The sequence below is a fragment of the Vicia villosa genome, linkage group LG3, assembly GCF_029867415.1.
Source record: "Vicia villosa cultivar HV-30 ecotype Madison, WI linkage group LG3, Vvil1.0, whole genome shotgun sequence".
Taxonomy (NCBI): Eukaryota; Viridiplantae; Streptophyta; class Magnoliopsida; order Fabales; family Fabaceae; genus Vicia; species Vicia villosa.
The window spans coordinates 70624306-70741251 of NC_081182.1; the positions used below are offsets into that span (position 1 = coordinate 70624306).

Below are 116946 nucleotides of genomic sequence, written 5' to 3' on the forward strand. Positions count from 1 at the left end.
TCAGTGCTGCAGTGAAACAACAAAGCCTGCAAGATTATAGATATTGGATCTGTAAGATTCAAGCTCCAAGATGAGTCAATAAAACTATTGGTATTGACTGGTGTCAGGTATGTACCAGATCTTAAAAGAAATTTGATTTCTCTTGGTGAATTCAACAAGAAAAAATATCTTTTCACAAGAGAGCAAGGTAATCTGAAAGTCATAAAGGGGTCGAAAGAAGTCTTGAGAGGTGTGAAGAAACAAGTTTGTATACCTTTGAGGTTGAGGTTGTAAGAGGTTCAACCGATTTTGCATCCACGAAACCTATATCGAAGACATAACTTTGGAACATGAGATTTGGTCATGTTAGTGAAAGGGGCCTGGTTGAATTGGGGAAACAAAATATGCTTGTTAATGATAAGGTCGAAAATTTGGTGTTTTGTAAACCCTGTGTATTTGGAAAATCTTGTAGAGTGAAGTTTAACAAAGACAAACAGAGAACACATGGATCTATTCATCACATTCATGCTGATCTTTGGGGGCCTACAAGGAATCCTTCAAACTCAAGTGCAAGGTATTTCCTATCCATAGTTGATGATTATTCACGAAAGTTATGGGTACTCATCCAGAGGATTAAGAATAAAGCTTTTGAAAATTTCAAAAGTTTAAAGACTCTGGTAAAAAATCAAAATAGCAGAAAGGTCAAGAGGTTGAGAGTCGACAATGGCCTTGAGTTCTGCAATGAAGCTTTCTACAATTATTGTGTTAGTGGTATTGGAAGGAACGAGACCATTGTGGGTTACTCCTCAACAAAATGGCCTGGATGAGAGGTTCAATCGAATAATTCGGGAAAGGATTTGATGCATGTTGGTTAGTGCTGGATTGACGAAGGAGTTTTGGGTTGATGCTATTGTGACTGCAACATACCTGATTAATATATGTTCCTCGAATACCTTGAGGATGAATACATCTGAAGAGCTTTGGTCGGGTTATGATCCGTAAATTAGCAAGTGTATTAATCCTCCAAAGTAGTTATAATGGGAAATCGCAAAGTATCGATCTCAAGAACTGCGTGGTGTTATAGAGTTGTGTTTCAATTCAATTAAACAAAAGCCTTGGGGTTTTGGTTTGGAGAATTATGAATTAAATTACAAATAAACTTAAAAGATTGACTTGGCCAAATATGAGTAACATGCCAGGGTAGGTGTGTGCATTAACATGTAACAACTTTGAATCCTTATTTCAATAACAAATCATAAATTATCAACTACCGATTCTTAAGGGTGTTTACCCCTAATTCCTTAGTGAGCAAACCTTTGAACATTCATCCTAATTCCTTTGCGAATTATGATGAAATCAAGCCTTTAAATTATCAAGAATATTTCGGTTACCATAGGATATCCCTATTCCTAAGCAATATCTACTATAGTCTAATTGTACAAAAACCCTAACAATGGCGGTCCAGCCTAATTGCTAGTCATACATCAATCCTGTTGGTCCGACGAGGAAAGCTTTTAAGACATTGTACAATTAAATTGAACATGAAAGACAAATAAATTACTAAAATTAGGAAATCAAAGTCATTACAAATGTTAATCAGGGACACCCCCTAGCATTAGGGGGTTTAGCTACTCATATTGTTTAAAGAACTCAAAAGATGAATTATAGACATTACAAGTGTTGGAGATGAAATTGATCTTCAATCGCTTCTGTTCATGAAAACCTCCTTCTCGTCGAAACCCTTGTCTTCTCCAATCTTCTCTCGTGATATTCTTCGCTTGCAAAAAAGTTCCTTCATTCTTCTTCAAAACTAAATTAAATAGCACACATTCACTTAGGTCGGTTGGAAGTACCCAAAACGCCCCCATAGCTTAACCCATGGACAAAATATGAAAAATCATGAAATTAGCGTCACATGCTGAAATGGGCTGTGTCAACCAACACGGGAACCCATGTCAGACTTCTGTCATCTTAAAAGTTACTTTTTTGTCCCAGGGCTCTTGACACGACCCGTGTCAAGTAACACGGCATGTGTCAGCTCCTAAATTCAGAATTTGGTTTTGTTGTCTTCATCAAAGTTGTAGCCCTTTTAGTTTAAAAAATTTTTCCGCCGAAACCACGTCATTCTGAGTTACGAAGCTCTAGTTATGATCAAAATACTACACGTTTGTCACGATGAGAAACATGCTGAAAATTTCCAGATCTCAGACTTGCTGACACGAGCTGTGTCAGGTGACACGGGTTCCCGTGTCAGCCCCCTGACTTTCCTCTCTTTTACATTTTCTTATCCATGCTTCATCCTGACACGGCCCGTGTCAGGTGACACGGGTGGCCGTGTCAGGCCTCCTGTAGCATGATTTTTCAATTCCTTCGAAACTCCACATTTTGTACTTTTTTTGCACTGATTTGTATCAATTTATTCCTCTGAGCCTGCAAACAGTGAAATACACAACCAAAGCATAAAATGTAAAAGAATAAAATAAAATGCCCGACAACATAAAGAAATGATAACTAAAATCAACGGTAACTAACGGTGTAAAAACCACTGATCAGGTTACCTGCCAGATCTCGACAAATTTAAAGAGTTTTGATGTGTAGCCTATGCTCATATTAGGCAAGACAAGGTCGAACCTAGAGCTCTAAGATACATGTTCACGTGGTGCATAGAAATAGGTCACAAGAGGTGTATCATAAGTTGTGATGTATTTTCAATGAAGCTAAAATGACGTTCAAGAAAATTGATTACGCTGGTCGAAATGCATAGATCTTTTAAGAACGGATGGAAGATGAAGAGATTCTTATTGAGGTATAGCATATTGATGTTGAATTGTATAACCCATGTGAAGTCGAAGAAGAATCACGGGATGCTGAAGAAATTGAGGTTGAGAAAAGTCATCAAGCCACCTCAGAGACTTGGCCATGCATATCTCATAGTGTTTGCTCTAATATCTACTAGTGAGGTACTTGATGAAGAACCTAGATATTACAAGGAATCTGTGAGGAGTCGAAACAAGACTGAATGGCTGAAAGCCATGGATGATGAGATGAAATCTCTTCATGATAACCACACTTGGGAGCTGATTGAGAATCTGCAGGAGCTACGTTATTCAGTTGTAAGTGGATTTTCAATGTTAAGGAATGAATTGAAGAAGTGATGTCGAAGAAATTTAAAGGAAATTTCGTTGCTAGTGGATTCACTCAGAAAGAAGGCGTTGATTCAAATGATGTATTCTCACCTGTTGTAAAGCATAAATCCATTTGAATGTTGTTGGCTCTAGTGGCAAAGTTCGACTTAGAACTCGAACAGATGAATGTGAATACAATCTTCTTGTATGGTGATCTAGATGAGATAATTCTAATGAAGCAACCTGACGGGTATGCAGAAAAGGGCAAGGAGGATTATGTGTGCAAGCTGAATAGGTCTTTGTATGGCCTGAAATAATCTCCTCGACAGTGGAATATGAGATTTGATAAGTTCGTGGCGCTCATAAGTTTCACTAAGAGTCTGTTTGACCATTGTGTTTATTCAAGACTTCTACCTGAAATTTCATTTGTTATTTTGTTGTTTTATGTGAATGATATTCTCATAGTAATCGACAATGTCGAGGATGTAATGAAGCTGAAGGTTAAACTCGGTAAGGAGTTTGAAATGAAGGATCTGAGAGTTGCCACTAGGATTCTTGGGATTGACATCTAGAGAGATATAAAGCAGTCGAGATTATCCTTATCTCAAAAGACATACCTAAGGAAGATTCTCGGAAAATTTGGTATGTCGAATTCAAAGTTTCTCGTAACACCAACAAATCCTCAATTCAAGCTGAATACGACTCAAAGTCCGAGTACTGAAGCTCACTACTACAGTTTTAACCTATAATAGCGCTTATTTGTAAAGTACTATTAAAAATATTACACGAGATCTTAAATAACGCTTTTTTATCTGACACTATTATAAGATGAATCCTACCCGTTTTCTTTTAAAACGCTATTTCATGTATTTAACAAAAAGATTTCCCACTCTAGAGGGAAAAGAGAAAGATGTCTCATGTTTCAACCAATTGTCCAACAGTTAGCAGATTACACTTTATTCCAAGTACACAGAGTACATGTGCTTGTAGACTAAGTAACAAATCCTAAACCCTAACTAACTTGGGCTTAGGCTACACAATTTGGATTATATCACAATAGATCTAACATGGCATATTCCAGAGATGCATCTCCGAAAAATTCTTTGAATATTGAACTAAGGGTTGTTACAGAGATGTATCTCTAGACTCACTCTAATGCGTGTACAGAGATGCATCTCCGGACTAAATTTTAGCAAAATAAAGATGTCTCAGCAATTTGATCTGACGTGTGTAAAAAAAAGGATCCAAAGATGCATCTTCGTATTCTAGAGTCAGCTGTGACTTTTCACCGTAGTGTAGAAGTACCCTATAGGATCGGATAAGTATCCCCGGATGATAACCCTCCTATTTTTAGATAAAAAATCTATGTTTCAAACCCAACTAGTACTAATATTCAAATTTGTTGGACCGACCCTTCTGAGCAATGATGCTCCAAATACCATTGTTAAGGCAGTAGCCTTAGCTAAGGTTTATTAGGAGAAATACAACTCACTCAAGCCAACATAAATTACAAACACTAAACAAAAATACTCAAATAGAGTTCACTTTAATCCTACCAAAACAAAATCAAAACAGTTTTATGCCAAAACAAATCCCACAAACACCCCCTAACCAGACCTATATATCTAGATCAAAAAACTCAAACATAAACATCTCATGCTTTTGCAAGATGATGGTGAGAAAGAGAGTGAACAAGAAGATAAGCCACTGACCCAATCTCACAGTAGATTATGATTCAGCATGAAGTGCACCATTTATCATTAAATGCACTAAAAGTGTGTAATGGTATTTGAACTCTAACGATATTACAATCCAAATTTTCATTGATGATGAAAGTTATGGTAATTTCTTACAACTGAGGATTACACATGTTTTGAAACTTTTAATCGAGCCAGCACCACTTTTCAAAGTAATAGTTGGGAATAGTCAATCAGTGAGTGTAGAAGGAGTAATTCAGCAACTACCAGTTTTGGTATAAGGTCAAGAATTGAAGGTATTCGTGTACTTGTCATGTGTTATGTGTTTGCGAGAAGAACTAGATAACTCATCATTATAGAGTATGTTTTCAACTCCATTGGTCATCGATAAAGAAGGATATTTAAAGTTTCACAAGCCATTGTGCTGTCTGTCAACAAGCACAAACTGCCCATACACTTCTTGCAGGGTTGCTTCAGCCCTAACCTATTCTCAATTGAAGCCATTTGTAGGTAACACTAATGTGCAATATATGCCATTACCGTTGACCATGTCGTGGTCCTATAATTCAACCTGAGAAGGTGCTGCTGTACTACATGTGAGGAACATATTTTAGGGCTCAATTCAGGTCCCTAAGTGCTAATTCAATGGAAAATAAGCCAATAATAGAGGCAAAATATTTCAGCATCTACTTTGAAACAGATGAAAGTCTTGGTGTGAAACTACGGATGGAGAAAAAAATACACTGGTAACAAAATGCTCATTGCTAAGAAATAGACATGTAAAATAATTTTAGTTATAATTTTGCCAGCAAGAGATAGATTATACAAAAGCTTTTAACATCAGTCTGATTGTCCCACGCTAGAGATAGATATTACAAAAGCTGATAATATTTTTGCAGTTGGATTCTCCCAATTGTCTAGTTAAGTTAACTATTTCAAGGATAGCACAAATTCCTTAAGCTATCTACATAAACAAAAGGTCTAACCAGCAACAAATTACCCACGACTAGGATGCAAAAGAAATTCTTCCTTAACTAAGCACTTTCTTGATTTTCTTCTTCTCCTTAATCATCAATCTCCCTTCCTGTAATTCACACGGTATTAGCATGACACAGTACTTAAAACAGAAGCAGTAATCATATTGAAGGAAATTTGAGGGACTCTAAATATATACTAGAAGTAGAAATCACATGTAACTTCTTGACAGGAAATGCAATACCCAAATAAATGCATTGTATAGATTATTATAACTTATATACAAACCTTCCCATTGTTTCTTTTCCCTTCTCGCATTTGTTTGATGAGTTGTCTAACAGACATTGTATTCCTTCTTGCAGAGTTGCTCTTCTGTCCTCATCATTGTTCCATAATTCTGAGGTTACATATCGCCCACTAGAGTTGTATTCATTTAACTCTGTTAGAGCTGCCACCACCGCGTTATATGCCGCTTTACCAACGCTTCTCTTAAGCCCATTTAGCTTTTTATCCGCATCATCAATAACTTCCTGAAATGAAAAATGCAGGAAACCAGATATCCAAGTGCGAACACTAGATGTTATATAATGAACTGTCCCAGCCAAAATTAAGCAAGAGAACAACAGTGTGTTAAATTAAACTAAAATGTACCCTTTCTTTGCCACCAACAGTGACTAATTTGAATGGATACCATTCTGCATCTTTCATATAGAATTCCCACAATGAACACAAGTTCGCAGCCCTCACTTCAGCTTCCTCCTCTTTATATTTCTTCTTCATAGCTTCAAGGAACGGCTCGCTGTCAAGTTCTCCCATTCTCTTCACAGCAATATTAGTTGGAACAGATAACTCCTCAATGCCCTGCAAGGCGGGAAAAAGCATTATGTTATTAGATCTTCTAAGCATACTTTCGTCTCTGAAACATGCTTATGCGAAAAAGTTAGACATTTCAGCTTTGTAAAATCATAGTAATATCATACTGGAATGTCAGAGTAACATAAAAAAAGCTAAACCAAACATGTCATAACTCATAAGCAATATTTCTCAGAAAAATGTACAACAAAAATGCAACAAAAAATGCAGAGAATATTGACATAACGAAAGTGCATATTTTGATTGTGAGTTGTATTCACCACTAAAAAAGTGAATGTGAAGTTCCACTTATTTTACACAAACCACTTTCTGAACCATAAAACATAACTACATAGAGTAAACATACCTCACAATGAGATTAATCTGATAGATGAAAGTATATATATAAAAAAGAACTAACATTGATTAAAGTTTTTCGCGCATTCTGCAACTCATCATTCATGTCACGCTCTTTAGTCATTAAAACTTGATTCAAAGCTTCAAGTTCTTCAATCAACACTTCTTTTTCTGTCAGTTCATTCTCCAAAGCGTTAACTTTGTTGAAAGACTCTAAGTCTACCTCCTCCTCATCATCATCTTCAAAGTTCTTCAACACGTTTAGTGATGTTTTGAGTTGTTGAAGCTCAACTTCAAGATTTTGTTGCATATCCATATTCTTTCCAAGTTCAGTAGTTTTTGCACTTATTTGTTTCTATTATAAAAATAACAGATGCAAAAGGAAATTACATTCTAACAAGTATGAACTCAAGAAATGAACTTTAACAACTATACAAGAGAAAAGATTAGGTTAATGAACCAACCTTGAAGCATTTTTCTGCTTTTCCAATCCATCCAAGAGGATGGTGATGTGCATGATGTTGAGAAGTTTGAATGTCATCAGAACTTTGCAACCAAGATGGATCATTGATGATATGATTTTCACTGCTTTCACTAGTGTGTACAACGTGCTTCCTTTTCAAATTATTACTGTTCTCCATTTTTTTACCAGATGAAGCAATATCTTCTCTGCATAACAAATGTTTTTATGATATAAATAATTTAAATAAAAACAAAACGCTTATGGTTGCTTAAGTAATACCAGTGAGCTTCTAGTAAGTAGTCAAGATAAGATGACTCTGATATTTCCTTCTATCAGTTCTATGGAGATGGATGTGAGCTTCTCACCTTTAAAATGAACTTCCTGATTGATTGATAGAACTAGAAGAGTGACAGAGGAGTTTATCTATAAATAAACACTTAATCAAGCCAAAAGATAGAATTTTAAAATAGTTTCCTCTTCATTCCACGATGAGTGTTCTATTCATTACCAAAAAAAAAGAGATTGTTTTCAAATGAATGGCTTTTTCAATTTTTTAGTATGCTTACTATTATTTCTCTTACTTGTACCATATTCTACATGTCTCAAATTAGTATTTCATACATAGAAAAGTAATTATTGTTAATAGAGGTTATATAGAAAAATTGTCTTTAATATTGTATTGAAATTATAAAGTGACTTATAATTTAGGATTATTTTTTTTACAAAATAACTTATAATTTAGAACAAAGGAATGAAGTAATTAGTAGAATACTAGGTCGACAAGTATGATTAAAATATATTTTGAATTTTTTCAATTATAATTTTAAATTGAAAATTTAATAAATAAAATTATTGTGATATTTTTCATTCTATTTAATTCTCTTACACTAAATTTTATATCGAAGCTACATTAGTAATAATTAAATTAAATATACAAATTACTTGATTGGGATCAATGATTCATAACAAAGAGAGCCAAATTCTATAATTATCAATACTAGCATAAAAATATTTGTTTCTGCATAACAATATTGTTAACTTCCTTGGTGCGGATCGGGAGAAGTCGCAATGAAGTGTTGTGTTTTACGTTTATGGATTGCTTGCCTCTCTCTAGGAGATGACGGTTCTATTTATATTGTCTTCCCGTTATGGTATAATTCTCATGTTTTATGCCATGAATGTCGTATCCCTCCTTGTTTCCAAGACAATCGCTGGTATTCAATGTCGTTAATGCAATCATAATTGTTTATTGAAGGGCGATGACCATAGGCGGCCTGGAGTGCGTACGTTTCACTGAGGTCTTGGCGGGTTGGTGATTGGTCCAGACTTGGGCGACCTTGTGGGGACCCTTAGGCATTTTGATTCGACAACCTTGAGGAGGTCCCTACTTCGACAAAACTCGGGGCGAGTTCATTTTGTCGTGGATCATTCCCATTGGCTTGGCCTAGGTTATTTTCTCTAGAAGTACATAGCCCCCCAAGTGTGAGGGATGTAGTGGTGAAACGCTTAAGTATAATCGTTCTTTTGGTTTATGACAATACAAAGCCCCCTAAGTGCAAGGCGTTGAAGGGTGAAACGCTTAAGCAAATATGTGTTATGGCTGGTCAGATAGGGCAAGTTCTCCTTTTAAGTCTTTGGAAGTACATAGCCCCCCAAGTGCGAGGCGTTGAGGGGCGAATCGCTTAGGTTAAATCGGCTTTTATATAACTCGCCCTAATGTCTTTTAGGGGAATGAACCATCCACTAGGATCATGACACGTTTCCTACGAATGTTGATTCCCCATAAAACTTTTCGCATTACTGTTATGATTGCATTTTATGGGGAATTGGTCGTTATGATTACCACTAGTTAAGCAAGTTTTAGGTGACTATTTGCACGCCTCTTAGCCTATTTAAGTCATTCTTCTTCCACTTGTTTTCCTTTCTTTTCCTATTGTGTTTTGTCTTCTGAAAGCTTTCGGGACTTCTTCAACTTCACTTGCATTTTTTTGAATTTCGTTCGCTTTTTACTTTAAGGAATGATTGTTATTCGTGAGTGTGATGAAGAGGGAAATGTAGTTGCTCCACGAAGTTCCCCCGAAAGGCGTAGACTCGTGGAGCAGTACATTCACATGTTTAGCTCTAGGGAAATTGACATTGATTGGGAGTTCATAAATGAGGAGGTTTATGGGGATTTCGGCGATCGTGGTTTATTTCGTGACACTGACTCAATGTCTTCTTCCTCATGTCCGGTGGAGAACACCATGGAGCTTACCGGCGAGGAGAGCAACGTCATTCTATAGCCTTGTGTTATGGGCAAGAGGATTTATACTTATCGCCCTCTCGGATCTCTTGAAGAGTACTTCTACTGCTTTTAGTGCATGCTGGATACATTTGGGGTCGGGATCCCCTTTACTAATTTTGAGGCCTTCTTGCTAACCGCCTTGAACGTCACCCCCATGCAACTTCACCCAATTAGTTAGGGTTTTGTTAGATCCTTCAAGGTTATTTGTGGTGCCTTTGGTGTGAAACCCACCATGGATGTTTTCTTTTTATGAATTAAAAGGTGTGGGAAAAAGGGGTTGGATTTTGCTTTCAGGGATACCAAGGCGAGCCGTGTTCCAAGCGTAATCCTCGGACTATAAGAACTATAAAGACAAGTTCTTTCGGGTAAGGGGGAGTGACAACTGCCCAAGGGTCCTTTATAAGGAACATGATAATTTTTCTCATATGATCTGATGTCGAATACCCTTTGTTCAGAACCTTAAGTCCTGCAATAAGAGTTTGAAACCTTGAGAACATGTTATCAACTGTTTCTTCATCTTCCATCTTGAAGGCTTCATATTTCTAAAACAAGGGAAACGCCTTTGTTTCCTTGACTTGGGTGTTTCCTTCATGATTCATCTTTAACGAATCAAAGATGGACTTACAGTGTCTTTGTTGGTGATCTTTTCATACTCGGTGTATAAAATAGCATTCAATAGAATGGTTCTTGCTTTGTGATGATTCTTATAATCTTTCTTCTATTGATCAGTTATCACTTTTCTTTCAATCAAATTACCACTAGCATCAACAGGATGAGTGCAGCCATCAACTACCATATCCCATAGATCTACGTTATGACCAAGAAAGAAACTTTATATTCTATCTTTCCAAATAATCAACCTTTTCTCCATTAAATACTGGAGGTTTCACACTTTAATGATCTATTTCATTAACAGCGGGTGCTGGAATAACTGCCATTGTGTTTTAGGAATTTCTGGATCTTTATCTAACACAATGAAGTGTTTGATAACTATCAATACCATAGTCGGATCTCTGGTGCCAATTAGCTTAGAAGCAGATTACACCAAGAAATACAAAGATAACACAACAATGATTGAGCAAGTTAATGAACAAAAGTTCCTTGCTTTACAACTTTTCAAATTAACAGTTTCATCATATTCAAAAATTGTTTATTTGTTTGTTGTTTAGCTAATGTTGCAATCTTCCAAGTCTTCGTTATATAGGCATCAAAAGATCCGTTGGAGGGTGAAAATGGAATTACACAAATCTCATAGTTGTTTTCTTCATAACGGTCAACAAAGAATGATAGACAATATTGTACAATAGTACAAACCTTGAGCCACAAAACATGCATAGTGGAACGAAAATTTGATTTGTACCATGTACTATTTTTTCTCATGCATAACTTTTGATATTATCTTCTAATCTTTAGGGACTTCAGAATGTATATTGGTGAAGCATGTTTAGAAGCATCAAATGCTGAAACGAAGTATTCAGAACTTTGTCTTCAGGATCTTCAGAACTTGTTCTCCCGAACCTTATCTTCAGAGTCTTCAGAACTTGGTGTTCAGAAGTTGTACCAAGAGTCAGATCTTGAGAGTCTTCTGAATCTCTCTTACCAGAGTCACAGTCAGAAGTAGTGACTTGCATTCTATCAGAAGGACAGTCAAAAGAGCGTTACAGATCTTGCCTTATCTTGTAAAGCACGCTTTATATCTTCATATGGTCAAAAGAGAGTTTCAAAAACTGATGACGTCACACGTCATACTATCATAGTCATAACCTAAAAGCAAAAGCTACATACTAGAAAAAAACCATTAGGATACACAGTTATTCTCTAAGATATCACGTATTGTTATCATCAAAGAAAGGTTAGATGCAAAACCAAATCTTGTTCTTACATAATGGCATTTTTGTTTTAATGGTTCAATTTGATTATCGATATAGGAAGTCATAAGGTGTGGTCTCTGATGTTCGGTTGTGGGAATTCCCAAAACCATTGATAATGATACTCCAGTGAGTCATTTTTCTTACACAATATATTTTCCATTTCATATGATTTGAATTCGTTTATTAATAACCATTTTCATCACTAATTGGTCAATTTCTTATACTTCTCTTTCTTGATTAATAGATTATCGATAATTCTATTGGCTTCTTGGTATGCTATATATGCAACACATGTTGAAGCTGAAAGTGTTGAAAATGAAAATGGTATTGTTATCGTCAAGCTGGTGGGTCGAGACAGTGGAAAGTTTCCTGCATGTTTATAACACATTCACTAATCTTATATTTTGTATGAAGAATAAAGAAGAATATGTTATTAGTTTTTGTAATTTTCAATTTTTTGATTCTTTGTTAAGTTTGTTGTTCACAAAGATAGTGCAAGCAAGACACATTTTTGTCGCACTGGACCGCGAAAAAAATTACTTGGACAAGCAAGTATTAATGCGTGGAATTCTATAGTTGAGAAGTCAAAAGATTTCACTACTACTCAATTGGCTTAAGGCTGCTGCTAGAGTGTTTGAAGCGAATCGCATATCAGATGCAGTTTGTAAGGATAAATATCAGATGCAAATTGAACCTTTGTTTTGTTATTCAAATTTAGCTTTATTTCTTAGTGTTAATGTTTGAACCTAACACATCATCAAGATATGTGGTTATATAATCTCAAATATTTTTTAAATTATAACTAATGTTTTATGTGTTGGCGTCGTGTTTGGTAATTAGTTTGTGTTAGTACGTCAAAGGTTGTTGATTACTGATGATAATGAAATTTCATTTTTCAGATCTATTGCCAATAGAATATGATATTTCATCGGTCATTTTGAAAACTATCCTTGCTTTGGTCATGTTAGCCGGCACTTTGTGATGCTTTCAAATTGTAGAAGAACTGGAATTCCAAATTCTATACCTTAGTACTAGTTAATGGAATTCACGGGACTTGTTTGATCTCCTTTCCCATGAAAGATGTTCTCACAACGTTTAGACTAAGAATCGTAGGAGAGGACGCATTTGTCCCATGAAAGATGTTCTCACACTTTAGGAAGATAACCCATTTATTTTCAATTCCCTAGAGTGGTAACATAGTCGTGGTAGAAAAGTTGGGTATTGAATTAATACTGAAAATGTTTAGAGAGAGAAACTCTCCCCTCTCTCTAAATTTAGGGTTTCTTCTTCTTGGTGAGTATCGTCTCCCCTCTAATAGGGGTCTTTCCTCCGGCTGCGGAGCTCTCTACCGCCAATATGGTGGTCTTCCCCTCTCCAATAGAGGTCCATCCCTCACCGTAAGTCTCCCCCTTTCCATGCTTGCTTCGACGATTAACCGCTCATCTATTTTTTTCCCAACCCCCATCAAGAAATTCGTCCACTCCGCCAACAACCACCAGAAGACTGTAACTTCAAAGTGGTTCGGACATGAGATTCGACCCCCACCGAAGCCTCCACCATCGGAAGACATCAAATCTCTGATGTTATGTGTTAGGTTTTCTGTTATGTCTTTCTTTTCTGTGTTTGTGTTGCTTAAGTTTCTGGTGTTTCTTGTTTGTGTTTATTTGAGGTGTATGTGTTGTTCTTAGATTTAGGTTGTTATCATTTTGTGTTTAAGGTGTTTGATAAAATGCCTCTAAGAAGTTTGAATGAGGGAGATGTGTTCTTGAGCAAGAATCTAACAAGGGCTGCTGCAAATCTACATACTCTTTCCAGTCAACAAATGATTTCCTCACAACTTGTGAGTTTAATCTTTCTTGAGAACCTCTATAATCGAACGGTGCGTGAGATAGTCAAAGAAATGATCTGTAACTGGATAAATCTAAATATTTTGGTTCCAAATCTCACTTGTCTCCTGTGGATGATTTCTGTTTGGTTGCTTGGATTGGAGAAGTGGATTGGTAACACTCTTTTGGATTCTAATTTCTCAAAGAATGTTGATGTTCTTAGTTGGAGGGATTATTTTAGTAGTGATCTTGTTAATTTGTGGAAGGGAAATGCCCAAACACAATTTATTTATGTCTGTTTGTACTCATCTATTTTCATCTAATACAAGAGCTTGTTTACTGTAAAAAAAAAATATATATATATATATATATATAGTCATGGTAGATATTAACCTATTGTGTATTTATTACTATTTAAAATTTTGAGACATTGAATGCACATATTTCAATAAAATATTTCTATAATTAGCTATTAAATTATGCCCTTGGGGCACATGTTAGCTTTTCCCATTTACAAATTATGACACTAAAAATATTGACATCCCAATTAGAACTGGATCAACAAATGTAAACAAAAATAGTCATTGTATGAGATGGTAGATGCATCCCAATTAGGTACAAGCATTTCTTTAGCTGAAACTTTCACCACTGCACCTCTTGCATCATCAAATGAGTACAAACACCAAATTCCAAATTCTCATATCAATGCTTAATACTTTTCTTCAGTATTGATTAACATAAATCTGAAAGCTCTAAATTTCCATAAAATAAGGGAAAGCATAAATAATGCAAATGCAGAAAATTGATTTCAAAGGTAGATCCCATTATGTCTCCTTCTGCATTACAAAGACACAATTTCTTTGTCAGATTTAAAAAACAACACATCAAAATCAACGGTTAAATTTAAGTAACAGCTAAACATAAGAAAATGTGAGATGGAATTAGTAGAATGATGAGAAAAAAACTCAGCATCTGTGGATCCATCTCTACGGTTGTCTGGCCGCTGCCCAATCACAACAAATCCACCAAATTTCTGAAAAAAACAGGAACAAGCAGTAGCTGCAATCAAGCTTTTCATGTTCGCACCGATTCTTCAACGAGAAAACAACATGCATATGTTTCCCGATCCAAAATCAAATCAGTGCAAAAAAAAAAGTGTAGATCTTCAACAAGAAATTAACATACAAGTGTTTCTCATCCAAAATCAAATCAGTGCAGAAAAAAATTTTAAAAATTTAAACAGAAAGGAAAATCGGAACTAGGGGCTCATATCAAGTGTAAATTTTAACAGATCTGTCACCGTAAGAAAACACCCAATCCAATTTGAAGGGACAGAAAGACGAAGAGGAGAAAGAAGTAGACGGCAGAATCTGAGATACCAAAACCAAACCCTTGGATGAGAAGGGTGTGGCGGCACCTTCAAGTTCTGACCTATATATTTTCTTTTCATTTTCTTGTTTGGATATAGATGGAAATTAGGGTTGTGTTGTGTTATGATTTTCCGATGGAATTGGGTGTTTCCTACTAGAGTCCTCTCTCATTGTAATCATCGCCCCCTTTAGTTTTACCTTCAGCTAAGCAGCTGAAGGCACCAAACAAGGACAACAACCCATATACTATATAAAGCACTGCCCATTTTTAGGGTTTCACATTTTTTTTAAAAAATTTATTTATTTATTATAGTAAAAATTCTCCATCTTCTCATTAAAAAAAATCGAGATTTATATTTTTTTTATTGGTACTAGTATTTTATTTGTTAAGATGGTTACCTAGCAAGATAAAGATTAAAAAATATGAGAATTAGATGTATACAAATTTATAAGCAATTTTATTTTGGAGCAAGAATCGACTACAAGCCCAAAAAATATATATTAACTAAACACTCTAATACGTATAGACTAAGGATTCGGATGAAGAGTTTTTATTGTTTAGAGTGATGTTATAATTGATTATTTAATATGTATAATGATTTTTTCTAATTCTACAAACTAAGTGGGGAAGTTGTGACCATCCTCAGTCTCTCGGTTCACCATATCTATCATGACTTTAAAGTTGCTCTTGACTACAAGATTTGTAATTACATCCTCCCAAGTTAGCTCAATCTCATGAATCATCGTCTACATCTCTATCATAAGGGTAACATACAAACTAATTTTTCGAGCATATCCTCTCACCCGATTTCTTTAGGAGTTCGGGAACAAGCTTATGCATCCTGCCGTAGAAGTAGACTTTTTGTAGGTATCATCGTAATTCAGCTTCATCCAATTGTTCATTGGATGGTACCGTAGAACATAATGTTAGATCTCTGGTTCAGGGAACCTAACTTTGTTCCCTACACGACTACTCAACTCGGTCTCATTTACCATATGTCTAGTTGTTCTAGTTGGGTTGTCAAGTCGCTGAAAGCCTTACTCAAATAGTGTTTTGTTCCTCAAATTCCATAAATACCAACATGATATAAAAAATGTTGACCTCTAGTGGTCTTTAAGCAAATATGTAACATTTCCTTTAAGACTGTGAGAGATTCAATCCCTGTCAGGCATAGAGTAAACATAGTCATGTTCAGTTTAATGAAGTGACCTACTTTTTTCTCTAAGAATTGATCTTGAGAGTATCCATTATTGTTTAAGTGCTTTTAGAAGGTTAAACTCATGAAGTTTTTAGGATAACTTCTATCTAAACAACAAGTACAGGCTTCAAGCGGTTAGTCTCCAAATCAAACAACGAACAAAGCTTCAAGCAATTAGTCTCTAAGCCAAACGTAGATTTTGCATGGCTGATCTCAAACCAATATGGAGTTTTTAGTTGGCTATCCTCAGAACCAAACCAAAGTTTTATATGGGTTGAACATGAATTGAACCACGATTTTCATTGGGTTGATCTCTACTGAGTTTTTAACGAGGTTGAACTCAGAAATTGAATGAGATTTTACCCCAGGTAGATCTCGAACCTTTAGAGCTTTTAAATTGGCTAAGCTCAAGAGTCGTTGAGAAGATTTTTTTATTGGTTAATCTTCACGATTTTTCATGAATCAAGCGGAGACTTTGATCAATCCCCCAAATACAAACAAGAGTTTTTAAATGGTTTAACTCCTAACCAAAATAATCACTTCCTAAGGAAGAATACTTTACTCAAAAAAATCTACTCTTGGTAAAGTTACAATTATACCCTCACCTAAAATAATACTCTTGGCTAAAATATGTGAGAAAAAAATAGTGATTTAGATAGGTGATGAGAGAAATGAAAAGTAAGGTTTTTCACGTTTTCTGGATGATTTTAAATGATAGAGACGCTCTATATTTATAGGCCAATAAATGGTGTAAATTTGGAAAAAATTCATGGAGCAATTAAATGACCTAATCGATTAGGCTAATTGATTAGACAATGCAAATAATCGATTATTATAGTCCAAAGTTGAAGGTTTAGATAGAGAGTTGTTATCAATCATTAACATATTGTCACAATCAATTTTTTACTCAATTAGGCATCATCTAGTTAATTATGCCAAAATCTAATCAATTAGACATTTGCAAAAAGTCTCTTTATCAATCGAACACTTCCCAAATTAACTGGCTAGGTCCCAAAAACCTTTTTTGGTTATTTTAATTAAAATATGAGAGGCTTTTCTATGTTGTGTATGTGTGTGAATGTGTGTGTGTGTGTGTGTGTGTGTGCGCGTGTATGTGTGTGCGTGTATGTGTGTGAGTGATTTAGTCATAATACTTTCAAAAATGCCCTTGTGTGTTTACAAGACACTAATCACTCAAACAGGCACGAACATGCGAGCTTTCACACATCCTCTCTTTCACACTCTAAGGATTTAAGTCATGATTTCAGTATCTTTACTTTTAGAATCACATACGATCCTTGAATATTTTTTATGAGAATTGAGGTATTTCTTTAATAGTTACTGTCATCTAAAATGATGAAAGTTTAAACTGATGGTAATCATAAAATCTAAGTTTTCACTTGAGAGTCGTTGGACTATTGTGTTGACTTTAAAGAAAATGTATTTAGTTTGATTCAGAAGGATAGCTTGATCAACCACCTTGTATATATTTGACCGCTTGAACTAATTTCAGCATCAATTACTTGATTTCAAATGTTGTCATCATCAAAACTAAGTAGCTGTTGATTGACTTGTATCTTATTATCCATAAGCTTCACTATCTTTGATCACTTCTTGACTATACCTACAATTATGTAGAACCACAAATCCACGCGAATGTTTGGATTCAACGGGGAATCTTCCATTTCCAAATGATATTTTAGTCAATATTTGTATATGTGCCTTCCAAATAAGAAGAAAGACAATTATATGCATTACGCAGAGAAAATTTGTCGTCTCCATAATCCCCCATCTTAGCCTATCCATACCACCTTCAGGGTGAGAATGAGGGATAACCAAGATACAACTGAAAATCTAGATAATCAAATAGTTTTGAAGCGAATCTAAATTCCATTTTCGTTGTACATTAACTATGTCTTTAACCGTGAGGATGGTATCCACAATTGTATCAGCTTGGACCAACTTATAGAAAAGAGGTTATTTAGTTGTAGTCCAACAATCTAGCCAAAAATTCACCTTTTTTTCAATCCCTAAGCTTTCACATAATATTCTTCTGAAACTTGTCCCACACATTTTCCAAATCTTTCCATAAAGTAAAAGCATTTGGCTTGCAAATCATATTCTCCAAAAGGTTTACTTTCGACCATACATTGATAAGAACCTGACACCATAAATCATTATTATTATTCAATAAATTCCAAAAAATATTATACAGAAAAACATCATCCATGAACTGAGCTTGGTTGATGCATCAGTTACCTGACCCTTAGGTATACAAAAAACCTCCCAATTGATCATATGAGTTTTGTGGGTCATCTATGTGTCTCCCTAAATAAACCTTCTTAATAAATTTTTTTAAGCATGACAAATATTGATGGGGCTTTTAGTATAATGCATATTAAAATAAAGGATACAACTTAGCATTGATTAACAGAGCATAATTTTCCCTACCAAGCTCAAGCACTGATGTTTCCAGCCATCGTTGCATCTATTTAATAATATGCCAAAACTTGTTCATATAGTTTATATCATGGATAATGTTTGCTCCAAGATACTTTCCTAGGCTATTGGATTTCCCAAAACATGTGTGATGCATAATTTTCTACCAAAGATGGGAATCTTATTTGTTGGCAAACAAATTTGAGTCTTGTCAAGATTAATCTTTTGGCCCAAATTTGTTGTCTCATGACCTAGACGAAGTTATTGATCAGAGGCGACATTATTGGAGGGAAATAACTCATACCTCCTGGCAGTTGTCTCACTCGACCAAAGTTGCCCATAGTGGAGCTTGTGGCCCAATAAAGATTAAAAGGCGACGACCTAGCCATAGTGTATCATGAGTATACTGACGCACTCGGGTGTAAGCTTGTCATTATTGCATTTGGCATGCCGTAAGGCTGCTCTTTCCGAGGTATCGTGAAAATTAACAAGAAGTCCTTTGGTCTCCTAGACTTTACAGCGATGCCTCCACCATATCAGGTGATACACTCAATGATACTATATGGCTGATGACAATGGGAATTTCTTCAACTGAAGTTGGAATCCCAAAACTGCCGACAGTCGTCGTTACCGGTTGATCTCTAGGGTTTGGAGAATTACCTTGGGGAGGTGATTGATTTCTATGAGACATCTCAAGAATTTTCTTGTCACTCTTCATGAACATAAAATCTCAAAAAATCAAGTTTTTATGTAGAGAAAAACCGTTCAAAAGAAAAGTAAGACACATTTTTCTGCAAATATGTTTAGAAATATTCACACAAAAGGCTCGCACTAGGCGTGCCAATTTATTTATCGGTGTTTTTGGTAACCAGTCGCGAGTTTAATAAACTAGTGAGATTAATTCGAAAAATCTCCAAAGTAATTTATGCAAATAATTTGTATGAAAACACGTGTGTGTGATTTGAATGTGATTTTTGTACAGAGACGGCGCAAAGACAAAACTTGAATGAAGACATGTTTTGATAAATGACAAGGAGATAAAGTGATTTAAATAACATTAAATAAAGGTTAAATTTAAGAAAAAAACAATAAATATTTCATTTAAAAAAACAAGAAAATAATGAAAGGGTTGAATGCATACGCATACAAGTTTCTCGGACACTGTTTCACTATTTGACTCGGGTACTCCAATTGTCTAGAGAGTATATAAAATTTTTCAACCGCTGTTATAAAGTATGAGTCTGCTATCTGTTATATTTACAAGTAACTGTCGATGACAATTCTAACCACTAGGAGATTCATGTGTTTCGTCCATGCTCAGCCTTCAGGACACTTTGGCATTAATACTTGGTTTTAATGTTCTTTGACACTTCATTAATGTCTCATAACCCTGAATGTCTCCTTATGGTGACATTCTTCGTTGACTTTCTATTAGCTGAAAATCCCAGTATAACACTCACAAGCACTTTTTGTTTCAGAGTAAGTTATGATGAAAATGAGAAAAGGGGAAGTTATGAGTGACTCACTTCTGTAGTTTTTACGGATATGCACATCCATACTAACTTATGGAAAAATGCGAATGACTCACTTCTGTATTTTATCACATTTATTGATGATTACAGCCTCTTTACTTGGATATATTTTCTTAGATCTAAGTCTGAAGTGTTTTCTATGTTTCAGAAGTTTTTGACATATGTTGAAAATCAATTTCAAGCAAGTGTTAAAAAATTTTGATCTGACTCTGGAGGTGAGTATATGTCTCATGAATTTCAGGAATACCTTCAATAAAAAGGGATCTTGTCTCAACGGTCTTGTCCCAATACCCCTCAACAAAACGGGATGGAAGAGCGAAAGAATCGTCATTTGCTTGATGTAACACGCACCTTACTTCTTCAAGCTTCTGTGACATCCCGATTTTGGGTTGAGGCTCTTTCCACAGCCGTATTCTTGATCAATCGTCTTCCTTCTACGGTTATTGATTTTGATTCTCTCTTCTTTCGCCTTTTTAATATTCAGCCTAATTATAATGATTTACATACTTTTGGATGTGTTTGTTTTGTGCATTTACCTCCATTTGAAAGACATAAGCTTGGAGCATAGTCTGTTCAATGTGCGTTTATGGGGTATAGTCACTCGCATAAGGGATTTGTGTGTTATGATGTCACTAACCATCGTTTTCGCATTTCTAGGAATGTGACATTTTTTGATAACCAGTTTATGTTTCCATGCGTTTCTCCTGTCATGAATGATATTGTTACTCTTCCTAAGTTCTCTATTATGCCTCAATCTATAGAGCGTTATAAACCAGGTCATGTATATGTCATAAAACACAAATAGCAGGTTCCCACACCCCTTCCCGACGCTGAACCGCCAACTGATCCTGTAACGGTTGAACCACGACATTCTGTTCAAATATCTCGAGCATCAGGCAGATATTCACCAGACAGGTATGATTCAACACATACTTCTATGACTGCCACACTCTCTGGCATATCTATTCCTACTTGTTATTCACAGGCTGTTAAAGATGTACGTTGGATAAACGCAATGAATGAGGAACTTCAAGCTCTTCAAGAGAATTTCACATGGGATATTGTCTCTTGTCCTCCTGATGTCAAACCCATTGGCTGCAAATGGGTGTATTTTGTGAAATTGAATTCGGATGGGTCCCTCAACCGTTTCAAGGCTCGTTTGGTTGCCTTAGGAAACAAGCAGGAATATGGAATTGACTATGATGAGACATTTGCACCGGTTGCTAAAATGAAATCTGTTCGTACAGTACTCGCTATAGCTGCTTCTAACGAGTGGGATCTTCATCAATTAGATGTGAAAAATGTTTTTCTTCATGGTGACCTCGCGGAAGATATTTATATGACTCCTCCTCAAGGTTTATTTTCATCATCTAAGGGTGTGTGTAAGCTTAAACGCTCCTTATACGTTTTGAAACAAGCGCCTAGAGCATGGTATGAAAAATTCCACTCCACTCTACTTGGGTTCTCCTTTACTCAGAGTCAGTATGATTCTTCTCTATTTATTCATAGAACGTCTACTGGAATCGTCCTACTTCTTCTGTATGTTAATGATATGATTATTACTGGTTCTGATCATGCTTCCATTCAAAGCCTTAAACAGCATTTACAAGCAGCGTTTCATATGAAAGATCTTGGTAATTTGCATTATTTTCTTGGTCTTGAGGTTCATTCTACAATCAAGGGCATATTCCTCCATCAACACAAGTATGCCACAAATTTAATTTCCATGGCTGGTCTCCAATCGGCTAATCCAGTGGATACTCCGCTTGAGGTTAATGTTAAATATCATCGTGATGATGGTGATCTGTTGCCTGATCCCTTATTGTATCGTTCAACAAGTAAGTCAATTCATGCACTCTCCTCGCCACCTTCACTTGGCAGCAGTTCGTCGTATAATTTGTTACTTGAAGGGAAGATCTCATCGTGGTTTATTCTTTCCTAGTGGAGTTTCTCCTAAATTGAGTGCTTATAGTGATGCCGATTGGGCAGGGTGTCCTGATACTCGACGACCTGTCACTGGTTGGTGCATGTTTCTTGGCTCTTCATTGATCTCATGGAAAAGTAAGAAACAAGCGAGAGTCTCTAAATCTTCTACTGAATCTGAGTATCATGCCATGTCTGCTGCTTGTTCTGAAATAATTTGGCTTCGTGGTCTTTTGGCTGAACTTGGATTTCCACAAATAGAGCCAACTTCACTTTATTCTGACAATACAAGTGCCATCCAAATTGTTGCGAATCCTGTTTTTCATGAACGCACCAAACATATTGAAGTTGATTGTCACTCAATTCGTGATGCTTATGATAACCGAATCATATCACTTCCTCATGTCAGTACTCAGTTGCAGATTGCAGATATTCTTACCAAGGTTGTTCCGCGTCCACGCCATCAGTTTCTTGTTAGCAAATTGATGCTTATTGACAAGCAGCATCAATTTGAGGGGGGATGTGAATAAGGGTTTGTTCCTAGAATAAGGGTTTGTTTATAGAATAAGGGAAACAAATTAGAAATTGATTTGTTCTCATTAAAATGTAATTATTTAGTGTAATTACCAGTATAGCCCTGTAACCTCTATATATACGAGAAATAATAATGAGAAAAACATCAAGCCAAGAATTCTTGACAGTTTAGTGCGTCTATTTTTTATTTGAAGTTCAGAACATTGAATAATAATGAAAATAAAACCTTGCATATGCTGTTTTGTTTTCAAGAATTAGGAAAATAGTTTTGTATGCACTGTTTTTATATTTTCTTAGAGACAATATAATTTAAACAATGAAAAGTATAACCCATATATTTTGCAGATGTTATCAAATTGATTTCGAAAAATCTTAGCATATCTTTGGGGATCAAAGAAGCTACACTTGCAAAGCTTCTCAAAGTGACGTTAGAGAGGACCTTGGCAGCAGTGGCTCGGTGGGTTACCTTGGGCTAAATTTTCTGAAATCCGACCAAGTGATTGTAAACTTAAATTATAATGTCTCATTGATTATGCATTGAAAGACAAAAAAATCAAAGGTGTCTCATTGACTTGGTATATGTAAGTAGGGGTGGCAAACGGGCATGCCCGCCCCGTTTAGGCCCGCCCCGCAAAAGCCCGCGAAAAAACGGTGCGGGGTGGGGCGGGCATATTAGAGAGTGCGGGTCTAAAATCTTGCCCCGCCCCGCAAAAAAGTGAGGGCGGGGCGGGGAAAGCCCGCAGGCATTGAACCTTTTAGGCCTAAAAATAGTAAAATTGTATGAAAAAACTCATGCCCGCAAAAGCCCACAAAAAAACGGGGCGGGGCGGGGCAGGCACACTAAAGGGGGCGGGCCTAAAACCTCTCCCCGCCCCGCGAAAAAGTGTGGGTAAAACGGGCTTTCCCCGCGGGCTGGGCCCGTTTTGCCACCCCTATATGTAAGTATCATTATGTTTTGCTTGTGTTGATAACTCATATTTTGTTTGTGCTGATATTCTATTTTACATTTGAATGATAATTTTATTTTTTGATTAAATATCTTAATGATAAAATTTATTCAAGAAAGAAGCTATAATGAAAGTTTTATATAGCAAATTTTTTGTTTTATAATTGATTAATTCTTTCAGGAAAATGCTTTGCCGTAAAAATGGTCCTAACTGGTCTTATTAAATAGCCTCAAAGTGGAAGACATGCAAATGCAAACAGTGTTACATATTGTCAAGAACTAATTTTAATTTGTACAACAGTTTTAGATATTGTAAAGGAGGGAGATTATGGAAGATTAAGTAGCTTGCTCAATTAGTAAATAGTCCAATGATAACTGAAGTGTGTAATTGGATGACTTTATCTAAATCTTTCTCTAATATCAACATCAACATCACTATAAAGTGTACTGTAAAAATTGACAGTGCAATATTAAGTGGTATGTAGATAGTGAAATATACATAAAGTTGGTCTAACAAATAAGTAAATGATGGTCAAAAGAAAATAAAATAACATTAACAAATCTTTTGAAAAAAAGTACAGATTTTGAATACCACTACTACTATCATAGGGATCTAATATATTATGGTAGATCTGATAATATAATATATTATTATGAGCAATGCTATTCTTACACCATTTATTACACCAAATACTTACACCAAACACTGTTCACCGTATTTGGTTAATCCAGTGTAAAAATTTGGTTAATGCAGTACTGAAGTTGGTTAATGCAACATCCATATATTAAAAATAATTTTTAGCAGTCATCAAACTTGGTTAATGCAGTGTAAAAATTTGGTTAATGCAGAAATAAAGTTGGTTAATGCAACATTCAGGTATTAAAAATAATTTTTAGCAGTCATCAAACTTGGTTAATGCTGTGTAAAAATTTGGTTAATGCAGTAATGAAGTTGGTTAATGCACGTCTAGGTATTAAAAATAAATGTCCGTACATGAATAGTATTCGCCCGTACATGAATAGTATTCGTCCGTACATAAACAGTGTCGTCCGTACATGAACAGTATCGTCCGTACATACGGTGTAGGTGTACGAATTGGTGTAAGAATAGCATTTTTGTATTATTATTTCACTCTCTTTCATAAAAATTTATCATAGACTTACAATTCTATTTTGTAAAACCAAACTGTTCACATACTTAAAGTGTTATTGAATCATTTTAGACTATCAACCATTGGCATTTTTTTTAATGTTAAAAATTTAATTGAAATAATTTATGAAATAAAACAGGATACAGTCAATTACATTCGACCAAAAAATCATATACAAATATTATTTCTAATGTATATTTAAAAATATTATCAAAAATATCAAATAACATTTTAAAATTTGTAGTAGGACACAACCAATGAAATTCAAGAAAAAACATCGATAAATGTCAAATTTATCATACAAAATTATTTTAATTAACAATTGTCTTTATTTGAGACATGAAATTCTTATTTTAAATGTCAAAAATTTTATTTTTCTCACGGGACATTATTAGTAAAATGTCTATTTTATTTAATTAATAATTATCTATATTTACAGTATAATTTTATACTACTAAATAATTTTACATCAAATAATTTCTACCCGTGCGGCGCACGAGTATATTACTAGTGAATGACATAAAAAAGATGATTAGTTTATTATTGAGTACTATTAAGGAAATAAAATTGAACCGCTTCTATACTATCAGGATTTACAATCTAAAAGATGCAACTAATACAAGTGAAGAACGATAACTTTGAACTTTTTAAAATTTGGATAACCTAATAGAAGTGAAAACAATCGTAGATGAAATTTGGATATAATAAAGTCCATGTGAATCATAGCATGGAGTAAAAGCTACGTGCCAATTTTGACTTCAAGTTAAATGACTAACATAAATTAAATTAAATTAAATGGACAATTGAAAACTAAACAAACAAAATTAAGAGATAAACATGAAAGAGAAATGACTTGACCAATACCATTGACTTTTGTTTTTACCTGTCTCAAACTATAATGTGATGTGAGTCTAGGTTGAATTAATATAAACATGTTCAAAAACTTCAAAGTCTAAACCCAAGGGCTAGCAAACGAGGGCTGGGATAACGAGATGGTAGAACTAGCAATGTGAGTAATTATTGTCGATGATGAAGCACGTGAAGCCACATTGTATTTAGTGTATCTCAATTCATATTATCTTCCATTATCACTAGTGGATACAAATTCATTTATCCTGTTTGATCCTGAAGTTATAAAGGATCTCTATAGACGCGGATTGATCTATTTTGATGTTCCAGTGTATCCCGAGGATCAGTTTAAAATTTCAAGGCTTGAAGGTTTTGTATCCAACAGGGAGCAGTCTTATGAAGATCCTATTGAAGAGTTATTGTATGCAGTTTGTGTTGTTTCAAATGAAAATGCATCTGTTGCGGAGTTGGCAACAGCCCTACAGGCTGACTTGTCACAACTGCAGGGTGCTGCATCATTTGTATGTCGATTGGGATAGGCAACAAAAGTCATTGATCCGTCTTCTATTTTACATTAATGAATGACAATTTTATTTTTTGATTAAATATCTTATTGATAAAATTTATTTAAGAACGAAGCTATATATGAAAGTTTTATATAGCAAATTTTTTGTTTTTTAATTGATTAAGGAAAATGCTTTGCTGTAAAAATGTCCTAATTGGTCTTATTAAATAGCCTCAAAGTGGAAGACATGCAAATGCAAACAGTGTTACATATTGTCAAGAACTAATTTTAATTTGTACAACAGTTTTAGATATTGTAAAAGGGGAGATTATGGAAGATTAAGTAACTTGCTCAATTAGTAAATAGTCCAATGATAACTGAAGTGTGTAATTGGATGACTTTATCTAAATCTTTCTCTAATATCAACATCAACATCGCTATAAAGTGTACTGTAAAAATTGACAATGCAATATTAAGTGATATGTAGACATTGAAATATACATAAAGTTAGTCTAACAAATGAGTAAATGATGGTCAAAAGAAAACAAAATAGCATTAACACAATCTTTTGAAAAAAAGTACAGATTTTGAATACCACTACTACTATCATAAGGATCTAATATATTATGATAGATCTAATATATTATTATTTCACTCTCTTTCATAAAAATTTATCATATACTTACAATTCTATTTTTCTAAACCATGTTCACAGACTTAAAGTGTTATTGAATCATTTTAGACTATCAACCATTTGCATTTTTTTTAATGTTAAAAATTTGATTGAAATAATTTATGAAATAATACGGGATACAATCAATTACATTCAACCAAAAAATCATATACAAATATTATTTCTAATATATATTTAAAAATATTATCAAAAATATCAAATAACATTTTAAAATTTATAGCGGGACACGACTAGTTAAATTAAAAAAAAAAAACATTGATAAATATTGCTTTTAATGTGCATTTGAATACAAATTACCATACAAAATTATTTTAATTAACAATTGTCTTCATTTGAGACACGAAATGCTTATTTTTAAATGTCAAAATTTTTATTTTTCTCACGGAATATTATCAGTAAAATATCTATTTTATTTAATTAATAATTGTCTATATTTACAGTATAATTTTATACTACTAAATAATTTTACACTAAATAATTTTTACCCGTGCGACGCACGGGTATATTACTAGTGAAATGACGTAAAAAAGATGATTACTTTATTATTGAGTACTATTAAGGAAAGAAACGCTTCTATACTATCATGATTTACAATCTAAAAGATGCAACTAAGACAAGTGAAGAACGATAACTTTGAACTTTTTAAAATTTGGATAATCTAATAGAAGTGAAAACAATCGTAGATGAAATTTGATATATTGAAAACTAAACGAACAAAATTAAGAGAAAAACATGATAGAGAAATGACTTGACGAATACCATTGACTTTTGTTTTTACCTGTCTCAAACTATAATGTGATGTGTGAGTTTAGGTTGAATTTTTCTTTTTTATATAATAGAGACAAATTAATATAAACATGTTCAAAAACTTCAAAGTCTAAACCCAAGGGCTAGCAAACAAGGGTTGGGATAACGAGATGGTAGAAACTAGCAATGTGAGTAATTCTTGTCGATGATGAATCACGTGAAGCCTTAAACTGTACATATAATCATATACCACATTGTAGTGTATCTCAATTCATATTATCTTCCATTATCATTGGTGGATACAAATTCATTTATCCTGTTTGATCCTGAAGTTATAAAGGATCTCTATAGACGCGGATTGATCTATTTTGATGTTCCAGTGTATCCCGAGGATCGGTTCAAAGTTTCAAGGCTTGAAGGTTTTGTATCCAACAAGGAGCAGTCTTATGAAGATCCTATTGAAGAGTTACTAGTCTTTATGAAGATCCTATTGAAGAGTTACTGTATGCAGTTTGTGTTGTTTCAAATGAAAATGCATCTGTTGCTGAGTTGGCAACAACCCTACAGTCTGACTTGTCACAACTGCAGGCTACTGCATCATTTGTATGTTGATTAGGATGGCAACAAAAGTCATTGATCCATCTTCTATGCTTCAAGATACAAGTATACCCGGGTCTCCAAGAAATGTATTTAGTGATGAAGATGTTTCTCTTGCTAGTCATGGTTTGACAATATCCATATTGATAATGATATTCAAGCGGATGCTTCGGGTTCAAGCAACCATGGTCCTCTTTCGGCCTATACACGTGTTGCCTTCATAGTTGATGCCAATATAACATCCTATCTTATGATGGTTCTGTTTCACCGGGTCTGAATTCTCATGCTGTTACGCTCTATGAAGCGGGTAAATTAGGTCATGCCAGCATTTTTTATCTTTGCAAGGATCTAAGCCCTCTGGAAGGTGCAAAATATGAGGGAGAACTGCAGGAATTTGCCAAATTTGAGGGAGAACTGCAGGAATTTGCCAATCACGTATTGAGCCTGCGATGTGTATTAGAATGTCTACAATCAGGCGGAGTTGCTTCTGATGTGAAAGTCGAGGAAGGACTTGATAAGATAAATATGGCTACTCCAAGCAATGATGAACCAAGCTCTCAAACAGCTGAAAAATCCTTGTCTGAAAAATTAGGAGACTCTGGGTTACAGAAGCTGAGATAAATAATGATGATTTATTGAGTTTAGATTTGGAGAAGTCTACTGAGGTTTCTGTTTCCTATGAAGGTTTTCCTAGTGATGGAACCAGTTCTATTACATTGGAAGGTGATGGCAATGACATACTGGATTCCAGTAATGATGAAAATCTCCAAAACAATGAGAAACTAATGGTTGAAGGGTCAAATGTTGGAACAGAAATGCTAAAGAGGAAAAAAAATACTGTGTAGATATTCTCCGTTGTGAAAGCTTGGCTTCTCTTTCACCGGCAACCCTTGATCATTTGTTTCTTCGTGACTATATTATAGTTGTGTCCATATTGCCTCTTCCTCATTCATCAGTTCTTCCTAGACCTGGGGTTCCTGTTCATTTTGGTCCTCCCTCGTATTCTTCTATGAGTACTTGGATGAAATTAGTATTATATTCAACTGTAACAAGTGGGCCTCTGTCAGTTGTTCTGATGAAAGGATGGTGTCTGCGCTCGCTTCCTGCTCCATTGGCTGGCTGTGAGAAAGCTCTCATATGGTCTTGGGATGGTTCCACAATAGGAGGGTTAGGAGGGAAGTTTAGTGAAGGGAAGTATACTTTTGCATTGTTTAAATTCACTTCTTAAGCATTCAGTCGTACTGGTGCTGCCTCTCAATAAGTTTGATCTTGATAAATCTGGAAAACTGATTACTATGGATATCGCTTTGCTCTTAAAGAACGCCGATGGCTCAATTGCTCCTGTTGGAAAAGAGTCGGGAATATCCGAAGAAGAAAGTTCAAAGGTGAAGTCTCTATTGAGCGATTTGGCAGACACGATGGAACTATGGACAGTTGGATACATCCGCTTACTTAGATTGTTTAATGATAGAGAGCCTGACCAGTTTTCACCTGATGAAAAGTATGATTGGGTTCCGTTGAGTGTTGAGTTTAGGATGCCATTATTTAGCCCATCGTATGTAATGATATATGTAGAAGGGTGGTGTCATCTGAATTGCTTCAATCTGGATCATTTGGTAACACCATCATGCAATGCAAAGCTTAAGGAGAAAGTTACATGACATTTCTTCAGAGTACCAAGCAACAGGGCCTGCTGCTAAGGTACTTTACCAGAAGAAACAATTTAAGGAATCCTCACGGCAGCTTATGAACTATGCTAGTGGAAGATGGAATCCACTTGTGGACCCTTTCTCTCCCATTTCAGGGGCATCAAGTGAGAATCAAAGGTTAAAACTTGCAACTCGACAACGATGTAGAACTGAAGTTTTAAGCTTTGATGGCAGTATTCTTAGATCTTATGCCTTAGCTCCTGTTTACGAAGCTGCAACAAGGCCCAATGAAGAAGGTACTCAAGCCAACACGATAATGCTTATAACCAATATTATGACCAAATCTGTTGCAATAAATGCACTTAGGACAATCTCCACTTCACCTTTCTTAAGTTCAAAAAAGGATATGGCTCCGAACTAACAGCATAAAGGTGTTGAATATCAGTATATCACTAGACTATACATTTTGTCTTTTTGTTAAATATTATAGCATTTTGTCTTCTTTTCAAATATTATAGCATATTGTATAAAGTGCTAATCAAACCAATAGAAATTACTAAATGGATTATATTATCATGTAAGAGACTAATTAATAGTCCACTTGCTCACTCATTCAACACATAACTTTTGAGTTTCTTTTGACTTCTTAGTGAGATGACTTAAGAATTTTTGTCTAAGAAACCTCATGTTTACCCAACTGGCCAGTTTAAATAGTTTCAATAGTTGATTTTCTTGAATGTTATAACAATAACCCGAGATTACTGAGAAAATGAGACTCTTTAACAATAGATCCATACTTGTTAGTCTCATTCCCTAAGAATTATGAACACATCTTAGACATAAATTGAATATAACACATCAACAAATGAAAGGTGAAATAAGAAATAACATTCCTAAAATAGAAGCCACTGACCCAAACCGAGCTAAAACAGATTAGAGTGCCTTACAAATGCAATGGGTTTGGCAGACCTTGACACGGGGTGAGGCATAACGCTGATAGACCAAGAGATTCACTGATTAAACAATTTTGACAAATTCATAGATTCACTACGAAAATTTTGTCTCAACAGTATGACAAAGCTTTGGCATACATGACAGTTTATTCAACACACACTAAAACCTTACCAAAATGCTCTTTACTCATAGAAAGTAACATCTTGCCTGCTTTTTGATCTGGTGGGTTGTTTTTGGACCCTCACTTCATCAGTCAAAGAGAAGAAGAAAGAAACTTGATAATTAAAAGGCTAGTAATATATTGTCATACAAGTTTCTTATCAAAATATGTGTCTTCCATGCTAGAGATAATACCAAAGACTGTCACTCACTCTAGAGCAAAAGCAGTTTTGAGTCTTGAAAATTACCATCTGTCTAGTGAAATAGTGAAACTAACTAGTTTAACATATCCATAGATCACTTAAACATACATTAACCATGAGTTCACAGCTCTACAAATATGGATGTGTGCAAACCAGCTGCCATGCATAAGTTATTATATTTGCGCCATCAACATCAACCATCCATTGTAACATGAAATTGTTATTAAAACAGTAGCAGTATTCATATGGAAAGGGGTAAGACACAATAATTGGTCATAGATTTCTTTTCTTTTTTTTCCACCAGTTTTAGGTAAATTTCAGTAACATGAATATAGAGTAACAAAATTGTATACAAACCTTCGCAACATTCCTTTCTTGCGTTTCCATGTGTTCAACAAAAATTGTACTCCTTCCTTCAAAGTTTCTCTTTTTCCAGTTTTGTAGTTCCATAATTCGGAGGTTACATATCGCCCACTAGGATTATATTCATTAATCTAGGTATAATTCCAGCTTTTGTTTCATATCCAATTGTTTTTCAATCTGAATGATTTTAGCATGGAGTTCCTTTTGTTTCTGTATAATAGACATTCAAATAGCATAAATACTACGTTATTCTGAACCTGACAAGCACACTTATGTTCATTAACAAAACTAATAAAAAGGCAGTACTGACCTTTTGATCTTCAGCCAGTTTCAAAACATTTTGATCTGCTTTCAGTTGCTCTATTGAAGCAAAATATTATTTAAATGACTTCGCAGACACAGTAAGAACATAATTTCATATCATTAAGAGCATAGAATATAACCACACATCATCAAGGACTTAAGTAACAATTACTGTTACTTAAGAACATTTTGATCTGCTTTCAGTAACAATTACTGTTAAATATTGGTACTATCTTCTCCCACATCATCAAGGACTTAAGTAACAAGCAAGGGAGCACTACCAAGATTAAGATCAAAGACACACTCAGTCGAAGTGCACAAATAGTCTATACATAGATTATAAAGTTCCATTAAGAATTCAATCATGGGCTACTTTCCCTTTTAAAGTAAATACCTTGTTCTGGATTCACAACCTTCAACGAGGTACTACTCGAATAAAAACCAGTTTTATCATGATGCCTGTATTTTCAGAATAAAGTATCCAAAGATTCTACAGAAAATAAACTCCCAACCAATCATTCCATGATTTTTAAACATGATAAGCAAAGTGGATATTGATTAACCTTGGTTGATAAATCCTTCATTGAAAGCACTAACACATCTAAGTATCAATCATGTGGACAAACATTTGTCAAAAAAACCATATGAATAGTAATCAATACCGTACACAAAAAAGTTGCTTCATCAAATATAAATTTTTCTTGAATCCCAATCATAGGGGATGGAGCAAAATAAAAACACTATACCTCCTCAATCTCCTCTGCCAACAAAAAAATCCAAATAATCTTCGCATTCAAAATAACTCACTTCCCTTCTATTAATTCTCTTATTCTTTTACATATGTTTAAAGTTAAAATTTTATGGTTTTTACTTCTAAATTTTTTCACCATGATGCATTTTATGAATAGAGCAATATGTGATTCTTGTCTTTCTATATAATGTGTTTTTTTCACAGTGGAATATGCCACAAACGCACGTCTAACTAGCTATGCTCTTAAACTCTCGGCAAAATGACATCAAAATCATGCTAGAATTTCTTAGTTCTTAAGCATTGAAACCTGGGTTTTTTGTTCTAAACAGCTAGAATTTCTAACTACTTAAATTCTAAAATTTTTAACTTCTTATATTCACAGCAAAATGACATCGAAACTATGCTAGAATTTTTAAGTTCTTAAGCATTGAAACCTACATTTTTTTATTCTAAACTCTTAACGTCAAACCAACACACCCAATTAGAAAATTAAATTTTTTGCACATTTAAATTGAGCAACATTTACATTTCTCACATTTTTATTTTTTCCCCCCTCAATGTTTACGACTATACTTCCAAATCTTAATCATTCCTACAAAATTAGATTCAAACATGTATATGCCAAATCTTTTAAATCAAGCAATCTCGATTTCGATAATCACACAATCTAACCAATTTTTAGGATCAATGCTAACATGCAACCTTTCTCAGTATTGAATATTGATTAATATTTGAAGCACTTCTTACATCAAATTAAAAGAATAAAAATAGTGAAAATGAAGTAAAAAAAAATTAAAATCCAAAGAAGTAATTTATTTATAACTAAAATAGATCCCCTAGGCAAGCAAGCAAGAAACCTGACACCACCTAGACTAAAACCAGCAAACCAGTATCACATTAATTCTGAAAACCAACACAACTCACAATGTTCCAAAACTGTCGTGCAACATCTTTTTGTACAAGAGATCACTTTAATTCTTTAGGATCCCTTGGAAGTGACCAAATTATGCTGACTATCCTAGAAAATACTCCGCCTTTATCGATTCTAGCGGTGAACCGCTCCGAATGTGCCAAGCTTTCCCACTGTAACACCAAAATCATCCCGAGCTATTGACAAGTACACAGCAGACCCAAAACAACTGACCAAAACTATAAGAATGCAACACTGGAATAAAACAGTTAAACAGAGGCAAAAAACCAGACCCTCTCCCTAACAGCAACCTACACCACACCATGCAACCGAATCCTTAGAGATACGCTACTCAAACTAAAATAACAACCAGACCTGCGAACTCAAAAACCATCACATCACTGCAGTGAAACTCTAGATTCTCCGCTACTTACTCGAATATCCAACCGGAACATGAAACAGAAAACTGATGGACCATCTGCCTCAACACTTTCTCCAAACCTGAAAAATCCAAATTCTGCTAAATTTGAGCCTGCACAGCTCCCAGATTCAGCAAAACACCTGCAACACCTTCTCGCCACCCAATCTTTCAAACGCCACTAACACCTTAAACATTCCCTTGGATTTGATATCCATTGATCGAGAGAGTAGTTGAATTCGCCAACTTTACCTTTAAGCCACCTCCAAGAAGTCAACTGCACCTCATCAACAATAGCAAAATCATCTTTTTCCACTTGCTTAAAGATTTTTACATTCCGCCTCCTCCATTTAATCCAAATGAATACAAACCAAATTACCAAATACCTCTCCATGATGACACTGCCCCCACAAACAGCCATCTGAACTGAAAAAAGTTTGAAGCTGCGGAATTATGCAGCCCCCTGTGACAATTCAGCCATCTTAGGATCTCGTTCCAAGCCTCAAAATCTATCAGACATTAGAAGAACAAGTGCTCAACACTCTCCCCTCTTCCGTAGCCAAACACGCGAGAATTTCGAGATTCAACCAAGATGCCTCTTTTGATCAAATTATCTCTCGTCGGGACTTTGTTGTGCTACATCTCTAGACAAAAGCGAAGACTTTTGGCGGCACCAAATTACACCAAGCATCAGAAAAAACCTATCTTCATTAGATTCTGCTGCCCGGCCATCAATGATCAATGCATAAGCTTCTTTGACAGAATACTCATTTTTGAGCCATCTCCATCTATCCTTCGTGTCAGCTCTCATTCTGACTCTTTGCACCTTTTCTATAATTTCTTCCTCTAACTTCTTGTTATCCTCAACAACCATTCCATGCCATCTATTAATCCACACATGTCTCCCATCTCTTATCTCTACTTCCCAATAAGGCCAAATTAAATCTCTTAAGGATTTTATCCCCAAACCCCCTTCTTCCTTCGCACGACACACCTTCTCCCACTTAACCCAATTCACTTTTTCTACTTTCTATCCCTCCACTCAACAGAAAAATTTTAAAAGTAGATTCTAGCATAGCGACAATACATGTTGAAGCTTTGAAGAAAGATAGTAGACTGGTAAAGCATACAAGACAACTTTCAGTAGGATAATACAGCCACCCACTGAAATATGTTAATTGTTCCACGAAGACTACTATTTCTAACTGTTTCCACCACAGGTATCCACTCTCGTTCACTCCGATGATTGCTTCCCACCGGCAGCCCTAAATACTAAAAGTTTACTCCCCCACTTTACAATTTAAAGCAATTGTTGCCTCCTCCAGCCAAGATTGGTTTAAATTAACCCCTGTTAACGAACTCTTGTGAAAATTCACTTTCAACCCAGACACCAATTCAAATAACTGCAAGATTGCCTTAACTGCCAAGATATTCTTCCAGCTTCTCTCACATACTATAATTGTATCGTATGCGTATTGAATATGTGAAATCTTCACCTAGCCATTTCCAACCTGATATCCGTCAAAAAGGTTCTTTTTTACACTTTTGGACATCATTAGATTCAGACCCTCTGCCGCTGTCAGTAACAAAAACGGTGACAACGGGTCCCATTGCCTAAGACTTATCCCGACTACAAATTCTTTAGTTGGTCTCCCATTTACCAACACCAAACTTTTTTCCTACGCCTAGCATCGTCTACCAACTCATTTGCTATAAGAATGCAATCTAGCACCACGAACTATCCTCCCATTCATATGAAACTCTCCAATTAATCTAATGAAGTCACTTTTAATCACATCCCAGAACTCTTTAATAAATCCAAACGATACATCATCTGAACCTCTGGACCTGAATTCTTCGAACAATCACAATCCCAAACTGTCCTTCAAATATCTTCCTCTTAAAATTCCTCTGTAAGCACAATATTATCCTACGCTTTGATCTTTCTAAACTCAAACTCATTTAGAACTGGTCTATTCACCGTTTTGCCTCTGAAACACTTTTGAGAAGTGATCATAAATTTATTGTTTTATTTCTTGAACCCCACTTATCAAAGCATCTTGAGACTCTAAGCTACATATCTCGTTTGTCTTCCTTCTAATCATTACACATTGGTGGAAGAATCCAGAGTTTGCCCCCTTTTTAGTCATTTAAGCCAAATCAAATGAGTAGGTAAATGCTTAATCACACAATCTAACCAATTTCTAGGATCAATGCTTAACCTGAACCTTTCTCAGTATTGATTACTATTTGAAGCACTTCTTTCATCAAATTAAAAGAATAAAAATAGTGAAAATGAAGTAAAAAAATTTAAAAGCCAAAAAGTAATTTATTTATAACTTAGATCCAAGGTAAGCAAGCAACCAGACACACCTAGACTAAAACTAGCAACCCAGTATGACATTGATTCTACAAAACCTCTTGATAGGTGATTGGCATAATGTGCCAGTACTGTTATTCCAAGATCAACCAAGCTCACAATTTACTTAGTGCTCTTAACCAATCAAGCCTCTGATTGAAAAGTGGAAATAAACAATGCCATTATCTTCAGTTTTATCCAGTGCTTTGCTCATTCCAGTCAAATTATCAACTGAATCCATATTGCTCGACAATAATAGCAGTTCGAAAACTGTCGTGCAACATCTTTCTGTACTAGAGATCACTTTAATTCTTTAGGATCACTTGGAAGTGAACCAAATTATGCTGACTAACCTAGAAAATACTTTATCGTTATCGATTCCAGCGGTGAACCGCTCCAAATGTGCCAAGCTTTCCCACTGTAAAACCAAAATCATCCCAAGCTATAGACAAATACACAACTGCACAAAAACCACGATGCAAGCCTGCGCAGGACAGTTTTGCTTCAAAGCAAAACTGCTCTAGTCAGCTTAAACCACCAGGACCACATAATTAAAATCACTGCAAAATGCTGTTTGGATGCTCTAACACAACAAGAGTAAACTACCGATTTTCTAATCCAGTAACAACCACAATCAAAACAGCCTGATCCACACAGCAGAGTTCATCCACTATCCGACCAAATTAAAGTACCCACAGATCCCATCAACTGAAAAAGATCAAATGTCTAGGCTTATCTGATGACTCTACCAATATCCACACCAAACAAACTGGTTCCATCATATTGCTGAAACAACACTGACAATCTAAATTTTGGAACAAAATGAAATGTGAAAACATTATTGTGAAACAGTCAATCAGCAGTTGATCCATTTCTGGAACAAAATGAAATGTGAAAACATTATTGTGAAACAGTCAGTCAGCAGTTGATCCAAATTCTGGAACAAAATGAAAAGTAAAAATATTGTGAAACAGTCAGTCAGCACTTGATCCAATTCTGGAACAAAATGAAATGTGAAAAACATTATTGTGAAACAGTCATCAGTAAGCAGTTGATCCAATTCTGGAACAAAATGAAATACGAAAACATTATTGTGAAACAGTCAGTCAGCAGTTGACCCGAATCAAGACCGATAGCCCACCAATACCAATGCCAGGTACACATATTTATCCGCCAACGCATAGTTTTGAATCAACCGATAGCCCACCAATACCAATACCAATACCAATACCATGTACACGCATTTATCCGCCAACGCATAGTTTCGAATGAAGACCGATAGCCCACCAATACCAATACCAGGTACAACCATTTATCCGCCAACGCATAGTTTCAAATCAAGACCAATAGCCCCCCAATTCCAGTTTGGTAATTCCATAATTCAGAGGTTACATATCGTCTCTGTCAAAGCTGCCACCACTGCATTATATGCTTTTTCACCCACTTCTTTTCCCAGTCCATTCAACTTCGCTTACACTTAATGCCGAATCTTTTAAATCAAGCAATCTCTATTTCCATAATCACACAATTTAACCAATTTCTAGGACCAATGCTTAACCTGCAATCTTTCTCACTATTGACTAATATATTTGAAGCACTTCTTTCATCAAATTAAAAGAATACAAATGGTGACAATGAAGTAAACAAAATTTTAAAATAGCAAAAAAGTCATTTATTTATAATTAAAATATATCCATGGCATAAGATATGCCAGTACTGAACAAAAATAGAGTCAGCCATAAAGGCATTGAAGCGAACCAAACTATAGAATAAAAATAAAACTCAATTTCAAGAGGGAGACACTACCTAGACTAAAACCAGCAAAACAGTATCACTTTAATGCAGCAAAACCTCTTAATCGGTAGTCAGCATAATGTGCCAGGACTGATATTCCAAGACCAACACAGTTCTTGACCATCCAGCCTCTGAATGGAAACTGGAAATAAACAATGCTTTTATCTTTAGTTTTATCCAGCTCGACAATAATAGCAGTTCCAAAACTGCCGTGCAACATCTTTCTGTAAAAGAGATCACTTTAATTCTTTAGGATCCCTTGGAAGTGAACCAAATTATGCTAGCTATCCTAGAAAATACTCTGCCGTTATCGATTCTAGCGGTGAACCGCTCCAAATGTGCCAAGCTTTTCCACTGTAACACCAAAAACATCCCAAGCTATTGACAAGTACACAGCTGCACAAAAACCATTATGCGAGCCTGCGCAGGACACCTATGCTTCAAAGCAAAACTGCTGCAGTCAGCTTAAACCACCAGTACCACACGGGATTAAAATTGCTGCAAAATGCTGTCAGGATGCTCTAATAAAGCGAGAGTCAACTACCGATTTTCTGATCCAGTGGTTACAACCACAATTAAAACAGCCTGATCCACACAGCAGAGTTCATCCACTACATCCACTATTCGACCAAATTAAAGTACCCACAGATCCCATCAACTGAAAAAGATTAAATGTCTAGGCTTATCTGATGACTCTACCAATATCCACGCCAAACAAACTGGTTCCATCATAAAGCTGAATCAACACTATGACAATTCAAATTCTGGAACAAAATGAAATGTGAAAACATTACTTTGAAACAGTCAGTCAGCAGTTGATCCAATTCTTTTGGTTCCTCTAAAACATCCTTGTTGTTTGAATACTTTTTCATCGTGAAAATTCCGAGCCAATTACTAACAATATACCATATGCATGAAAAAATAGGACGCAATAAAAATGGTGAGATATGATTTCCAGTATACCAAATACTCTCTTTGAAATATCGTGGAAATTCGAGCCAATTACTAACAATATACCATATGCATGAAAACATAGCACACCATAGAAATTATTAGATATGATTTCCAGTATAACAACTACAAAATTTGAAATATCATAGAAATTCCGACCCAATTACTAACAATATACCATATGCATGAAAACATAGCACACCATAAAAATTGTGAGATATGATTTCCAGGATACCAACAACTCTCTTTGAAATATCGTAGAAATTACAAGCCAATTACCAATAGCCCATCAATACCAATACCAAGTACACACATGTATCCTCCAACGCATAGTTTCGAATCAAGACTGATAGCCCACCAATACCAATACCATGTACACACATTTATCCACCAACGCATAGTTTCGAATCAAGACCGATAGCCCACCAATACCAAAACCAGGCACACACATTTATCCGCCAACGCATAGTTTTGAATCAAGACCAATAGCCCACCAATATCAACATCTGGTACACACATTTATCCGCCAACGCATAGTTTCAAATCAAGACCAATAGCCCACCAATACCAATACCAGGTACACACATTTATCCGCCAACACATTGTTTCGAAGCAAGACCAATAGCCCACCAATACCAATACTAGGCACACACATTTATCCGCCAACGCATAGTCTCGAATCAAGACTGATAGCCTACCAATATCAAGTACACACATTTATCCACCAATGCATTCGAATCAAGACCGATAGCCCACCAATACCAAAACTAGGTACACACATTTATCCGCCAACGTATAGTTTCGAATCAAGACTGATAACCCACCAATACCAAAACTAGGTACACACATTTATCCGCCAACGCATAGTTTCAAATCAAGACCGATATCCCACCAATACCAATATCAGGTACACATTTATCCGTCAATGCATAGTTTCGAATCAAGACCGATAGCAAAAACAAACTTCATAAAAATCAACATTCATAAAGAAAATGAAAAGTTACGGAGCTCACATCAAGTGTACATTTTGAAAGATCTATCACAGCAGAAAAAAACTCGGCATCTGTGGATTCCATCCCTACGGTTGTCTGACCGCTGCTCAATTACAACAAAATCATCAAATTTCTAAAACATGTTAATCAAGCTTTTTATATACGCACCGATTCTTCAACGGGAAAACAACATGCAACTGTTTCCCCATCCAAAAATCAAATAAGTGCAAAAAATTTGTAAAGAAAAAACAAATTTCGTAGGAATCAAGAATTCGTAAAGTTTCGGGGCTCATATCAAGTGTAAATTTGGAAAGATCTATCCCAGTAGGAAAAAACTCAATTCAATTTGAAGGGACGGAAAGACAAAGAGGAGAAAGAAGAAGACGGCAGAATATGAGTTACCAAAGCCAAACCCCTTCGATGAAAAGGGATGGCGGCACCTTCAAATTCTGACCTATACAAAGATTATAAGGTTCCAATAAGAATTCAATCATGAGGTACTTTCCCTTTTAAAGTAAATACACCTGCAATCCAAACACTACCTTGTTCTGGATTCACAACCTTCAACGAGGTACTACTCGAACAATTACCAGGTTTATCATATTTCCAATATTTTTAGAATTAACTATCCGAAGATTCAACGGAAAATAAACTCCCAACCAATCATTCCATGATTTTAAACATGCTAAGCAAAGTGGATATTGATTAAGCTTGGTTGATATCCTTCATTGAAAGCACTAACACATCTAAGTATCAATCATATGGACAAACATTTGTCAAAAAAACCATATGAGTAATAATCAATAGCGTACACAAAAAAATTGTTTCATTAAATATAAAGTTTTCGTGAATCCCAATCATAGAGGATGGAGCAAAATAAAAACACTATACCTCCTCAATCTCCTCTGCCAACTTTTTTCTTTCACTTTCATTATGCGCTTCACGTTTTTCCAAAGCAATTCTCCGCAATTCAAGCTCACTTTTCTGAGATTTTAGTTGCGATTTAAGCTTTTCGTGATCATTAAAAATCCTTTGGAAGTGATCCTGAGCACTTGCCTGTACTTTCTTCATCTCTAAATTCAAAAGATCACGAAATTTAGAATAAATAATCAATTCTTAAAATTTTAAAACAAAGTTCAAGCATAATATTCATCCGAAATCAATTAAACTATGCCATATTTTAGGGTGCAATCATTGCAATGATTCTAGCAATATTTGGCACCACCACAGTGGCAGTTGTATGTGTAACCAAAGCACCAGTTGCAAATCAGAAACATGAAAAACTAAACACCCACAACCATAACATATACTATCTACCTTCATTATAATATTGAATGAGTAAATCTTTTTCTGTCATGGCAGAATTCATTTTCGACGTAGTCTCGGTGCATCTTGCTTCAATCTCAAATAAGTGCTTGTTTTTAACTTGAATAATGTTGGTCAATTGGACACGAGTTTATCTTGCCTTCGAGCCTCTTCTTCCATAAGTTCCGGTATAGTTTTAACATCAGCCATCTTTCGCAGATGTTCATCAATGATGTTATTCAAATTGTAATCATCTGCTCGGGCAACCCATCCATAAAGACCCGTCTTCGGCCCGGTATTAACAAACCAATCCTTTTTCCCAAGATGTTCTAACGCATACACTTTTTAAAATGCAAGTGCATTATCTAAGTCAGGCCAGTTTTTATTGAATCCACAAGAACAGTTCCGGAGAGACCTCTGTAATTCCATAAAGGATTGACTCGAATCGGATTGAAACCCCTACTTCTATACTCATCTTTAATTCTTAGTTGTCTATTCTTTCTTTCACCTATTGATCCCCTATGACATTTCCAAACAGGGCTCGACACCAGTAAGTCCCTCAGATAACAAAAAGTGACAGAATTATAGGTTCAAAAGGCCAAATAGATAAAAAGAGAACCATGTTTAACAGAAACATACTCTTTCTTTCCCGTAAATCATGACAACTTTGAACGGATGCCAATTTGGGTCTTTTATATACTCTTCCCACAATGAACATAGTTCTGTAGCTTTGTCTTCGGCTTCCTCATTATATCTTTGCTTCATAGCTTCAAGGAATGGCTCAGTGTCAACTTTTTTCTTTCACTTTCATTATGTGCTTCACGTTTTTCCAAAGCAATTCTCCGCAAATCAAGCTCACTTTTCTGAAATTCCAGTTTCGATTTAAGCTTTTTGTGATCATTAAAAATCCTTTGGAAGTGATCCTTAGCACTTGCCTGTATTTTCTTCATCTCTAAATTCAAATATCACGAAATTTAGAATTAATAATCAATTCTGACAATTGTAAAATAAAGTTCAAGCATAATATTCGTCCGAAATCAATTTAATTAAACTGGCAGTTGTATGTATAACCAAAGCACAAGTTGCAAATCAGAAACACGAAAAGCTAAACACCCACATCCACAACACATACAAGTCCTGATCCAAATTAGTGAAAAGTAACTCAGGCTCAATAAATCTACCTTTATTATAAGAATGAGTAAATTGTTTTCTGTCATAGCAGAATTCATATTTTCCGTAGTCTAGTCTAGGTGCATCTTGCTTCAATCTCAAATAAGTGCTTGTTTTTCACTTGAATAATGTTGGTCAAATTGGACACGAGTTTATCTTGCCTCCGAGCCTCCTCTTCCATAAGTTCCGGTAGGGTTTTGACATCAGCCATCTTCGACGTACTCATAATCTGAGTCAAAAGCATTTTCTGCATCGTCTATCTCGCCATAAGCTACTTTCTTTTTACTAAACTTTATCGTTTTGACCTTCTAAGCCTTTAATTGTTCGATTTGTGGAACTTTGTCGGCCAATTGGGCCATGTCCATTAGGTATTGGATATCCGATTTCTTTCTTGGATTACTAAACAATGCCTTTATCTTTAGTTTTATCCAGCTCGACAAGAGATTACTTTAATTCTTTAGGATCCCTTGGAAGTGTACCAAATTATGCCGACTATCCTAGAAAATACTATGCCGTTATCGATTCTAGCGGTGAACCGCTTCAAATGTGCCAAGCTTTCCCACTATAACACCAAAATCATCCCAAGCTACTCAAGTACAAAGCTGCACAAAAACCACTATGCGAGCCTGCGCAGGACAGCTATGCTTCAAAGCAAAACTACTCCAGTCAGCTTAAACCACCAGTACCACACAGGATTAAAATTGCTGCAAAATGCTATCAGGATGCTCTAAAACAGTGAGTCAACTACTGATTTTCTGATCCAGCTACAACCACAATCAAAACAGCCTGATCCACACAGCAGACTTCATCCACTATCCGACCAAATTAAAGTACCCACAGATCCCATCAACTGGAAAGGATCAACTATCTAGGCTTTATCTGATGACACTACCAATATCCACACACCAAACAAATTGGTTCCATCATAGAGCTGAATCAACACTATGAAAATTCAAATTATGGAACAAAATGAAATGTGAAAACATTATTGGGAAAGAGTCAGTCAGCAGTTGATCCAATTCTGGAACAAAATAAAATGTGAAAACATTATTACGAAAATTCAGTCAGTCAGTCAGAAGTTGATCCAATTCTTTTTGTTCCTCTAAGACATCCTTGATGTTTGAATACTTTTTCATCTTGAAAATTCTGAGCCAATTTCTAACAATATACCATATGCATGAAAAAATAGGACACCATAAAAATGGTGAGATATGATTTCCAGTATACCACACCCGACAACGCATAATTTCGAATCAAGACTGATAGCCCACCAATACCAATACAAGGTACACACATTTATCCGCCAACGCATAGTTTCGAATCTAGACCGATAGCCAACCAATACCAATACAAGGTACACACATTTATCCGCCAATGCATAGTTTCGAATCAAGACTGATAGCCCACCAATACCAATACCAGGTACACACATTTATCCGCCAACGCATAGTTTCGAATCAAGACTGATAGCCCACCAATAACGATACCAAGTACACACATTTATCCGCCAACGCATAGTTTCGAATCAAGACCGATAGCCTACCAATACCAATACTAGGTACACACATTTATCCGCCAACGCATAGTTTCGAATCAAGACCGATAGCCTACCAATACCAATACTAGGTACACACATTTATCCGCCAACGCATAGTTTCGAATCAAGACCGATAGCCAACCAATACCAATACAAGGTACACACATTTATCCGCCAATGCATAGTTTCGAATCAAGACCGATAGCCAACGAATACCAATATAAGGTACACACATTTATCCGCCAATGCATAGTTTCGAATCAAGACCGATAGCCCACAAATACCAATACCAGGTACACACATTTATCCGCCAACGCATAGTTTCGAATCAAGACTGATAGCCCACCAATAACGATACCAAGTACACACTTTTATCCGCCAATGCATAGTTTCAAATCAAGACCGATAGCCCACCAATACCAATACTAGGTACACACATTTATCCGCCAACGTATAGTTTCGAATCAAGACTGATAGCCCACCAATAACGATACCAAGTACACACATTTATCCGCCAACGCATAGTTTCGAATCAAGACCGATAGCCTACCAATACCAATACTAGGTACACACATTTATCCGCCAACGCATAGTTTCGAATCAAGACCGATAGCCAACCAATACCAATACAAGGTACACACATTTATCCGCCAATGCATAGTTTCGAATCAAGACCGATAGCCAACCAATACCAATATAAGGTACACACATTTATCCGCCAATGCATAGTTTCGAATCAAGACCGATAGCCCACAAATACCAATACCAGGTACACACATTTATCCGCCAACGCATAGTTTCGAATCAAGACTGATAGCCCACCAATAACGATACCAAGTACACACTTTTATCCGCCAACGCATAGTTTCAAATCAAGACCGACAGCCAACCAATACCAATACAAGGTACACACATTTATCTGCCAATGCATAGTTTCAAATCAAGACCAATAGCCCACCAATACCAATACCAGGTAACACATTTATCCGACAACGCATAATTTCGAATCAATACTAATAGCCCACCAATACCAATACAAGGTACACACATTTATCCGCCAACGCATAGTTTCGAATCAAGACCGACAGCCAACCAATACCAATACAAGGTACACCCATTTATCCGTCAATACATATTTCGAATCAAGACCGATAGCCCACCAATACCATTACCAGGTACACACATTTATCCGCCAACGTATAGTTTCGAATCAAGACCGATAGCAAAAACAAATTTCATAAAAATTAACATTCGTAAAGAAAATGAAAAGTTACGGAGCATATCAAGTGTTAATTTTGAAAGATCTATCACAGTAGGAAAAAAAACTCAGCATCTGTGGATTCCATCCCTACGGTTGCCTGACCGCTGCTCAATTACAACAAAATCACAAAATTTCTGAAAACATGTTAATCAAGCTTTTTATATACGCACCGATTCTTCAAGGAGAAAACAACATGCATCTGTTTCCCCATCTAAACATCAAATAAGTGCAAAAAAACGACAACAGATCTTAAAGAAAAAACAAATTTCATAAAAATCAAGAATTCGTAAAGTTTCGGGGCTCATATCACAGTAGGAAAAAACTCAATTCAATTTGAAGGGACGGAAAGATGAAGCGGAGAAAGAAGAGGACGGCAGAATATGAGATACCAAAGCCAAACCCCTTCGTTGAAAAGGGATGGCGGCACCTTCAAATTCTGACCTATATTTTTTTTTCTTTTCTTGATTTTGAGATGGAATTAGAATTGGTATTTCCTACTAAAGCCTCTCTCATTATAATCATTGCCCCTTTCGATTCGACCTTCAACGGAATAGCTGAAGGTAGTGACAATAGAATTTAACCCACGAACATGATTATACAGAATAGAGCACCGGCGGCCAGTTTTAAGCTTTCAATTTTCCTAAAATATTTAATATAAACAAGATCTGATTTAAAAGATTTGATTTAAACGATCTGATTTAAAAGATTTGATTTAAACGATCTGATTTAAAAGATCTGATTTAATTAAATGTATGTAACAAAATTATTTTATAAAATAAAAATGAATTACAATTATTTATTATTATTATTATTATTATTATTATTATTATTATTATTATTATTATTATTATTATTATTATTATTATTATTATTATTATACAAAAGAGAGAATCAAAAATATATATTTTGTCAATAGTGAATTTAAAACATCTAAAAATATATTTTGTACTGATATTTTTTTAAGGTAATCAGTCCAAATATGTTTTAAATTAGCATAGATAAGAAAAGTACACAATATTTATGAATGTGCTTACGTTCAACAATATTATTTTATTGTGGAGTATAGGAACAAGATTATTGATGTATTATATGTGGTTGATGTACTTTTAACCATACAAGAATTATCACTAGTAAAATGTGAATAGAATCATAAAATTAATTTTGAATTTTCTTTAAAAAAAAATGAAATACATCTAATAGTTATGAAATATAAATCTACATATATCTAAAAAGGACAAAGATATATAGTTTCCATGCATCAAAATGAACGACATAAAAAAATAAGATAATTAGCTTATTTCTGATACTATTAAGGAAGAAAGACCGAACATGCTTCCAAAGCTATCATGATTCATAATCTAAAAATTACAAATGAGACAAGTGAGGAATTATAATTTTGGATTTTTTTAGACTTTGATGACCTAATCGGCATTGAAAAAATTTGAAAATTTTATAGTATGAGTGAAAACAATTGTAGGTGAAGTGTGAATGTAATAAAATCTATGTGACTCATACACCAATTATCTGCTTCATAATTCAATCATATATAACAATAGAATCAGGAGTGAAAATTATGTGTCAATTTAGACTTCAAGTTAAAATAACTAACATAAATTAAATGGGAATTATTTAATGCATCTTTATGGGGTGAAAAACACCTATGAAAATCCTAAATTGTCCTTCAGAGATGCATCTTCAAACGAACCACAAAAAAATTTAGAAAATTCGTTTGGATATGCATATCCGAAAACATGGTTGGAAAGAATGGTTGGCATAAACATAATTATTTTTGACTCTTTTTTTTAAAAGAATCAATGTCGATTTGATTTGTAATTTGGTTAAGCCGTTAATAAACACGCAAACAGAAAACAATAAAACAAACACAATGAAGATAGGTAATATTATTCTGATATAGCCAATAATAATACAAATGTTGTTCAGAAAGTACGGAATGTAATATTAATTCATCGACAAATAAAAAAAGAAAGGAATAGCCTACTGCACATGTCTTATCCTAACTCCCTGACCCCTTATCTACCTTATGTATCCCACAACACTCGATGCCTCCCTAACCATCCTTTCTACGATGGTCACCGCTTCAAAACTGTCTTCTCTCAATCACACGTAAGTCTAAAGCTTTTTGCCCAAGCAATTGTATACGCTGACAAATCGGCAAGACATCAGTGGCATGATCATCATGGGTCTGCTGGTTCTCCAAGATCTCCTCATGAGCTGGCATTTGTGGACGACCGGGAGCGTATGGTGTCATGATAGGGTGTGACACTTTGTAGAACCATGTCATGTATCTCTCCACACAATGTCAACTACTCGATGGTGACATCATCTGATACTTCTTTAGCATCATATGTTGCTTCAATCCTGAAAGATGTCATCGAGATCACGATGGACAATATTGTCAGGAGCAGCCTGAAAGGTAGATCTGGGGATGGTCTACACATAACCAAAGTGTCGCATGCATCGCTTAGGAAGATACCTAGCCATAATATTACTCCCACATGTCAACCACTATGAGTATAATGAGATGGGGTCGAAAGGGACCATCTCCCTGTGATCCCCGTAAGGCATCCTGTTTTTGTCATCATGAATGGTCCGATAAGATACACCTGAAACGACGGCACAACATTATTCCCTTTTTTGTAAGAGATACATGGCAGCCTGCGGTAACTCTTCACGATACTCCTCATCAATGTAGAACTCATGAATATGGTGGAAGTGGGAAATGATTCATCACTAAAAAACGAATAAGAGCTGTGTAAGAACAAACTATTAAAACCAAATTAAAATTAATAGTTTGAATGAAAAGTACTGTTAGCAGTGTACAAGAGCCTGTCAACTTTCTTGTCCTCTAGTTAGAAGCTTCATTCAGCTTTTGGTATAGGTATATCAAACAGTCGGCCCTCAGTTCTACTCGCTAACTGAATCCAAATCAAAGAAGTACTATAGGTATGCAACATCCAGGTAGGTTGCACTTTTGTCCACAAAAATGGACGAGTCAACCAAGAAAATGAAGTAACGCCGTAAAGCACAAACACAATGGTATTGTACTTAAAAATCATTGTCCTCGCTCGCGAATGCTTCTGACGCATTCATGTGCTCTTCAAATAGTGCCACCGGGAAGGAGAACTTGACATGAGCTCCATTAGTTGAGGCACACTGGTCATAAGCGTGTTATAATTCAGCTCCTAGACATTCGACCATCCATTCAATCGCATCATTACGATTGATCTGAGAGTGGTTAAGAAACCTCCCTATAATAGAAAGGTGTAACAGGCATGCAACGTCATCTAATGTGATCGTCATTTCCCCAACAGGAAAGTGAAAAGATGAGGTTTCCTTGTGCCATCTGTTAGCTCCTTCTTTTTGGAGTTGGCAGAATTTTGCTAAAACACGCTGTCTGAAGGACGTTAAGCAATATGTCATAACATCTTGATCTCTTGTTACAAATGAGTGTGAGCTTATAGGAAAAAACATATGTCATGTATGATGTCGTGACATCCTGTATCAGAAGATATGCACAAGCTGTTTGGAATCTTGACAAATTTGATTTATTTTTAATTTATTCTGTGATGTTTCCTTTCGATATATTTCAGTGATTTACGTCGGTCAAGAATATTTAATCTAGAACAAAGGAATCAAATCTCCACCAGAATTAAAGTTTCTAAAATTAGAAGATTGAAACAATATTTATTTTCAAGATTCAAAAAGATTTCTCTGCAGATTTGTTGCAACTCTTAGCTTGTGGATCAAGTAAAGTGTCTCGAAGCATATGGATTGCTGAAGACTATTTAAAGAGATCCCTAGACCTAATGTAACTAAAATTTCATAATTGTAAAATTAGTAGAAGGTTAGAAATCTTAGATTTTGATAGTCTCTTGTGTTTCAAGTCTCCCATGTATCTTTTGATACTGTGTGGCAGACTGTATGTTGCTCGACTATTTTTCAAGTTGTTTTTTCTCATTCAGAAGCTCTTCAGTAATGAGTTGAGTTATTTGTTCTCACTCTTAAAGCTTTTAAGCAAAAGAGTATAGTTCTTGTATTGGAAGTGTGATCTTCTAAATTGGTTTATTTTTTATACAGTCACTGGACTGGGGTTGTTAGATATCACTGCGGTGATTTAGGTTGTGGTGTGTCGACTTCCCAGGTCTATTTGTCAACGTCTAGGTAGAAGTAGCGTTGGGTAGTGATTTGGCGAGAAGTTGTAAACTGAGACTGTTTAGCTTTGAACTAATACTATTGATAGTAGACTTACTTCCTAACTTGGTGACCTCCAAATTATGTGTTATTTTCACTGAACTGGGTTAACGTCTCTATGTGTTATTTATCATTCTATAATTTTATGTTTCAGTATTAAATTTAGTCTGATGAAACTGGTTTGTTTCTAGATGTTGTAACATCTATCTTGACATCATGTAAGACAGTTGTGTTAGCATATGTTATGCTTGTACCAGAGAATTTCACCATCTCTCGCAAAATGCCCCCTCTATATCGTGGACGATAGCCCCCTAACCGAAACAACATAGTCCGACAAGTCTAGAGCCAAGGATGGCCTCCCTGAACCAATCCTCCCCGGGCTAAACAAGATAAAATATTTTTCACGCGTGGTTCACGGACTTTATAACTGACGTTTCCTGTAAAAATAAAAATTAGTATCAATGTTGGTTATTAAAAATAAAAGTTAATATTAATGTGTAAACAAAAATACATCTCCTTCCTAAACATGCGGAGTGACATGGATGTCGTAATATATCAAAAGAGAGGTGTCATAAGGTCCTCTTGGGTACTCTTGGATTTATGGTAATTTTGTTATTACATTTTATTTATGTAATTTTGTTAATTTTGATAGGGAAGAAAAAAAAGCCAAAAAATATTTATAAAAAAATTAAAATATAAATGAGTGTAAAGCAATGAATCATATATTTCACACGAGTACATAGTGTAAGCATATTTGTATTTTTATTTAAAATTTTAATTGCACTATGTACTCGTAAAACCAAAAAAGCCATAAAAACTCAACAAAATATATTTTTGGCTTTTTTTTCTTCCATATTATTTATAGAATTCAAAATTAATTAATTCACTTATTATCATAAAACACTTAATTTTCAATCAAAAGTCAAATTCTATTATGATCACTAAAAATTATAATTAATTGTATTTAACATCTTTAAAATCTTTTTAAAAAACTAGCTAATTTAGAACCGTTTTTAATTTAAGATACAATAATTTAAAATATTCTATTATAATAATAATTAATTAATAATAATTTTGCGGGTTAAAACTAATTTTTCAGGAATAATGTGCGTCACTAATTATAATTTATATAATTTAAAGTTTTCAAATTTGTAAACATGCTCACAGAGATGATAACAATTTCGTTGAGTTCTTATTGAATATTAAGTCTCTTGTCAAAAAAAAATTCATTTGACTAATGGTATGTTAAAAAATAGTACTCTAATTCCTCTCTTGAGTAGGGGTGGACATCAGTTCGGGTCCAAATCCTCAATCTGGCCCAACCCTCGGGTAACATATTCTGGCCCAATTCCGACCAGATTAACAATCGGTTTTTAGGTTTGAGTATCTGGATCGGTTTATTTCGGATTTCATTTGCGGTTGGGCCCAATCCAAAATCCAGCCCAAGTAGTAAATCCAATAGATTTTTTTTCTATTTTTCTAAATTCTTTTTTTAAAAAAAATAAATGGACCTCTAAAATTTCAAGCCCAATTAAAACCCAATATAAATTTTATTTTAATTTTAAAAATGGAAAAATTAACTGGTTTTTTATAAAAAGAACTATTGATTATTTGGATAAGTGATAATTATTTGCTCAAAATCAAATAAAATAGATGAATATTTTCATGATATTGAAAACTAAATCATCCAAAAGCAATATTAAATAACATTACAAATGAAACTAAATCATTACCCTACCATACATAAATCACAAATTTAATAAAATAAATACAAAATCAAAACCAATACAAATTGAGAATTAACTAAAACATATTTGAATCTAGCACCAGTCATTGAAACAAAAACTTATAAGTTATTAGAGAATTACAAAAACTTACGGAACTATTTTTTTTCAAAAACTTACTCTCTTTTTTCATTGCAACAAACCTTTAGACAAGAAGTTTAAGTCAACCTTTAGTGAAATTTTAAAAAATCCAATAAATATTCAAAAGTTAAACAAAACTCATAAATACTAACAATAATTACAATTCCAATAATGATTTTGTCAACAAGAAAAACAATTCTATTAATGATAAATTAATATTAAATAAATGATACTCCCGCCTCCGTTTTTTATTATAAGTCGTTTTGGAAAAAAAAATTGTATTTAAATATAAGTCGCTTTTCAATTCCAATGAATAATTAATGCTACTTTTCCTATTATATCCTTGAATATTTATTATTCTCTCTCCTTTCAATTATATAAATTTATCTTCCATATGTTATTAATGAAGGATAATTTTGTAAAAACTTTCATAATTTCTCATTTTCATACAATAATTATTATTTTTCTTAAACTGTGTGAAAAGTCTAAAACGACTTATAATAAAAAAACGGAGGGAGTAAATATTTGATTTGCCTGAACAACATAAAAAATCATAAATTCTCATAAATCATCCAATAACACATAAAAAAAAGAATGATTTATCAGGAAAAATTTATAATTCATTAAAATAAGGAAAAAACGTTAAAAGGGGTATTAAACGGAGGAGAGAGTAGAATTAACTTGAACAACACAGTGATGGAAAATATTTCTAATGATTTCTTAATCTTTAGGACCCATTCTTTGAAATAACTAATAAGAGAGCCATTATATACTTCTGCAAAGCAAATTGTAGGAAAAGTACTATAAAGACCATAAAATTAACCAGCATAAGAAACCATTCATATATATAATATGAACGTGATAATAAACAATGAAACTAAAAAACTTATAGTGGAATAATGTTGGTCTATACCACTAGTATAGTTATGAAATGCTCAAAGATAACTGCTAAAAACCCTATTGCTGGAAAGACAATTCACACCTGACCCATCATAGATAATCACAAATAAGAAAGCATGAGAAACAGAAATAATGAAAATAATAATCACAGTTAACAGGCTCGGCTTGTATGAAAGTTAGCTTTACTTGAATTATAAAAGTTAGCTTTACCTGTATAAAAGTTAGGGCTTCGTTACTGTGACTTCAACCTGAACCCTTGAGATAGTGTAGCTCTCAACCAGAAGATCTTCCATATTATAAACAAGTTTTGCCTGTATATAAACAACAAGCCAATAGTCAAACTATGATATTATGATATTAAACCAGCTTTCTAAACAAGCAAAAGAAAATACACTCTACACCAATCAAAAAGAGAAATAGGAAAAATCTTCAACAACTAATCAAAAAGAGGAATAGGAAAAATCTTCAAAAACTATGTAGTTAGAATAATTCCTCACATTAAATTTTTAACAATATATTTGTTGTTTAGAGGGTTACCTTTTCAAGACCTATAATTTCAGAACACTTCAGTGATCTTTCAAAGCTGCAACAAGTATATGCAAATTAGAAAACAACTATGAGAGAATAATCAAAACCTTACAAAAGATAAAAACCAAAGGCTAATGTCAAAGCCTTAACAACTAATACCTTAAAAGAAGAATCATTCTTCATTACATCTTTTTGTTGAACCTCTAAATCAAAGCACAACTAAAATAAAAACAAATCTCACTTAATATTAAAGTTCACAAAACTCAAATGCAAACCCTGGATCTAGATCACTTATAGAGAAAAAAACTAAATAACAACCCTTAAAAGTTAAAAATCAACAAAAACTAACCTTTTGTAAGATTTAAGGTCATCAAAGAAGAACCACATCTTGTAGCTTCAAGTCTTGGCACTTGAAAATAAATTATTTACGAAAGAAAAATTAAAATGAAAAGATGATGAAGAAGGAAAATAGTGATAAGACGATGACAAGAAAAAGAGGCAAATCTGAAACACAAAGGGCAAATAGAGATACCATTACACAAAGGTGGCGGAGACAAGAGAAGAAGGAAGACAAAGTGAGAGACTAAGAGAAAAGAAATTAGGGTTGTGCTGAGGGGAAAACTCTTACCAGTAAACTAGTAACAAACCCGTGTATACGCACGGGTTCTGTTCTGTTACACGCATTTGGATACATCATTTATTTTAAATAAAATGTTAAGAAAGAAAAATATATTTAGATAACTAATTGATTATTTCGTATAAAAATATTTAGATCAATAATATAATTTTTCACGTATACCATTTTTGGATCAAAAATATTTGATCATAAATACCATTTATGGTATATAAAAATATTTAAATCAATAATAATTTTTTCCCCGTATACAGACTTCATTTTTGTTTAGGTATCATTTACAAAAATATTTGGATCAATAGTAAATTTCGTATATAAAAATATTTAGATCAATAGTAGATTTTTTCCTGTATATCATTTTTGAATAAAAAATATTTGGATCATAAATACCATTTTTCGTAAATAATATATTTTTTCCGTATATAAATATTATTTTTGTTTAGGTATCATTTACAAAAATATTTGGATCAATATTAAATTTTCGTATATAAAAAATATATAGATCAATAATGGATTTTTTCCCATATACCATTTTTGGATAAAAAATATTTAATCATAAATACCATTTCTAGTATATAAAAATATTTAGATCAATAATAGTTTTTATTCCTATATACAAACTTCATTTTTGTTTAGGTATCATTTGCAAAAATATTTGAATTAATAATAAATTTCGTATATAAAAATATTTAGATCAATAGTAAATTTTTTCCCATATACCTGAATAAAAAATATTTGGATCATAAATACTATTTTTCGTAAATAATAGATTTTTTTCCGTGTACAAATATTATTTTTGTTTAGATATCATTTACAAAAACATTTGGATCAATATTAAATTTTCGTATATAAAAATATTTCGAACAATAATAGATTTTTTTTCCGTATACAAATATTATTTTTGTTTAGATATCATTTACAAAAATATTTGGATCAATATTAAATTTTCATATATACAAATATTTTGATCAATAATAATTTTTTTTTCCGTATGTCATTTTTGGATCAAAAATATTTGATCATAAATACCATTTCTCATATATAAAAATATTTAGATCAATATTAAATTTTTTCCCCGTATACAGACTTCATTTTTGTTTAGGTATCATTTACAAAAATATTTGGATCAATAGTAAATTTCGTATATAAAAATATTTAAATCAATAGTAAATTTTTTCCCGTATACCATTTTAAAATAAAAATATTTGGATCACAAATACCATTTTTTTGTAAATAATAGATTTTTTCCGTATACAAATATTATTTTTGTTTAAGTATCATTTACAAAAAAAAAACTGGATCAATATTAAACTTTCGTATATAAAAATATTTAGATCAATAATAGATTTTTTGAATAAATTTTTCCCGTATACCATTTTTGAATAAAAAATATTTGGATCATAAATACTATGTTTCCTATATAAAAATATATAGATCAATAATAGATTTTTTTGTGGAAGAAAGAAGTGAGAAAGTGATGAAAGAGAAAAATAATGCCTTAGCCCTAACCTCACCTTAGCCCTAACCTATAGTTGGGATGTGCAACAAATAGACATAAATAATGCATTCCTCAATGGAGTTCTACATGAAGAAATCTATATGCAACAGCCACCTGACTTTGAAAATGAAAATAAAGCTTTGGTTTGTAAATTGAATAGAGCTTTGTATGGGCTAAAGCAGACACCTATGTCCTGGTACGAAAAACTACATCAAACACTCTTTCATTTTGGTTTTATTGCAAGCAGGTGTGATCATTCATTCTTCATCTACAATCATCAAGGTGTTACCCTTTATGTTCTGGTGTATGTTGATGACATTCTGGTCATAGGATCATCTGTACATTTGATTCACAAGTTGATCAACCAACTTCATGATCAGTTTGCTTCAAAGAAGCTTGGTAAGCCTGGATATTTTCTAGGTCTGGAGGTTTATTATCAAAGCAATGGCTCTCTTGTGCTAACACAAACAAAATACATCAATGATCTGCTCTCTAGAGTAAGTATGGGAATTACAAATGGAGTATCTGTGCCTATGCCCAATCATTGCAAACCAAGTAAGTTTGGTACTGACTTCTTGGAAGAGCCTCACATTTACAAATCTGTTGTGGGAGCTTTACAATATATTACACTTACTAGACCATATATAGCTTATTGTGTTAATAAGGTATGTCAATTCATGGCTACTCCTTTGCAAATTCATTGGAGCATAGTAAAGAGGATCTAGCGCTATCTAAGTGGCTCTGCTACAATGGGTTTGCTTTTATCTCCAGCAACTCCAAGTCAATCTTTGTCTCTCAGAGCCTACAGTGATTTTGATTGGGCTAATGACCCAGTTGATAGAAGATCAACTTCAGGCACTTGTATCTTCATTGGTCCTAATTTGATTTCATGGAGCTCAAAGAAATAGACACTTGTTGCTAAGTCCAGTGCATAAGCAGAATATAGCACTTTGGCACATACTACTGTAGAGGTACTCTGGCTCGAATCCTTACTTACTGAACTGAAAATCAAATATTTCTCATCTACACTACTTTGTGATAATGTCAGTGTTGTTCTACTTTCACATAATCCAATCTTACATGCTAGAACAAAGGATATATAGCTGGATGTCCACTTTGTTAGAGAGAGAGAGAGAGAGAGAGAGAGAGAGAGAGAGAGAGAGAGTAATGGCAAACAAGCTCAAGATACAACATGTGTCAGCTTCAGCTCAGCTTGCAGACACTATGACCAAGGCCCTTGCCAAGCATTACCTTCCAGGATTTAAGAAACAAGCTCAAATTTGTGCTACATTCACCATCTTGAGCTTGTGGGAGAGTATTAGGTGTATATTTGATATATTTACATTTTCACTATATCATATGTGTATGCCAGATGTTGCTACTTGTTAGGCTGACTTGGACTGTTATTAAGCAATTAGTCATTGGTAGATTTTGTTAGTTTTTGACCAATAGCGTTGTACAAGTTAAATACCTCATCTGTGATTGTAATTGTATTGAACACATTACACAAAGTGTATTGGTAATGAAAATCCGTTGAAAGAATGCAAAGCATTCTTGAGTTCTAAAATATAATAACAGAAACATGAAATTACTGATCAAAATATTGAATATTAACGGGAACGTGAAGATATTGATCAAAATATTAAATATTAACGGGAGCATGAAGTTACTGAACAAAATATTGAATATTATCGGAAACATAAAGTTACTGATCAAAAAATATTTTTCATTAATTATGCATTCAATTAATTTTTTTCAATAACCATTAAAAATGGTGTCATTACAGCGTACCACACCAGTACCCGTGTGAACGGACATGTATCCCACTAGTTTTTCAATTAAGTTTTTATCTAATGATTTTAAATTATAGTAAACTACTTATTACATACATACAATGTACAACAAATGATTCAGAGAAACTTACTCAAAATCGAAGCTTTCGAAAACTTGTTGAGATGAGTAGAGGAAACACTTGTTTCGGTAACATCTCGAAGTATCACAAAACTTGCTTCAATAACTAGCTCAAAATGAAGGATTCAGAGATTTTGTGAATGAGATAGAAAGAGTTGAATGAAAATGAAGTATGAGGAGTTCTGTCCGCGTCAAATATATACTTAAATCAGGTTCAAATATGCATCTCTAAACCCCCTAACTTAAATAATAGGGTTGATTCAGAGAGGCATAAGAGTGCTTTAAGAAATATTCAGTTAGATTGAATAGACAATTGAAAACTAAAAGGACAAAGTCAAGAGATAAAGATGGAAGAAAAGTGACCTGACCAATGTCACTTAATATAAACATGTTCGAAATGAGAGGGTAGCTGTTAGTTTCTTTATTATAAATGAGACAAATTAATATAAACATGTTCGAAATGAGAGGGTACTACTAACAACGTGAGACATTCTTGTCGATGAGGCACTTATAGCCTTAAAATTCCAATATCCGCTACCTCCATTATGTGTAAAATCAAAAGCTAATTCGTGAGGTTGGTAGAATCTCAAGCTCAGAAAAGGATATGGCTCCGAACTAACTCATAATTCTTATGAAGGTGTTAGCTGAAGATTTCGTTTTGTAGTATTTGTCCTTCGAAGAAGTAGAAAATCGAAGGAAAGATGGTTACTGATAGCCATCCCTTAAAAATAAAAGAATGGCTACTGATGGTCATGCTTCGAGAATAAAGATTTCTAAGTTCGCTATGAAGATAATGAATACTGAAAGCTAGTGAAAAGTATGTGTCTTCGGGGACTTAGACAAAATTTATAAATATATTCAAGTATTACTACTTAGCGTGTTTTCGTAGTGTTTTAATACACTGCCACGCGTCGAAGACGGACTCAGGCGGGAAGATTTGAAATTCGAAGACGGTTTCGTAACTGTCCAAGTAACAGATGGCGTCGCTAGAAGTTCTTATGAGAAACGTGGCAGCAGATTAGTGTAGGACCGTTAAGGTCGAAACTAGTATAAATAGGAGTCTTAATGTTAGGATTCTGTGTGTTCATTTTGTACAAATCACTCACATATTTACTCAAGTATCAAGCGTTAAGAGAAAGAGTTCGCTGAGAAAATGTACGTATGACACCACCACTTTAATACATGTGTATTATCTTTTGTTTTCAAATATCTTCCAGAATTACTGCATTTCGTTTACTTCTTGCCATTTACATTTCTGTATCTTTACTTTAATGTCATTTACTTTCGAATTACTTTCATGTTATTTACTTTCAAAGTCTTTAACGTTTCTGCAGTTTAAGATTCTTTACGTTTTAATAGTCCTTTTAATTTCATATGTTATGTTACTTATCTTTTCGTTGAAGTCACATTTATATATAACAAAGTGATTATCAAGACTATTTGTTCTTTAATCGAACAACGCTTATTGAAGAAGACAAATCATGAATATGGTTCGAATGAACATTGATAACAATCTTCTTGACTATGTGTCCTAGGATCAATCTAGTCGATCCTGCGAGTAACCAAATCATATTTATTATAGTTTGGAAGACTAGCGGTTGTTTACCGGAAATCACCGTAAACAAATTGGCACGCCCAGTGGGACAGTGTCAAAGACAGATTGTTTTAATCAATTGCTTTATTTTTGTCTAGACAATATCAAGATCTTGTATGAACCTTAGGAACGGTAAATTAAAGAACAGTGCACAACCGATTCCCAAACGAAGGTACAACAAGAAAATGGTCGTTACGGCCAGTGCAGGGGGTGATCGAGATCCCCCACAAGGTTCAGGATCAGGAGCGGCAAATTCGACTTCTACTCAAGGAACACGAGATGCAACGGGTCCAAATGGATCGAGACCTGCAGATAATTCCCAGGCTTTGCCTGAAAATAATACAGGGCCTTCAGGGACTATTCCAGTTTCAGTGTCGACAACCGCACCCTCATCCACAAGCGCAGAGGACGTATTGTTTGCCTCGACAAATGCTGCAAATAATTTGTCTGGTCAAGGCACGAATTCTGCTTTCGAATGGAGACCAAATAGTTCATATGGAATGCCATACCCATATGGAACAGGCGTACGAGGGGCAGGATCTATATATGCCCCAACTAACAATGCGACATTTTCACCGAATGTTAGTTCAGTGGGTCGAAGTGCCCATAACACTAGTTTTTCTACCCAGGTGCCCCACTTTACCACAAATAACCAAGCAGCATTTCGACAAGAAATGGATGCAAGCAACCATGATATGGTAGGGGTTTTGGCCAGAGAATTGACTTCAGTTTTAAGCCCACTAATGGCAAATGTTACTACTACAAATAGAGAAAACATGGAGACTTTCCAAAAGATATCATCTCAAATGAATCGAATGGCGGAATTCATGGGAGTAACACCACCTAAAAGGAAAGACAAACAGCCTTCGAATCAAGAAGAGAGGCCCATTTTGGAACGTGTACAAGATATAGTTCCGTCATCTAGGACAGCCACTAGGGATGTAGGCCCCTCACGAAGAACAGAGATGTTCGAAGGAACTCCAGTAATTAACTTAGAAGCTTCAAATCAAAGAGCCGTCCCCGTTCGACAGGAAACGGAGGAGGAGCGACCCAGATTAAGGATTGTGGGTAGGAACGAACACCCAGATGAGGTTGTTCAAAGAGTCAGAAGAGAAAATCTGGCTACAGAAAATAACTTAACTGCCATGATAGAAAGGGTTATGGCCAATAATGGCCTTAGTACTGGACTTAGACGTCCAAACTATACATCCCCTATATCAGATTATATCATGCAGACAGAATTGCCTAGGGGCACTAAGGTACCCAAATTTACAAAATTTTCAGGCGAAACTAATGAGTCAACGGTGGAACATATTGCTAGATATTTGACAGAAGCAGGAGACTTAGCGGGAAACGAGGATTTAAGGATCAAATATTTCCCTAGTTCGCTGACAAAGAATGCCTTCATTTGGTTTACTACTTTGCCACCAAATTCGATAGATACATGGGCATACTTGGAAAGGCTTTTCCATGAGCAATTCTACATGGGTCAAACTAAGATAAGTTTGAAAGAATTGGCCAGTGTTAAAAGAAAATTCACAGAAACAATTGATGATTATTTGAATAGGTTCCGTTTGTTGAAATCAAGGTGTTTTACAACAGTCCCAGAGCATGAACTTGTCGAAATGGCTGCAGGTGGTCTAGATTATTCAATAAGAAAGAAACTAGATACCCAATACCTTAGGGACATGGCCCAATTAGCAGACAGGGTTCGACAAGTCGAACGCCTGAAGGCAGAAAAAGTTAGGGCGAATAAAAGTTATAAGAAAGAAAGAGTAGCGTACGTCGAAGCCGAGGACGCTGATGATGAGTCTTTCAATGACTCATATAGCCCTGAAGAAGTCGAAATAGACTTGGCTGAATTGAAAGAAGCGCCACCTTACGCCTGCAAATTGCTAAATCCTGCAAATGGAAAAAACCCAGTAGAAAACGATAAGAATGATAGGTTCCCTAAGGAAACTTATACATTCGACATTACCAAGTGTGATGAAATATTTGATTTATTGGTAAAGGATGGCCAAATGATACTACCTCCAAATTCAAAAATTCCTCCGTTGGAACAACAGAAGAAAAGAGGTTTTTGTAAATATCATGGGTTTTTAGGCCATAAAACTTCTCAATGTTTTCTTTTCAGGGATCTAATTCAAAATGCTCTCAATGATGGAAGGTTGAGGTTTGCTGACAAGACCAAGAGTCATATGAGGGTCGATACCAATCCCCTGAACATTGCTGACGCTAGCCTCTGTGAGGTAGAAGATATCAACATGGTGGAGGCATCTGAAGTTGAAGTTGTGGAAACTAAAGCAATGTTCAATGGAAAGCAGGCTACTGAAAGCCTAAAAGGTGACATAGTCTTCAACACTGTTGTTGAAGAATCTTCCAAGACAGAAATAACTGAAGCATCGAAGGAAGAAAACAGTGAGGCCACTGAAGACCTCAGGATGAAACTCCAGAAAATCCAGATCTCTGAAGTTCCTCCAGCAGCGGTTAACATGGTCAGCGCCAGACGACCAGTCACTGAATTTGGCGAATTAGAGACATGACTGACGAGGCAAAATGGGGGCATCGAAGTTCCCCCAAGAACCGAAAGCCTCAAAGAATATCTCTGGAATTGCCACGAGAGAAATGGTGGTAAGCAATGGATGTGTCCAAGGTGTTCGATCATGCTGAATCGAAGGGTCGAAGCCAACTTCGAAAGGGTTCGACGCGAAAGATGGGAACACCCAGGAAGAGAGCCAAATCCCCTACTACAACTGTACCCAAAGATGGAGGAAAGCTTGGTAGGATTTTTGGTCAGATGCCATAAAGAAAACACTGAAGTTGCTCTGTGCCCAAGATGTGGGGCAGTCTATGATGAAATGCTAGCACGATCATTCGAACGTGTGTACTGCTACATGAGTCGAGAAACTCAGGGGTTGCGTCCTAACCTGTACGGTTTCGACATATGGACTCCAACAAAGAGGCCTGATAGCCCACACCCCAGAGCTCGAAGGGTAACTTTCAAAATCCCTGCAGATGCGCCAAGGGATAGGTGGGTGCAAGCTGATGCAAGAACCAACAAATGGCGAAGTTGGGACCAAGGTGTTAGAACTGCAATGGCATATAGGAAACAATTTCAAAGACCAAATCGAGAGGTGTATCGATTGGAGAATTATAAAGGAAAAAATCCTATGTCTCGGTCCCAGTGGAGAAGGCATCAGAGAATAAAAAAGGCTCAGAAGGAATACAGGCCAAGAGAAGCTGGAGAATCTAGTAGCAACCAAGTCCCATACCAGGGGGCAAAGTCAAACAAACCTCCGGTGGAACGCAGATTATTCGAAGCTGAAAAACTCTTGGATGAAGAAGAAAAGATGCGTTCAAATTCCTGGAAAGAAGAGGATAGAATGACAAATGATTTTGATTCTGATGGAGTGTCATCTATAAACTTGAATTGCAATGTTGTTTCCGTACTCCCTCACGAGTTTAATCAGGAAACTGAAGTGGAAGACTGTGAAGAGGCTGATATCGAAGAAATGACAAAACACAGACCTGTGTGTTACTATGTGCTGAATAATGGTGCAGTAGAAGAACAGAATGCTTTCTTCGAAAGGCCTGATGAGGGTATGCGAAATCATTTGAAGCCACTCTATATCAGGGCTAAGATTGAGAACGTTGGCATTAATAAGTCCTAGTTGATGGGGGAGCAGCAGTGAACCTAATGCCTCAATACATGCTAAAAAGAATAGGTATGTTCGATACGGATATAAGGCCACATAACATGGTTTTATCTAACTACGAAGGCAAAATAGGACAAACACTGGGAGTCGTTCAGGTCAATTTGACAGTAGGCTCAGTTACCAGGCCAACCATGTTCATGGTTATACCAGCAAAAGCAAACTACAACCTTTTGCTTGGTAGGGAATGGATTCATGGGGTAGCAGCTGTGCCCTCAACAATGCATCAGAGGGTGACAATTTGGAGAGAAGATGGTATAGTGGAGAATATCGAAGGTGATCAGAGTTACTACATGGCTGAAGTTAACCAGGTGAACAAAACCAACTTCGATAGGAACCTGGCAAACATAGGCCCTTGTCATGCTGCAGAAGAGATGTATACCCCAAATAAAAATGCATTGTACTATTTAACTTTACACCCAAATGGATTCCAATGGGATAGAGAGATCATGGATGGTCCACCGGATACAGCACCATTGGAGAATTATCCGACAGTACGGCCAACAGGCTGGGACGATGACATTAATCATGTCTGAGTCTTCGTTCTTCGAAAAGATTTCGGCCTATGTGGCCGAGAACAAAAGGAAGGAGGCTCTCGAAGCCGAACTATCAAATACAAAGATAGATGCAGTTCTAACCAAAGAAGGAATAACAGAATTGGAGATACGTACGAGTTTCGAACTCCCTGAACACACGGCTCCAGACGAAGAGATCATAAGAGAAGAACCAAACCAAAGGTTGGATGCAATATACGACGAGGAACCTTTGGGATTCGAAAAAGACCCAATGGCGTCGAACATAAAGATGTTGGCCCAAGATCCACTTGAAGAAGTAAATCTTGGAGACAATGATAAAAAAAGGATAACATATATCAGCGCGAAACTAGAACCAGAATTGAAAGCAACGGTCATCAAAATGCTGAAAGAAAACAGAGATTGTTTTGCTTGGGACTATGATGAGATGCCTGGTCTAGGAAGGGATTTAGTCGAACTAAAATTACCAATAAAAGAATGGAAGAAGCCCATAAAGCAAACTCCCAGAAGATTCGCGCCAGAGATTCACTCGAAGATTAAAGCAGAGGTCGAAAGACTCTTACGTTGCAAATTTATCCAAACTACAAGGTATGTTGAGTGGATTGCTAATATAGTACCTGTAATTAAAAAGAATGGCTCATTAAGAGTATGCATAGACTTTCGTGACCTTAATGCAGCTACTCCTAAAGACGAGTATCCCATGCTTGTAACAGAAATGCTAGTAGACTCAGCCGCAGGTTTTGAGTATTTGAGCATGTTGGATGGATATTCGGGATATAATCAAATTTTTATAGCAGAAGATGATGTATCCAAGACAGCATTTCGTTGCCCAGGGGCAATAGGCACTTACGAATGGGTTGTGATGCCTTTTGGTTTGAAAAACGCTGGGGCAACTTATCAAAGAGCAATGAATTCTATATTTCATGACTTTATAGAAACATTCATGCAAGTGTATATAGATGACATTGTGGTAAAATCTACCTCGGGTATGAGTCATCTCGATCATCTGAGCCAATCATTCGAAAGAATGAGGAAATATGGCTTGAAGATGAACCCCCTTAAATGTGCTTTCTTTGTGCAGGCAGGTGATTTCTTGGGGTTCGTAGTCCACAAAAAAGGGATAGAAATTAACCAGAATAAGACGAAAGCCATTAGGGAAACCAAGTCCCCATCCACGAAGAAAGAACTACAATCATTATTGGGTAAGATAAATTTCTTAAGGAGATTTATCTCTAACTTGAGTGGACGCACGCAAGCTTTCTCACCTCTACTTCGGCTTAAGCAAGGAAAATTCGAATGGCGTGCTGAACATCAAGAAGCTTTCGATCAGATAAAGCAATACTTGACTTGTCCACCAATTCTGTCTCCCCCAAATGGGAAGAAGCACATGCGCCTATACATTTCAGCGTCAGATAAAACAATAGGCAGCATGCTGGCCCAGGAAGATGAGAATGGCATCGAGAGAGCCATTTATTACTTAAGTAGAGTACTCAATGATGCAGAGACTAGATATACTGATATAGAAAAACTCTGCCTTTGTTTGTATTTCTCCTGTATCAAACTTAAGTATTATATAAAGCCAGTTGATGTATACGTTTCATCTCATTGTGATGTTATTAAACATATGTTATCTAAGCCAATACTACATAGTCGAATTGGCAAGTGGGCTTTGGCCCTTACTGAATATTCATTAATATTTCAGCCTCTCAAGGCAATGAAAGGTCAGATTGTGTCAGACTTCATTGTCGACCATGCGGTGGTTGAGAATCATCAGCATTATGTGGACTTAAAACCTTGGAAGTTATACTTCGATGGTTCAACGCATAGAGAGGGTACTGGGGTTGGAATGTTGATAATTTCTCCTGATGGAATTCCAACAAAGCTCAAGTTTAAAATCGAAGGTCCATTATGCTCCAACAATGAAGCTGAATACGAAGCATTAATTGCTGGACTTGAGGCTTTGTTAGAATTGGGGGCAACTAGAGTCGGAATTAAAGGAGACTCCGAATTGGTCATCAAACAATTGACAAAGGAGTACAAGTGTATCAAAGAGAATTTGATCATGTATTTTGTCATCGCAAATAGGCTACTCAAGAAATTCGAATATGTGGAATTAAAACACGTATCAAGGGTGAATAACCAGGAAGCAAACGACTTGGCACAATTAGCTTCAGGATATAAAGTATCAAAAGAAAAGTTGGAAGAATTGATTGAAGTAAGAGGAAGAGCAATGTTTACTAAACTTTCGCCAAGTGATCTAGAGAACTCACAATTGGGTTATGCCAACAAAGAACAATTCGAAGTACTAAATATAGACTCGTTGGCAGACACAGATTGGAGGAGTCCAATTATTAACTACCTAAAAAGCCCTTCGACGGATACAGACAGGAAAATCAAGTATAGAGCATTGTCATATTTTCTGATGGGAAATGAATTGTTCAAGAAAACTCCTGAAGGGGTATTGCTGAAATGCTTCGGTGAAGCAGAAGCATATTTGGCTCTGTCGAACGTACATAGTGGGGCATGTGGTGCGCATCAAGCAGGGCACAAAATGAAATGGCTCTTGTTTCGTTATGGGATGTATTGGCCTTCGATGTTAAAGGATTCCATAGAGTTTGCGAAAGGGTGCCAAGAGTGCCAAGAACATGCAGGTATCCAACATGCTCCAGCAAACGAATTAAGTACGATAGTAAAACCATGGCCTTTCAGGGGATGGGCATTAGATTTGATTGGAGAAATTCACCCCAAGTCATCTAAAGGTCAAAGGTACATTTTGGTAGGAATAGACTATTTCACAAAATGGGTTGAAGCAATACCACTGGCAAATGTGGATCAAGAGGCTGTGATTGAGTTTATTCAGAAACACATTATATATAGGTTTGGAATCCCAGAAAGTATAACAACTGATCAGGGATCAGTCTTTACTGGACGAAAAATGCAAGACTTTGCCAGAGAAATAGGTTTCAAGTTATTTACTTCTACACCTTACTACGCTCAAGCAAATGGACAGGTTGAAGCAGCAAACAAAATAATAATTGGCCTTATTAAGAAACATGTGGGAAAGAAACCTAAGAGCTGGCATAAGACTTTAGATCAAGCACTCTGGGCTTGTCGGACATCTCCAAAAGAAGCTACAAATACAACTCCTTTCCAGTTGACGTTTGGACATGATGCAGTACTCCCAATTGAGATATGTTTGCAATCGGTAAGAATACAAAGACAAGCAGACATTCCTCCCAACGTATACTGGGAGTTAATGATGAATGAGTTAGTAGATTTGGACGAAGACAGACTTCGAGCACTGGAAATGATAAAAAGGCAAAAGGAAAGAGTGTCCAGAGCATATAATAAAAAGGTGAAAGGTAAAACTTTTGTTAATAATGACTTAGTCTGGAAAGTTATTTTACCTGTAGATCGAAAGAATCAGGCACTTGGTAAATGGTCCCCACATTGGGAAGGACCCTTTTGAATCTTGAAAGTATTCTCGAACAATGCTTACGAAATTGAAGAATTAGCCACTACAACGAGGAAGGGCTTTTAAAGCGCTTTTTTTGGCCTTTAACAGCGCTTTAAAGCGCTGCCAAAGCCAGCGCTGGCATAGGCTACGAAAGCGCTTTTAAAAGCGCTCTGGTAGGCCCCCCCTATAAGAGCGCTTTTCTGGAAAAAGCGCTCTTGTAGGCCCCCCTTTAAGAGCGCTTTTCAGGAAAAAGCGCTCTGGTAGGCCCCCCTTTAAGTGCGCTTTTTCCAGAAAAGCGCTGTGATAGGCCCCCCTGTGAGAGTAAAAAATAAAAAAAAAACGCAACATACTAAAGCGCTTTTGTAAAAGCGCTCTTATAGGGTGGGCTTTAAGAGCGCTTTTTCCAGAAAAAGCGCTCTGATAGCCCCCCCTATAAGAGCGCTTTTACAAAAGCGCTTTAGTATGTTGCTTTTTTTTTTTTTTTTTGCTTTTTTATTAATCTTTGGCAGCGCTTTTAAAAAGAAGCGCTTTAGTATGTGGGCCTTTAAGAGCGCTTTTTAGAAAGCGCTTTAGTAGCTAAATGAGGTATTTTAATGTGCAGCCTGTAATTTAATCCTCCCAGTCGACCTGTAATATTTTCGACCTGTAATATGTTTTCAGCCTGTAATATTTTCGACCTGTAATTTATTTTCGACGATATTATTTCAGCCATCAGTAAGACAATATATATATATACTAATATAATACCATTATAATATCCAAAATTATATATATACATCATTACAACATCAATTATATTATAGTACTTCAATTCGACACAAATCCTACATGAAAAAGCGCTTAATATAAAAATGACACAAATCCTCTTTTATTTCTTCCAACTTAAGTTTCGGGTATCCAGCGGCACGGAATTCGTCAAGGTACTACAAAACAAAAACAAAATATGAATGATACATTTAGTTAAATGTAATAAATTATATGAAATTATCTTAAGTTATAAATTCATACCGTGAGCGGAATCTCTAATTGATTTGCCTGAAGGATTTCTTTCATAAACCTCAATACAAAGTATCCGCAATCGTAACTGTTTTTCTGTTGCGGACACTACATAGAAAAACAAATAAGATTCTATAGTTGTGCATTGTTTTATCAAGTAGCATAAATATATTATAAGCAACATTGTGAAAAATAATGTACCTGCACTTGGATCCAAGTAATGTTGCTAGATTTAGTTCGGGATACCTGTGCGTCCCGTTGACTTCGGAACACTTGTATTGATCTAATTAACAAATATATAAAAGCATATGTTTAGATCAATCCCACAAATAAGTAAATATATATATAAATATACACGAATATATATTTAGAACGATCCCACTTACAAATCAACGATGTCCTTCATGGCCGGATAATTGGTCCATTCACCATTTACCGAATTCAGATAATACACGACTTCCCTTATAGGGTTGATAGCAAGCAGCAACCAGTGTGCTCTATAAATAAAAACAATAGGTTATATGAAAATTTTGCTATACACAAAAGAAACAGAGATTAGATGAACAAAGAATGAGAAACTAACCCTACTGGTCGGGTATTATACGCCCAAAGATGCAGACATTCTGTATTGCCGGTGGACATGAATCTATCGACTAATCGCTGTCTAACTGATTCCCGTTCCGAAGCAATTGCCATTGCGCTGCAGTGGGCGGAAGACACGAAACAGAATCTGTTAGACAACGGAGTCCCGCGCAACACTCTGTCATACAACAACCTTAAATAAAAACATAATAAACATTAGATTATTTTCATTGAAATGTGTAAATAAATTATATTGTGGGACTAATTAAATAATATATCGGATGAGGGAATATTACCGGATGTATGAGTGCATGTTATTGACGCCTAGTTGATCATGCTTAAAAATCTCCTCCAAGTCATCAAGTGTAATAAGTGACTTGAATTCAATACCGAAGACACTCTCATCCATAACGATTTCACGTAAAGCACCATCCTTCAAATCGGACATATCAACCATTGTTGCGAGCGTCGACCGGTACCGAGGCACAAAAGCACCGCCTTTTTTTCCCGCTGGCTTCGGAGGACCAGTGGGTGGTACGGTACGAACTTGCTGCGTCACTTGTTGTGACTCTCGAGCGGATGCCTAAAAATCATATAAGTTAGGTAAAATATAAAATCATGCAGATTTAGATTCAGATTAATTATTAACACTTTAAATGTACCTCTTTTAGTGATGCAACGGACTCCTCCTCCTGTAAAATCCCTTTACCCTTAACTGTGGGTTTTATAGGAGCAGTCTAAAATTAAAATGTAAAAAATAATTAATAAACGGTTTAGAATTGACATTCGAAAACTAAATGATTCATAATCGTTTTCAATATACCTCATCACTAATGGTAATGAGCTCCGAGGGCCATGCAACAAATGATCCTATTGCATCTCGCAGCAATGTCGTCTCTGAGACCATGTCAGGTACCGGTAGCATCGCATCATGATCTACTACAACATCCACCGATACTTTCAGGTGTCCATCCGGGAGCGGTCTATGGTGAAGTAAATCTCCCAAAGTGTTGTGCACTTTTCCCTTGCCAACTAGTCGATAACTCGGTTCCGATAAGTATAGTTGGCAAGATGAAATGCCCTAAACCAATAGTAAATATAAAGTCATTATCATTAATAAAATAGAACAATTTAAAAGGAAAAAAAATTATAATTACCTCGGGAAATTTCCTTTGATAGTTGATACTAGCCTTATCACTAGTTTCTTTCACCGATGAAGTGTTGCACTTTTCTCTCATATACGCCTCTTTATCTCTTTGCAATTCAGAGACTTGTGCTTGCAATTCCGCCAACTTTTGCAACACTTCTTCATTTGAAGGATTTCTTCTCCTAGGACTCTTGTAAAAAGAGGTTGGAGTCACACCATGACCCTTACCCCTCACCCGACCGGGATACTCAGGAGCATCTAGTGCTCTACTAAGTACGCTCCCCTCACCGGTGGATGCCGATTGCGACAAGGTCTCCTGTAATTCATTTACATTAAAAAATCATTTATATATTAAAAAACATTTGATTTAATTAAAGACACAGTATTATACTTACACATTCAGTAAAAACTCTCTGAACTTCGGGATCGACAGCATGATCCTTGCCCACACGAGCTTCCCTCCACAACACATGTTCAGGAAGTGAGGTTTCCTCACTTTTAGTCTCCTCTAACTATGCATTGACACAAATGATAAAATCGTCAAATAAAACACATTTAGACAATTAATTAAAACGCATTTCTATTTACTTACAATTTTATCCTCCAAGTGTGCATATCCCAAACGCCCTTTTTTGTATGGATATGCGGGTTTGGATGCTCTCGCACTATTCTTGGCACTCCTTTTCCGAAAATCTTCATCTCTTTGCTCTACAAACTTAGCCCAATCTTCTTCACCAATGAAGATCTCATACTTTTTTGGCCGTCCCGGTGCCTCTTCAAGAAAGTTTCCATCTTTATCCTTAAGATAAGTGTTTGTCAAAAAAGCTTTCCACCCTCTATATCTTTTGCCGGCCAAACCAAGTATGTAGCGTCTACGATCATCTGGTATCTCAAAAGTCCTCTGCAAAAAAACATACTCATAGTGTGTTAGTATAAGTAATTTAAACAATTTATCGTCAAGATAATAACAACAATTAACCATATATGATATATACCTGAAGCTCGTCCCAAATTGCTTTTTTTTTTCGCATCCAAGTCTTCGCTTTTCAGATTCCATTTAGCTACGGAGACCGGAATATGCATACGAACAAGTGTACCAATATAACTTGTCAACTTTGCAGAATTAGGACCAATTGCTTGTTTATCAGAATTCCATTCCAATCGGTATACTAATCCTTGGTCTCTATGTCGAACGATTCCCTTCATGATAGTGATGCCTCGTGCAACTTCTTTTGCTTCAGTATCAGGTGAAGCATTTGTATCCGTGGCATCTCTTTCTTGAGCATCTCTTTCTTGTGAGTTTTCAGGTGGAGCATCTCTATCCGGAGCCATTTAACTTGTATCAAACAAACTAAAGCACATTAGTACACTATTAATAAGCTAACAATCTATACAAGTAAAATGGAAGTCAAACCATGCATGTACAAGTAAATCGGAAACGAAATCGGTACAAATCAAAATAAGCGTCAAAAAATAAAGTTGTCGGAATTGAACGAAATTTACATGGCTATGGTAAAACGTCCCCACGGACTCAAAAATAAAGTCGGTTTTCCGAAATTCAGACCCTAAGCCCGACTTTTGATTACGGGAAGAAGCAAAACCGATAAAAAAACAGTCCCGAAATGAACATATAAGTGCATGAGCAGCTCCGGAATCGTCAACATAGTATAGTTACATGTAAAGAAGTCGACAAACGGATACATGGTTCAAAAGTTATGTACAAAACGAGAATATGCACCAAAATTGAATAAGTACTATACTATTGATTAAAACAATCGGTACAAATTGAATAAAACAAATTAGTCGGAATATGTATACTATTACCTTTATCACTAACGTCTCTTTCTTTTCTTGGTAGGATTGTGTTCTACGCGTCTCTTAACAACGCGGACGGTTGGATTGATCCAAATACCCTCATTATGATCATTTCTAGTACAAGATTCATTCTCATTTTGATCGTTTCTTGTACAAGATTCAATGCCAACACCAATATCACCTTGATCTTCAATGTTTTCATCTACTATTTTGTTAGATAAAAGCACTATAGACCATTTCGTACTTGTCGGATCATTGACATAGAACACTTGTTTAGCTTGAGAGGCTAAAATGAAAGGCTCATCTTTGTACCCTACCCTATTGAGATCCACTTGCAAAAATCCTGACTTATCCATTCGTATGTGTAACTCGGTGAACTGACTTTTATTTTATAAAGCAACAAATGTTGCGGTAAGCATGAGTCGCCACCGACTTTTATTTTGTCCAATGTTAGGAAAGGTAAAAAGTACAGAAAAAGACCTTTTGGAAGAAAACGGGCTCGGGGGGTAAGTTATGAAAAGGGAAGGTGTAAGCACCCTTTTCATCCGTAATTTTCTACGGGCTCTTAATTTGCTTAGCTCATGTTTGTTTGTTTTGAATTGAAAAGGGGCATAAGGACTTTAGCGTAAATGCGTAGCCTTAGTTTTTCGAAAGAGTTTTGAAAAGATGTTTTTATTGAGCTAGGCATATTAAGAACACTACCCTAAATAGTTGGTCTTTTTCTATACCTTTTACAGTTCCTAGGATTATCCATACTATGTAGAAGTAGGAAATACTTTATATTGGACGTACGGGTCATCGAAGGGTCATCAAGGTCGTTGAAGGCAACAGGTAGAGATACCTTTAGCAATTTCGAAGGGACGATCGTCACTTTTTCGTAGGCAACAGTCGCGGGTCATCGAGGGACTTAATGACGATTTTGTACTGAGGGACCTTTGCTAATGGGTACCTCTACATTTCGAGGGACACGACCTTATATTCGAAGGCAACCGAGAGGGGCGTACCTTAAGGGTGAGTGTGTGTAGCAATCATGTGCATTGTTTCAGAATATTTTATCTTTTAGTTAGTGATCTAAATCAAGATTAATCTCTTTTCACGCCCTATTTTACTATCACACACAGATAAATATTGCAGGAAAATAAAGGGCAGAAAAGTAAAGAGTCCTAGCTATTACATGGCTTCGGGGATGGGGGTTACAATTTACCGGACGGGGATGAAAAATAATATTACAAACCCAAAGAAAATTAAAGCGGGGAGTAAAAGGATTAATATCGGTACAAAATAATATAGAACTTGCGAATATCCACTAAATACGTTGCTCAAGATAGAACCTCGCAATGAAAAGAAAATGTTAGTAATTATACATAAAATAATAGATGAATAAATGATAAGACATAAACAATTATTAATAAAAAAATCTAAAAAATAACCATATTAATTTTTTAAAACAGAGAAATATTGAAACAAATATTCTTGATATTTTTTATGTTCTAACATGTTTTTTTTAGATTTTTAATAATAGTTAACTTAAAAAAAAAACTAAACCAACTGAATGAGCAAATAAAATAAAATAAAAAAGTAATTGAAAGAGAAGCAAATAGATCATGGGCCTAAAATCTAATATAAAAACTCTAAAATTTCACCTGTAACTAAATAGCATATATTCAAATAAACCTAAATAATTAAAACTACAATACAATACAGTAAGAACTAAAAAAATGAAAAAAAAGTGAGATTGGAGGGAACAAGTTTCATGCTTGCCAGTACAATGCAATTATATCTGTTTCAATTTTTTTTTTTGACATCAATATAATATGAGTATACACTTTAATAACACCACATGCCAAGAGTTTTTATTTGACTTTTCAAAACAATAGAACTACCAATAACAATGAGACACCCAACATGCATATGATAGACAATTAACCACACTAAAATAACTAAGAACACAAATATCTATTTCATTGAATCAAAGAAAACACACCAAAAGAAATTAAACAACACTAACAACAAGAATACCCGACAAAATAAAGAGTAGAAATACCGATAGGGAATCACATCAGAGTGCTGGGAAGGTTTGCCGGAAAGGGATATTCGCGGTGGCCGGTGCCGTGGGTCGCGAGTGGGTGGGACGGTCGAAGCTTCACGTTCGGCGCGACGAGCGGCCGTGCGCGGAGGAGATTGAGCTTTACGGTGCTGCTTGGACTGGACGCGTCTGGGCTGAGTAGCGGCGGAATGGAGGCAGCCTTGTTTTTCCGATCGGTGGTTCTGCGTCGATAGCGTGTCGTTAGTGAGCGAAACGGAGGTTGTTCCGGGTCGTCCTTCCGGCGTCGATTCCGGTGGGTTGTTGCTGCAATGTTGGTCTCCAATTCCTCTTCTTCTTTTCCTGAAAAAAAAAAGAAAACAACAATTTGTATTATGTGAGATTTCATTGTTATTGTGTGAGATTGATTTATGGTTTGAAAAGTTTTGAGGAAAGTGATAATGAATAGTGAGAGTTTAAGTTGAGGATGATGAGAATGACAAATTTTTTTGTCTGCCAACAGTAACCGTGAGGGGTGTTTTGACTCAAATTATAGGATTGACTTTGGTTAGACACTTGCAAGATTTGTTGGTATATGGGAGAAAACACATTAAAAATATTTACAGGAAAGGGGTTGTACGTGAGTAGTGAGATCCCTATTGTTAGTGACAAAACAGATCTAAAAGATGTGTGTACTGTACGTGAATGAGTTGTTAGATGGGTGAGAAAATATTATCTATTTATATTAGAATAAAAGTAGGTTAACATATTTGGAAAAAATCAATCCAATTAATTAAGAATAAATCAAGAATAATCACAAATTTTATTTGATTTTAATTCATGATTCTTTCTAACTTAATTGTATCAATTACTATCCTAAAATAAAGAAACATAATCTCTCACGATCCTTTTTTGTTTTTTTCTCTTAAATTTGACTATTTCATACACAAAATAATAAATTAAGATAAAAAATAATATTTTAAAAATTTTCCTAAAATAGAAAACGAAAATAATATTTTAAATTATAAAAAAAACTTATTTTTGTGATTTTTGAATATAAATAAAAAATAAAATTAAAACTAAGGTATAAACAAAATGAAAAGGAAAACTGTCAAAAGTGAGATTCGAACCCGACACCTTGCACTTGCAAATCTTACCTCCTTACCAATTGTGCTATATTATTTATTTGAAATAAAAAGCCAATTGAAAGTATATGAAGCATCGACCAGCATTTTCTATTTATTAAAATATAAGCAATTTAAGAGTAAACTACTATATTTTTAAAACAGACTTTAAATCGAATATTTATAAAATTCAAGATGTCAATGTAAATGAATCCGAGATTTTATAAAATCCAATTTTTTGAAATAGTTTTGAAATTTCGAAAAGTGTGGGCAAATTTTGGGGTACAACATCTGCCCCTGTTCAATCTTCTTAAACCTGAAGAGGTAGATTGGCATGCTTGCCATTCGTGATCTGAAGGTGGAAGAGGATTGAACACTTAAGTGCCCAAAAATTTGCCCTCGCCTGGTGTGGGAAGTAATGCTTGTTGGAGATGGGCTTAAAGATGCCATCCGGATATTGACAGAAAATTGTCTGAGATGGGCTTAAAGATGCCATCCAGGTGTGTCGAGAAGATGTATGATGGAGATGGGCTTGAAGATGCCATCTGACTTGATGTACTTAAGAGTCAGAACGTGTCGTACGTTAGACTGTTTCTGAGGAAAAGACCTAGGTTGAGTCGTACGTTAGACTGGGTCTAGCTTGCATCAGCAGATGTCTGGAAAACCGTGCGTTAGGTTGAAGAAATGAGTCGTGCGTTAGGTTGAAGGAATGAGTTGTGCGTTAGGTTGGAGGATAAGTCGTGCGTTAGACTGATCCCCTGTGTTGAGGAGTATTTGAATGTTGATCGTGTCATTACCGTTCGTAGTAGATGAATTAGATCTTTGAGAGTTGGTCGTGTCAGCACCGTTCGTAGTAACTGAATTAGACTTAGGAAATAGTTGATCGTATCCACATTGTTCGTGATGATGGAATTAGATCTCTTTAAAGGTCGATCGTGTCAGCACCGTTCGTAGTAACCGAATTAGATCTTAGAGAGATAATCGTGTCTACATCGTTCGTGATGATAGAATTAGATTCTCTTGTCGTGTCAGTACCGTTCGTAGTAACTGAATTAGACTGGGAAGGTCAGTGATCGTGTCTACACCGTTCGTGATGATAGAATTAGATCTCTGGGAGTTGACCGTGTCAGTACCGTTTGTAGTAACTGAATTAGATCTTTGAAGATGATCGTGTCATTACCGTTCGTGGTAAATGAATTAGATCTTTGAGCGTTGACCGTGTCAGTACCGTTCGTAGTAACTGAATTAGATCTTTGAAAGTGATCGTGTCATTACCGTTCGTGGTAAATGAATTAGATCTTCGAGCGTTGACCGTGTCAGTACCGTTCGTAGTAACTGAATTAGATCTTTGAAAGTGATCGTGTCATTACCGTTCGTGGTAAATGAATTAGATCTTCGAGCGTTGACCGTGTCAGTACTATTCGTAGTAGCTGAATTAGATCTTGGAAAGTTGGAGATTTCGTTCATTTGTCTGTGCCTGTATCCTGCAATAGGTATAGTTATGCAATGTCATGATGCATGTATTATGTAATGAGTCCCTCAGAATAAAAGAGAAACTTTGTATGTTATGGATGAATTCATTATGAGGTAATGTATGCAATGTATGAATATGTTTATGCCATATGATATGTGAATATGATTTATGTTGTCTTTATTGAGAAAATAAATCTCTATGCCTTTGTGGTTTTGATGTCTGATCTTGTTTTGAAGATGCTCAGCTGGGAATTTATGATTCTTGCTTGGGGATAACCAGTAACTTGATGTACCCTGACTGGAGATAAAGATATTAGTAAGCCATGTTGGAGAAGAGCAACGTGTCGGAGAATCGGTGGTGTTGAAGATGTAAACTCTAGTGGGGAGCCATGTCTTTGTCGGGACGAGTATGTTCAAAGATATCTTCTTTGAGGATTACTCTGTGGGGATATGATCTTGTGAACCCGGCTCTGTGGGGAGACATGGGTGTCTTGAAAATTGCCCCCAGTATTGTAGTAACTACCATTCGATTTAGGACACCCTACTGAGTATTGATCAAGCTGTCAAACTGGACTTGCATAGATTTGCCCCCAGTTAGTAGGGACTTCGGAAAGATTCGCCTCGCGAGGACTTATGAGATGTGCACTATGGGCGTCATGCCCCTCGTAATCATTGGCCCAGGACAATGCCCCATGTTGATTGGAAATAGACTAAGATTTACTTGGATACATGCCCCTGATTGTTTTTTGCATCTTTGAGAGATTCTCGGAATCTTGACTTGATTGCCCCTGATGAATGAGATATGTCATGCCCCTTGTATATACAAGCTTTTGACTGACTGAGTCGGGCGTACGAGACGTCTCTGCAGCTTTATCTATCGGGGGACTTTTTGATATTCGTGCTATCATAAGCAACATGCCCCTGTATCATGAACTTAGGAATCATGCCTCTGGTTGATCAGGGTTGGAGGTAATTCTAGTTGTGCTTGGGTGAAGGCTCCTGGTAATTTCAGCAGTTTTGAGAGATCCTTTGAATCTTGGCTTGATTGCCCCGAATATCTGAACGCTTAGTCCATGGGGTATTTCAACTGTTTTTGTGACCCTGAGGGTGATTATAATTTGAGATGTTCATGCTCGAACTCAACGGAGTTCCGAAGACAACTTGTCCCTTGAGAGGGTTTAACTTTTCATCTGCAGCTCATGATGGAAGTTTTCCTGGTGTCAAGTACTTGTTCATATGCAAAGAATGTTTAGTATGAGAAATATAAATCTAATGCAAAGTTCATGTTTGTCTTGAAATATTTTTTTTGAAAGGATGTCAAAACATCGATTTTTGTGAAAAGTGGCGTGATACCAACTCAAATGTTTTAGCAAAACTCCTAGGAGTCGGTTTACCGTTTTCTCGTTATAGTATGCTTTCGAATTAACCCTGCTTCAATTAGGACTTTTGAGGGTTGTAACGTGGCCAGGTTAATGGTTTTAGAAAAAAAAGATATATAGGCTCAAAATTTTATTGGTGCCCACCCCCTTCGTGATGTTCTCCAACCTAAGTTCAGTTAACTCGACGCGAGCATTCATCCTTCAAGAGGAGTTTGAGACGATTGAGGAATCGACAAGGTGTTTGGACATGACAGTCACTTACCTTTTATTCTTGGCGTCTGATCACACGATCTTGAATTTATAGACACACGAATTTGCCCCTTTTGTTGAGGATCTTTTTTGTTTCCCTAACTTTTGCCTGGACAAATTCTTTTGAATTCTGAGTTTGAAGTCCAGCGGGATGCCCTAACTTTTGCCTTAGTCATTTGTTTTCAAGTTATTGACTTAGCGGGCTTTCTTTTCTCTTTTTTTTTTTTTAATTCGTTCTTTTTATTTTTTGAGCAAGTCGTATGATCCTGAGATGTCTTTTTGGAAAGATTGTGACTGCCTCATTTCTTGGTCGACGAGGGATAGTCGTTGTTGTATCGTCATATTTGAACTCTTATTACGCGAGAGGTGACCATTGCGGTCTCGACTTTTCCTGAACCTTTTGAAGGATAACCATTATTGTTTCCTTAGGTGCGAGGTCCTGCTGAATTTTGAACACCCAATCAGGTTAACTGAACACTACCCTGCCCCTAGGTTAAATGTGAGGGTTTTTTCGTATAGAAAAGAAACTCCTACTTCAAGGCTCAAAAGGGGTTGGCAAGGGATTAACTTCCTTATATCTCCAGTGTTTGGGAATCTGAAACAATGCCTGTACATCATCAACATGGTTTTACTCGAAAGCACACCATTTGAGATTATTGGTATTATGTGTTCGTCATTCTCCCTTCAGAGTCATCATGCTTTATCACCGAGAGTTTGGTATCACAAGCAAATAAGAACATATTAGAGCGAGAGCGAATGAATTTTTTCAAGACAAACACATCCAATGCATCGTTATTATAGTTCAAAAACAAACAAGTATTGCATATAGACAGTATTGAACAAGAACAAGAAAGATTACGCATGAAAATGCATGAGAAATTACGAATTGCCAACATTGAGGAGATTTTCTCCGTATGGACTTATTGCTTCAGAAGGTCCATTGAGTCGAAGGAGAACTTCAAATCTGGCCTGCAGGTGTGAATATGATAGCCTTTGCATCAACCAGGTCTTGTACCTTATCTCAAACTGGTGGGCAATTATCGATCGAATGACCAAGTGCCCCAGAGAGGAAACCAAACCAAGCGTTCGTATCTGAACTACATATTACTTCTAAGAAGAAGATTCTGACGAAGCCATAAAGGAGTTGTAAGTATCAAGCTTTAGGGATTTGAGGCAGAAAATGAGAAGCTCGCTGTCCGGAAACCTGTTATGCAATGATATGTATGCAAATGCATATGCAATGCTTTCAAAGATCTTTTTGGAACCTAATTTGCAACATTGACATGTAGTTGCAGCTTTGTTGAAGAACTTCGACTTCCGTCTTTGAACGTCCTTCTTTAAGAATCAGGCTCACCATATCCAGTGGGTCATAGCCTCTGATTCGGGGTATGGTACTTTTGAGCTTAAAAGCATGTGGCTAAAGGAAAATAAATCCTCTTGCCCTTTGATAGGAACTGTACCCTTGAGTTTGAAGGCATCTGGCTAGAGGAAAATAAATCCTCTTGCCCCTTGATAGGAATTGTACCCTTGAGTTTGAAGGCATTTGGCTAGAGGAAAATAAATCCTCTTGCCCCTTGATAGAAATTTAGGCTCTTGATAATCCTTCCATAATAGTACCTGGAAATTATGCGTCCTAAATCCCTAAGATCCTTGAAAAAGGTTAGTCAACAGGTTATGTAAAAGCATAAAGTTGTATGGACAAATAAGTCCTACAAGCAGAACCTACAAGGAAATCAAATTGTTAGGGTATAAACAAATCCTGCGGGAAAACCAAACAGTTAGGTATAAACAAATCCTGCAAGTAAACCAAACGGTTAGATAACAATCAAGTCCACAAGTGTCCTTAAGTTTAAAGGCTTGCATGGAGTCCATAGGTAAGTACCCTCCCCACTGAAGTTTAGTTGTCTCAACCTGTCCTATATAAAGATCGGGTTCTAGGGAGCTCATATCATTGACCTTTCTCGAAGGCGCTTATCTCAGTTCGCCGATCGAATCACCAACCGAAAAGGTCCCGAAAGTCCAGTCCATATGAGTGTAGCTTCGAGTATCAACCAACTTCAGTCGGAACCAAAGCCAGCCATCTCGCTACTTTCTAAAAGGCCAAAGTTTAGTTCAACTAAGGTTCTAGGGGCGAATTAGTGCTTAATGACACCACGCGGTAGCCAAGCATTTCCTCAGGTCGGATCCCAAGGAACACCAAGACAAACCAATGTGTCACACTAACGATGGCCATCAGATCAACCACATCAGTATACGCTGTGCAGTCTCCTTGATCTCATGCCATTTACCTAAGGTACTCAGATCCGGGTGTAGGATCTTTCACACAATAACAAACCCAAGCATTTCCCTTAAAAATAAAGCATACAAACAAACAATTAAAAACATTTACAATGAACTAAGCCCTAAGGTAAACCCCTCTTAAAGACTCCCCAGCAGAGTCGCCAGTTCTGTAACTCGGTGAACTGACTTTTATTTTATAAAGCAACAAATGTTGCGGTAAGCATGAGTCGCCACCGACTTTTATTTTGTCCAATGTTAGGAAAGGTAAAAAGTACAGAAAAAGACCTTTTGGAAGAAAACGGGCTCGGGGGGTAAGTTATGAAAAGGGAAGGTGTAAGCACCCTTTTCATCCGTAATTTTCTACGGGCTCTTAATTTGCTTAGCTCATGTTTGTTTGTTTTGAATTGAAAAGGGGCATAAGGACTTTAGCGTAAATGCGTAGCCTTAGTTTTTCGAAAGAGTTTTGAAAAGATGTTTTTATTGAGCTAGGCATATTAAGAACACTACCCTAAATAGTTGGTCTTTTTCTATACCTTTTACAGTTCCTAGGATTATCCATACTATGTAGAAGTAGGAAATACTTTATATTGGACGTACGGGTCATCGAAGGGTCATCAAGGTCGTTGAAGGCAACAGGTAGAGATACCTTTAGCAATTTCGAAGGGACGATCGTCACTTTTTCGTAGGCAACAGTCGCGGGTCATCGAGGGACTTAATGACGATTTTGTACTGAGGGACCTTTGCTAATGGGTACCTCTACATTTCGAGGGACACGACCTTATATTCGAAGGCAACCGAGAGGGGCGTACCTTAAGGGTGAGTGTGTGTAGCAATCATGTGCATTGTTTCAGAATATTTTATCTTTTAGTTAGTGATCTAAATCAAGATTAATCTCTTTTCACGCCCTATTTTACTATCACACACAGATAAATATTGCAGGAAAATAAAGGGCAGAAAAGTAAAGAGTCCTAGCTATTACATGGCTTCGGGGATGGGGGTTACAATTTACCGGACGGGGATGAAAAATAATATTACAAACCCAAAGAAAATTAAAGCGGGGAGTAAAAGGATTAATATCGGTACAAAATAATATAGAACTTGCGAATATCCACTAAATACGTTGCTCAAGATAGAACCTCGCAATGAAAAGAAAATGTTAGTAATTATACATAAAATAATAGATGAATAAATGATAAGACATAAACAATTATTAATAAAAAAATCTAAAAAATAACCATATTAATTTTTTAAAACAGAGAAATATTGAAACAAATATTCTTGATATTTTTTATGTTCTAACATGTTTTTTTTAGATTTTTAATAATAGTTAACTTAAAAAAAAAACTAAACCAACTGAATGAGCAAATAAAATAAAATAAAAAAGTAATTGAAAGAGAAGCAAATAGATCATGGGCCTAAAATCTAATATAAAAACTCTAAAATTTCACCTGTAACTAAATAGCATATATTCAAATAAACCTAAATAATTAAAACTACAATACAATACAGTAAGAACTAAAAAAATGAAAAAAAAGTGAGATTGGAGGGAACAAGTTTCATGCTTGCCAGTACAATGCAATTATATCTGTTTCAATTTTTTTTTTTGACATCAATATAATATGAGTATACACTTTAATAACACCACATGCCAAGAGTTTTTATTTGACTTTTCAAAACAATAGAACTACCAATAACAATGAGACACCCAACATGCATATGATAGACAATTAACCACACTAAAATAACTAAGAACACAAATATCTATTTCATTGAATCAAAGAAAACACACCAAAAGAAATTAAACAACACTAACAACAAGAATACCCGACAAAATAAAGAGTAGAAATACCGATAGGGAATCACATCAGAGTGCTGGGAAGGTTTGCCGGAAAGGGATATTCGCGGTGGCCGGTGCCGTGGGTCGCGAGTGGGTGGGACGGTCGAAGCTTCACGTTCGGCGCGACGAGCGGCCGTGCGCGGAGGAGATTGAGCTTTACGGTGCTGCTTGGACTGGACGCGTCTGGGCTGAGTAGCGGCGGAATGGAGGCAGCCTTGTTTTTCCGATCGGTGGTTCTGCGTCGATAGCGTGTCGTTAGTGAGCGAAACGGAGGTTGTTCCGGGTCGTCCTTCCGGCGTCGATTCCGGTGGGTTGTTGCTGCAATGTTGGTCTCCAATTCCTCTTCTTCTTTTCCTGAAAAAAAAAAGAAAACAACAATTTGTATTATGTGAGATTTCATTGTTATTGTGTGAGATTGATTTATGGTTTGAAAAGTTTTGAGGAAAGTGATAATGAATAGTGAGAGTTTAAGTTGAGGATGATGAGAATGACAAATTTTTTTGTCTGCCAACAGTAACCGTGAGGGGTGTTTTGACTCAAATTATAGGATTGACTTTGGTTAGACACTTGCAAGATTTGTTGGTATATGGGAGAAAACACATTAAAAATATTTACAGGAAAGGGGTTGTACGTGAGTAGTGAGATCCCTATTGTTAGTGACAAAACAGATCTAAAAGATGTGTGTACTGTACGTGAATGAGTTGTTAGATGGGTGAGAAAATATTATCTATTTATATTAGAATAAAAGTAGGTTAACATATTTGGAAAAAATCAATCCAATTAATTAAGAATAAATCAAGAATAATCACAAATTTTATTTGATTTTAATTCATGATTCTTTCTAACTTAATTGTATCAATTACTATCCTAAAATAAAGAAACATAATCTCTCACGATCCTTTTTTGTTTTTTTCTCTTAAATTTGACTATTTCATACACAAAATAATAAATTAAGATAAAAAATAATATTTTAAAAATTTTCCTAAAATAGAAAACGAAAATAATATTTTAAATTATAAAAAAAACTTATTTTTGTGATTTTTGAATATAAATAAAAAATAAAATTAAAACTAAGGTATAAACAAAATGAAAAGGAAAACTGTCAAAAGTGAGATTCAAACCCGACACCTTGCACTTGCAAATCTTACCTCCTTACCAATTGTGCTATATTATTTATTTGAAATAAAAAGCCAATTGAAAGTATATGAAGCATCGACCAGCATTTTCTATTTATTAAAATATAAGCAATTTAAGAGTAAACTACTATATTTTTAAAACAGACTTTAAATCGAATATTTATAAAATTCAAGATGTCAATGTAAATGAATCCGAGATTTTATAAAATCCAATTTTTTGAAATAGTTTTGAAATTTCGAAAAGTGTGGGCAAATTTTGGGGTACAACAGTATGCCACTATTATTTTCAACCCACTTGCAACCAAATACAGGAATCTGAAACTTCGCGTAATCAAACACCAAAATGCGCTCGATAACCCCAAAATATGACAAATTTGCAAATTTCGGATTTAAGTCATTCGCACTTGATATGTGCATTGCTTCAGCTACCAAGGTAACACCACTATTTTGCATAGTACTTTTATCATCCTGTTCTTTGGTATAAAATGTGTATCCATTAATAGCGTATGCGCTATAAGAAAGCACAATTACAGTTGGACCATAGGCTAAACATCTCAACCTTTCTGTTACTGAAGCAGGATCTGAACGATACTTTGAATAAATATGATCCCTAAACCACGGTATGAAACTTCGATTGTGCTCTCGTACTATCCAGTTCTCATTTCTATTTGGATTTAAATCTCGGAGAACAACCTTGTGCATTTCAACATACGGCTCAACCTCAATCTCATTGTGCAGAACATACAAGTGCGCTTGATCCCGTTCGACCATTGATACTGTCACAACTTTATTTCCAATTAGCCTTTTTCCTTCTTTTTTTTCGACAATATGAGATTTGGGGAGTCCAATTGATTGAACATTTGACAGATATTCAGTACAAAACTCAACCGCTTCTTCAACAACGTATCGTTCGGCAATACAACCCTCCGGTCGACTTCTGTTTTTCACGTACCCTTTTAATATTTTCATATAACGTTCAGCAGGGTACATCCATCTCATATAAGCTGGTCCGCACAATTGTGTCTCTTTCACAAGATGAACGACTAGATGAACCATTATGTCAAAAAACGAGGGAGGAAAATACATTTCAAGATCACATAAAGTAACAACTATCTCTTTTTGCAATGTTGGTAAGATCGCGGGATCGACCACCTTACTGCAAATTGACCTGAAGAAGAAACACAGCTTAGTTATTGCGCTTCTTACTTTTTCTGGCAGAATAGAACGTATACCTATTGGTAAAAAATGTTCCATTATAACATGACAATCATGCGTCTTCAAACTCTTTAACTTGAGGTCTTTCATGGACACAAGTCTTCTAATATCTGAAGAGTAGCCTTCTGGAACTTTAACTTCACTGAGGAACTTACACAATGTTTTCTTCTCCTTTCTAGATAGAGTGTAAACAGCAGGTGGCAGATATGTTCGTCTTCCTTTCGTCACGGGTCTCAATTCAGTTCTCATCCCCATGTTTACCATGTCATTCCTTATGTTAACGCCATCCTTAGACTTTCCTGGTATATTGAGTAACGTACCTATAACGCTGTCAAATACATTTTTTTCAATATGCATAACATCCAGGAAATGTCTTACGTACAACGACTTCCAATATGGAAGTTCAAAAAAAATGGACTTCTTCTTCCACCCACCCTTGACAAGTGAATGTGCAAAAGGCTTGCCAAACTGAGTGCTCACATCTTTCACCTTTTCAAAAATTTGATCACCTGACAAAAAAGGCGGGGCTGTACCATGTTCGGCCTTTCCGTTGAATGCTTTTCTCCACCCACGGTAGTGATGATTAGAATTTAAGAATCTACGATGACCGAGAAAGACATTCTTCTGACAAAGATCCAATCGTGTCGTATCGGTTTCATCTTCACAAACGGGACACGCCTTTTGACCTTTATTGCTGTACCCGGATAGATTTCCGTATGCTGGAAAATCATTAATTGTTCCAAACAACATCGCCCTCAAGTTGAAACTTTCCTTCCTATACCCATCGTAAACCTCCACACCGTTGTCCCAAAAAAACTTTAAATCTTCGATTAACGGTGCCAAGTATACGTCTATGTCATTCCCTGGTTGTTTAGGCCCAGAAATTAGCATTGATAACATCATGTACTTACGCTTCATACATAGCCACGGAGGTAGGTTATAGATCATAAGAATCACAGGCCATGTGCTATGCGAGATACTTTGAATACCATGCGGGTTCATTCCATCAGTAGACAATGACAACCGAAGGTTTCTTGCTTCTTTTCCAAATTCAGGATAATCAGTATCAACTTTCATCCATTGTGGTGAGTCTGCCGGATGTCGCAACTTTCCATCAATAATTCTTTCATCTGCATGCCAAGTCAAGTGTCTTGAATCGGTCTCACTACGATACATGCGTCTAAATCTCGGAATTATAGGAAAATACCATAAGACTTTAGCAGGAGACAACTTTTTCTTATATCGAGGGGCACCACATTTAGGACACTCATTCAACGCTGCATACTCGTTTCGAAACAAAACACAATCGTTTGGACATGCATGTATCTTATCATAGCTCATGCCAATAGAGGACAACATCTTTTTGGCTTCATACGTTCGATTGGGAAGAACATTATCCTCTGGTAGCATATCTTTCATAAGGGCTAATAACTCTGTGAAACTTTTATCCGACCATCCATTGTCCGCCTTTAAGTTGTACAACTTTAACACCGCAGACAATCTTGTGAATTTTGAACAACCATCATACAACGGTTTCTCTGCATCGCTTACCAACCTCTCAAACATTTTGGGACAATCCGCAAGATCTTCTTCAAGCGCTTCTGCAATCTCTTCGACTCGATCGCAATCGTATGTGTCTGTGCAATCGTCGTTTGAAGCATACTTCCTATTACAACTCGACCCAGCATTCCCGTTACTTTTCTCACCATGCATTGTCCAACATGTATAACTTCTATCAATTCCAAACCGTAGTAAATGGGATCCCAACTGTTTCCCGTCAACCTTATCCCCATAACAGCAACCCAAGCAAGGACACGGCATTCGAAGCGGGTCTTCGGAGTGCTTAACCGCAAACTCAACGAATTCCCATACCCCTTTCTCGTACTCTTTCGACAATCGGTTTGATCTCATCCATGTCTTATCCATGACTTAATTAAGCTAAACAAATGCTTCTTGGTTTCTCTATCAGGTACTAAGGAATTCTGTCAAGATAATAAATAGCTATCATCATAATAGAATACCTAATCAGAATACCCGATTTCTTAAAGAAGACATTACCTTATTTCAAGGTAATATAAGTCCACAAACCAAAAAATTGGTTGAGAGACACTAAATTGATATTAAATAGAACCATAAACAATAAACTATAAGCAGAAAATAACAAACTATAAGCAAGAAGAAAGGGATAGTAACCTGAATTAGACTTGATGTGGGAGATGGTAGGTTTGAATCGGCGTTGTACAAGTAGAAACCAGAGACTTCAAAGTAACTGTAAAATTAAACACACACACACACACGATGCAGTTAAATACAAATATTATAAAAGTGAAGGAAGTATATGCAAACTGTAGCATATTCAACTATTTGTTCAATACCATTATTAAGACCAAAAACTACCCTCTACAGAGGAATAAGAATATATTAGGATTCTAGTTCTACAAAACATTAGTTAGTGGTTGCATTTGTGAAAGCATTTATGAACTGCCTTCAAAATATATGGTTGTTGTGTCTCAATGTCTTCAAGTATTAATAAAAAGAGATAATACTAGTACTGCTAAGCCTCAAACTGAGACTTATCTATAATGAAACAGTGTGCAATTCTCATTAAAAAAACCCTATAAATAGTACCATAAAATATAATAGAAGTAGACAAATCTCACTTTCAATTTCAAAAAGTAAGAGTGGCTAAGCATAGATAGGATAAGGATGGCCACGGTTCAGTCAATAATATTTTATAAGAAGTTTAATTATCAAATACCACTAGGTGGAATAACTTAAACACGTACAGGAAGATGACTGACCAAAATTTATTAACTCAAATAAGTGCTTTTTATTTTATCAAATAAGTGATTTTTTAATAGTCACTAAATCACGAAAGTAACGAGAATTAACATATCTTTTCCATGCATGCATGCTTTGAATTAATAAGAATGTTATTCTATCGTTAATTTCAAAGGATACTATTAAATCTTAATAATCAATAAGATAGCACTCAAAATATCTTCACTAATTTGTCGGTGTCGTGTTGTATTTACACACAACATAACCTACAATCACTCAAATTATCTTCACTCTTTTATGAATATATTTCAACAAGAATCCAATTTCCAAACCAAATATAATCCGGGAATTTTCAAAAAAGAGTCATTAAAATGCAATCCTATCAATTACTATTTCTCTTCCCTAAATGCACCTGGACATGTTATAATATCATCAAGTGTAACAAGAAAATTAGTAAGTAAGCGTCCGGTTCATTCACCATAGATGCATGTTTCGGCATAACCGATCCGATTGTCATATTTCGGCATGATATCTCAACTTCACCACTCAATCGACACTAGTAAAAATAACTATAATGTTTCAGCTTAATTGAAAATGATTAAAACCTAAGCAGTATGAATAAGAAGTATGAAGAGAACACTAGAATACAGAATCCTCTCTCAGCATATTCAAAAACCTAAGCAGTATGAATAAGAAGCAGAAGAGAACACTAGAATACAGAATGATATGAACCAGATGATTCAATATGAATAAGAAGCAGAAGAGACAACATAGAAATTACCTAAAGGGATGCAGCAAACCAGAGGCGGAGGGAGAACGGAGAACGACACTGAAGCGGCGGAGACGGCACTGCACTGAAGCGGCGGAGACGGCTGAAGGTCGTGGCAGGTCGTGGCGGAGGTCGTGGCGGAGGATTGAAATTGATTTAGGGAAGAAATTGATTTAGGGATTCTGTGTTATGTCGCGAAGGAGAAAGATACTGAGAAGCGCTTCTGAAATTAATTGGGGCAAGTTTAATTTGTTTTATTTTAAAACACCTACGAGGGCGCTTCTGAAAAGCGCTTTAGAAGGGCCACCTATGCCAGCGCTTTCTCTTAAAAAGCGCTTTTGTAACCCCCCCCCCCCTTTAAGAGCGCTTTCAAAAGCGCTTTCATATCCCCCACTATAAGACCCCTATAAGAGCGCTTTTGAAAAGCGCTGTCATACCCCCCCCCCCCCTTTAAGAGCGCTTTTAGAAAGCGCTTTCATAGCCCCCCCTATAAGAGCGCTTTTGAAAAGCGCTTTCATTACCCCCCTCCCCCTTTAAGAGCGCTTTTTTAGCGTGTTTTTTTATTTTGTTTTTAGTGCAACCTATAACAGCGCTTTTTACTAGAAGCGCTTTAGTAGGTGTGCTGCTAAAACTTAAATTTGGCGTAAGAAGATCGTAGGATCTTAAGAGTAAACGGGAAATATTTGAAGAGATATAAACCAAGTATGTACGAAGTAAAGATTGCAAAAACGTAGATACGCAGGGTACTACGAAAAGCCAAAATGGTCAGGCATGTGCCAAAACATATACGCCATATTGATCAAAATGGCTTTGCGATCAGAATAAATTTTAAATGGAAGGAAAAGAGTCTAAGGAGACACCAAAATATTTTTCATTTAAAGCATAGAAGTACATGCATTACAAAAAGATCCAAAGAACAGGATCTGAGATTACAAAAAAAAAAAAAAGAAAGGCATAAAAAACCTAAGGTAAAAACTAGCTAGTTGATCCTTTGGTCTAAACCTTCCAAGGACAGCACAGGCGAGGGTTCAGCTTCGAACATATCCCTGGCTCCAGAATCACGCATCCTCCTCACTACACCTTTCTTAAGGAAAATGTAACTGAGGAGTCTCCCGTATGGAAGACAGGTCACACTCTCTCGACGGTCAACACCGATAGAGACAGCTTTAACAAGTCCTTTAAAGATCATTAAAGGAATGTTAATTTTCCTCCCTCGAAGACCACAGAGGATAAACTCCAAGTCTTCAACCATGATGTTGTTTTCATCGATCCGCCGAGGTTGGAAGTTCCCCACGAGCATCTGGTGCCAGATCCTGATGACTTTAGCGCTGAAGCGATCATTGTCCATAAGAGTTCTCAACATGAGATGAGTAGTCATGCTGAAACTGTTGTCATCAAAAGTTGCCCCAGAATTATTGCATCTTATTAGGTTGGCAATAGTGGTGGGAGTGATGCTAAGGTGAGCATGTCGAATTGCCGAATCAATGGTGGCCCTACCTTCAGGATCTATGCGTAAAGACGCATTCATCCAAAATTCTGCCACCATGTTGGGGTAGATAGCACCCTCCAGGACTTCTTCAAAATAGAAGTTTAGTTCTTGGTTGACAAAAAGGGTTTCGATATTGATGAAGTTACGAGTAAGTTCATCCTCAGAGAGTCTGAACTCACCTTTGATGAGGGCTTTGATGTTGTTAAAGGAGAGAGTTTCAGCCATTGCAAGGTAAGAAAGGTGTTTTGAGAAAGAAGTTGTGTGTTTTCTTTTTCTGTGTTTGGTTTGGAGAGAAAGCGCATGAATGAAGAAATAAAGGCAATATTATACCCTTTATATAGACTGGGAATACTGAAGGGTGGTTTTAAATTGTTAATGAGTGATTGGACTGCGGTTGGTTTTCCAAAGAAAGAAGTTATGGCTTCCGCCGTTTCCCGCCCTTGGAAGTTGAGAAGTAATCATGAAACTGATGCACGCACGTCTTAAACCGATGTTTTGGAGAAAGTGACGTCACTGTTTAATAATGATTATGGCTAGAGAAGGGGAAACGTCAAGTCTAGAGGCAAGGATGCTGCGAAAGATGTTCAGGTTCTACACGTTGCATTAAATAAAAGCACTGTAGAAAATCTAAAGATATATTTTGGCAGAAATGTTTAGATTCGCTAAAAGTAATGCTGGAAAACATTATAGATATAAATGGGAGTCAAGCATACAAATATTGTGGGTCTACAATAGTTTCGATTACAAAACAAAGGTGCAACAAGTAACAGGACTGAAAACATCTAGTTAAAATCCTCAGGGAGATCCGTTTTGATCTTCAAGTATTGAGTCTCCCACGAAGACATACGAAGCTCAATTAGTGCCCGTTGTTTCTTCAATCTTTCGATCTCTGGCACTAATTTCTGTGCAGTCTCGAAATGTTTAATTCCCGACTGCACCACTTCGAGCAAATCTTGTTGGTTAGATTTTTGTATGGCTGCCTGACAACGTTCAGCTTCTTTTATCTTGTCCTCGAGTGCCTTTATCTCTTGTTTCCAGGAGTTGATGTTCTTCTCATAATCATCAAAGGCCTTCTGATTTTCTGAATGTTTAAGCTTGAGGGCCTCACCTTGTTTCGTTGCGTCCACAGCAGAATTCCATGAAGAGTCATGAGAGGCCATTATCTCAGATAGCTCTTTTTCGACATTTTGCTTTCGAAGAATGTTGGCCTGGAGTTGCTCAAGTAGAGAGCCTAGCAGAACAATTACCTCTGAAACTTCTGTGGAAACTTGAAGCAAATCTACCTTCTTTAGAAGTTGATTTAAGTTGTGACTCTTAATAGGTTCCCGGTTGAGAACATCTACAAGATTGACCCCAAAGAATCTCTCTTTTATTTGTCGGAGGAGGATAGGAATATCTTCTTTATCACTAGATGCTACAATTACAGCTGGAGAGACATCAAGTTCCGAAGGCGAAGAAGTATTCGCATTCATGATAGCCTTTAAGAAACTAAGAGGATCAGTTTCCTTAAGTTGTTCCAGCTCCGAAGGAGTAGGCTTCGCAGGGGCAAGCGTCGAAGTTGTCTCAGGAATGGTTTTTGTATCAAGGGTCGAAGTCCCTTGAGGATCTTGTTTTTCTGGTTGAGAAATCTCTTCCATAGCATCTTGCTCCGACGCAGTATCTTCGCTGTCATGTGTTTGGGGGTTCACATTGTCGCTGCCTGAGAATGGATGATCTTCTTCCAAATTTTTGTCTTGATGAGTAGGTGGGGATTCGTCAGTGGAGTGACTTTCTTCGACTGGTTCATTAGGCAATATGGTAGCAATTGGCCTAACATCTTCGAAGACTGGCGAGAGAACATGAGTTTGGTTTTGAGAGGTACCTATATTAAACGAAGCAAAATTAGTCATAAAGATAAGCCTTTGAGGGGGTTTAGTTGATGAAAGTTAAAGTTTGACAATTACCGTAAAGTTTGTCAACATTAATGGTAAAGCCATGGTCCTTGAAACCTGAAGTGGCAGTGCCAGCGTCATCCTGCAATAACAAGGTAAATGTCAGTTCAATTATTTGGTTAAAATCACAAGATAATATGTGGGGTGGAACCCAAATACCTTGGTTGGGATATTGTCTGGACTTGAATTATGACTTTCCACAACGAAAGCATTACTAGCAGTTTTCAAAGGAGACTCTTCAGAGGATGCCTTATCACCAGGAGAAGCAGCTTTAGAGGGACTTATCCTTTTCCCTTTTCTTGAAGGGGTAACAGCTTTTTGTCTCTTCTTGTGTCCTTGTCTAGTTTGGGGAGCAGATTTATCTTCGCCATCTGAGGCAGCTGTCGAGGAAGCTTTCCGCTTCGAACCTGTTGGGGGTTTCGAGCTCTGGCAAATAGACGATAAGTAAGATGGATACTACTCACAGATTGTACAAAATCAAGAATATGAGATGAGTATGTACCGTGGGCTTCTTGCCAGTGACGATGGAATCACTTTCACTTGGTTTGTTGCTCTTAGATGTCCCAGAATCTTTTTGGGCAGAAGCTTCCTTGATCTTCCTCCTTCGTGCAACAGCTGTAGTTGAAACTGAAATCAGTATATCAGCAAAGAAAAGAAAAGTCAGTCGAAAAGATTGCCTTAATCCAAACCTTCAGGTATTGGGGTCAGGACACGAACATGTTTAAGATCTATATGAAGATGTCCTTTGAAAGTATCCAAGGTATGCTTAGTCGGAACCACTCGTTCAGCGCGTTTTTTGGTACTCTCTCGAAGAATTTTGAGAGCATTCCCACACACGAACCAGTCTGGGAAAGGAGGACTTAGAGCCACACCAAAATCAGCACTTGGTAGTGGAGGGAATTTTGGAGGATTAAGTTTGAAAGCCACTTCATAACGTAGTTCTGGTCGAACATACGAGGGCAATTTCAACTTATCCAGTTTGGCGGAAAACTTTTCGCGCAAAATGACTGCAGCCTCACGAACGGTCCGACTAAGATCATCAGGCCTGTAGATAGTTTCAAAGAATTTTTGAAAAGCTTGGATTTCTTTAATATGAATTGAAGTACCTTTTTGAAAATTCTCCTGCACATCAGTAAAAGCTGCAGTTAGTTCTTGAGCAAGGCTATCAGCATCAAAGATTTGGGAGCTATAATAATCCGTCCACCATTGATGAAAGTCTGGTGTAGAATAAAAAGCAGGTTCGAAAGGGACAGGAGAAAGATTGGTGGTGCCAACGTATTTGTTGATTTTTTGTTTTACATTCTTCTTCAGTCAAGTACAAGGTATGGAAACACATATGGTTTCTTTTCTCATATAAACACTTGGGTTTTATTTGAACCAACCCAAACTGTCTCGAGACCAAATTTGGTTGGTAGCACATGAGAATACATTGACCTTTTGATGGTCGAAGGCGATGGGAAAATAACCTTGGAGTCAGAAAGGCTTCCCAAATTTCCATAGACTCAGTTTGTTGATCCTGAGATGTTGATGGGAATTTTCGAGTAAACCATTCGGGACCTATTGTTCTGTGTACAAATGGGGCCATAGAAGGATCGAACTGGTTACGCCGGGCAAACATCATTGAATACGCCAGGAAGTGTTCACGAAGCTTTCCAATTTCTTCTTTTGGAGTTAGGTAAGCTAACCTGGTCCCTTCTATAGTTCGATTTTTGATTTTGCTATCCTCCTCATTGACGTTTCCTCGAAAGGGAAGATGAGTTTCGAATGTAGCATTAAGCCACAGTTGTAATAGCCAGAAAGGGCCAGCATAAAGTAAACTACCGGATTTGAAATTCTTGGTAAGGGTTGCAGCTTCGCTGAGGTTTTCATAAAGAGACCCTAAAAGCAGTTGGCTGAGGTTGAGCTTTTTTCCAGCATGCAACTGATTAGCCATGCAAAGGTACCTCTTTGCAACTTGAATAGATCTTGAGCAGAAGGCACATCGTGAAAGCCATAGCGCTAGGAAAGCAATATGCTCTTCATCGGATACTCCCGTTTCGGTGGTAATATGATGCTTCTGGATGAATGCCGTATAAGTGACTTGTGAGTCATTAAAACCAATAGTATCATTATCCATTTCGTTGGGATCGAAGGTTTCGCCAGTTGGTCGAAGTCCTGTAATCGCAGCCACATTGAAAAGAGTAGGGGTAACCATTCCACAGGGGAGATGGAAAGTGTTGTGAGAAGCATCACAAAAGTGAACCGCTGCTACTAACATGGGTTGGTTGTATTCTAAACATGTCTTTGACAGTTGAATCAAATCGTATATTCCTAACGATTTCCAGAAGGATTCTTTCTGTTTCTCTACTTTTTCTAACCAGGCATAGTACAAATCAGGATCTTTGGCTAAAGGAATTGACCTAAACACTTTTACAGAGTTGGTCATATAGTTTAACCTAATTTTCGCTAAAGCTAAAGGAGTTACAGTTGGAGTTTCTTCCATGTTAGCAGATTTTCCTGAGGGAGAACAGCCATCTTCATCTATCCTAATTTTGCTAACTAATGGTCTAATCTTGTAATAAGCAGGGAAGAATTTATTCAGAGATGGGATATTTTCACCTGGTAATGGACCCATAAAAGCGAGAGATTTTCCAGAAAGTTCAAAGGGAATGATTACCTGGGAAGCGTAAATAGCGCGTATTTCTTCGGTGTTAGGGTTTTGAACGTGCTCTTGTTCCCCAGACCGTGTTGTTGATTGGAGCTTCAGAGCAGGTTGAAGAACATTTGAAGATGAAGCCATAGAGAAATTTCTGATTAAGAGAGCGAGATTTTGAAGAAATTAAAGATGTTTGGTTTTTTGTTGAAGAAGATGAAGAAATGGGAATGAAAGGTTGTGTAGAAGTACAAGACCAAGTATTTAAAGGTTTAACGGAAACCCTTTTTAAATCTTTTGGGTAAAATCCAAAGAACACGTGGCGGCTGGTGATTTAATCCAACGGCGGTCAAATAAGTTAGCTTCACTCCTAGTATGTAGGAGTAATGATCAAGAAGTAAGGTTAAAACGTGGGAATGTAAGTTATGAGAAGACATCTTTGAAAATGACAAGACGTTTCGGAAACAGGGTCATCAATGATTATGACGTTAGTCAGCAGTCTTGGAACTTTCAAAGATCAATAAAGAACGAAATCTTATAATGACAAGAAACGCCTATTTCTGTTGACTCTCGAAACAGGCATTTATTGGGGACAATTTGTTAGCTGAAGATTTCGTTTTGTAGTATTTGTCCTTCGAAGAAGTAGAAAATCGAAGGAAAGATGGTTACTGATAGCCATCCCTTAAAAATAAAAGAATGGCTACTGATGGTCATGCTTCGAGAATAAAGATTTCTAAGTTCGCTATGAAGATAATGAATACTGAAAGCTAGTGAAAAGTATGTGTCTTCGGGGACTTAGACAAAATTTATAAATATATTCAAGTATTACTACTTAGCGTGTTTTCGTAGTGTTTTAATACACTGCCACGCGTCGAAGACGGACTCAAGCGGGAAGATTTGAAATTCGAAGACAGTTTCGTAACTGTCCAAGTAACAGATGGCGTCGCTAGAAGTTCTTATGAGAAACGTGGCAGCAGATTAGTGTAGGACCGTTAAGGTCGAAACTAGTATAAATAGGAGTCTTAATGTTAGGATTCTGTGTGTTCATTTTGTACAAATCACTCACATATTTACTTAAGTATCAAGCGTTAAGAGAAAGAGTTCGCTGAGAAAATGTACGTATGACACCACCACTTTAATACATGTGTATTATCTTTTGTTTTCAAATATCTTCTAGAATTACTACATTTCGTTTACTTCTTGCCATTTACATTTCTGTATCTTTACTTTAATGTCATTTACTTTCGAATTACTTTCATGTTATTTACTTTCAAAGTCTTTAACGTTTCTGCAGTTTAAGATTCTTTACGTTTTAATAGTCCTTTTAATTTCATATGTTATGTTACTTATCTTTTCGTTGAAGTCACATTTATATATAACAAAGTGATTATCAAGACTATTTGTTCTTTAATCGAACACCGCTTATTGAAGAAGACAAATCATGAATATGGTTCGAATGAACATTGATAACAATCTTCTTGACTATGTGTCCTAGGATCAATCTAGTCGATCCTGCGAGTAACCAAATCATATTTATTATAGTTTGGAAGACTAGCGGTTGTTTACCGGAAATCACCGTAAACAGAAGGCCAAGAAGATATAAATTATGTAGGCACTATATAATTTATGAACCATATTCTTTGAATCATCATTTGTAACAAGAAATCGAAACATGTTTACAACTTAATTGAATTGAATAACATAAAATATGATGTTGACATCGGTCATCAAAAGGGTGCATCATAAAGGTGTTGAATGTCACTAGAATATACATTTTGTCATTTTTTTCAAATATTATTGCAAGTTGTATACAAGTGATAATGAACCAACAGAAAAGACTCATGGATTGTCATATCAGATATTAATTAACAGTCTACTCGCTCTCATTCAACACAACTCTTTATGAGTTTCTGTTGATTTCTTAATGAGATGATGCAAGAAATTTTGTCTAAGAAACCTATGTTTACACAACTGGCCAATTTAAACAGTTTTAATCCTTGGGATTCTTGAATGTTATAAAGATAACCCGAGATAACAGAGAAAATGAGACTTCTAACAATAGCTCCATATTTGTTAGTCTCATTCCCTAGGGATTATATGAACACATCTTAGACAAATTGAATATAATGGCGTCAAAATATGAAATGTGAAATAACAAATCACAAAAACAAAAGCAACATCCCTAAAATAGGGGCCACTGATCCAAACCGAATTAAAACAGAATGGGTTTGGCAGTGAACTTGGCACGGGTGACGCATAAGCTTCATGCACTGAAAGACCAAGAGATTCACTAATTAAACAATTTTGACAAATTCAGGGATTCACTAATTAAACAATTTTGACAAATTCAGAGATTCACTAATTAAACAATTTTGACAAATTCAGAGATTCACTAATTAAACAATTTTGACAAATTCACTACCAATTTTTTGTCTTACCAGTATAACAGTGCCTTGGCATGAAGGCTAAAAGATGACTTATGCATCCCCATACACACTAAAATCTTACCAAAATGCTCTTACTCATAGAAAGTAACATCTTGCTGCTTTTTGATCTGGTGGGTTGTTTTTAGACCCTCACTTCTTCATTCAAAGAGAAGAAGAAGAAAGAAACATGATAATTAAAAGGCTAATAATATATAGTCATACATGTCGTACACGCTAGAGCTAGAGATAATACAAAGACTGTCACTCTAAGAGCAAAAGCAGTTTGAGTCTTGAAAATTACCAATTGTCTAGTGAAACTAACTAGTTTAACATATCCATAGCTCACTTAAACATAGATAACCTTAAGTTCACAGTTCTACAAATATGGATGTGTGCAAACCAGCAGCTGCCATGCATAAGTTATTATATTTGCGCCATCTACATCAACCATCCTTTCTGCAATAAAGCCATTGTAACATGAAATTGTTATTAAAACAGTAGCAGTATTCATATGGAAAGGGGGTAAGACACAACAATTGGTCATCAATTTCTTTTCTTTTTTTTCACAAGTTAAGAAAATTTCAGTAACCTGAATATAGAGTAATAAAGTTGTATACAAACCTTCACAACATTCCTTTCTTGCGTTTCCATGTGTTCAACAAAAATTGTACTCCTTCCTTCAAAGTTGCTCTTTTTCCAGTTTTGTAGTTCCATAATTCAGAGGTTACATATCGCCCACTAGGATTATATTCGTTAATCTCTGTTAAAGCTGCCACCACTGCATTATATGCCTTTTCACCCACTTCTTCTCTCAGTCCATTCAGCTTTTCATCGTCTTCTTTAATAAATTCCTGAATCAACACATGCGTGAAACCAGATAACCAAGTGTGATTGTTAGAAGTTTCCCCAAATCAGAAACAGCAGAGGATAATTGTAGATTAAAAGGAACCTGAAGCCATTGTAACCTATTCACAAATTAAACTTCCCTCTTTTGAGCCGATATAAACAGAGAAAAGAACAAGGTGGGTGAAAATGCAACAAGGAGAAAATGCGGTTCTCAAAGAATTCATACTACAAGGTTGTCTATTCATTCTTTCCCCTATGACATTTCCAAACAAGGCTCGACACCAGTAAGTCCCTTAGATGACGGAAAAAGTGACAGAATTATAGGTTCAAAAGGCCAAATATTCACCCTCTTCATGAAAAGGTAATATAAATATATAAAAAGAGAACCATATTTAACAGAAACATACTCTTTCTTTCCCGTCAATCAAGACAACTTTGAACGGATGCCAATCTGGGTCTTTTAGATACTCTTCCCACAATGAACACAGTTCGGTAGCTTTGTCTTCAGCTTCCTCCTCATTATATCTTTGCTTCATAGCTTCAAGGAATGGTTCAGTGTCAAGTTCCCCCATTCTCTTCACACCAATTTGAGCTCGAGTTGCTATCTCTTTAATAGCCTACAAGATACAAAAAACATTATTACTAAATCTTTCAAGCAACATTGAACAGTAAAATGTATAAGAAAGCTTCAAAAATTGCAAGAGTTTTTGAAACATTAACTCCATTATAAAAGTAATGTAACAAATAAGCAGTGAATATTGGCACAATGACAACTTGGTCTCGTCTGCATAATCAAATTATTGACCATTCAAAGCATTTTGACCAATATGAGTCAGTAAGATGATACAATGAGATTATAATTTTACTCAAGTCAGTTTTGTTACCTTGGTCTAGACTATAAAAGTTAATAATAGAGTTGACCAAATAGAAAAGACACCCACATATATATACCACGTCTGTGTTTCATAGAACACTTTATGCAAGCAAATAAAATCATTAAAAAAGGCCAATTTGCCAAGTAATTAAAGTATGAAAGAATTCGAAACCTGCCCCCCTTTGCATAGATGATCTTCCAAATTAATATAATGAATCAATTAACTAAAATGCAGAGACGTATCTGGAAAAAAAGTACTCTTACATTAATCAATTCTTTTCGAGCCTCCTGCAGCTCATCGTTACTCTTACGCTCCTTGATTATTAGTGTTTGGTTCAATGCATCTAAGTCTTCAGATGCCTGTTCCTTCTCCCTTAAACCCTTTTGCAGTTCATCTACCTTCTTCAAAACTTCTTCATCGTCATCGTCTTCTATGTGCTTCAACACACTTAGTGATCCTCTAAGTTGCTGAATCTCCAATTCCAGCTTTTGTTTCATATCCAGTTGTTTTTCAAGCTGAATGATTTTAGCATGGAGTTCTTCTTTTTGTTTCTGTATAATAGACATTCAAATAGCATAAATACTACGTTACTCTCAACCTGACAAGCACAGTTTTGATCATTAACAAAACTAATAGAAAGGCAGTACTGACCTTTTGATCTTCAGCCAGTTTCAAAACATTTTGATCTGCTTTCAGTTGCTCTATTGAAGCCATCTGAAGAGAGCTATTTTTCGATGTATTCTGCATAAACAATAAATGCCAGCAGAGTTAAACAAAGCCTTCTACAAGCTTCTGAAGCAAAATATTATTTAAATGACTTCGCAGACACGGTAAGAACATAATTTCATATCATTAAAAGCATAGAATATAACCACACATTGGAGTTCACCATTTTAATTAGAGTCAACAATTACTGTAAAATGTTGGTACTATCTTCTCCCACATCACCAGGGACTTGAGTAACAAGCAAGGGAGCACTACCAAGATTAAGATCAGAGACACACTCAGTCGAAGTGCACAAATAGTCTATACATAGATTATAAGGTTCCATTAAGAATTCAATCATGAGTAAATACACCTGCAATCCATACACTAACTTGTTCTGGATTCACAACCTTCAACGAGGTACTACTCAAATAAAAACCAGTTTTATCATAATGCTCGTATTTTCAGAATTAACTATCCAAAGATTCAACAGAAAATAAACTCCCAACCAATCATTCCATGATTTTAAACATGATAAGCAAAGTGGATATTGATTAAGCTTGGTTGATAAATCCTTCATTGAAAGCACTAAAACATCTAAGTATTAATCATGTGGACAAATATTTGTCAAAAAAATCATATGAATAGTAATCTATACCGTACACAAAAAAAAGTTGTTTCATCAATATAAATTTTTCATGAATCCCAATCATAGGGGATGGAGCAAAATAAAAACACTATACCTCCTCAATCTCCTCTGCCAACTTTTTTCTTTCACTTTCATTATGTGCTTCACGTTTTTCCAAAGCAATTCTCCGCAATTCAAGCTCACTTTTCTGAGATTCCAGTTGCGATTTAAGCTTTTCGTGATCATTAAAAATCCTTTGGAAGTGATCCTTAGCACTTGCCTGTACTTTCTTCATCTCTAAATTCAAAGATCACGAAATTTAGAATTAATAATCAATTCTTAAAATTGTAAAATAAAGTTCAAGCATAGTAATATTCATTCGAAATCAATTAAACTATGCCATATTTTAGGGTGCAATCATTGCCATGATTCTAGCAATATTTGGCACCACCACACGGGCAGTTGTATGTGTAACCAAAGCACCAGTCGCAAATCAGAAACATGAAAAACTAAACACCCACAGCCACAACATATACTATCTAGTATCTACCTTCATTGTAAGATTGAATGAGTAAATCTTTCTCTGTCATGGCAGAATTCATTTTCGCTGTAGTCTCGGTGCATCTTGCTTCAATCTCAGATAAGTGCTTGGCTTTCACTTGAATAATGTTGGTCAAATTGGAGACGAGTCTATCTTGCCTCCGAGCCTCCTCTTCCATAAGCTCCGGTATAGTTTTAACATCAGCCATCTTTCGCAGATGTTCACCAATGATGTTATTCACATTGTAGTCATCTGCTCGGGCAACCCATCCATAAAGACCCGTCTTCGGCCCAGTATTAACAAACCAATCCTTTTTCCCATGATGTTCTAACGCATACGCTTTTTCAAATGCAAGTGCATTATCTAAGCCAGGCCAGTTTTTATTGAACTCCACAAGAGCAGTTCCAGAGTGACCTTTGTAGTTCCATAAAGGATTGACTCGTACCGGATTGAAACCCCTACTTCTATACTCATCTCTAATCTTGGAACCACTCGCCCCGACTTTGCGCCCGTCTTCAGTTTTGCTAGTTGGAATGTTAACTATTATCCCCATCCAAGGCCATACAAACTGCTCATCAGAATCAATGCGAGTTTCACTTTTATCATCATCAACTGGTTCCGTTGGAGCATCTACATTCATAAGATCCTTTTCTAAATATTTCACTAAAGCCAAATGAGTAGCCTTTTCTCTTGGCTTTCGCTTTGATGAACTACTCTGACCCACCCCTGAAGCATGTTGCAGAAGCTCCTTGTATAAATAATCTCGTTTTCTTTTCTTCGGACAGTATGGACAGGTGAATTTCTCGTCCGAAGTCTTCACACTCTGACTTCCATTTTTTAGTTCCTCGTAACATTTATCTTCGTATTCACCTATTTCAGAATCGCTGATATCAGTATCCTCCTCAGAAGAGTGAGACATTATAGCACACCTGGAATACAAATAACACAATCTTATGTCAAACCTAAAAATCAATTGAAATTCACATGCATAGCTTGATATAAAACCCAATTATAAACAAAAAAGAAAGGGGGAAATGATTAGCCATGATATTGAGCTTGAGAAAACAGAAATGCAGAAATGGTTTTTTGACGATTTTACCGGAAAATGCGGAGAGATTTTCACCGGAAGAAAAACTGGAAGCTCGGTGAAGGACCTGGAACAAGGGGGTGTGACCTTGATCTACGAGAGAGAAATCATAAAGAACTCGATTATAACGTTCTGATTTTAGGGATTTGATAATGAATTTCTGTTATGTTCAGCTACACTGTACTAATGAATGCGACTGATTTTACACAATCGAAGCTACAGTAAGGGGAATATTTGTGTACGGTGCGGTCTTCCTCATATTCGTGGTCTTCACTTTGATAATGCATTTACCATGCGAAGATACACGTGGCGTGTGGAAAATTGAGTGATGATTTTTGATTGGGGAATGAATCTAGAGTCAATGATGAGAGTGCATGATAGTGACACGTGGCTATTAAATGCAATGGAATCCTACACTTGTTTTACCATTTTCTATTGTGCTGATAAGTGACAACTAGATGAACGTTAAAATTCTTAAATTAGCAAAAGAATCCTCAATTAACAAAACTTCCTCATTAACATTTTCTATAAGCCCAGGGCCAGATGGTGTGAACTTCGGATTCATAAAAGAATTTTGGGAAGATATTAAAAACGACTTCTTTCGCGTTATGTCAGATTTTCACTCGAACGGTCGTATAGTAAGGGGAGCAAATTGCTCATTCATAGTGCTGGTGCCGAAGAAAAAGAATCCCACAAAAGTGTCTGAGTTCAGACCTATCTCCTTAATTGGATGCATTTATAAGGTGATAGCCAAAGTCTTAGCAAACAGATTGAAAAAGGTAATTGGTTCCGTGGTGTCAGAAACACAGTCAGCTTTCATCTCCGGAAGACAAATTCTGGATGGAATTCTCATTGCAAACGAAATTGCGGATGAAGCGAAAAGAAAGAAAAAAGACGTATTAATGTTCAAGGTAGATTTTGAAAAAGCTTTCGACTCGGTTGATTGGAATTTTCTCAACTACGTCATGCAAAAGATGGGGTTCCATGAAAGATGGAGGAGCTGGATTTCTGAATGCCTCCAATCAAATTCAGTTTCGGTTTTAGTAAATGGGAGCCCGTCCAAGGAATTTCAAATGGGCCGAGGTCTAAGACAAGGAGACCCGCTGTCTCCGTTTCTCTTTCTATTGGCAGCAGAAGGATTTAACCTCTTGATGAAGAAATCCTTGAGGTCAGGTGATTTCATAGGATATAAGTTTGAGGGGGAGGACAATGAATGCTTTACACATCTTCAGTACGCCGACGATACCTTAATCATCGGAAGAAAAGGATGGGGAAACATTCGGTGTATAAAGGCGATTCTCTTGTTATTTGAACTCATGTCAGGATTAAAGGTGAACTTTCATAAAAGTTCTTTGATTGGGATTAACATCCCTCAAACCTGGTTAGAAGAGGCAGCCAATATTTTGAAGTGCAAGGTTGGATCCACTCCATTCATATACCTTGGACTTCCGATCGGAGCAAACCCGAGGCGTTTAGAGACTTGGCAACCAGTGATAGATTCAGTGAGGAAAAGGTTATCGAGATGGAAATGCAATCACTTGTCCATCGGAGGTCGAGTAGTCATCATTAAATCAGTCTTGTCTGCGATCCCGGTATACTATCTCTCTTTCTTCAAGGCTCCTACAGGTATCATTTCGAAATTCGAATCTCTTTTCAAACAATTTTTATGGGGCGGGAGCACAGAGGAGAGAAAAATAAATTGGGTGAATTGGGATATTGTGTGTAGATCCTTAGAAGAGGGGGGACTAGGATTAAAAAATTTAAGAGTCTTTAACGAAGCTTTATTGGGAAAATGGGGCTGGAAGTTAAGGCGCGAAAACGGGAGTCTTTGGTTCAAAGCTCTGAGTAATAGATATGGAGAGAATTTAGGGTCAGCCTCAAGGGGCGGAAGAGAATGTTCTAGTTGGTGGGTAGACATAAAAAACCTAGATTGTGAGGGGTCTGGAGAGTACCAACTTACCGAGTATTCTGTTAGAGGAGCCTATAAAAACATCATGGAGTCTAGATCCATCTTAGCTACGTTCCCGTGGTCGAAGATTTGGAACAAGTCTGTTCCGTCTAAAGTCTCTTGCTTTGTTTGGAGACTCCTACAGAACAGAATAGCCACAAAAGACAACTTGCTTAGGAGGGGAGTTATTGGTAATGATTCACTGCGTTGTTGTAGCGGGTGCGGGCACGAGGAATCGGCCTCCCACCTATTTTTTGAATGTCCTTTCTTTGCAGATATTTGGTACCAAATATTGAACTGGCTGGGAGTGTCAACGGCCTTGTGCAACGACGGGAGTAACCATCTTCTTCAATTCGAAGGTCTATTAAGCTGCGGAAGAGCATTCGTCGACCGCATGAAGGTGATTTGGTTTGCTTGCATTTGGTGTATCTGGAGATCAAGGAACGAAAAGCTATTCAAAAACAAGGAAATCAACGTGATCAATATGGTCGAAACCGTAAAACGTTGGTCTTGGAATTGGCTAAATATTAAGGCAGGTATCACAGACTGTATCTCCATTCTTTGGTATCTGAACCCAAGACCTGTTTTGGGTTGTGCGGAGTAATTCATAGGAATAGCGGATTGGGGTGGCGGGCTGGTTGCAGCTGTTCAGTATAACCTTCTCTTCTGCGGCTCCGAGCCTCTCGACTATCTCCCATCACAGCTGTATCTAATACAAGAAACTATAGCTGTGAGTTGAAGGTGCTGCAAAGTATCAGTTATTTTGGCATAGGAGTCTGTCCTCAAGCCTGCAGCTAGAATAGATATTAGTTTCTTTTTTCTTCTGCCATCCATATATCAATGTAACAGAAGTATTTTATTGATTTGGCTCTTATACCAAATCTGCTATGTACTGGCTGCACTACTTGTGCCTTCTTAATTCAATGCTCTTTGGCTTTTTCAAAAAAAACATTTTCTATAGTTTAATCAATAATCACTCGTTTTGCCTATATTTGTAAGAATCACTTTCCATTTTTTCAATATAATATTCTTTATAAACTTTTAAATACATTGATAACTTTTTTTACTAATATTTATATCAAATTTATAATTGAAAAACACAATAAAAATTCTGTTGTATTATTAATTATATATGATATGTATGGTTGAGAATAGATTAGACTAGGTTCATATCAGTTTTTTTTAAAGTATAAAAGGCTTGAGTTTTTTTTATAAACATATTTTATTAAAAATGTTAGGTTATATAATTTTTTTTTTAAAATTTATTAGAATGATCTGTTTAAATAAATATGAATAAATTTATTATTATTATTATATTAGATTTTATATGTTAAATTAAAATGCAAAAATAAATTTTATTTATTTTGAAGATATAGTGAAAATAAGTTGAAAACTTCTTATCATCTAATTCAATACGTTCTCTCTAATAAATAGTATCACAAAATTTATGTTAATGAATAAATTTGAATGAGACAATAAAAATAAACATTTATGTTCGTTGATCTTTTAAATTGTTAGTCTATTTAACATCAGTTGAATTGTTTATTTATCAATATTTAAATGAAGTAGGCTTTTAAATATGCTAATAGGCCAATTGTACATTCGAAAAGGTTAAACTCAGACTTTAAAATAAGCTTATGTACATGTTTTAATGTTTTAAAATTTGTTACAAGGCTCATGCTTAGCAAAACCTATTTCGACTCAGCTTATTCTCATCATAATGATATGTAACACATTTTTTACAAATTTATTATTATACTTATTTTTTTAATATCGTAAATTTTATAAAAAAAATTTAATAAATAAAATATATAGCTAGTATAAATTTTAATTAATCTATGAAACAATTTAAAAATTAAAAAATTGCCAAATTTACATATAATATTTTTAAATCATATTATAATAAAGAATCACAATAATTATTTGTATTCAATCATTTCAAAATTTTAGAATAGCCTTATAAAATATAAAATATTTTATACAAGGTAAAAATATTTTAAACTTGAAAAATAATCGATTTCATTTAACGACATCAACTCTAATATTATGTTCCAAATTTGAGTTACCACCTCAATTCTAAAAATATATTCCAATTTTGAAAAAGAATATGGATATTCACTCAAACTTATTTAAAAATTTTAATTTATCCTAATGATTGAAAATCATATTGTTTCATTAAAAGCTTACAAGTAGATATTTTTTCTCAATGAGTTAGTGAAGAAGAAAGTTGAGTATGGAGATAATGGTAGAAGTAGGTTGATATTATTGATAAATTTACCAACAAAAAATCTTATGTTGATGAGAGAATCTCTATGTTGGGTGAAATGGGGAGTGAATGAGCATTATATGAACCTCTAACAAACCTAAATATATATTATGTTTTTATATTTATTAAATTAATGGTTAATAGGTATTTTGTACTCTAATTTATATAGATGATATTTTATTTTCTATTGTTAAAAAAATTAGATTCCAACTTTATCATATGAAGATTCCGTTTATTTAGATTTATAAGTAATCTGAATCAGTCTTGATGCCTACATATCTTGCTGAATGACAATTTTCTAAGTGCTCAATAATTTGGTGCAATATTATAAAAAAATTCATGAACAATTGCAATGAAAAGGCATCAAAATGATTTAGATTTTTTATAATGTTTTGAGAAGCAATTGATTGTATAAAAGGATCAATTGATTGTTATGATTCCAACATTCAAATTTTTTAAAAGCAATCATGACATAATAAGGGCAACCATTAGCCAATAACATTTATTCTTGTTCATTTTGTAGTATCTTGTTTGTGTTTTTCTGAAGGAAAATTACGATACAATGGGCAGCAGAAAATATATATTTTTTCTTTTAGTGATCATTGCGAATGGGCATGATTAGTGATAAAAACGGACACCTCTTATGGCAATTAAAACCTATGATGCACAATCGAAGGAGTGATCACGAGCGTTGATGAAGAACAACACCTTTACTCAGTCCACACGAACAAATGCCTTCAGTCTCAGTGCTAGTTGATACCATGAAGTCTTTGAGTTAGAGAGAAGGAAAATACGGCTAGGGTTTCACAGACCAAGTTTTCATCAAAATTGAATGCTTCTGCACAAGGGTTCTATTTATAGAACCACTTGTGTGGGCTGCAAGCAAAAAAAGTCCACTTAAGTGCACGCGCACCATATTTTATGGTGTACTGTATATCACTTAAGCTTGTGGTACCTTACCATATCCCGTATTCTACTTAAGTGTAATTATCTTACGGTGTTCCATAATTTACTTAAGTGCATCGTACTTTATGATGTTCCTTATTTACTTTATCTCTCATCAATCTGTTCTTATGTGTATGACCTTGTAGGTTCTCGTGACTTTGACAATTATTGAAATTCTGGTATCAGATATGACATGTCGAGTGAGATGTCACGACACTACATCTGAATTAGGAACAAGTATAACAACAACAATAAACTTGCAGAAAGTAAATAACACATCGATATGTTTACCCAGTTCGGAACAATCCTTCCTACTCTGGGGGCTACCTAGCCAGGATGAAATCAATATCTGATAGTATCAATTCGAAGTTAAACAGTCCCAGTTTACCCTTCTCACTTAATCACTACCCTTCCTATGATTTCTACCTAAGTCTCACCTGGGTATGAGGCCCTCCTCAAATCCCTTCCAGTCTCAATCCCGTGACCAAATAAAAATCAAATAAAAATAAACAAACTACTCCTCGAGGCTTCAAAGCTTACGAGGATGCAAATACTCTTCTTGCTTAAAAGCTTCAGAGATCAAACAACATTCAACACCTACAGGTTTGTGAATGTACACAGTGGAACACACAGAAAAATAAGGATTCCTAAACCCTAAGATAAACAATATCAGTTCCACACCTAAACTAGGTTACAACCCTTCTATTTATAGATAAGTCTTTTCTGGTCTGGGCTTCAAATCGCAGCAGAGAGGCTGCCAAAAAGTCTGCTACTTGTTCTCCAAGAAATTTGGTCTTCAATCCAATCTTTCCTAAAATGTCTCTAATAATAGACAACATGTAATTCTTCTGATTGAATTCATCTTGGCAAAAATATCAGCTGATTTATTTCTTCGAATATTCTGAGTTGATTTAAATATTCTTGTAGCAAATAGTAACGCTTGATCCACTTGCCAGATCAGTTTTCTGCAGGAAGGATGTCATGCCAGGATGTCATGACATCTTGTTCAACATGATGGTGTCTGAAGCTAAGTCATCTAGCATCTCTTCCAGCATGATCTTCCTCAGTATGTTTTAGCAAAATACATGCCAACAATCAGAGAGCCTTCAATTATATTAAATCATATTTAACATAATAAATAGTGAGCCATATCTAGAAACACATCACTACTACCCAAGCCATAAAAATTTCACGTGATCTAACAAAACCTTATTGTAATAATACTTGTGTGTACAATTATCTTTTTTCCCTTATGTCTATATTGAACACAAGGCATAGACCGTATCACTCTTGTCTAGTGCAATATTGGGCCCTTAGACACTTATCCTGTTACGCAGGATGGACAAATTCCATCTAGGCCACTCATGTCCCTCAACATGATTTATGGAGTACTCATTAATTGTCTTTATGCTAATCCAATTACAGATAATGTTAAATCATCAATAAAGTACTCGACTCTACATCTAGGGTCCATAGTGGTTTCAGGTCGAAGGATGATATACATCACTTATCACCATGAGAATAATTTATGACACTTTGCATAACATTTTATGTAGTATTCTCATAGCGGGTCAATCTAGTATAAATATTACTCCTAATATTCATACATATGTCAAGACTTGATAACTCCTTATCCATGATCCATGCAATGTGATCATCAGCCTATTTTCATAATAGTCTCAATGCTTTAATATTATCTCACTTCACAATAAAGCCCGACAACTGTTGGTGCACAATGAATAAAGATGATGACAAAGAGAATGAACAAAAGGAATAACGGTGAAAAGATTAATGAGAGAATAATGATGTATATTCTACTTGCGTTGTTAATAAATGATAGCTACTACAAGGCTATTTATACAAAGAAAATTCTTGCCACATCAGCCCTAACAGCATAAACTTAGTGAACAAGTTTAAGGTACAAACAATATAATACTACAAAATACTAAAGTACCCTTACTACTAAACAGCTAAGCTAATGGGACCCAGAAGATAACATCTTCTGGTCAACAACATCTTCTGAGTAACCATCAGAAGATCAGCCCACATCAGAACTTCTGATGTTCATCTTCTGAATATTGAATTACTTTTCAATACCATCCCTTAATTCATATTCTTCAATCAAAGCTGACAACGCCAATTCCATCCCTTAAGAGCAGAAATTGATCCGTCTTGATCGCCTTCGTCAGAACATCAGCCATCTGCTTCTGGGTGCTACAGTGCAAAACTTCTAATGTTCCATTCTGAACTTGGCTTCTCAAGAAATGATACTTAGTCTCAATATGCTTGCTTCTTCCGTGTAACACCGGATTCTTGGCAAGATTGATTGCAGACTTGTTATCAATCATCAGGTTCAGAGGCTTCTTCACTTTAATCTTCAGATCTTCTAATAAGTTCAGAAGCCACACAGCTTGACATGCAGCTACAGCACCTGTGATGTACTCAGCTTCACAGGTTGATAGAGCAACAACAGGTTGCTTCTTGGAACTCCAAGAAATAGGACCTCCCAGAAACATGAACAAATATCTAGAAGTACTCCTTCTATCAACTCTGTCTCCACACCAATCAGAATCAGAATAACTTAATAACTCTGATTCTTCCTTTCTCCCAGAAAGAAACAATATGCCAAACTTTAGAGTTCCCTTGACATACCTCAAGATTCTGACAGCAGCTTGGTAATGGGACCACTTAGGTTTACTCATGAACCTACTAACCAATCCAACTGCATAGCATATATCAGGCCTGGTATTACACAAATACCTCAGAGAACCAACCAGTTGTTTGAAGATTGTAGCATCAACATCTTCACCTTCAGAATCAGAGTCCAACTTCTGATTCGTTTCTGATGGTGTAACAGCAGCTTTGCAATTCTGCAGCTTGAATTTCTTCAGAAGTTCTAACTCATACTTCAACTGATGCAGAATGATACCATCTTCTGAGTACAGAATCTCCATCCCTAGAAAATATGACATTTTCCCAAGGTCTGTAATCTCAAACTCATTCATCAGCACCTTCTTGAACTTCATCAGATCTTCTGTACAACTCCCCGTAAGCAATATGTCATCAACATACAGACACAACAGAATCATATTGCTTCCAGAATGTTGCACATAGACTCCATATTCCATCTCACACTTTTGAAACCCTTGCTTCTTGAAAAATGAATCAATTTTCAAATTCCAAGCTCTGGGCGCTTGCTTCAATTCATACAGTGCTTTGTGTAATTTGTACACCATCCCTTCCTTATTCTTTTTCACAAAGCCAGGGGGTTGTGACACGTATACCTCCTCTTGTAATGGACCGTTCAGAAATGCAAACTTTACATCCAGATGCATCAAGGACCAACTTCTGTTCGCAGCTAACGCAATCACCAGTCTGATTGTTTCATGTCTAGCTACAGGAGCAAACACCTCAAAGTAATCTAGTCCAGGTTCGTGAAGAAAACCTCTCGCCACTAGCCTCGCTTTGTGTTTACCAACTGATCCATCTGGCTTCAACTTTACCTTGAAAACCCATCTGACGCTGCTGGCTTTCTTCTTCTTTGGAAGTTCTGTCAGCTTCCAAGTCTTGTTTCTTTCAATAGCCTCAAGTTCTTCTTTCATGGCATTCAGCCAGACCTTCTTCTCGAGCGCTTCTTCAATACTCACTGGTTCAGAATCTACTAACATGGCACACTAAATGACATCTCATTCTGAGTCAACTTCTGTGTCTTACAACATGTCAAAATCTGCAAACCTTCTAGGTATTGTTCAGACTCTTTGTGGCCGTTGAGCTACTTCAGAGTCAACTACTCCAGAGTCACCACCTCCAGAGTCTCCACCTTCATGATCATCTCCAGAAGCTTGTCCTCCAGACTCTACGTCTTCAGAGTTTTCCCTTCCAGAATCATGACTACCACCAGATTCTGGGTCATCATCAAAATCTGGATCAGAATCAGATTCATCTTCTGACTCGTCTTCAGAAGATTCTTCATCTTCTGACTCTAACTTTTCTTCAAAAGTTATCTCTACATTAGAAGTTGGTTGAGACTCTCTCCAATCCCAAACTTCTGATTCTTTCACAATGACGCCTCTGCTGACTTCAACTTTGTTAGTTTCTGGACAATAGAGCTTGTATGCACCTGTACTGTGGTACCCCACCAATAACATCACTTTGCTTCTATCATCCAGCTTCTTCCTTCTAGCTTCTGGAACGTGTTTGTAACATACAGAACCAAAAACCTTCAGATGACTAACACTCTGCTTCTCCTTGTCGCGGGTCAAAAAATCATCGCCACGAAATTGTAACAAAACAGAGTCGCCACCAAATTTTATTTATTCCAATGGGAATGGGAAAATATTGATAAAACCCACAAATGAAATGAAATGAACAAAGATGGTCTTCGCAACCAAATTTGGGTTCGGGAGTCGGTTAAGCAAGGGGAAGGTATTAGCACCCCTCACCTCCATCGTACTCGATGGGACCCATTTAGTTATTCTTGTGATCGATTGCTAGCTTATTATCTAATTGCGTTCAAACTATTATATGGACAAAAAAAAGAAACGGGATTTGGGTTTTTTATTATTGTGCTCGCCAAGACATTTGTATCTTGTGCCTACGTATTCCCTAGTGCAATGGGAAAAAGCAATCGTAGTTCAGGATAAAACTACGAGTTTTTGTTTGTTTGATTTTAATGAACGACGTGTGAATCGCTCTTTATGAAAAGGTGGTGCGAACTAAGTTAAAGGGTCTTTAATGGAATCAAAGCATTCAAACAAAAGCTTAACGGCCATCGCCTAAATGCTTTAGAGCAACTTGTACAAGTACGTACAAACCCCTCTTGATTCATCCATTATTGACCAAACTCAATTTTATTAGAGTTTTTTATTATAAAAACGAGTTGGATAAAAAAAGTTTGGTATCGACCAAAGAAAGTTTTAATGAGTTGAAATCGTTTATTTTTAGTGTTTTGTTGAAAGATGAGACAAATCGAGCTTTAGGGCTTTTTTTAATGGAATTTAAGCATTCAGACAAAAGCTTAACGGCCATCACCTAAATGCTTTAGAGCAACTTGTACAAGTACGTACAAACCCCTCTTGATTCATCCATTATAAACCTAATTCAAATTGATTATTAAAAGCGTTTTGTAGAGAAAGATGAGACAAGTCGAATTTTAAGGAGTCTTTAATGGAATCAAAGCATTCAAACAAAAGCTTAACGGCCATCGCCTAAATGCTTTAGAGCAACTTGTACAAGTACGTACAAACCCCTCTTGATTCATCCATTATCGACTAAACTCAATTCGATTATTAAAAGCATTTTTTATTATGAAAAAGAAACTTGGTATTGACCAAGGTTTATTAAAATTATGTGAAGTGAGAAATAAGATTAATCAAAAAGACTTAGAATTGGACTAAGGTTTATTTGAATGAAAAAGTATTTTTTGAAGTTTTGAAAGATTGAACAATTCTAAACAATACGACAAGATGATATAAGAGAAACTTAAACATACAATCAAAAATCATATTCTAAACAAACTTTAATTTATTCTTGAATTAAAAGGAAAGATCATTTTTTAAAATCTATTAACTAAACTAAAAATTAAGTTAAGAATTAAGAAAAGTTGATGGGCTAAAGGGTGTAAGCCCAATTTAATGAAACAAAGGCGCTGGGGGTGTGTTCAGAAAAATGATGGTGTTACAATTAAAAACACATGGGCTTTAAGGTCTGAGCCCACAAGCTAGAAGCTAGTCTCAATCCAAAAACTACTGGGTCGGATCTGACCCGAAACCCGTCAACTAAAACCGGGTTTGCCAAAGGGACAAACCCTAATTTCGAAACGTCTTCCCTCTCTCTCGTTAGATTCTCGGCTTCGACAAACAACAACAACGAATCTCATCTCTCCGATTTCTCTCAATATCGCGTCGATTAAACAGCAACACAAACGAACAAGGAAAGAATTAAAACCCCAACCCCATTCGATCCCAATCCAATATAACAGTGTTGATTTATAAGATTACATGAGCAAATATAAAGCAAAAATTGAAAGAAAATTGAAACAGAATCAAGAGGGAAAATGCAAACTCAGGTACGTTTCTCTTCCTCTTCTGAGCGCTTCTTCTCTGTCTGTCTTCTCCTTCTTTGTTTCTGGATCTGATGTGTGTGTTGTTTATTGAGTTTTGAGTTATCGTATGTTGAGTATTGCGGCTGAGGTTTGAATTTATGTTGCGGTTTTGTTGGTTGGTTGAGTGTTGAGCGTATTTTGCAGGTTGTGATCCAGTGAGTGTATGGCGGAAATTATGGTGATTGAAAGGTGATTATGCATAGGGATGTGAAGTGAAGCAAGTGTGGAGGTTGCGGTTTGGCTATGAAGATGTTGATAAAACAGTTATGAATCGGGTCAAAACAGGGTGAGATCTTTCTATAATTTCTTTATCTCTGAATCTCTTCTTCTACATTTCTGAAGGGGTTTTTTTTTAATGGAAAATGATGATAGTTTAGGGTGTTATATGAACTGAATATTGTGTGAACTGAGTATTGTGTGAACTGAGTATTGTGTTCTGAAAATTCGCTTCTGAACAAATTGATGGTTTGTGAATGTTTGGTTATTTGCTTCGGCTAGGGTTTTGCAGATGAGCCTCCTCTTTTCTTCAATGAAACAGTGTCATATATAGTCTCTAGGTTTGGGAACAATTCTAGGGTTGGATGGATTCAAACTTGGTTTGGAATTATAAAGGGAAATGCTGCGGGCTGCTTTTGGTGTAACAGTTTGTATTTTACCATTTTCATGCAATTTCTGATACTGGCAGCAACATAGTGATAGCAGGGTGGCTGTTTTGTCTTGTTTTGAGGACAGCAAGGTTTTGGACAGGCCATAAAATTGGGCCTTGTGAATTTGTTTGGACGACAGAAATCTTGGCAGCTTTGTCTATTTTCTTAAACTCTCTTGCTAATTTCTTTTGTGAACCAAAACCTAGTTTTGTGATTTGCAATAGGATTACTTTTAGGCCCATGATTAATTATGACATTGCATGAGGCCTTTTGTTGATTGAAAACAAATCCCTTGACAAAATTCTGATTCTTTCATCAAACCCTAATGATGAACTTGTGTATCCTCTTGGAAATTCTTGTTCATGTTCATATTTTTGTGGATTCTAACCATTTCTTTCTCTTGTTTCATGTGCAATGGCATTGGTGGTAAAGCAATAAGAAGTTTGAATGAAGATTGAAAATTGGAAACTTCAAAAGAAGAAGATTGGAGACAAAAATAGAACTTAGCTTTGTGTAACTTTCATGTTTGTAATAATTTGTTTTTGTAATGAAATTTGAACCATAAATATAGTGAACTTTTGAATGAATGAAGAATGTTGAATGATCTTTGTACTTGAATTTAAATGACGTCTTGATTATTATGAATGAATGATAAAATTTGCATCCGATTAAATCGTTTCAAAACCAATACAACGTAATCTTTGAATTCAAAATGAGTCGAGACAAGATTACTTCAATCTTACGAATTAATGGTTAACTTTAACGCATTAAGAACTTGCATGAATATTTCCACTAATGAATCTAAATTCAAATCAATCCCTAGATCTAATCCAAACTTGCATGTCAAACAAATAGCACACCGCCACTTTATGTTCAACATTTGCACCATGGTTTAACAATAATTGCAACGTCTTGAGGAAGTCACGAAAAATGAGAACACAAAATTCAATGATCATCATCAATTGAAAAAACTGTCATGCTCTAGCAACACGGGGAGATAAACCTTAATCTCGCGGCTCATTATGTAGAGATAAAAACAGATGAATTAATCTTTATTTGATAAGCACACTGATAAAACCCTAAATTGCACAAATGTCGTTCATTTGAAATCATGCCTTAGTGAATGAATGATATGCAAATGGTTTAATGGAACAAAATGCATAGGTCAAAAATTGGGGTATGACAGATGCCCCTATTTAAGTGTCTTCAAGCCGGAGATATGATGATTGAAATCTTCGTCTCGACGTGATTGAAGGGACTTAAATATAAGAATACACAATTTTTGGCCCTGCAAAGGTGCACATGATATGATATGCATGATGAAAACTAATGGGATAAGATGTCACAAGAGACAAACTACCACTTGGGAAACCAAGTAAAGGACAAAGGAATTCCAAGAGGGAATATTGACCAAACAATCCAATAGGAGAAAAGACTGTAACAAAGGGACGTCCAAGCCCGCTAGGGAATGGAACCTAACTCCGTTGGAGAATAGATTAAAAATCCACGGATGAAAAAAATAGCACACTGATAGGGAAACGAAGGATACACCAACGTTCATTGAAGGCGAACTACCAACTTTTACTGATGGTAAAGAAATTTGAAAATGCAGGAGTGTCTTCATCTGAACACCAATTTTTTGAAGGTGCAGGAATCTTCATCTAGACATCGACCTTTTACTTGAAGATGCAGGAATCTTGTCATCTGAACATCGCCTTTATCTGAAGGTACAGGAATCTTCATCTGGACATCGAATCTCACTTGAGGATGCAGGGATCTTGTCATCTGAATACCAACTTTATCTGAAGGTACAGGAATCTTCATCTGGACATCGACTCTCACTTGAGGATGCAGGGATCTTGTCATCTGAATACCAACGTTTCACCGAAGGTATAGGAATCTTCATCTGGACATCGACTCTCACTTGAGGATGCAGGGATCTTGTCATCTGAATACCAACTTTATCTGAAGGTATAGGAATCTTCATCTGGACATCGACTCTCACTTGAGGATGCAGGGATCTTGTCATCTGAATACCAACTTTATCTGAAGGTACAGGAATCTTCATCAAGACATCGACTCTCACTTGAGGATGCAGGGATCTTGTCATCTGAATACCAACTTTATCTGAAGGTATAGGAATCTTCATCTGGACATCGACTCTCACTTGAGGATGCAGGAATCTTGTCATCTGAATACCAACTTTTATTGAAGGTACAGGAATCTTCATCTGGACATCGACTCTCACTTGAGGATGCAGGGATCTTGTCTTCTGAATACCAACTTTATCTGAAGGTACAGGAATCTTCATCTGGACATCGACTCTCACTTGAGGATGCAGGGATCTTGTCTTCTGAATACCAACTTTATCTGAAGGTACAGGAATCTTCATCTGGACATCGACTCTCACTTGAGGATGCAGGGATCTTGTCATCTGAATACCAACTTTATCTGAAGGTACAGGAATCTTCATCTGGACATCGACTCTCACTTGAGGATGCAGGGATCTTGCCATCTGGATACCAACGTTTCACCGAAGGTACAGGAATCTTCATCTTGACATCAACTTCTACTTGAAGATGCAGGAATCTTGTCATCTGGATACCAACTTTTTACTGAAGGTACGGGAATCTTCATCTGGACATCGACTCTCACTTGAGGATGCAGGAATCTTGTCATCTGGATACCAACTTTTACTGATGGTACAAGGATCTTCATCTGGACATCGACTTTTTACTTGAAGATGCAGGGATCTTGTCATCTGGATACCAACTTTTACTGATGGTACAGGGATCTTCATCTGGACATCGACTTTTTACTTGAAGATGCAGGAATCTTGTCATCTGGATACCAACTTTTTACTGAAGGTACAGGAATCTTCATCTGGACATCGACTCTCACTTGAGGATGCAGGAATCTTGTCATCTGGATACCAACTTTTACTGATGGTACAGGGATCTTCATCTGGACATCGACTTTTTACTTGAAGATGCAGGGATCTTGTCATCTGGATACCAACTTTTACTGATGGTACAGGGATCTTCATCTGGACATCGACTCTCACTTGAAGATGCAGGAGTCTTGTCATCTGGATACCAACTTTTACTTATGGTACAGGAATCTTCATCTGGACACCGACTTTTTACTTGAAGATGCAGGAATCTTGTCATCTGGATACCAACTTTTACTGATGGTACAGGGATCTTCATATGGACATCGACTTTTTACTTGAAGATGCAGGAATCTTTATCAAAGGTGTAAAATAAATACACTCTTGATCCAAATTTCAATGACTCGAAAGGTATAAATGATTAGAGACAAAAATCAATCCAGGAATAAGCTGGAGAGAAACGGTCAACCAAGACTCTTCCTCACGAGGAATAAGCTAATCTAAGGATTTATCCTATCCAAAATGGAAAGGAAAGCTAAACAAAAACACTCCCACAAAGGATAAACTCAGTGGGGAATTTAGAAAGGATATACACTTTTCTGCTTAGACGCATATCATTTGGAGATAGATACAACCTAATGGAGTAGGTCAAAATGAAACATCGAGAAATGTGTATGCACATGAATAATGTAGGTATAGATGATGTAATCATGAATGAATGAATGTCATGTATATGATGACAAAATAGACAAAGATAGAAGTACTGGCAATGACCAAAATTTCATAATACAATCAAGTGCTCGGCGAGCCTCATTGGGGATGACAAAAGTCACTGATGGAGCAAAATTTTGTTATCACCCTTGAATCTCTTGATGGGAGGGTAACACACGTTTGGAGCAACGTTTGTAGTCCAACCTCCTAATATTAATAATCATGAACTCCGCCTTGTCATGATGATAGCCTGTTTTGAGCGACCGCTCAGATCTGTACTTGGAGATTTAATCATTCCTTTTGTGTTCACAAACTGAAAGAAAAACCTTTCGTCGTCATTTTTTTTTAAACATTCAAACTCTTGGAGAGATTCGTCGAATCTCGACGTAACTGCCCCAGATCACATGGTTTATTAGAAGAAAACATCTTAAGAGGATTATTACAGAAAAACTGGAATCCAAAAATGCCCCAATATCTTCAAACTCTTGGAGAGATTCGTCGAATCTCGACGTAACTGCCTCAGATTAACTGTATTTGGCACAACGGAGTCTTCAAACTTCACCCCATAACAGTAAACAAACTGTGAAGGCATCACTTGTGGAAAGAAAACTGCCTATGCTTAAAGTCTTCAAGCAAAATGCCCCTGGATGTGATCATTTTTTGAAATGATTCTCCAAATTCTCAATAGAGTTTCAGATCTCAAAAGATTAACTTCAATCATTGATGCTTATATGTAATCTTCCTTAATATCAAGCAATGTTAGCAAGCAAACAAGTGTTTATGTTGAGAATGATAATTCTAATGCAACATTCATGTAAGTCTTGAAGTTTTTATTGAACAGATGCCACAACACTTTGTGAATGAATCACTGGTTAAGATGTGTCATTGGTTTTTGAAAGACATCATGCATAAGTGATACCAAAAATGATCTTTACACAACTCATGGGAATCAGAAAACACTATCTTATCAAAGTACGCTTTCGAAATAAACCTTGCTTCAATTAGGACTTTTGAGGGTTGTAACGTGGTCTGGTTCACGGTTTTCAAAAAAAGATTTAAAGGCTCAAAGTTTATTTGTCCCCACCCATTCTCCGTGATGTTCTCCAATCCTACAATCAGTTAATTTAACATGAGTATTATCCTTTTAAAAGGACGACTTTGTGACAATTAAGGAACCAATGAGATTTTATAGTAACAGTCACCTCTTTTCCTCATAGTCACACGAATATGTTCTTTTGATTAGGATTTATACTTTGCAATCCTTTCCTTTCACTTTTGTTTTCCCTAACTTTTGCCTGGACATATTCTTTTGAATGAATTGACGATCCAGCGGGATGCCCAATTTTTGCCTAAGTCTTTTATTTGCAGTTTACTAACTTAACGGGCTTTTCTCTTTTTTTTTTTCTTTTTTTTTTTTGAACAAATCGTGTGATCATAAGTCATTTTGACTTGTGGAAAATATTGTGACCGACTCAATCTTTGGTAGATGAGGAATAACCATTTTAGTTGGTCCTTAGGTGTACACTTTTTGAACTTTGAACGCTCAGAATTAACTGAAGACTACCCTGCCCCAGGTTAAAATTTTAAGGGTTATTTATTTATTTTTTAGAAAAGAAACTCCTACTTCAAAG

The 116946-nt window shown here is 36.0% G+C and overlaps 2 protein-coding genes, 2 long non-coding RNA genes, 1 other non-coding gene and 1 pseudogene across 8 annotated transcripts; 1 reads left to right on the forward strand and 5 right to left on the reverse strand.

The window, feature by feature from the left end:
• Window positions 1-5564: 5564 nt before the first annotated feature.
• LOC131661821 (protein INVOLVED IN DE NOVO 2-like) lies at window positions 5565-7950 on the reverse strand. Of its 2 annotated transcripts, none has more exons than XM_058931463.1 (5): window positions 7814-7950; window positions 7450-7654; window positions 7050-7340; window positions 6428-6637; window positions 5565-6306 (listed from the first exon to the last, which is right to left on the reverse strand). In XM_058931463.1, the coding sequence occupies exons 2-5, from the start codon at window positions 7624-7626 to the stop codon at window positions 6046-6048; spliced, it is 939 nt and encodes a 312-aa protein (XP_058787446.1). In that variant the 5' UTR covers window positions 7627-7654; window positions 7814-7950; the 3' UTR covers window positions 5565-6045. The 2 variants fall into 2 exon arrangements, with proteins under 2 accessions (XP_058787446.1, XP_058787445.1); XM_058931462.1 differs by having other exon boundaries at window positions 7728-7833.
• A 6405-nt stretch (window positions 7951-14355) lies between these two features.
• LOC131593883 (small nucleolar RNA snoR143) lies at window positions 14356-14526 on the reverse strand. The gene has a single exon (XR_009281259.1). It is a non-coding gene; the product is annotated as a small nucleolar RNA snoR143 (small nucleolar RNA).
• A 13274-nt stretch (window positions 14527-27800) lies between these two features.
• Window positions 27801-29985, forward strand: LOC131658294 (uncharacterized; annotated as a pseudogene).
• A 793-nt stretch (window positions 29986-30778) lies between these two features.
• On the reverse strand, window positions 30779-45648 carry LOC131661822 (uncharacterized). 3 transcript variants are annotated; one of them, XR_009301268.1, is made up of 4 exons: window positions 42208-45648; window positions 41039-41978; window positions 40613-40794; window positions 30779-39824 (listed from the first exon to the last, which is right to left on the reverse strand). It is a non-coding gene; the product is annotated as an uncharacterized LOC131661822 (long non-coding RNA). The 3 variants fall into 3 exon arrangements; XR_009301267.1 differs by having other exon boundaries at window positions 30779-31453; window positions 31554-40794; XR_009301266.1 differs by having other exon boundaries at window positions 30779-40794; window positions 42208-45647.
• A 20988-nt stretch (window positions 45649-66636) lies between these two features.
• On the reverse strand, window positions 66637-67103 carry LOC131656064 (uncharacterized). Its single transcript, XR_009299962.1, has 3 exons — window positions 67037-67103; window positions 66848-66943; window positions 66637-66762 (listed from the first exon to the last, which is right to left on the reverse strand). It is a non-coding gene; the product is annotated as an uncharacterized LOC131656064 (long non-coding RNA).
• Window positions 67104-95295: 28192 nt separating this feature from the next.
• On the reverse strand, window positions 95296-100030 carry LOC131661823 (protein INVOLVED IN DE NOVO 2-like). Its single transcript, XM_058931464.1, has 8 exons — window positions 99818-100030; window positions 98728-99647; window positions 98293-98474; window positions 97496-97585; window positions 97108-97395; window positions 96377-96586; window positions 95745-95974; window positions 95296-95579 (listed from the first exon to the last, which is right to left on the reverse strand). Exons 2-7 carry the CDS (start codon window positions 99635-99637, stop codon window positions 95747-95749), a joined length of 1908 nt encoding a protein of 635 aa, XP_058787447.1. The 5' UTR covers window positions 99638-99647; window positions 99818-100030; the 3' UTR covers window positions 95296-95579; window positions 95745-95746.
• Window positions 100031-116946: the final 16916 nt, after the last annotated feature.

Bases quoted from the DNA above. Each gene is read 5' to 3' on its own strand.
- LOC131661821 (XM_058931463.1), bottom strand. From the start codon at position 7,626: ATGGAGAACAGTAATAATTTGAAAAGGAAGCACGTTGTACACACTAGT. The intron at 7,341-7,449 runs GTTGGTTCATTA...TTTTTATAATAG, and splicing joins AAGCAGAAAAATGCTTCAAG to AAACAAATAAGTGCAAAAAC. The intron at 6,307-6,427 runs GTACATTTTAGT...TTTTCATTTCAG, and splicing joins CTGTTGGTGGCAAAGAAAGG to GAAGTTATTGATGATGCGGA.
- LOC131661823 (XM_058931464.1), bottom strand. From the start codon at position 99,637: ATGTCTCACTCTTCTGAGGAGGATACTGATATCAGCGATTCTGAAATA. The intron at 97,586-98,292 runs GTATAGTGTTTT...TTGTTTATGCAG, and splicing joins TGGCAGAGGAGATTGAGGAG to AATACATCGAAAAATAGCTC. The intron at 95,975-96,376 runs GTATGTTTCTGT...GTGTTGATTCAG, and splicing joins TGATTGACGGGAAAGAAAGA to GAATTTATTAAAGAAGACGA.